General features: G+C 39.2%; 1 protein-coding gene across 2 annotated transcripts; it reads left to right on the top strand.

Annotated features, from left to right (window-relative positions):
• The first annotated feature begins 62,681 nt into the window (after positions 1-62,681).
• On the top strand, positions 62,682-134,641 carry STAC (SH3 and cysteine rich domain). Of its 2 annotated transcripts, XM_054636453.2 has the most exons (13): positions 62,682-62,736; positions 62,884-62,974; positions 63,536-63,673; positions 86,867-87,143; positions 106,562-106,662; positions 108,802-108,883; positions 110,335-110,450; positions 114,742-114,823; positions 119,051-119,115; positions 120,021-120,109; positions 123,715-123,766; positions 123,892-124,029; positions 132,098-134,641. In XM_054636453.2, the coding sequence occupies exons 3-13, from the start codon at positions 63,557-63,559 to the stop codon at positions 132,194-132,196; spliced, it is 1,218 nt and encodes a 405-aa protein (XP_054492428.1). In that variant the 5' UTR covers positions 62,682-62,736; positions 62,884-62,974; positions 63,536-63,556; the 3' UTR covers positions 132,197-134,641. The 2 variants fall into 2 exon arrangements, with proteins under 2 accessions (XP_054492428.1, XP_077034676.1); XM_077178561.1 differs by lacking the exons at positions 62,682-62,736; positions 62,884-62,974; positions 63,536-63,673 and adding an exon at positions 63,744-63,889.
• The last annotated feature ends 9,538 nt before the right edge of the window (positions 134,642-144,179 follow it).

Here is a 144,179-nt window from a genome sequence, read left to right as displayed (position 1 = left end):
AATCAAGAAAAAAACTATGGAAAATGATGAAAAATTATAGAGATTGCATAGTATACCATCCTGTTCTCAAGGGAATGTATATTCTCAACGGGCAGAAGATTTATAATTTTTGAGGCATCTGATGCTATTTTAAAATATTGAGCTATAATACTCTCTCTACACAGAAATGGATTGTTTAAGCTTCATCAGCTCATGTGAGATAAGCATGTGTTTAAGTGTACTTCTGAATTAAATACTTCAGTTGTTGTTTCTACAGCTGGTCTGGTATTACTCTGAACAGGGCTTGATTCTATCCTGTTCCATGAACCTCTCTGTGCTCTCTTGAGCCTATTTTTACACATGCAGAGACTGCTGTGCATAGAACTGAAACCCACATTTCTTGGTAGAAGTGAGACTTGTTGTTGTGGATTGCTGCAATCCTTGGGTCAGAGGTGCCTCTGCACACTTGGCTGAGTGTCAGACAGAAGGGAGGGTAATCCAGTGAAGAGTACAGGATGGTATTTCAGGCTGAGTCTTGGCCACCATGTTTTAATAAAAGTCTTGCCTAGGAGATCCATCAGTTCACACTGTTGAGTGAACACACAGCACTGTGACTTTAATCTTTTTGTTTTGGGCTGTGTTTACAATGCCATGGTGAGTACTCTGTGCCTCAAACCTCTACCACTAACATGCAGAATAATTTCTGATGTACGTAAGAGACTCTAGTTAAAAAGCCTATGGAGGCAGTGCCCAATGACAGCTATTGAGAAATGTGCCCTTTTTAAAATCTGACCCCATAGGAGACTGAGCTGGGGACTGTGCCATGTGTGGGTAAAACAGATTGCTCAGTGAAAACACACAGGATGATGGTTCAGTGAGAATCTGAAGGTAATTTTTGATACGGGACCCTGATCTGGCACATTTCACTTCCATTACGAGGAATTAATCCCCTGTTCAACTGAACCAAAATCAAAGCTCTTTTGCCCATCTGATAATTTGTCTCTTGCATATTTGCATCTCTTTTTTCATTTTGTCTACACTTAACGGCACAGCTGCCTTTTGCACAGGAAAACGAGACTAGGTATCAGCAAAACACATCCATTTGATGATAATGGAATGTCTAACAAACTTGTTACTTCTCATTTGTATTGGTAAATTCTTATTAGTTCCAGGAATGCTCTGCTTCTTTCCTTCCTCCTTGTCTTCCCTATTAGTTGAAATAGAAGTTTGTTATATCAAATTTCCACATCAGCCTTCTTCAACTGAAATATCACCTGTTATTGAAAAGTTCCTACATCCCATGAGACATTTGGAATTGGTGCCTACACAAATCATTAAACAATAGGAAAGGGAAAGACAAGCAAGGTAGGGAGCAAATAGCTAGTAAAATTTAGAAAGAAACATTTTTTGCTCTATTGCTGTTCACCTAAAAGCTTCCTAACACCAAATTAATAATTTCAAGATCTGTTGCTTTCATGCAATGACCATAAACTTTTCCTTTCACATCGTGATTTGTATGTCCTGAAAATCCTGCTTTAGCCAACAGGAGAACCAGCCAGACCCTGCTACTTAAAAAATGTTGTGTTTCTCTCAGCCCTCAATGAAAATAAGTAGCACAGTGGGGGGATTAATATAAACAAATTACTAACTCTTTTATTTGGATAGCTGATAAGAATTTAAGATCTTAATTAGGAAGAAATATCAATGTTAGTGCAGTGATTCATGGCAGAACTCTGTTGACTTACCAGGAGTAAGTCTGAAGCTCCTTCATTGAAGGCAGAGAGAGCCAAATAGCTGGAGACGGCTTTCTTGGTCATAAACCAAAGGAAAATTGAGCCAACTTGAGCTGTATAAAATTTGAATTAAAGGATGGAATCCAAACTTGTTCTGCACTGGATTCTGTTGTGAGAAAACACTGCAGAAGAACAGGGCCTGCAAGGACAGCTCTCTCACTGAAGCATTACCAAGGAATTCCAGGGTTGCCTTCTCTCTGTAGTACTGCTGGGCAGCCTCAGCAGGTTCAGTATCAACACTGGACTCACTGGGAGTTAGTGGTAAATGTAAATTTTTCTTAGGCAGAATATCTTGAAGTTTACATTTTCTATACTGATTTTTTCTCTAGATTGTCTTTCTTTGAAAGTATTCATGTGCCCAGTTTTATTTTTAATATCAATGTTTCTCATATTCTCTTCCAGTTTTCTCCTCTGACACGAAACTATTTTTTGTGACTACTTTGCTCTTATCAGATTGTAGCCTTTGTGATCAATTGCTTTGAAGAAAAAGTAAACTTAACTGCATATTTTGATCCATTTTTCCAGCCTTAAAATGACATTACTAGTTATTTTACTCACACCAGTCAAGAAATATTGAAAAAGTTTTGACATTTCTGCTTTTTTGCTTTGACATTCATTAGTCTAATTCAAGTGACAAATATGTGGGCACAACTAATGGATTAATTAATTTCGCCTTTTACCTTCTCAGAATTTGTTACCATAAAAAAAAAAAAAAGTTGTATGCTGTAGATGGCGAGTTTGTTATAAAACCTGAAAGACATTAAAGCCAAATTGACAATTTGTTGCATATTAATGGAAATAAAAAGGAAGCATAGAAAGGTCGTGGTGTAGAAAGGAAGAGTAATCCAGCCCAAATTCTCACTGTTGTCACTGGTGCATTGGAGTCTCTGGAGTCTCCATAACTCATGAGCAGAAGGACTGAAAAAAGGCCAACCATAAATACCTAAAAGCACAGAGATAACATAGCCAGAAGCTGTGTTGAGGGGGAAAAGGAAACCTGGAGGCAGTCATGACAGAAACTGTTGCAAATTTAGGTGAAGAGCTAACTAGTTGAACATATGTACACAATTGGAATGGGTTTTGATTTGAGATTAGGATGAGATTTTTATGTACTATGAAAATTTTAAAGTGACTTTTTTTTTTTCTTTCTCCAAGCCTTCTAAAGGTGCTGAGCACCTTTCCAGGATAACAAGGCAGAGGAAAGGGATGACTCTGGAAAAAAAAATAAAATAAAAAAAAAAGCCTTGAAACATTCTGCAGACTCCACTGAATTTTAAAAACGTGAGATGTGGAGAAGCCATAGATAAATTGTTTAAATTCACTTGTTTTGTTAGCCAATAGTTGTTTGCCCTTACTTCAGAGGAGATACCCACCAGGATTTAGCTGGAAGGGATCATGCAGTCCAAGAAAGAGCAAAAGAAAACTGCAGTTCTCAGTTGAAGATGCCCTGGTCTTTCTCTGTCAGGTACTTGTAACATTTATCATTAGTGTGAAAATTATAAGAGTTAGTTGCTTGCTTGCTTCTAAATTATGAGTCTTTCAATGTTGGTGAACAGTGGTTTGAAATAATAATGTTTTTAGTGCACAACTCTTATTTCTCTACTGAAAAGGAGGAAATTTCTTGTGTCAGAAGAGAGAAGGAAAGAGATCAGATCTCAGCAGATCTCTCCTTCCTCACTTGCTAATTGCCAGAAGAGGAAGAGCTTCATTCCTACTGCCTTCATCTCAAGCAACCCTGTGCTGTGGGCTCCACCCATGTCATGTCACAGACATTTGCATATTTTTCAAATTCCTGACTTTAGAAAAATGTGGAAACAAAGTTGCTGGTGGATAGATAAGTAGTATTTTGTTGTTTTGGGGTTGTGTCTTTGCTAATTTTCAGGTGTCTCCTTATGATTGGGCAAAAGGAAATTTTTTTCTCATTGCACACTGGGAGCATAAATAAGGATGATTTTCTTTGAAGAGCAGGTGAAAAATTAAGAACATAGATAAAAGGGATGCAAAGGATGATAGTGCACAGTGGGTGAGATAAATGTTTCTGAAACACATAAATTGATCCATCTCACTAGCTATTAATATAGTTCTTGTAGAATTATTGCAGAACTAGAATAACTCCCTGCTGTAACAACCCTGAAAAACTTCTTCTATTCAAGGATCCTAGTTTAAGGGACACAAATAACTTTTGTCTAAAATGGTGTGGGTTCTTCTCCTATAAAGTTTGTCAACTTGTTTAAAAAAAACTAAGAAAAAAAAAAAACGAGGGGCAGGAGGGGTTAGAAGGTGATATCTTGCCTAGTGAGGCTGTGGAAACTCCAAGAATGGAGGTTTGCAAAACCTAATGGGACAAGGCCATGGGCAACCTGCTCTAGCAGATGCTGCTTTGAGCAGGGAAAGTTAGCTATAAATCTTGAGAGGTCCTGTTCAACCTTATCTATTCTGTGATTCTTTCATGACATTTGCTGCTTTGTAAATGCACCAGTTGTGCTGAATAAAAGGAGGCAGCATTGAGAAGACTGTTCTAGATTAAACCAATAGAGATGATGTCAGCCTACCTTACTTGCTACCAGACCTTATCTCTGAGAACTCACATAATTTGTTGTAATAAAGTGGCTGCTCTAAGTGCATTTGCAACTCTAAATATAGCATTTTTTTCAAAATTAGCATATTTTCAATTAAGGCTCTCTTGCCTATTAAAAACCAGGAAACGTACAAAACTACTAATTGTTCTGTCATGGAAAAATATATTAATTAACCTGAGAAAGGTAGGAATAGAGCTCTCTGTAAGTATAGGAGTTATGTGTGTGAAAGCTGTGAAACAAAATATGAAGAAGATCAAAAATTGGTTAAACATAAGCTGGAGGAAGGTGGAAAAATGAAGGAGGTGAGATGTAGTCATCAAGGAACAATACTGTCTTTGGTGTTGGTTATCTTTCCAAATGTTAAGAAATTCTGAAGATTTCTGAAGGTAATCTGAGGAGAAATCATCTCTGTCACTGTTCAAAGATGCAGAAGCTGCTTGGAAATAGATGAAGTTCTGCTGTACATGAATTGATAACGTGTACAGCTGCTGTACAAAATGACCGAATTTATTATGAGAGGAGGAGTACTATGTTCCTTCTCCCTAAATATGGACTTATTAATTCTAATCACTTTTCTTAAGCTATAGCAAACCACTTTGGGCTATTCTTTTTCATGTAGATACTCTTTTGTGTGGAGCCTGGTTGAGCCCTGAGACAATCTGTGCAGAACACCAGACCCTTCAGGAGGTGACACTTCCCTAGGCCATGCCAGGCTTGGACTCTCAATCCCATTACCCCTCTCCAGGCACAGAGAAGAGTGATGAGATTACTGGTAATTTACTAAGCCATGCTGTCACTTGCAGCTGTGCCTCGAAATTTCTAGCTTGAAAATTGCTAGAAATAAATAAATAAATGCTTGCAAGACCAGACTTACAGCTTGTAAAGGAATTTTATCTGTGGAACAGTGTGAAAAATGAACCCACTAGTAAACAAGTTATGCATCTTATCTTGACAAGTGGAACTGAGCAAATAGCAGTTATGGAAGAAATTTGTAAAACAGGAAAAATTGAAACTTTGAGAGGGAAAAGGATAATATAATAATTAATTTATATCATTAGATTTGCAATGCTACAGGCTATAGCTGTTATTTGAAGAGAAAAAAATACAGACCAGTTTTTTATTTAATATTTTGGTTTAGGTTTTTTTTTTTTTTTTTTTTTTTTTTTTTGCTTGATAGTTTCTGCACTTTGAGATGTTGTCTGTTAGTATTTATTCAACCTGTGACACAGTTGCCTTGATCACTGTTTTGTGGGCTGGGGGTGGTTGGGAGGTTTTTTTGGGTTCTTTTTGTCTGAAATGTTGCATATCTCCAAAAAACAAAGCCTCAGTGTTTGGAACCAAGCTTTCAAAACTGGAGATAAGATTGCAGGAGCTTCTTTAACTACTTAGGCTTAGCAGCACTGAATACTTTATTTGTTGCAAATTATTTGCTCAACTGTCATAATGAAAACAACCTTCCTGATCTTCTTCAATGCAGATCTGATCAGGACAGATGGTGACATCACCAAGAAACTATTCTATGAAAGATTAATCAGTTTCATAACTAGGAAACCTCATTAGCCAAGAGTTGTCATTCTAATTCCAAAGTTTGCACCTGTAGTGGGGGAAATGCCAAGTTGCACCCAGACTTATGGACTTTAATCAACCTTTCAGCAATATTACTTCTTTCCAATAGGTTCTTGCATTGCCTTTCCCCATCTGCTCCTAGGAACTCATATTTTAATATTTGCTCTTTGCAACAAAATTAATTAATCTAAATTAACTTCAACACATTAAGACTGAAGTCTGGGCTCTGAAATTTGATCTACCTGTGCAAATAGTTATTTTTCTGCAGCTAAACTGAGGCACACAGAAGCACACACACTATTCTACTGAGAGACCAGCAAATTAAACTGCAGTGGCGTAGGAAGATATGAGTGACCCTTACTGGGACTTGCTTTATTTAAGCAACTTTAGTACCATAGATAACGTTACATAATGCATTCAGGCTGGGTGATACATTGCACTGATGCTTGTGTCAAAATCCCAGATGTACATTTTGCAAGTATTTGGATCTAATGGTTGTTTGTGGTTGTTTGTTTACTCTGATAGATAAATCTATAACAGTTTCCCCTTTCTCATTTAGCTTTCAGACTGTTCAAAAGATGATACCCTCACCACCATTTCTTTTATTATAGGAGGCATGTTCACAGGTAGTGTCAAGATAGAAGAACTATAGCAACCAGGTGGGTGGATGGGCTGCCAGCCAGCCTAATCAAGCTGAGATCATAGGCACAAGACACTGCCCTCCTCCAGTGTTTTCTCACCATGCTATCCCTCTCAAAGAACTTCTCAAAATACACCGCATTATGGCAAAGAGCTCTGAACTCCCAGAGGCCAGCTTTAACTTTGTTTGATGAGCAAGTAAAATCATCTGTGAAGGCTATTTCTAGGGGTGAAATATCTGCACCTAAATAGGTTGATGAAGTGCCATATTTATGGAGATATATATATATATATATAAGGGTAACCCTATTGTTCCATTCCAGTTTTATTCTTTAATTAAAACTGGATACACAACTTCATGTTTGCACTATCAGGTTATTTGGAGGGAAGTTTATCCATCATCTTTTCACTCTTTGCCTGATAGCAATCTCTGTGTTAGCCCATCGATCAACCCAATGTGTATTTGAATTACTTGTGCTTTAGAAACTCTATGAAATATTAATGAGATACTTTGGTTTTCTTTAGCTGTAGACATTTTGGCATCAAATTAGCCCAGCTCTACAGTAGACTTTTTTTTTTAAGAGGGTTTTATAAGATAATTAGAGTATCATTTGAGACTATTAATTCCTGTCTTCTCTTTAGAAATCCACCTTAAGAGAATCCTCCAGTTTCAAAACTACTTTTCTTATTTTAAATTTATTTGATATGTCCAGCCTAAACTCTCCATAAGAAAAGTTCCCTGATCTGAACATGAACATTCAAGGTGAATTATCACAAAGTGTATGTCTTGTACTACAAATGTTGCTGCTGAAAACTTATTGCTATTGCTTTAATTAGTAGCAGTTTATTTAATTGCCTTAAAGGATTGAACGTTTCAAGGTGGGCTGGCCCTCTGAGTGCTACTGCTTTTTCCTCCCACCAATTTCCAGGTAAGAGGCAGGGCTCCAGCCCAGCTGTTATATGAGTGATCTACTAAAATGGGAATGGCAAAGGCCAGAATTGCTTCCAAGGGGAGCAGAAAGCAAGTAAAGTTTGGCTGGTTGGACTGGGTTTTGTTTTCCTCCTCTTCTTAAGACAAAATCCAGAAAGACCTGATGAGAAAACAGAGTTGGGAGGAGTTGAAGGAAGTGTGTGTGTTTAAAGCGAAATAGATGAGAAAATCCCTTTTTCATGAAAAGCAGGGCTTCTGCTGGCTGTTCTTTTTCTTCCTAGCAGAGATTGGGAGATTCTGCTTTTTGTCTAAATGTTATTTTCTGTTACTAAATTGAATCACAAGAAAGGAAGACCAGAGGAAATTATCTTCTGTTGTGGTCTGATGGATGCAATATGAAAATGTCAGATATTGCTCTTTTAAGAAATTTCAGTCGGGAAAAGGTTGTGGGGAATGGTTTTCTTTCAAACAGCACATGAAGGAGGTAGACTCAAGCATACTTCAAGGTAGTAGGAAGGCTGTTTATGAAGGTTGGTAGACAGGTGGCATGACAATTATGAGTCAATGTAGGCAAATAAACTTCTGGATTGATCAAGAAGAAACGAAAGATTTTATTAGGTAAATAATGTAAACTTGACTATTTGTAAAAGGAGATCTTTTTTTTAAAAAACAGAGGTTATTGCAGGGGGTTTTGTGTGGAACGAGGGATGCATCTTTTTTTGGTTGCCCCACCAGATTGAATCAAGTTCACACGTACCACTTGGCCTCTTTTTTCTGCTTATGAAAACTCCTAGTAAACCTTGCCCTATGCTCTAATTGCCAAGCTGCAACTAAAGCAACATGATTTCTCAGCAGAACTATTAGATCACAGTGAATTGTGGTAGAATTGTGAATATTTTAGCTTCCTAAACATTGTCATTTGTTTCAAGCTTGAGCTTGCATGACACAACATAATAAGTGGGTTTATGTATGTTTGTGGTTGGTTTTTCTGAATGGTTACCTTGACCCTGATTGAATGTCCATGAAAGTTAATGGAAAGCTGTTTTTCCTTCTGTGACTTTTTTTTCTTTCTTTCTCCAGGCTGCTCACGTAAAAATACTCATTTAAAATAAAGATTTTTCCCCACTGGTTCATCAGGAGAGAAGTGTCTCAAGTAACATTGTTTTGGCTAAATGTCTTATGTTTTGTTTTGATTATAATTGATTATAATTTTGGATATGCTTAAAATCTTACATCCTGATACTTAGGATTATGGCAGAAGTTTATCTGTTCTCCAGCACCAGCACTGAACTCAGCTATTCTCATAGCTGAGAGGAGTAACAGGTTGACCCTAAAAGATTTTTAAGAATACTGGACTGTTTGTTTAACTACTAATTCTTAAAGAAAACAACTCTTCCATACCTTCCCATTGCCCAAAAAATAATTTTTGCTTTACAGATGTTTTAGTTTCACAGTGTTTTCTTAGGGCTTGGATGATGTAGACGTGTAATCCTCACACAATGCTCTCTCACTGGAATTTTCTTTATAACATATCCCTTTTTTACTGCCATTTATGATAATCTTGAAAACCACATTTTGCATTATTTCAAAATTGCTAATTTCTCAAAATGGTGACTACTTTTTAGCCCTGCTCATTTAGGGAGCCATGTTCACATGGTCAATTTGGACAGCCTCATACTAGCTCTGTCCAGGTCCAAAATCAATTCTCACCCTAGTCTTGCCCATGCTGTTATATCCAAGTGGACTTCTCATAGAGTGAGGCTGATACTTGCAGAGTCTAAACGTGAAACTGGAAAAGGGTCAGGGTGTTATTTTTTGCCTTACATCAAGTTGTGAATAACACAGACTTGTTGCAATCTAAGTTTCTGCAGCTACAGTCAATGTAAGTATTTTGGGTTGGTTAGAGGGAATTGGCAATTATGCACCAATATTTGCACTTCCACTTCAGTGACTGATAGCACTTTGCTTTAGTTCTGCATGTCATTCGCAGTCCAAGTGAATGGAAACCTGAGCCTAAATAACTGTGAATGGATAAAGTCAAGTAGAAAGACACAAATATCACCATTTATAGAGGTGCAGAGCATAAGAGCTAGAGTTACCTATAGTCAGCATGCAGTAAAAAGTTGTTAAAGCTGGTAAGAACTTCACTAGATAGAAAATCCTAGTTCTCTCATAACCTTAAACCATGGGTAAAAGCAGAAATGTTTTCATTAGGATGTTAAGGACCACCTATGCAGTGATATTTTGTCATGATGCAGTGCCATGGGGAGCATTCAAGGAAAATAAGCTTTAACAACCTTTAACATCTTTGATTCATGGAAGTACTATTGTTATAAGGAGAGCTCAGAGAGGAGGGTTTGCCTTGTACCAATGATTTCTCAGTATTATTGATCATTAAAATAATTTTAGGTCCTGAAACCTCTAAATCCATTACAGGAAAATTTAACTTTTCTCTGTGTGTTGTGAGCTTGATGTGTTCCACATCTTCCCTGCCCTTGTTCCTTTGAAAAATGTCACAGTTGGTAGGATTTCGTTGTAAAAATGATGTTAAGAAACAGTCACTGAACTGCAGTGTTAGATGCCTAATTTATGAATAGGTGTTACAAAAAAATAGCTTAAAATATTGTTACATCTAGGAGTCTGAACACCACTGCAGGCATATCTTCCCCCATCCTAGAATAACTTTTGCCAAAAGATGAAGCATAGTACACAGTACCAAGTAGACTTAGTGGTGCTGAAAGAAAAATGAGATGGCAGTAGGCTTGACACCTCTGAGTTTACAGATCATCTTTGTCAGAAAAATGAGCCACAAGGATACATATAGGTTGTCCAATTTGCAAAGCAGGCAATTTGAGCAGCTGCCCAGACAAGAAACTATTCTGTGGTGCTGATCAGGTATCATGACATCAAGACAGATGATTGAAGGAGCTGGGCCTGACACCACTGATTAAACTCAGGCATGTCCAGAGGGGATTGATTACATATTGCCCAGTAGTCTGATGCAGTGAGAGAAAAGGGCAAGGCTGCTCCATAAGGCTTTGTAGCACTCCAATAACGCCTATGAGTAAGAGGCACAGAATTGTCTGAAATGTGCTAGCCCCAAATTGAAGTGGGCCTTATTTGCCAGGAGAAACCAGTCACTGTCACAGGCCATTTCTACACTGGGGCCAAAATAAGATGGTATTTGAGGTGATGTACAATATATTTAGTTTGCATACACAGCTTTATCATCTCTTTTGAGGTCTTCTGGGCTGTGCTAGTGAGGGTTGTGCTAATGTTTCCTTGGCGTCTCACTTGTTTTTTTTCACAAGCTAAACTATTTGACTTCTTCCTTGACAGAAAATGCAGAATTTGTGCAAGCCATGTGCTTTACCATATTCCTACTTTCTTTGTCTGCAATATTGATTAGGAAATGAATCAGGGCATTGAGTTGTCCCTTTTGCATGACCTCTTTCTCTTAATATAAGGAAAGAACTTCCCAAAACAAAGGTGGCACTTTGATTTCTTGCAGATCTGGGTGATACTGCAGATCTAATGGGACCAAGTGAGATAAGCTACTCTGAATATAAATGTGGATTCCTGCCTTCTCATTTCTTGCTGTGCTGAACTTTGTCTAAAGCAATGTGCTTTAAAATATTTGAATTGCATCCTAGAAATCTCCTGTAAAGCCTGAAATAATACAGTGTAGTGTGTGTGTGTGTAACAATATCCATAAACATAATATAGTTCAGCAATAACATGGGACAGGTTCAGCATGAATTTTCTGCCCCACTGAGTGATCTCTGACTTTTTCTACTTTTTACCTTTCAGTATGCATATAAGGTGCATGAAATGTCGTTTTGTTTTCCTTGCTTCCTTGTATTTTTCACTTGAAAACCTGAGGTACCTAGGGTTACAGCAGTAGGCACAAAATAGCATTAATTTGTATTCTGCAAGGGCTGGAAGATATTTAATCTTGTAATTCATAATTAGCTATAAGACATTTACAAATCTATACTCATATTGATGGACTAATTTTTATTTTAACTCTTCACACTGCTTTTACTTTGAATTCTCCTACTTCAATCTGTGCTGTGGGTCTCATACTGTTTTCCCACGAACCATTGGGCAGTTTAGGGCCCTAATAAAGCTGTGCTCTCCTCTTTGTAGGAGGATTTGCAAAAGCCTGTATTCAAGAGCTGGTTAGGAAAGCACATTTTACTCCATGTTCCAGTGGTCTGGGGAATATATGTTGGCTGTTAGACTTCAGCAGTATTTCAGTAAATTCTTAACAGCATAAGGAGACACTACAATGTATTATACAAAATTGTGCTCTTTCCATTAGTGGGAATTCCTGTGTTTATTAGACCTGTGAGTTGTTTAGCTGCTTTATTTTTGCCTTGTTTTTGCCTGTTGTTTCTTTGCCTTTTACTGACCAGTCAGTCCCAAGCACACTTGTAGCTGTACCTGCATAAAAATTTTGTAACCCTGCATCCTATGCTACAGATATGGTATTGATAAACAGACTTAGAACAATATGGTTTATGGGCAAGAGTTGTATTTTACTTCCAATGACAAGTGGAGAGAAGCAGATTTTTAAGTGTTTCCTCAGAATCTTAATGCTCTGCTCTCATTTGTATCACCTTACACAACCAGATAAAACAATCAGATTACCTTCCAGGAGATCTAGGTTTTTCCTCCATCCAGGGCTTGTGAATACATGGTAAAACATGAAATTATCTTCTTCTTGAATAACTCTCTTCTAATTACAATATGAAGAAGAAATTGTTGGGTGACTTATTTTGTTTTTCAATTAACCAAGAAGCTTAACATTCTGCTTTGTATTTTGCAGCATGCTTTCTATTATACCTGCCAGATGGGTTCAGATGTCTGTAGGGAGCTTTGGGGAAACTAAAACACTTGGCAATGTGGAGACATCCAGGGAACAATGTAATGAACTCCTATCTTCTATGTTTATTTAGACTTGTGAGGTTTTTTTCCAGAATTTTCTCTTGGTTTTTGATATTCAAGCACTGAAAAATTTCCATTGTATTTTTCAGAAAGCACTCTGAGTCATGTTCTGTAAATGCTGCTTGCGTAAATCCTGTATTTCAATTGATTAACAGTTTACAGCCTTCTTACCTTCAAGCAATTGCTAAAATTAGTAACACCACATAAAGACTCTGTCTTTAAGCTAGGGTATGTGTCTGAAATAAAATATTAGGTTATTCACTTGGAGATAAAGTTTATGCAAGCTATTCTGGTTTTGTTCGGAGTACATTCTCAGGAAGATGAGATTGATTTAGTCTGTAATTAATGAACGTATGGTGCTTTGAGACCTATCAAGGAAAAATAGCTGTAACAACTTCTCACTATTACATTTGTTGACAATTAGAAAATCCAGCATCTTAGAATTAGTCTGGATGATTTCATTAGCTCTAATCTTGATGTGGAACATTATGAATGAGAGCTCCAATTTTAATGCTTTCAGAGTACCTACTATAGAAATTATTAAGGAAAGTGTGCCTGTTTTGTAATAACACTTAAAATTCATTTCTCCTTGGTTATTTTGCAGGCATCAGTATGAAACACTTCTTCTTCAAAATTATGCAAAAAATCTTCTGATAGCTGGTGTTTCTCTTGTTTTTTCCTCCTTCCTCTTCCCATCACTGCATATACTAAAAATTAAGATAATAAAATAAACCCCAAAAGCAAACAGCTAAAATTGCAAACTGTCTGAAACTGTACAAATTTTGAAAATTATTACAAAAGTAATAAAAATTATGTCATGGTTGGTAGTAAGAAGAGAGAATTATTTGTATTCATAATGCACTTCTTTTTCTCCACCACAGTTCCTGGTCACATCTGATCTTTGGACAACTTTTTTCTCTCAGTAACTTCTAACATTTTCTAGCATGTACAGTCCTGTATTGATAGGAGGAAATTCCTTTCCTCTAGAACACAATTTAGATTTTCCAAACACTTGTCAATTCTTCTTTGAGTTAAATATCAGGTGGCTATATGGCTTATGGTTATTTTAGCTGGTAATGCATTTTAATGATTCTGAAATTCTAGGAAAGAACTCCAGTTTCATGTAATGCCCATCAGGTCTATGTAGCTAGAGAAAAAAAAAAAAAAGATAAATCACCTTGGAATACGAAAGTATGCCAAGAATGTTCCTCAAGTTTCCGATGTTTTCTTGACTCTATCAATCCATATATCCCAGGGTCAGTGTCTTCACTGCTTCTCAATATGGATGAGTATCTGATAATGTCTTCCTTGTCTTAACCTTAGACATACTGAGTTTTCATGATATTTATTTCACAGCTTTAACAGAAGGTGTCAGGCACAGATGAACCAATGTAGGGACACAAGAGAATGGCAATGGGAAAGTGTTACTTCTTATGTCCTCCTGGGATTGAAAACACTGGTCGTGGAGAAGTCAAGATTTCATCCTCTTGAGAAACTCTAAAATTCTTAATAGAATTCTTTCTGAGTCTTCCATTGGTCTAAGTCAATTCAGTTTTCTTTTTTCCTTCTAATAACTTTTGAAAAGAGTGGAAGGAAATGTCTGTCTCTGGTACTTTTCATTATATAGTTTATATCATTGGGCTATGTACCATGGTTTCCAGATCTGTATATGCTGAAGTGTTCGGAGCTCTGAATGATGTAAATACTTAATTAGGAAACAAAAGACTCACTGCCACCCCATGCATATTTATGGAATTTTTCATCCTGTGAACTCATCTCAGAAGACTTTGAAGAACAAAGACGGACTTTGGTATTGTGACAACAAACTATAATATAGTTTATAAAACAGAGGGTAATTTTCACTAGTTCAAAGCCTCTGTTAAACAAGTGTGCCTCTTAAATTTCAAAGTAGAGTAGGAAATGCTTTTCTCTTTTCTATAAAGGTAGACTGAGTTAATACAGTGAAGATGAAAACACACCTGCTCTAATCAAACCAGAGGAAACCTAATACACATTTTCTGTTCTTTTATTCATCATTCTTGTCAATTCAAATTGAGTGTAGCCCAAATATCCTAAACCTTAAATATTAATTAATTAATTAATTGATAAAAGGCTCTACTTTTTTTTGGCCTTTGAGTTTCAAGAGAGAAGATAAAATATGTAGTCCAGGTTTTCCCTGTGCATTACTTTTGTTCTGAGTAAAGCTTTTTGCAAACCATGTATATCTGAAAGCTGGACCACTGAAGATGATTTGGAAATAAAGGATCTTCCCAACCATTTTGTTGCAGAGCAGAAGAGGGAAAGGGTGTTGACGAACATTTCCCTTCTCTGATATGGATTAGATATCTGTAGAATATACTGTAGATATACTGAACATGAGCAGTTGAAGTTGCAGTATAACAACCATTATGAATTTTCAAAATTAATCTGTATTTTCAAGTAGCTAAATGCTTTTATAAAAAGTGTAAGTTCTCAATTTCTTAAATGATTTTGATTTCTCTACAGTAAGACAGTCTTTCTTCAGAGCTGAAACAAGAAACTCACACAAGAGTGTCATAACACGAGTTTTCATGAGGTACTAGAAAGACTAGCCCAACCCTGTGGAACATTGCACGTTGTCAGTGGAACTTCAGCCTATCATTAAAGTCGTTCTCCCTTGCAATTCAGCAAGACAGGTAACTATTCACTCAGAGACTTGTGTCATGCAAGCCATTGTTAATCCCTGTTAAACCTACTGTCCTGAAGGACATTCCAGTAGAAGCATGCAGCCATTTTGCACCCTTGGCTCTTGGCAACTGTAGGTAACTTCACCAAAGACAAAGTTCATTTCTTTTTAAACCAGAGACTTGAAATATCAGCATGGATTTCTTTTGCTCTCTTTTTAACTCTACCATCTATGCAATTTACTGAATGATTTCATCAGGTCACTGGAATATGACCTTTTCTACCAGGGCATCTGTGACGTCCATAGTAAATGCTGGCTTAGATGCTTTGTAATTTCTCTCATTTCCACCATTCCACAGACTGGATACAGCATGGCAAATTATTCCTAGGTGGGGATAAGCATAAAAGTGGTAATTTTAGGAAGCCCAAGGAATTAACATAAATATATGCTGTGATTCTGTAGTGTAGCAGCCAGTTTGCATTAGCATTGCAGTTGTCCTATGTTACCAATAAGTAAGGCTTTATAAAAGAGAGGCCTTGTAAAATCATGTCTCAGCCTGTTACTTCAGCTAAGAAAAGGACTATGAGAAAGAGACTCAGCTGAGTAAAGGATAGAAAAACATGTTGCACAACCATTGTGTGTTCACATCGTGGTGTATGGTGGTTGGTTGAATTACGTTTGTTATGATTTAAATGTTTGTAACTGATAACCAGCTAATGGCTTTAAAAGGCCAAGTTTTTGGAATAAAGAGGCTCTCCTTTTCACCTGCTTAGGGACCCTGCATCCCTTTGGACCCTCTCTTCACAGTCCTGTAACGTTCCAGTACTCTAAAATGTCATTAGTATCAGTAAGTAGCATTCAGGCTCCTACGCAATTGTAAAGCTGCAATACAAAGCATATTGATTTGAAAAGGAGGGCCAAATATGCCTTTACAGTTACACTGGTGGTCAGTCTCTTCTTTCCTATCGGAGTCATTTTCCTAGAATATGTCCAGGAAAGCAGTCCCTGAAGCAAAGATTCAGATAGATCTTTGGCAATGCTGAGAAGCTGATCCTTAGGGAGGTATGGTTGATGAGCGGAAACATATCATGCTGTTTCTCTCAAAGATTCTCTCAGCTTTCAAATAATCTGGGGCTCTGCCACAAAGCTGTTTGGTTTTTTAGTGAAGATGGTATCTATTTAATTGCTTCAAATTGGTTCCAGTTTCATGAACACGTTCAATCAATCCTTGAGACTGTGCCAGCTTTCAGTACCTACAATATGATGCAGCAAGAAATGTCATTCATATGATCAGAGGAATTAATTTTTTCTTTGTCTTCTGCCTGATGCCTGTTAGGATTAGTCAGTCTCTGCTTTTGAGAACACTTGATGATCATTCACATTTTCTCTTCCAGTCCATCTCATTTGGCCAGAAGAGCTTTGGGGCAGTCTCTTCCTTCCCTACCTCTGCCCACGTCCCTGCAGTGATCTCCCAGGTTGAGAATATCAGCTTCAGAAAAATAGTAATGTTTAGTCTTGTAACTAAAATACTCACTCTGTCGCAATACTTTTTTATCAGGCAGAATGTGCATCATAAATGTACACAGGGTGTAGAGGTTTTAGAGAGTTAATTAGGAAAGGTGGCTTGGGACCCCTAATTCATCATCATCTTCTTAAATTTTCACATCATCTGCTCCATGTTTGTCATCTAATGTCACATAATGTGTGACAGAGTGTCACTTTGCATGATCATCACTGTACAAAACAAGCCTCTATCCTTCACTGTTCATATTTCATAAACTGAATCAAATGTTCCCCAAGGTTTTCTGCATAGTCTTACTCTTTGGACTGTTTTGGTAATGAAGCTGGGTCACAGTATTTGATCAGAGTGACTGGTGTCTTATGGTTTATGACTGGAAGGAGGGAAATGCACCAAATAAAGAGAGAATTCAGAAGAAATACCTTGGGCAGGGGGAGGGGGGCAGTTCGATTCCTCGTCCATTTAGAGATGAGCTCTGTCTCCCATGCAGGAGCTGTGGAATAGCTCCTTTATCAAAGGGACAGCAGCATCCATTATCATTGCATTAGAGGGTACCTTTCTGACTGTCCCCTATGGTTTATGGTCCTGCTGAGTTTGAGTGTACAGAGAAACTCCTTTGGTAATGAATTTTGAAATTAGCCAGTTGTTGTCATTCTAGAGACCTCCTGTTCCTTTACAAATCTTAAGGGAAATAATTTGGCAGCAAAGAAGAGGGGGAAGACAGTGAGGAGGGACAAAGAGTCACATTATTGCATGGCCAAGCAAAGGCTGAATAACTTGTTAGTTGTAGATATTTTCTTATTCCAGTTAATTTTCTTTCTGACACTATTCTGGCAAAACATTTTCATTTATATTGCAGTATACCTAAGAGAGAGATCTCCATGGACAGGGAGCATGCTGCTAGGAGCAGAGAGCAGATACACTGCTAATAGGTTGTGTGTCAAGAAGAGGATCTTAGTAGTATTGTGTTAAAATCTTTATAGGTTTGTGGGAGGGGAAGGCAGGAGTGAGAGAGAGATTAAGCAAAAGATATCACCATTACATGGATCCCTGCAGTGTCTTGCTCATCCTTCTTCACCCTGGTCTTCCTATTGTTGGGGCTCCCAGAGTTGTTCTTCTGGAACTATCACTTTTATACAGTCCAAGTCCCAGGTATCCACAGGGTATAGATGCCATGGTGGGAATTTCTGTCTGGATGGTAACCAAATCTTCACCTCCATTAGGCCTGGAATTAGCTCCTTCCTGCTGTGCCATCTGCACTTATCTCAAGTTCCTGTTGTGGTGGCTTATCTTGTGGGAAGTTCCTTCTTGTGGCTTTGACAGTGTTTTGAGATAGTTCAGCTGTATTCTTTAAGTCCTTACAACTAGGAAGAAGCTTCTTTGTAAACCAATTCCATATGTTTGGGGTTTTTTTTGCCAGAGTTTCTTTGCAATGCCACAATCTTTCTCCAAATTCCTTTCGGCATGGAGTGCACAAGCTTTAAGGAAGAAAGACGTATTTCATAAGGTTTTGCATTCTTTTATGGTCTGAATCTCCACTATGCAATCAGCGATATCTTTCTTGCTGAGATAAAGAGTAAGATGAAAGGCAAGAAAAGCTCTTGCTCTGATTTGATATCTCAATTGATATCAAATTTTATTTACTCTTTATTGATATCCAATTTTATATCCTCTTTATTGATATCTCAATAAAGAGTTCTTATAGAGAAATACCCTCAAATATAGAGAAATACCCTCAGCACTACAATGCCATTCCTTCCTTCATTTTATGTTTCCCACTTTTGATTAATAAGTCTCTGTGCAACCCAATGTCACTTTGACATTGAGCAAGATTGTGCAGTGGGTTTGAACCAGATTACCTCCAAAGGTTCCTATCAATCTAAACTATTCTGATATTCTAAAAGCAAACAAAAATATTCTATTATTCTAAAGACAAATAAACAAAACTCAACCCAAATGGCCTAGTCTTAATCCTGTGTAGCAGTGTAAAACAGATACTTATTCCTCTTTTTGCTTTATGTTACTATGAAAAAAAATTAATGCTAAGCCTAAAATTCTGTAAACTGGAGTGTTTCCAAGGACCAAGAAGAACCAGATATGAATCACAGAATCATAGAATAATCTGAGTTGGAAGGGAACCATAAGGATTATCAAGTCTGATGCCTGGCCCTGCACAGGACACCCCAAGACTCTTCCCACAAGCATGTGCCCAAGAGCATTGTGCAAATTGCTTCTCGGACTCTGTCAGTCTTGGTGCTGTGATCACTTCCCTGGGAAGCCTGTTCCACTGCCCAACCACCCTGTGGTGGAGCATCCTTTTCTAATTTCCAACCCAAACCTCCCCTGACACAACTTCAGGCCACTCCCTCAGGTCCTGTTGCTGTTCAGCACAGAGCAGAGAACAGTGCCCTCCCCTCCTCTTACCCTCATGAGGAAGTTGCAGACTGCCATGAGGTGTCTCCTCAGTGTCCTCTTCTCCAGGCTGAACAGACCAAGTGACTTCAGTCACTCCTCATACTGGTTCCTCTCCAGAGCCTTCACCACCTCGGCTGCCCCACCCTGGGAGCTATATAGTTATAGTTATATATATAGTTTAATATATAACTATACTATATAGTTTAATAACTTTCTTCTATTGTGGTGCCCAAAACTGCACCCAATATTCAAGGTGAGGCTGCACCAGTGAATCTACAAAACAATCTAAATCCAGAGTTAGGATCTCTTGAAATCTGGTATTGCCGTGTTGTATCTTGTCAAGGACAAGATTCTAGGAAAAGTAGATTGTTGTTTGTAACATATAAAAGCTGTTTATCCTAGCCCCTCATGAGATTCCCATATTGTGCAAAGGGTTGGCAAGCAAACAGGCAACTTGAATTGCAAGCCTGCTATGTCTTCTCAATGACCTTTTTTGTGAGCTGATATGGGTGTCAGAGGAAGAGGTGAATCTGTATCTGTGTCTTTCAGTGTGGGGGGCCTGAATCACAAGCAGACTTCAGAATACATTTCTCTAGAGCGTACTGTTAGTTTATCTGGCAGATGGAGAGCTGTTGGATTAAAACCCTGGGGATGTTCCAGTGGATAAAATTAGATTTAATGGGCTATGATGAAGACAAAGGAAATATGGGGAAAATACTGGGGAAGGCTTATTCTTTATTTAGTACTTTGTGGCCTCCTAGAGAACTTCAAACTTACATTGGTACTTGAAGAAACTACAAGACAGAGAGGTGAGGACTGAAGCAGAATGACAGCAAATCATTGAGAAATATGCAAGTTAGAAAGGTGAGTGCAAAGTGCACGTAATAAATTAAAACTGACTTGGTTCATTCTTTTGTTGGCTACTAGGAAGAAGTAGGACTTTAGAGGTGTTTGAAATCCTGCTCAGAAGTACTGGAATTCAGTCTTCCAAATAACTCCAGGGTATCATCTGCCTAACACTTCCCAGATTACTTAAACCTACTTCTACATCAACATCTTACCTGAAATGAGGTGGAATATACAGCAACAGAGGAGCAGTGTTAAAAATTAGGTGATTCTTAACCAGTTTGTAGTTTGAAGCAGATGAAAAGGAAAGTGTTCATCAAGCTTTCCAATGGCTGCTTTCATTACCAATTTTACCACTGTGTCTTCTGCTTGCTTCTCAGCAGAATAAATGCACCCTAAGTATGTACTTTTTAATGAAAGTCTTAGAAACTCCTGGTATATTTTCCTTACTTTTATTTCCTGCAGAGGTTAGGCAGCACAGTGTACTTCTGGCATCTACTATATTTGCTCTGAAATCAGTTTTTGAAAATATTTTTAAAACTGTTCATCTGGAGTAAGTTGCAGAAGAAGAGAGGAATGCGGAGAAGCAGAACTTAAATGTGTTTCTAACACCATAAATTACTTACCTACAATTCTCCATTGCTATGACCCAGTGCCCTCATTTCAGAAGGCAAACATGACAATGCTACTCTGCAAGAACAATAGTACTTAAATCCACTTTGCAGAAAGGTGACTGAATGTGTGAGATGAAGCCAAATATAGCCAGAGCCTCTGCATGTACAGATTTTCTTTTTACCCTACCAAAGAGAATCTAATCTGGCAGTGAATAGACCAGTGCTTTGTGTTTCTAATTCCTTAGTTTACTTTCCTGTAATGTATACTTCTGAAAGTTTGTCTGAACTTCTCTTCTGCTTGTGATCCTCATGATGATGGATGATGACAAAACCATATAAAATGTTGCCCAAACTTTTTAATACATAGTACATCATCTATCATCATGGGTTTATATGTTCTAAAGTCATTGCCCTTCTTTATTTAACCTTAATGTGAAATCATAGCTTTTTGAAAGCTACAAAATACTACCCACGCCTTTTTCAATATCAAAGATGTAGTATGAGTCACTGTTTCATTTAATTCAGCCAGTGACAGCTGTGTTCATGTAGCCTTAAAGCAGGCAGAGCAATGTTATGCAGCCCTCGAAAAAAGCACATTGTGAGAAGAATGACAAAGCCTCCACAGAATGACCAGTCAGCCGCCTTGGAGGGCTTTGTTTAGGAAAACAAGCATCACTTGAAGGAGAGGGGTGGCTCAGCTTTGCTATTGCAGCCTGTTGATTTGGTGGAGTAATCAGAGATTAAATTCTGAAAAGGAATTACAAAAATGAAGTTGTAAGGAGATGCTCTGTTTAAATCCACTTTGCCTTGAAAATTTTGTAGCACAACGCTTTCCCAGAACTACTTGTATTTCATTTCAGTCATTGCTACTGGATGAGAGTGGACATGGTGACATTACAAAGACATCTGGAAAATAAGGAAAAGCAGGGACTGCTTTTTGTTCCCTTGTAATTTGGTGAGTCAGTGCTGCTCACAAGCAGGTAGTGCTTGAGCATGTTCTGTCTCACACTCCCCTCCTGCAGTAACCAAGATGCTTAAAAATATTAACGTCAGACTCAGAGAAATTCATACATCACATGTGAAAGCTCTGGGACTAAGACTGATGAGACTGAGGAAGAAGAGGCCAAGTGTATCTCTATGCATGGGACTCTGAGGCAGCTGCCGATTTATCCCAAATGTGTAGTCTTGAGCAAATGTGAGGGCACATGTGCACTTGTAGTCTCAGCACACAAGAGCAGTGAAAATATCCTGTGTTACTAACCAGGCCCCCAAAAGAGAGAATTGAAGAGCAGGGATGCAGATGTAACCTTTGCCAAGCAGGCCAGGGCAGCAGGCTGCTTAAACACAGCCCACCACAACTCTCAGTGCTGACAAGCCTGTGGGGTGGTCAGGGAACACAGGATTAAACCTGAATTACCTGCAGGAAATACAGCTGTCACAAACCTTTCAGCAATGCAGGACATGGGAAGCCACAACTGAGGCTATCCTGGACCATGCCACACATCCATTTCTCTAAACAACCCTTCTAGAAAATGAGGGTCTCCTGGGAAAGACTTTTCCTGGGGAAGAGATACCAGCATTTGAGAGGGGGAAAACTTCAGATAGCACAGGGAACCAGCTGTACAACAATTGTTTTTTTCTTGTTTAATTTTTCTTTTTTAATTTGTTCAATTATGGAAGGGGGTGGAGGGGAAGGTGTGTTTTGTCACCCATCAGTAGAGGCCATGCTGTTTGTTATAAATTCTCATCAATCTGAGCAAAGACACCAGACCACAGGTCAGGAAATTCCTGTGCTTTATTGTACAGTTCCTTAACTCTGGCAACCAGCCCACTATTTAGACTCAGAAGGTGTTGGCTAACAAGCTCTGAAGTTTGTACAATAGACCTCCACTAGTGGTTGGTAACAAGCCCTTAATTCTATACAGTACCCTTCAGTAAGCTCTCAGCTCCTCACAATAAATTTCTTAAAGATGCTGGCTCAGAAGCAGAAACACTCTTCCACAAGCTCCCTAGTCCCACAATAAGCTTCAGTGCAGAGTATGGAGTAGAATATGAGAGCTGTGCTTTGCCCAGACAAAGCAAGGGAGGGGAAAAATAAACGCGGAGAAGAGAGAGAAAAACAGAGAATATAGTCTGTAATCCATAGGTCCCATGTTGCTCCTGCTGAGTCAATAATGGCTAAAATTCCCTGGAATGTGCACGTGTTATTTATACCCAAGACTTTTTAAACCCCACAAACTGACATATTTGGCTGCATTAAGGATGATTCTGCTGAAAACACAGATTGTGTGAGACAAAGATTTGCCTCATCGAATTTATGAATATCAAGTGTAGGAAAATCTGCTTTGCTCAGAATTTTTTAATAAATCAGCATATGTTATTTTGTCACAGACTTTCATTTGAGAAAAGGAAATTGCTCTTAAACTGTTAGTATGGAGGGCACATATATATATGGATATCTGTTTGAGAGGGATTTTCTCTTCTAGTATGAAATTTCTTTTGGCAATATCTAGGCTTATCTCTTTGGGGTTTCTATTTCTACTACAGAGAATTCAGAGAGAATATAATTCTATTATAGCTGAGTGTATTATAACTTTCTTGTCAACTTTTTTTTCAGTGAAACAAATGGCTGGAGTTAAGCTTGTTTCATTTTATTCTTTTTTAAGGGAATGAGAAAGTCATCTGCTCTTATACTGTGTAAGTTTTCACCTACTGGTTTTAAGATTGTGTGGCCAATCAACATTAAGAAACACTCCAGATGAACTTTCCTGAATGTCCTAACATAGATTAACTCTGATGTCTAAGATTTAATTTTTTTCCCATTTAGCAGTTTGTGCTAATTGTTTGCATTGCTTATGCTGGCTGAGCCCATAGCTGTCTGCTGTGTACCTCAGAGTCCTGCTGTCTGAGCTCTCCATATAGTTGCTTTCTGGTCTCTTCCAAGTCTAAGCTCTCTCAGGCCTACTAACTCTGTCATGTATTCTCACCAGGCTGTCTGCCTGAAGAGGATATATTTGCAAAGGCCTATGGCACAAGAATTATACTACAGAATTATATTGATGATGTGTGGCACACAGCATTGTGTGTATAGACTGGCAGACTCTCAAAAAGCTGCATATGGACCAGGCCTGGATTAAATGTGGTTTCTTCTTCCAGCACTTTTTGCAGAGCTTTTATATAAATCTTTCCTCCTCTTTTCTCACCCCCCAAAAATTCTGAATTTTTTCACTCCACAAATATTCCTTCCCTCCTCCACTTTCCTCCCCTCCCCAGCTCCCAGTGCTGTGGATGGAGCTGAAATTATCTCTGCTATTTTTATTTGATAACTTGAATCTGCAGTACATAGCACCTTACTTGACAAAACATCACATTTGTGCACAAGCATCCAGTGATACCAGCAGGGAGCTGCAAACCATGTTTGCTCACTAATGTTTCTATTAATTGTTAAAATTTTTCCCATTACTGCCTCCCAACACCCGTGGTATTTGTAGAGAAAAAATCTTCTAAAGTCAGAAACTCGGAAGTAATACCTTAGTAATTTTACTGCTGGCTTCTTGTGCCAGTTTTAAATGGAGGACAAAATAAAAAAATAGAAAAGAGTGCTTTATTGCAGGTCAAGGTAGCAGCCTAACTTTAGGCCTCGGTCACTTTATTTTTCTCTCCTTAGTTAGATGTAGAAAGTTTGAGCTCTGCCTCATGTGCAATTTGATGGGTCCTTTTTGTAGTGTAGCTTTGTCATTCAGAAGGTCTTGCACCCCCTACTCTTCCCAGCTTTAACTTTGGTGCTGCTGAATTAAACCAGCAGCCCAGGAAGAGGTTGCATTGCTCCATCCCTGGCTCAGGGAAGAGGAGTAAGAGAGAGAAATTTTAGTAAGTTATGTCAAGGCCAGCCCTGGCTCCCAGAGGATTCAAAGCTGCTCTTAGTTTGTATTAATTCATGCTGTAGAGACACTGACCCAATTGATCTTGGTGCAGGCACAGATGTGATGAAATCCTCTGCAACACTGAGCCTGATGCAGGTCATCCAGTGGGAAGAGCAGAGGGAGTCTCTGATACAGGTTTCCTTTGTTTCTAGTGTTTTCCCTGCTAGCTGTCTCTTGAATGCTTGCAGACCTCTTCTGAAAATGTATTCTGCCTCAGCAGCACGCTTTGAATCCAGAATGAAAACTGGAAAATATTGTGCAGTTTGATTGAATGATAAGAAATTGAGAACTAGGTCCAAATAACCCTGATTTTTTTAGGGTCTTGTTTACAGAAGCTGAGCCATTTGCAATGGCTTTAATGTCAAAAGTCTTTTCAATTTCCAGACTAGTCTGCAGACTGTTGATTAATTCATGGGGAAAGAAATGAAAGTGAAAACACAATAAACCTGTTGAGTTTTTTATAAGTATTCAAATGAGAAAGTCAGAGCATCCAAAATCTTGTGCTTGGCATTCCAGCAATCCATTTCCTGACTCACAATGACAAAATCCAGCCCTAATAAAGTACTGCCAAGCAATTAGAGTAATCTTATGAAGATTAAACTGTTCTTCCCCCTGAAAAACACTGCATTTATCTCATCAAGGGTTCTTACCACTTTAAAAGTATTAAAAGGCAAAAGCTTCACCTCTCTTGCTGGTGGAAAATAACATGAAAGGAACATGCAGTTGTGTTGCCAGACATGCTCACCTGCATTCACAGCATTGCTAGTTGCACTGAGCTGGACACAAGGAATTATGTCAGTGTGCCTTCCAACTGAGAATTTTAAATATTTTGGCAGGACTGAAATGACAGCAACTATAACAAAAAGAGTTTGTTCTTTTCTATCAAGAGTTTTAATTTAGAAATATATTTTCTGGCCATTTTACCTAAAGCACTCCCTGACTTCTTTTCACAACATTTAAACTTGCTTTGTGAATGAAAAACTTTTAGTTTGAACATGAAAACTAAAATGCTCCAGTAACTTTCAGGAGTGAATATGAACTCTGAGACTATGTCCCTTTACTCAGCCAACTGCTGATACTTCTCCCTTTTCTTCCTTGGATGCTGTAACCCAAAGCAAGTCTGCACTCATGGGGATTTCACCACAGGTTTTTGCTGCTCTTTGGTCGTTAAGTTGCAGCAAAATGTTGGACTTGATCTCTGCTACCGAATCTACAGAAAGCTGGAGCAAGACACTAAATCTTGTCTTCAGCTTATGAAAGGAAGAAAATCAACCCAAATACAGAGTGGTGAAGAACCACTTTTGATCTGGTAGCACCTGTTGCAAAACAAGAGCTTGTTCATATTAGATGCAAAAAGATGCCTATGAGGCTGTTGTGGTGCAATACATGGTGTGTAGTAACCCCTGGGAAGTAAGGAGAAAATTAGTTCTAGAATTGAAAACCCATGTGGTTTACATAAGCTGCTCTGATCTAGAACTCATTAATGCAATTGATGAGTAGATGAGAATTCAGCTGTACAGTGCATAGCTTTTGAATTATTTAAACTAAAAAGGAAGGCTTAAAATTAATAGTAGTGTATCTGTGTCTCATAGTATTGGATTTTTACAAGAGACTTACCCTATTGTTCAAATGCTCTTAAAAATTTGGTAAAGAGCACATGCATCACACAGCAGATAATATTACACTAAAATTCTTATTAACTCTTATTTAATTCTTTGAACCTACATATTGAACAACAGTCAAATGTTTGAATATTTGTCAGCTGGGATAAAGGCCTAGAAGCAAACAGCAGGGATAAAATTTCTATGTTTTAATATGATTTCAAGTATGTATAGTTCCCTTCTTTTTCCATTTGACCCATCATGCTGGTCCTTTGTTTTGTTACTAAGTTTGTTTACTAAAACTTGAATTAGATACAGGGACAATTTCTTGAAGTTTTCAAAATGGAAGTGAAATATGCAAACAGGGCAATGCTGTCCCTAGATGTCCTGGTAGATATGCATCTTCTTTCTGGAGATGAGATGTGAAATGTTGTCTGACACCATCAGTGTGTGTGTGTGTTTGTGTCTGTGTACACTGCAAAGAAGGAGAAATTATCATCCATCTTCCATGAGAGAATTTGAGGTGTTTTAACAGGCTTTAGTTATAATAATTACAAAAAGAACCCGAACAAACAAACAAGCAAATTCCCACTGAACTGGTGATTTGTTGTGGTTCTTAATCCTGATTTATATATTTTAATAAATCCAAAGAATTTTGCAAAAAATACTGAAATGTCCTCCGAGAAAGACATTCATTAGAAAAATTAATGATATGACAAATACTTGAAACAAGAAATGCTTATGTTTGCAACCATTCATTGTTTGTAAATTCAGATGCATCCTTTTCTTAGATATCTCATTTCCTTACAGTACTCAAGGTATACAAACAGCATTTTGCAAAGGCTTTTAGATCTTTTGGTTACATACTTACTTAGAGGCTGGTTTGTTTTCATGGCCACCATGCTGCTATCTTTACATGAAGAAATATGGTTATTTTTACGTCAAAAGTGGGACTCTCTAAGGAAAAAACAGTTCAATATTTTTCACCATATGCATAGTTAAAACATGCTCTAGCCTTTGATTTTGAAGCTGTAGCAATGCTTATTCTCAAGTACCAAGTCTGTGGAGGTGCCATGGCTGATAATCAACATGGTTTTGCATAGTGCCAAGGAACTATTATATCAGCTACCTTGGGTATTCCTCTGGGCTGAGCTACTCTGAAATCTCTTTCCCTCAGTTTTATCCCAGGTATGAGAGAGGTGGTTCTTTCTCTTACATGTCATCTTCTCTGACCTTTCTGCAAGTTTGGATCACACAGGAAACTTTCATGAGAAAACTCTTACTGTAGCTGTGGTGAAAATATCAAGTGTTTCACTGTTGTTATACTTGTCTGTGAAGATGGATGTTAGTAAAAAGCTGACCCTTTAATTGCCCTTATGCTTCCCTTAAGCTAAGTAAAGTTAATGACTGAAGGATTTTGACAATTTTGCTGCCAAATTTGCTCTCCATAGAAGCAGAAATTTTTAGAAGTTCCTATTTCTGGGTTCACTATTTCAGTGCATTATTACAGCAGCTTCAAGGAGAGTTTTAGCTCATAAAAATTGAGTTTTATGATTTTAAATTTACTTTGCTCCTCCTTCTTTTTTTAATCTTAACCAATTCTGCTAATTGCTGGAAGTAGTTATTTTAAAGAAAACTCATGTCCTGTGTTTGATCCTTTAATGATGATGTAATGATGTTGTAACATCATTATGGATGCTACATTATCTAAATTATTATCCTTATGATGATACATTATCTAATGATGGTTATCTAAATGATAACCATTTAGAAAGAACAGTTTTTATGTCTCTTCTGTGTACTTGATACTTTTTCACTATTCTGCTACTCCTGTACTCATTCTTTGTCAGTCTGGGCTAGCTGCAGCAACACTGTACCAAAGCCTCAGTTTTTGAGAACTTGTGAATGCACCCATCTTAACTGTAAACTGTTCTAAAGTCTTCACAGCAAGCTTTTCAAAAGAACTTTTTATTCACATCTATAAATAAGGGCTGTGCTTCTAGGCTGATTCAGTATCCACCATGACAAGCTCTCTTGAAAAGCTTGCCATCTTTTCTGGCATCTAAATGAACACTAAAACCTTGAAGAAATTAATTCCCAGTTATGTCTGCTAAAATATTTCCAATTCAGGTGATCAATTTAGCGAAGTATCATAAAGGATTAATCAGATCTACATGTGTTTCACTTCAGTATTTAAATGGAAACAGGAAATCTTTAACTGAGAGAAGATGCATGGCTGACTTCTGTTCACAAAGAGTATCTCCCAGAGGTATAAATGAGTTAGTGTGGGAGCAAGCTGAAGGAGTTAACAGCAAGTTGACACCAACAATCCCCTATGGTATAATCTCATACTTCTTTATCACTGTTGCTATAACAAGTGTACTTATTAGCTTTTGTCTTTTGCCATTTTTTCATTATGTAGGATGCTGTTGAATAGCTGTGAAATACATAGAAAGCTCAGATTTCAAATGCTTTAAGCACTGTGTAAAAGAGTTTGTTGCAGCTGTTGTTATTTTAAGTGTAGGAAGAGATTTCATGGTCAGAGGACATTACTTATAACTCAGTGGCCAGGATCTCAAGGTGTGGTTTAGGCTCTACTCATTTTGTATACTGTATAAATATTTAGAAATATTTTTTTCCCCCTGGAATTTAGAATAGAAAAGCAATACAGATGAAGACAATTTTAAAGATGCAAAGAAATACTTGGATGATGATGAGTGCATTTAACATATCTGTGGTCTAATTGTCAAGATTAGTTGGGAATATGTAGGAAACAGGAGAGGAATAGACTCTAATAGATGCCTTTTTGTAACCTTTGAAGTAAGAGTTTTAGGGAAGTCAGTGGATGTAGATAAGAATGTAATACTGCAGTTATTAATAGGTTGCTCTTCCCCAACCCTCAGATGTAGAATAGCAGAAAGCACACAGTAAGATCATTTTCATATTTACCAGGGGAGCAGTGAAAACCAGCAATGCAGGCTAAGTTAAATCTTTCCTTTTGTATAAAATTTGAGATAAAGGCTTGTGCAGGCATAAGCTGGGAAAGAGCTGACTGAAAATAGGAGAAATAATATTTCCAGTTGTCCCAAGACAAATCATAATGGAGTATCACAAACACAGAAAAGATGACAAAGTAAAATAAATAAGCTAGGAAAAAAATAAAGGCATTATTTGGGGATTCTCACTAGGAACACATCAAGATTTTTCTTCTCTGAACAAGTGATGTGGATATTTGAATTTCCAACTTAACTTATCATGATTTTGGGGCTTTGTTCTGGCAGCAGGAATTTCATTTCCTAACAGTCTATTACTCTAAGAAGAGTTAATTTGAAGTAGAATAAATGTGTATCTCTACCCTATAATAAAACTTTACTTTTATTTTATTATTTCCTAAAAATAAGCTCTCTTGCTTACACACAATATTTTCAGTTCAGCCCACTTAGAAAAATGTCATGGAAACTAGGTAGCAGCTAGGTCATCTTGATAATAAATCTCATATCTCAGTAGACTTGAAACTTCAGCAAAATCTCATTAGCATGCAAAATAACATTTATATTCCATTTTTCCTCAGAAAACATAATGATTTCCAGTATACAGATGCCCATTCAGAGCTCTTTTACTGTAGTTTCTCCAGTGCATATATTGCATTAACATGCAAGAACAAACTTCAGTCTTTAAGAGTGGCACTTACTGCGGGCAGTAAGAGTTTGAGAGACAATTAAAGTAGTTACATAAGGTACTATGTGTGACCCTAGGGAACAGTACCTCAGGATAAGGTTTGGGCATGTATCAGCTACATCAGGACAATTACTTTTAAAAAAGTCAATAGTGTTCTCCTTGACTGCTATGGCTTATTCTACATTGATTGTATAAGTCTGAAATATTTTTGTTTTTCTATTATTTTACACCATTATTTAAGTAACCTGTGCAGTCTGATTTGTATTACAGTTTTACCGTTAAAGTATCTGATGCATAATAGATTTTTAATCTGTAAACTATTTTAAATAATGAAATCTGTCTCCAGGTACATTTCTTCCCTCTTTCTTTAGTTTTTCACCACAACTTCCCCTCTCCAATTGTTTGTTGGTTTGAGTTTGTTCGGGTTTTTTTTTTGTTTTTTAATTACTTGAGTCAGTTCCTCTGGCATGACCCAAATATCCTCTGTCAACAAATACAAAAGCAACAGAGGAGTTGCTGACAGCTCTGTAATTCTCTTCTTGGCTAGAGACTGACCTTGCCACAGCATAGGCCAACTTCAAGACTTTCCTAAAACTTTCTGTCCAAAATTTGCATTAAAAAATTTGACAGGGATGCAGGAATGGGTAGAGTGCTCCTCTTATATCCATCTGCCCATGCTCAATGTATTTAAAGTCCAGACACACAGTAAACAGTCCCAAAGAACCTATACAATCAAACCACCAAACCCTGTGAAAACCAGGAGAAATATTCTGATCATGTCTTTTTCAGTCACTGCTTTATGGATACTTTACGTTTTGTGGAGGTTTTTAACATCTCTGGCAATATTTCTTTTTTCTTTTTTTTAGTCTCTAAGCTACATTTAGATGACTAGTGAAATAGCTATCTTTGGGACATTTCTTGGTTTAGTCATTAAGAGGAATGTCATTTCTTAACAATTTATTCAATAATTAATTCAGTATATCTTCCTGCAAGTGCTAGAATTCATGCTTTCTACCCTTTATCATTTAAATATATTAATTTCTGCTAACTTTTTGAGCCACTCTTTCAGTGAGACATCACAACTTGATGACAAGCATGCATGGTGGTTTTTCATGTATTGAGGCCATCAGGAGGGGCAGTCCAATGGCTAAAGGCACAGTATAGAAATTAGACACAAAGTCCACTTTCCAGAAATGTTCTTTGAGATTTTGAACAAGTCTTCTCACCTTTTTCTCATGAGCACCCAAGTTAAAAAAAAAAATAAAATAAATATTGAGGGATTTAATTGCTTGCTTCTTTCAATTTATGTCAAGTGCAATTTTGATGTATGGTTATTTGTAAAGAGTGAGATTTTTGTTGACTTGGGTATCTAGTAGGAGACCATAGAGAGCAGAAGGTTTTAGACAAGCTGAATGTCCAAGCTTTTTGTAAAGTGTTGCGAATTAAGTGAGAAAAATGGCTCATTTCTTATTTTTTTCCAAGTCTGATCTGGTTCTGTGAAGGCTATTAAAGAGTATTGCAAAGGATCATTATTTACATACCCAGACTGGCTTTGTACAGACTATTTGTATTATATCCATGCTCATGTCTGGCTTATATTACCTTTAATAGAAGGACATAGGTCCTCAGGATGTAGAAATGGAAACCCCTCCATTATGCTTAATACACGTATTTTAGAGTCATTATGTTATACAATGAAATTGCATAGCATATAAGACCTCAAGCAGAGAAGAGATTTCTCAGGAGTATTGTTAGAAAATGGCACTGGTTTAATGTAGGGTATAGAGGAGATATGGTGCTTCACAGAAGCTCCCTGTTCAGTGTTTTACTAACAGTCCCCAAGCAATCCTAGCTTTGGGATCCTGTCCCCTAAATGCCCTATCTTAATTGGATTGTGCTTTAGGTAATTAGTTTTCCTAATGCAATATAGTCAGTTCTCTCTGAAATTTTCTTTAAATGCCTAGGGACACATCATGTCAAAACCTGATGAGTTTTCTAAGCTTATATATGCAAAGGATGATTTATAGTCAAGCTTACTCCTCCTCTATACCAACATAGTGAAGAAGGGAAGGACTAGAAGTATAATCCTTTCAACATCCCCAGCAGGAATCTAAACTTATTCCTCTGCCATTATAAGATTAATATCCTGCAATAGTATGAACTAGGGACAATTATCCAGCATGCCTGAGTATGGCAAGTGTTCTCCCTTTCTATCTTTCATTTTTGCTGGTGTATCATCAACATCTGTGCTTGGGACTGGATGCATCAGCCATGTGCACTGATGGCCAAATAGTAGCTGGAGTAGAAAAGGGGAAAAAAACCACCTAAATTATTTTACACCCCAAAAAATTTGTACTTTTGACTTGACCAAATTCATTTTCCAAATCTGTTTATTTTGCTGAACTGCTAAGAAAAGCAAAATGATATTTAAATCTTTTGTTTGAGGCTTCTTGGAGTGACATTTTCCAAACTGATAGCACCTCACGTTAAATATATTTTTCTGTGACTAACATTTTGAAAACAATTAACTTTGATGAAATCTGAGATTATTTTTCAATGTCTTTGCTTGCTATAGATCTTTCTATACCCCCTAAAAGGTTGGAAAGGTCTAAATAATCAAAACAGAACTGAAGTGTTGAGTCCAACCCTTGAATATGATAAATTGCTTTACATTATTTCAGTTGCAGCTTATATTGTTATACTCCTTGAGTATTTATCTAACTTTAAAAAAATACACAAAGGTTTATAAGGTATTTCTCTATATGACATCTGATGATATTGAAATAAACATCCAAAGGTTTCCTATCTCATAGAAAAGTCTTGGATATTTTGTCAGTTAGTGAAAGTGGTAAAATCAGAATAGCTTTGAGGTAGAGATTCTCAAAAGTCATTCAATTTAGGAATGTTTCAGCTGTTCCAATTAAAATTCTCAAAGGACGATTCCTTTGAAATCACATAATACTTTGGAGTAACTTATCACAGTACATTTTCCTCATCAGTGTGAATTTAAAAAAAAAAGGAAAAAAAAAACCTTTGAATTTTTGGTCTTTCAGCATCTCCCTCCAGAGAGAGCATCCTTCCCATGGGATGCATCTCCTACAATCCCACCCCATATCTTGTGTTCATGAATCAGAAGCTAGATGGATGGCTGCAGGGGCATTGCACAGGAACAGCCTGAGGGTGTGCTGCACTTAGGACTAAATCCAGACTGAGATGCTCTGGCACTCATCTGCTCTTTCCACACCTCTGTGTTTGGGAAGATTTTGGGGGCCACAGTGTAAACCAGATTAAGAGCAGGGCTCCAGTACAAAGTCTTACCCAGTCCAATGACCAAGGTTAGAGTGTGATCTCTGAGTGAATGGTATTGGAGGTGGAGGACAGAAACAGGCAGATGTAGAATATTTTCTATCATTTTTGTTGTAGAAGGAAAAGTACAATATAACCTAACCCTGGAAGAATTACACTTCTAGGAAATGCACCACCATGGGGAAAAATAATCAGACCCTACAGTCATTTTTCTCAAGTCTCTGCTGTAGTATGAGGAACAGCATAATGTTTTATCAAACATTATATGTGCTTAATGCTTCTTGATGAACTGGATAAATTGAAATATTTTTAGTTGAACAGGCACAAGCCTCAATAGTTTCTTTTCTGAATGTAAAATGACTTTTTGTCATATTGGAAAACCCTTGATTCCCCTCCTGCTAAAATTCCTGTCAAAAATTTATTCAAGTCAAAATTTCCCCACTGGTTCTTATTAAGTAATATAAATACAAAATAAAATGGACACATTAAATGAAGTGGTGTTTATGGTGTCTTTGCCAGACCCAGAGAGTGTGCTCCATTTTAAGAGGAGAGATGGTGCTACAGCTCATAATACCCCTAAAATGGGAAAGAACAAAAATGAACTCATTTCAACATTGTTTGTAGCAGGCAGTAAAGAACAAGCCTCAAGTAAGTCAGTCAAAATGTTTATTTTTCTTAATTTTTCTTTCTCATGTCACACTGAGGAAAAGGCGGACAAAGAAGAAAAGACCGGTTGTTTTTTCACTTGTGGACAACACATAACATTGAGCCTGAAAAACAAAAATCCAAGCAGCACATTTCCTGAAACTGGGAAAATGAGACCTCAGTACTTAAAAGAGCCCATGAAAAGGGAATATTAAAGCAATTTCTCATTTGATTTGCATAGCACACTGCTGCAGCTGCAGCTCAGCTCTGCCGGGCTGGGGTGAATGTGATACAGAAAAGGAAGGCTTAGCAGTTGGGCTGTGGCTATTTGACAAGTGAGGACTGGTGCTCTGCAGTTTGGCTGTGACCCACATGCCCAGCTCCCATTTCTGTGGAAAGCTCAGCAAAGGGATGGAAGACAGAAAAATATCTTCTTCTTATCTAAAGTTAAAATGCCACCAGGTTGAGTTCTCAGCTTTGGGAAGTGACTCACACAGTTTATCTGCAAGTTTCTAGCCTCAGCTTGTATTCTACACAGAAGCAGGGCAAACCCTTGGCACCCTCTCCATGCAGTATGTGGATGTATGCTGAGGATTTTAAGGCAATCTTCCTTATCTTCATAGCACACAACAAGGTTTCTCAAGTCTATGTGGGTACTTTAAGTTGGCATTCTTGTCGTGGGTGGTGTTCTCCCACATATTTTATATTCATTTGCTCTCCTGCTTAGGGATATTTTCTCATGCAGATTTCAAAGGCGAGGCAGCCTGGGAATGGGACATTTAGTCTGAGAGGCTGATGAGATGTTTAGTTTAACTTTCTGCATTCAAGTAGCCAATACAGCTCTTGAGCACACTTGTATGGCATTTAAAGATTGTTACACAACATGCAAGAAACCTCTGCTATAATTTTCACCTTCATTCTGTAGGAAAAACTATGGTTTTGGAACATCCCCAACTCAGTCTAACTGATCCTTTGTGCCCTGTATAGTGTTAAACAAGGGGTGACCATTTTGCATTGCAAAAATCTTCTGTCTTTATTCAAGACCAAAGTTCAAAATCAGAGGTCTCTACCTGGGCACATAAAGGGGGAGGTTTCCTTAGGCAGCTTTTCAATACTTTAACAACAAATAAATTGCCAGATTTTGGGCAGAGCTAAAAGAACCAATATGGAATATAATCCCAATATTTCTGGGTGGGACGTGCCTGGTTTTATCTGGCCCTTGCTGCTGGACCAAAGGCGGCAGCTGTGGTGTTTCACCCCAGAGATACCTTTGCCAGCTGGGTGCTGCAGCTGGGCACCCAGAACAAATCCAGGCATAGTAGGAACTCAGTTTACCTCTGGTGGAAAAGGTTCAGGCGACAGTGAAGAGAAAGGAGAGGATTCTATCGTAGAGTTTTAATCCAGAGTTTTATTCCAGGATGACAGACCTCTGAATGTGGTAACAGCTCCCAATAGAATGCCGACCGCATGGTCCCATCTCCTTTTAAGCCCCGGGGACAGGGGGAGGGGAAGGGACAGGTGAGGGCCAACCAGGTGGGAGGAGGGGAAGGCTCAAGGGATAAAGACACTTGGACAGGCCAATGAGCCCGGACCTGAGGGGCATCTTTTGAACTTATGCCAACCACACGATGCCTTGCTGGAATGTTAAGATTGATGGACAGCTCTTAGCAGGAGGGCATAGGGGAAAGGAAAGGTTGGCACACCTGAGAGGTTGGGATAGGTGAAACAGGTAATGGCATCACACTGCGACAAACCAAAGTCAAGTTTCACATCAAAGATGAAGCACACAAAGCGTTCACTTAAACTCTTGGCTGGAAATATTCATGGTTATTATAACTTATATTAATTGTTAACTGAACTAATTAAAATTTTGGCATTTACAGCATTTTAGGCTTAGGGGAAAGAAAGAGCCTTTCCTCTTATTTCCTAGCACTTAAAGATTTGCTCAAAAACTTGGAAAAAAATTATGAACAGCTTAACCTCCTAAATTAATAAGGGCTCTGAGAGGAACACTTTGATGTAAACCCATTCAGCCCTCTCACTACCAACACTGTGATCTCTTTAATTACAGGAACAGTATGTTTTATAAATATTAGTTTACAGCCTCCTACATGACAGCAAGGGGAAAATATTGAATGAAATTTTTATAATTACAGTTCAAGGATCTGCATTTTAATTGAGATTTTTTACCAAATAATTTCATAGGAAGACAGGAATGTTCCAATAAATGATTCGTGGTTAGGCATTTAGGGTTTAAATTGTCCTACTTTGCTATATTTGGACCTATAAGGACATGGAGACAGAGACATCAAAATATTTCTAAGGGGTAGGGGGTTTTTTCCTCACTTCTATTTGCAATATTATAGAAAAACACATCTTACATTCTTATGTCTACCTACTTCTGAACAGTCAAATGCATTATACAGTGTTTTGAAGAAGCATTTTCATTAAAGTTGATAGTGGTGTCTCAAACATGTTTGCAAAACACTTGACTGCTGCTGCTATTCTCTGAGATGCCCTCTCTGTAATTCCACTTTGCTGAAAAACCACACTTTCTTTATTTTTCATTTGCCTACTTATCCAGCTTCTGCCCTATTTTCTCAGCTAATTGCTTACCTGACAGGTATTGTTACTTACCAAACAGAGGGTTAACAATGAGATAGTAGAGCTGACAGAACTTCTTCCAAGACAATTTCTGCTGGTTCCAGAGTTCCTTGGCTAAGCAAGCAGGATTGGACCAAGATGTCTAATGACTTCTGATACTGGTATTGAATCCTTATTTGGAGCTGTAGCAAACTTCTCTCTGCTGTCACTCTGGTCCAAGGGATAAACACAGCCCCAGCAATGCTAAACTTAATGCTTAACTCCATTAAATGGTGTTGGAGAACAATTTCTCAGAGCTTCTTTTGCTGTATTTCCTAGGTCAACAAAGTGTTGACAAAAAAATTCTGGCTACCAATCCTCTCCTTCACTTATCTGTGATACCATTAGCCAGTCTTAACCAAACCTGCCAGAAACATGGAACTTCTTTTCATGCCAACAAGCTGTGTGAGAGAGGGAGGCTCAAGATTGTGTCACTCTGGTAGAGGTGGTGAGTTTGCTCTCTGTTACCCCATTTAACACACTTCAGATGAAGGTCTGCTAAAAATCAGGTCTCAATAGGTGAGGTATGACAGAGCAATTACCAGTCCATTTTTGCTCATTTTTATTGCAACTTTTTGTGTGTGTGTGTTCATATTTCAGATTAAACTCAGTGTAAAATAGCAGATGAATGCAGCTCACTGTTTTCAAAGTAGTCTAATAATTCTTGTTTCCCTACTGCTGTGTTCAGAGTTCTCAGCTTAAATGTGTTTATTTTCTTTGTGATTTTTCCTTGCTGCCAACTGCTTAGGCACTTAACAATTCCTTCAAACACATGTTTTGTGATTGTTCATTTACTACAGGTGTGGGAATTTTTTTTTTTCTTAGTATAGACATAGCAAATCCAAATGTTCTTGGCAAGTGCATCAAATAAAAATGCAGTTCTACCTTCATGTATGAAACCATTCAAATACATCTCTCTGGGTAGGGTCCTTTTCCAGATGTGCAAAGGGATTGCTACCCTTTTGGATTGAAAAGGTCACAACTGGGACCAGACACACTGAGAATGCATTGGAAATTGTGCTTCAGTTTGGTTCTTGTAGAGATAAGGTTTTAATGTAGTATCTTTTTATGTTCCATTTTCAGTTTTCCCAGAAACCTTTTCAATATTTCACCTTCAATATCCAGCCTTGCCTTTTCTCTTGTGAGCTCTCGTCCATTTAAATTAGTAATCTTGGTCTACAGAGGTGTAAACAGGAAATCAGAGTATTGTCCTTTCTGGGCATGGAGATTTGCAATTTATGAATATTTACTGATTTCTGCCAAGCCTCCCAAGTTATAGAAGACTCTTTATTTGAGTGCAAACTTGAGTTTCCAGCATGTACTCTTCCCATGAAAAGTTAGATTTGGAAGAACCACCTGAATCACATGAAGTACATGATGAGCAGAAAGCTCATACTCATTTTACTTCAGGTACTTTTCCAGCTGTGTACATGTGTAAAAATAGGTTATGTGCATACACTATGCATAAAAGTTATCCATAAATAACCTTCTCATTTGGTTAATAAAGAACCCTCATATAACACATCTCTCTCTTTTGCATGTAGCTTTTGTAATCCATGCCTTGGATATTATCCTATATCTGATTCTAATGAGTATCTTTCAAGTTAAATATCCTTTTTCCTTGATTATCTTCCTCCTTTCTTTTTGTAAGATAAGTTTTCTCTTCCAGGCATGATGTATAGCTGTCTCAAGTTATATTACAGCTGAGAGTCTCTGGCTTTCATTTCCTGTGATTATCTTTTTGTACCTGTGTTTAGAGAGTATATTCCATGCTTTGTCCTATGCTAAGCAGCCAGTCTGGTGAAAAAACACAAAATCACCAAATAAACTGGTACTTAAAACCAGGAAAATAAATGTTGCACTTAATTATCTGTACTCTCATTTAACCCTAGGTGATACTCTATTAGGTTCTGATTGAAGCCTCCAGCAAGTGTGTATGCACCTCAGGAAACAATTAGTGGAGAATAATACTGCACTCTTCTCCAGAATGAAAATACAAACTCATCACTGCAAAATAATGCTACTTATTATTGATGTTCCATCTCAGCTGATAACATGATCAGTTGCATTAGATAAATATCAATATGTCATGAAGGCTCTAAAATTCGATACCTTAGAAAGACATTTTTCAAAAGCCATAATAATAATAATTTTTGCCTTTCTTTACATCAAACTACTGACCAGTGGTGGAAAAAAAGATAATGACATAAAGTTAATATCAATGTGGTATCACTGTGATATCCTAAAGATAATTCATGTTTGATCAAATTTAGATGTAACAAGTTGAATTGTTCTTCCTGTACTAAAATCAGCAGCAGAATTTCCAGTGGGATTGGGGCAAAGCAGCTGAGTCACTTACTGAAAGCTGCAATTTTTAGGAAAAAAAAGACAGCTCAGACTATGATATTGTCCCATGACTAAATATAGGGGAAAACCAAGCCTTTCTGTCTTTTTTTGTATGATTGCAGCGTGGTGAAATTCTCAGAGGATGAAAGGACAGATCTGAATGTGATATTTCCTGAGAGAAGAGTATTCGTTTTATGAGTCTAAATATAGAGAGTGGACAGACTGCATGAGAGTCACAAACTCCTAAACTCAGTGTGAGAGAATTATAATCACCAGAAGTATAAAACTGCTATTTGTGTTAACGTCAAAAGAGTCCTGACCCATGCCAGAAAGAAAGAAACCAGAAAGAATCCATTTTCAGAAAGGCACGTCATTCACTTACAGGAGCTCCTAATGTAGGCAGAAGGATGTGCCCTGCCATGTGAGAATGGATTTCCTACACAGAAGGTAGATATGTATAGAAAATGAGATTATGAGAAAATACAATTTTTGAGAATCCAAGATTCAAAAGATGAACTGCAGAAACTGAATCTAAACAAAAACCACTCCACTCCAAAACTGTTTTTATAAAGAGAGCCAGATTGTATTCCAGAGCCTTTCAAACTTCTTTTCTCACTTGACATGTGTTTGCTTATTACCAGGAAACATAGAGCAAATTCATCTTATTTTATTCTTCCTCCTCTTCAGAGCAAGAATTAGTCTTCATGAGGTTTTGCTGGTTTAAGATGTCTCCTGCATCTCCTTAGTTGGTGTTGGCTCACACTCAGAGTTATAGTAAAGCTCAGGTGGGTTACTTGATGAGAGTTTTGTGGGGAGGCATTGTCCTTTTGATTGCAAAGCAGCCTATAAAGAAAGTACTGTAACTTTACACAGCTTTTTCCCAGGGCTAAAAAAACCTATCAAGAAGGTCCTAAAACCAAGTTATGAGGGTGAGAAACTTCCTTTCAGTCTAGAGAGAGAGTGGTTGCTCCACAAAAAGGGTGGTCTTCCCTTTTCTGCTGCCAATAGCTATTTCTCTTCTATTGACAAGACAGAGAAACCAGGACTACTCCTATATTTACTGCTGTCCCCATTCATTTTTTCATACTGTGGGGAATTGGGCAAGAAGCTCATCCCTCTCATTAAATGCAGAATTTATCTGCCTGAGGCTGAGTGGAGTGGTGTTGCATTGAACATATTCCACTGCACTGATCCACTGCACCCAGGAAGGGCTGTTGAGTTGTACCCCTTTGAAATAAAAAGGTTGTTCCCTCTCCACTGACAGGGCTTTTTCCCTCTCTACTGACAGGGCTTTTCTTCCAAGTCCAACAGCATGGATCACTAGTGGGTTTGATGTGAGTTGCTAGTTAGGGAACAGTTAGAGAGAATTATTTACCTTGAGGGAAACACAATCAAAAATCCTTTCAAATCAAAAAGCCATGTCTCTTCTCTAACACTCTTTACTTTTTTCTTTAAACTTTAGTCACAAAATAAAAGAAATAATGTTGAAAATGTAATGGGGAAATACTGAGGTGGTGAAGAAAATAATTTGTTGGCCTTAGTGAGTCATATCACTTCTTTGCTTACCACCTTTTTCAGTTTCTTATTAGCAGACAAATGGACATACACAGAGGAGCATTTCCATGTACTGGTTGCTTATGATCCCTCAGCCAGCCATCTCCTCTGCCTTTGAATAAGTAATCCAAATAAGATATTTGACCATTTCCAAAAATAATTCCTTGTGAATGTCCCTGAGTTTGTAAATGAATCATTTCAAACGATGAATCACTGAGATGTGCTACAAAGGGAAAACAATAGCCCCAGCCACAGTTAAATTTACGGCACAAAAGCTATAAACCCAAGGCTTGTAGAAACAGAATTCTAATTTGGCTAAACTCTCCAAACTCAAGACAGAGAGGGAGGACAAGAGCTGCCTCTGAGCAGCTTCTCTTCAAGCAGCTGAAGCTGTTGGCTGTGGTTTGGGGTGCTGAGCTGAAAGCTCCCCTGTGCTGCTCCCAGGAAATGCAAGCCTTCAGCCTTCTCTGCCTCTCAGGGTATAGCAGAGCAAAGATGGGACATTCACATCTCCTGGGAAGCATTCAGATCTTTTTTAATTCCCAGCAGATGCAACCAGCACTGCTGCTGATGACCACGACCTGGGTGTGTATTTCAGGCATGGTGTCATTGGTATCTTCTGCTTGCATTGCCTGATATAACTGCAGCATGCAAATTACCATAATTAAGGCAAATGAGAAATTGCCTCTCCAAACAAGATTCTTTTGCACTGCCTCCATGAGCTGGTAATATCAGCCACAACCTAGTCAGTTTTAATGAGATTGTTGATACCTTCAAATGGACAAAGAGAATAAAATAGCTCTCCTGGCTACAGAAACTGCTGTGATTTACATCAAAAAAGCTCAATAGGCCCCAAGACTATGGTAGAGCATTTGAATTTCTGCTACACACCATTGTTCTTCAGCTTCATCAGTGAGTTTCAGGTAAAGGCAGGGAAATGTCATCCTATTTATCTGTTTATATGTGTAGGTGTTTTTCTCAGGAGAAACACATTATGGTGTAGCTACCGTAGAGCTCAGAGCCAGGACATAAAGTTTTATAATCCTTTTATCCTCTCTTCTTTAGATCACCCAAAATATATTCTTACAAATTATTTCTCCATTTTGTCTTCCTAATGTGTTTTCCTCCTCTCCCAGCCACAGTGGGACTATCTACCATGTTCCTAATTTTTTTATTAACCAGCTGCATTTTTGTACATTGTTGCATACAGGTAGTTTTTCAATCTTTTCCAGCACTGCACTTTTGTAGATGCAAATATTTTTTGTGTCCTTGTATTCTTCTTAAAATGTCCCTAACTGACATCACCACATGTTTAAAGTGCACAGAATGCTAAGTGTGGGCATCAGTCTGTAAGCATATTTTATAAATACATTACTGTGCGTGGAGAAATGTTCTTTTCTTCCATGATTACACATTTTTCATATATGACATGATATGATTACATTTAGGGGGACCCAGTGTGTTAACTCCTAGGGGGTGCTAGTGAATTCTAGGGAATGTGCAATCAGAGAAGACCAAAGCTTTTAATATGCTTCATAAAAATGTGTGGTTACTGAAAAACATATGATTTAGTTGAATGTGCAATTACTACTTGATTGAATGGCATACCTGATTTTATCTTTCTTTAAGTAAATGTTAGGGGATCTGCAAAGTAAGCTATGAAATGAGGTTAGGATTGCTGAACTGTTTGAGGTAAAACTGGATGGAATATTAGATTAAAGCAAAAATTTTCAGTCACATTGTTCACTAGATGGAAAATCAATTTTTGCATGACCTAAACAATCTCCCAGTGGGGAACTAAGTTCAGAAAAAAATAATTCCTTCAGGAAAAATGAGGATCTTATAATATTCTTTTTCATATTTCTTGCACCAATTTCAAAGTGAAAACATTTCTTCTTCAAATCCTCATTTTAGATCACGATAAACAAAATTAAAGTTTAAGAAAGGGATACCAACACTAATAGAAAAGTGTAGCTTTAAATTCTAAAACAAAAATGGTTATGCTTTTTCTTTAATCTAGTGATGAATTGGAGAAGGATAGCGCCTTATACAAACTACATTTTATTTGTTGCTTGTTAGTTTATGGTTTTAGTTACTAGCCTAAAATAATCAATTATTTCTGAAGTTCCATCTTTCCAAGAGCTATGATGAAAAATAGTTTAACATATTAAGACTTTCATTAATTATTCCTACAACTATGGACTTCAATGTTCAGTGTTCATACAGAATTTGGAAAACAGCAGGACAAAAGCCTAATGTCTTGCTTTTAAGTATGGAATTAGAAGGATGTGTCTAAGAAACTCATGTGAGATGACCTGTTTTTACTAAACACAAAGAACTTGTCAAAATTTACCAAAATTTTACCCTCACCCCAAAGAAAAAAAAACACAAAAAACTTGCACCCACCCCAATGTTTTATCACATTCCTCAGGAAAAGAGAAGCCATTTTAGAAAGTTTTCTTGATTCTTGATTCTGAAGTGATAAAAAAATGCTATAATAGGAAGTCTGTTTGTTTAATCTTATTTTCCTATTTTTCTCTAAATATATTGTTTTGGCTACTGAAGAGAGAGAAAAAATTCAATAACAAGAGTTCATCACATAATTTCCTTGTCAGCCTATCCAGAAATCAGCTGTCAGATTAAAAACAAAAGAAATTAACAAAACAAAACCATAGAAAACAAAAAAAAGCCCCGCAAACAAACAAACAAACTCCAACAAACAAACAGAAAAAAGCCAATGTGCTGTTAAAAAAAAAAAAAAGAAAAAGAGTTTAGAAAAGAGTTTATCTGGGACTTAGCTGTTTAATCTTGTGGCTGTGAATCTGCAGAAGTGAAAATTGCTTTGACATTTCATGGTAATGACGGTGTCTACATAGCCCTGTGAAGACATCCCCAGCAGCAAGTTCAAGGCCAAAGGCCTCACCTGTCTGCCTGCTGTGAAATTCTGGGAACTGTCATGCAAGCACATCACCTGGCATGCTGGAAGTCCACAGAGGACCTGCCCCTGTTGTGCTGGCAAGAGGAGCTGGTGAGATCAGCATGGCTGAAGACAGACTCAAAAATCCCCTTCCCATTCCTGTGGGTCCCTTCCAGCACATATTATTCCTTGATTTGTGATACTCCTCCCTACTGGGGCTGTGCACACCTGGAGCACAGCCATGAAGCACCAACCATGTCCCTGGACCACCCTTTGCCTTACTGGGAAACCCTGGGGCTGTGGCAACACCAGCCACTTTCTGCTAGAGCTGAGCCTTTTGCAGGCACCTTTCCTGCTGCCCTCACCATAGAAAGAAAATGTCACATCCACATGGGATGCCTGAACCTTGCCCTTCTCATCCTCATCAGCAGACCCCAAACCACTGAGCTGTAATAGTTTCAAACAGCTTTGCTTCTGGCAAAGAGCTACAGAAATATTTAATCATTATGGTCTTCCCTGATATGCAAGCAGCGTCTCTTTGGCTAAACTGTTTTTGGGTTTTTTTTCCTTTTATTGGTTTAATGACAGATTAATTAGTTTTTAGAGTGCTTGTGTCTCTTGCCTGCTTTAGTGGTTCTTTAGATGTTTGTGAATCTAATCTGAACACAAGTTAGGTGGTCCTCATATTCCAGGCCAGATTCTGCAAATTAGTTTAATTCACAGTAAGTATTTAGGCACCAGGATAAGAGGCTGGATTTTCAAAAGAGCTCAAGAAGCTGGACTGTGTAGACACTTAAAATTCCACAATGAATGATAGAGCAGCAAGATGTTGAGAGTTTTCTAGTTTTCAAAACAACATACCAAAAACAAAAAGTTATTTGTCTTGGTAAGAGAAGAGAGAATTTGAAAAATCATCCTATATTTGCAGACACTAATTCCTGGAAATGGCACTGCAAATACTCCTGGATTGATTGTTCAATATATTTGGTGAAAACCCAATTCTTCCTATCACTAATAGAGAATTGTGAGTCTTGTGTATTCTGCCAGCAGAGAAAATTCATCTACCTTTGTTACCAAGTTTTTTAGATTTTACTTTTCAGAATTTGAGTAAAACTTGTTTTTCAATCCAAAACAATGTTGAGGCAAGTACATTTTCACTTCTAGCTTAATTGGAGGCCAGCATGTCTGGTTGGAGTTGTTTGATGGCTTTTTCAATTCCTTGAGGTTCCAGTGATTTGTGATATCTTTTATTTGTAAGTAAAGGCACAGACAGCTTTTTCCCAGGGCTTGTTATTCTATTATAAAGCTACATAAAGGAGCTTTATAACCTATTGGTAATGAGCAACAATCAATACTGTTGTGTAACCAAGTCACCCCCTTCTGCTTCCTGTCTTTTCATTTACTCTTCAAAGTCCCCTTCTCTCTGCAAATATTCTGCTTTGTGCTAAATAGTTGCTGGTGCTCAGGGGATACAGAAAAAGTGAGGCTGGCCTAAAAGGTGGTGTGGATCTCTAACTCATCCCTTTAAGGGCAGGGCTTTAGCATAAACCATGCCCAAGGTACTGGATTGAGTTTGCACTTGGGATCATAGGCCAAAAGGGTCCTGGTAGTGGGCTACAGGGGCAAGGGAAACTGTGCAGGTACTGGTGCTGGCTGGAGATAATGACTCACTTCTTTCCAAGCATGATGCATCACAGTCTAATGTGGTTTGCAGCAGTTCCTGAGAGACTCGTGGGTATTATGCCAACCTTAAGATAAAAATTGAGAGAATGGTTCTTCAATTCCACTTACAGAGGGAAAGGTTTCAGTTGTGTATTGAGGAAATGTATTATTTCCACAAAGTGGGAGCATTAAGAAAAGGTCTCCATCAAGCATCTAAAAGGTCCTGTATGCAGCTGGGAAAGAATGAGGACTGGAAAAATTGAGAAGAAATGTACAAAAATTGAATTAGGAGATTTAAGAACAGAACTGAGCACCATTTTTTCTCTTTTCAGCAAATTAAAGAGATAATTTTGAAATCCCTAATTCCTTTCCCCTTTTCCCCTTTTCCCCATAAGAATCAGTTTGTATTACATGGCCTGTTAGAAACTCTGTTCTGTGTCTCTGTAGTCTCTGGCACATTCAGGACCCTTGCCTTTCATTCTTACCAGTGACATTACCAGCCATTTGTCAGGAGTGCTTCTGTAGTGACATCCTCACTAAGTCTGCTGCTCAGGAGACAATTATCAAGCAGTGAGAACAGCATGGAAGGCAAGCATTTCAAAATGGAGTCAAAGCTGTAGTGAAGCATTTGCCTCAAGCTAAAATAAGCCAGGTAGGCTAGAGCTGAAACAATAGCATGGTGCAGAGACATATGCTGAGTAGATGTAGCATTCTTATTTTATCATAAAATCTTCCACACTTCATAGTGTAATGTAAAAAAAAAAAAAAAAAACAAAGCATGAGCTACTCAGCACTACCATTGTGTACTATGTCATGGCAGATTGACACCCTGCACTGACTCAGGGCTCCCCAAGTATCATCCAGGTCCACATAATAGAAAGTCACTCAGAATGACTCACCATTCAATATGCTCACATTCTATATACTCACTATCTTTCTGACTTCAATAAGGTTTTTTTAGTTTTATTTTATTTTAAAGTAACACTGTTTTCTTTCTGTCTCTTTGTTTTTAACACAAACTATTGGCTATAGGAGTTTTGTCCAGAGTACCCAGCAAGGCAGCATAGGTAAAACATGCTGTGCTCCAGCTGAAATTAATAAGAGGACTTTTCATAACAACAGGAATCCTGGCATGCACTTGGGAGCCTGTGAACTGGATGGTGGCTTTTAAGCCAGTACCCTGGTGTCTAATTCCTCACAGGCAGTGGGAGAGCAAGCTTTTAATCACCGTCAGAAGCATCTTCTTGTCCTGTGTGTGGACCTGTTGTGTGGGTGGTGAAAAGGGAAGAAAGCCCTGTCACTTCTCCAGACTTCTTGTAAGATTTCTGCTTTCCCTTCATGACAGTAACAGTGAAAGAATAGTTTCTGACTGACCTACAATATAGGGATTTCTCTTGTCTGACCTCTCCAGCTGACTGGTTGCAGGGAGGAAAACTGTGCAATTAGAGATGTCAGAAAGGTAGATGAGGTGTGTTTTCTTCTTTTAGTTGGTAGTACAGAGGCATAATAGCACTTGAGCTGTTATCTTTCTGATTGATATTAGCCTTGGGGCTTTCGACTTGTACAGTCTTACTGTAATGTGTGTATACATTGTTTTAATTGTGCAGCAAAGGAGGAAAAAAATGCATATACACCTACCTTTATCACCTTTAAACCTGCTGACCATATATAAGGAGATCCTAGCATTTGAGAGCAATTGAACTTGTTCTGGTCATTCTCTAAATATATTACAGTAGTAGCTGTTTCTAAGATTCCCATTCTTAAATGTTCTGGCAGTACCTGAAATGACTCAAAGTTCAGTGTAAATGGTGTGTGCTGTCTGCTCTATGTTGACATTAGGGTGGCATGTTTCCCAGTAGCAAAGTAAATAATTAGCACATGAGAAGTAATTATTTCTGTTAATAAACAGCCTAAAAGTGCCAGTTTGCCCAACATAAACCCATTGGATCTGTATCTCCAGGCAGCACAAATAGGTATGTATGCACAGGCAGCACAAATAGTCCACGGGACCATGGCCTCAAAAAATTCTAATAATACAGATAGGATAATGGTAGTTGCTAAGTGGTTGGAAAATTGGAACCTTGGATGAAGAGATAATTCTATATTTGTGCTTCTGTCTCAAATTCACCAATGATCAAATTAGCTGTAGGGGACTCTCTCCTCTGGATGCACTGCCAGATTAGTAACACTCAAAACAATAACTCTGAAGCACAGCAGGCAGAGCAGGTTCTCATATGTCCTGCCATGAGAGTGGAGTTTCCTATCCATTCTAGTAAGGATGATTGCAGTAATGTCTGTCTCAAGTTCTTCTTCTATCCAGACTGGACATAATCCAGTGAACCTGTCTGTGTTCACAAGCTGGTACAGAGTGGCTTGTCATACAGCAAAAGGCACTCTAGTTTGGCAGAGGAGGCAGTGCAGCTCCCTTAGAAAAAGTTTCCAATAAACCCTGTACCACAGCTCAATTTGGCTGAACAGCTGGTTTCTAGCCCTCCTTGAGAAGAGGTGAGGGTCTGGCTTTTCATACAGGTGTCACTGAGAGGAGGGGATGGAGATTGAAGCCAACCTGCCTGGCAGGACAACAACCAAGTTCACTCTGTGAATGCGAGGAGAGCTGAGTGTCAAGAGTAGGATGATGATCCCTTTTAAATTAATTTACAGTGGTCCAGATAAGTTTAACAAAGATGTTTCAGTCCCTCAACTTCTTGCTACGTCATGATGAAAGGAACAAAAGCACCAGAAAATTTAAAGATCACCCAGAGTCCGAAGAGTCACCATCACTAAGCTGGCATTTGCCCAAATATGAGACAGGAGGAGGGAGGAAGAGTCTTATGGGATAGCAGTGAGGTTCAAAAGAAATACATTAATTAAAACTCCTTTCCTAATAAGAATAATAGGGGTGAATTTCCTTCTTCTTAAAGATGCAGCTTTCCAGAATCTGTAACACACTTTGAACAGTTGCTCTAGATGATCTTAGGGGTCTTTCCCAACCTAGAAAATTCTGTTATTCTTAGACTCTTTCCATCCATCTGTCATACAGCTATCAGATGAAAGGGTAGTTGGCTTGAGCTTGAAAGTGAAGCCTTCTTTACCTTAGAAGTACTATTTCTCACTCTTCTTTGTCATTTTTTGAATCACTGCAACATGCAAAACTGCTAACCTTAGCTCTCCTCCTGCTAATTAGGCAACAGCATTAAAACTCTTTATTAAGGCACCCCTCCTGGGTGGCTGCAGATATATATACTTTCACAGAGTAATTGCTTTCTGGCCCTCATTTTAATTGGAGTCCATGGGGGGCCTGTGGAATTCCGCTGCCTTCATCTCCCACTGGCTCATTGTGCTTGTGACACAAATTTAGAAACGGGACTACTTTCCAGATCTGCATCTGAAAGAAAATGTAAGTGAGGGGGGAAAAATAACAATAGTTAGTAGATGAGATGTAAGAGGAATTACACTGGAAGAAAACAAAGTCTTCCACTTTGATTCCTTCTTTTACCAGGAAAAAAAACCGGTGAACATTTTTCAGGCATTTCTGTTTTCTGTCTTTTGTCTAAGATGGTGCAGCTTGTAACTAGGTTAACCAGATCCTGAAGGAACTTAAAGACCATTTAAAGTAAAGCTTAAATAAAACCTATTTTGCAAATATGACCCACAGCTTTCTAGGTCCTTGAAGACTCAGGCAAGGAATGTAACCCAAATATGAAAGGAACTGCCTCTTCCAATTCAGACTTTGTCAACTTTAGCTCCAGAAAAAATGTTGCAGCTTTATTCAAAGTTCATATTTTGTTGAAAATGGACCCTTTTAAAGGCACTGAAATGAACTATTTGCCTAAACAAAACATTTCTGTCAGAAGAACTCCAAAAAACCAACAGGTTGGAAGAAAAACATGTGTTCATGCTTGATTACACAGAATATAGTCAGGAGGGTTTTATGCATAGAGAAAATTCTTGGTTTTATGCTTTGAGTTTTTGAGATATGTGCTTTAGCTGGGTATTTCAAATTAAATGAATAGTAGTAAAATGGTAGTTGTATTGTTCTTATATGTCTTCAGAGTTAATATATTCCAAGATGAGCTAATTCCTATCCACCAAGCTATTGTTTCAGGCAGTAACTGCAGACACTTCTACTCTGTATAGTGCTCCAATTAATGTTTTCTAAATTATAGTCATAATCATAAAGACGGGAAACTGTAATTTTTCAAAAAAGTGTGCAGATACAACAGCATGAAAAGAAATTCTGTCTCATTTCAACATTTTAAAATAAGTTTTGTTCAATTCTTTTTGTATCAACACAGAAATAACTTCATAAAACTTCAGGTATATAATTGCCTCTTTTGGAGGTTTTTTTTTTTCCAACATCTCACAGTTTTGACAGTTTTCAATTATTTCCACTAGAACTTAATACACATCCTTCATTCTTCTAACTCTTTTTTTCTCTGTAAGTCTAGGTACTGGAGCAGAGTTTTGCCACAACCTAAAAATGCCCCAGTGCCACACACATGCAGAGGCTCTGCATCTGAGTGTCAGTCCATGGCAATTGTGGTGCTAGTGTTTTGTTTCTTGTCTCCAACAAAAAGCTGATTACTGTTGCCATCTCTGTGCACAGCTGGGTCTTTCTAGAAAGGTCCTTAGCCCCTCATCACATCTATCTAATTAGGCTGATTGGTTCACAGCGCTCACAGCGCTGAGCCAACCTGATTGAGAGGTGTGCTTGGCTCAGTGTCCTTATTTCTAACTGCTTTTTTGTGTGTTAAGTGAACCTTGCTGAGGCCCTTTGTGAGCCACTCTGCCAGCTTGAAGCAAAGATGCGTGACTGGTGTAATGCTGAAGAAATAAAACCTATCCTTCTCACTTGATGTGGGCGAGCTACACTACAAATACACTGAGGTCTTAAAGTTCTGTCTACATAGAGAGAAAAATAAAACAGCCATGAAGTTCAAAGATTAAGGATTTGGACAGACATTCACAAAAGAGGAATCTAAACATGGAGATTAGCGCAGGCTGATTAAACTCATTTTCTATTTAAAGGAAGTTTGGCCATCCCAGATTGCTTTAAATCTGTTGTGTAGAAGGTATAAACAAAAAGCCCATTGTACTTGTTTCAGGGTTTGTGAGCTTACAGCTGATATAATTTCAGGCTGCAATTCTTGCAGCCCCTTCATAATGCAGTGGTCCCATTCAATTCTCCTCCAGGGCCTCAGAAACTCAGCTTCCAGTGCTGCAAAAGAAATAGATTTTTCTAGTAGAAGTATCATAAAAACACATGAGGAGGTTGATGATGGGTTACACTGGAGCAAGTAGAAGGATGAGACAGGGCCGTGCCAGGAATGAGCTGCCTGACTTCTGTGCTCCAAGACCAAGAGTGAAATAGGGGAGAGAAAGAGGCTGCATGGTGTGAAGCAGAATTCAGGCATTAGGTCATCTTTTACATCCAAAACTTAGAGATGTTTAGATTAATGAGATTTATTCACTCCATGGTGGTAGCCCAGGAGCTAATTCTCTGTTGGCTGTAATTTTTGTACTCAAAAGAATTATTTCAGCACACCGTGCCTAGAAAAGTTCTTGCAGCATTTGCAGAATATATATATGTATATATATGTCAAATTGGATTTTGAACTCTCCTAAATGTGCAATTGCTCTATTCTCAGAGAAACCAACACTCTTACATTACAGCCTTCAAGTTATCCACTGACTTTGACGCGCAGTCACAGGAATGCTGTGCTGTTTAATATGGGCTGTGAATTTAATATGGGCAAATGTTCCTTTTTGTTGAACCTTGTAATGAAAATGTCTCTAAATATCTCTAAACCTTAAACTATCAAGTGCTCTACTGGGTTCAAGTTCTGCTATGGTTAAGTAAGAGTTAATGTCAAGTGCATCAAAATTTGCAGAAATCATTCCTCTAAAAGAGATGAACCACCTGACAGATTTACATCAAAATCAGAGACACTTTTTGCAGTTTCATTTGATTGCATGTGAGAGTGTTTCATAATCTGATGTTCTGCTGTGCAAATTTAGAGTGCTGCCATTAGCTTTGAAAGCACTGCAGTAAATCCACCATCCACGTATCTGACTCAGCAAAACTAAACCCCACATTCCTTTTTAGAAACTGAGTTCTTAATATTCTGCTCTTTTACCTTTGCTTATTCTAAAGCGATCAAAAAAATATCAAATTGTTTCATTTTGGAGGAGAAGGAAGATGTTACAGCTTCAGCGCTGTGCAACATTTGATCCATTTTCCATTTCAAATATACATTGGTATGTAAAGCTGACATCCACAAAGAATTTTGCATTCAGAATTAAAAGCTCATTTGCACACAGTATACACAGTGCATTACCTCCTTTTATGGAAAGACCACTGCCCATGAGTAGTTGTCTAGAAAAGGTCTTACTTCAGACGCATGACAGATAAGAAATCAAAGCATTTCCACAAGCACACTCCCTCCTCCTTTCATGCACCCACATGGCTTGGACCAAGCTGTATTTACTCACAGGTTTGAAAGGCTTTGTCCACATTATAAATATTAAACACTGGAGAGGTTTGTCTGAAGAGATGAGATAAACTGTGCACAAGTATTGCAGTCAAAGACCAAGGCAGAGTGTGGGTGGGAGAGGGCAGTTTGCACTGGTGTAAGAGTGAGAGAGCTAGGAGCTATGTTTGGTGTCTCAATAAGTATTATAAGTATTAGTCTTCATGCCTACATGGCTTAAGGCATTACAGCTGAAAAGCTGGGCTTAGGGAAGGCTCAACAGTCTTTGATAGGATACTTTACATTGTTGAATTAGAATTTCAAGGAATAAGAGGCCACCTCTTTCTCTTCAGTTTGAATAACAGACCTTCATGCTAGCATCAAGCTGAAACAGCCAATGAGTCTATGGTGCATAGGTCTTCACTTTAAATAAATAGGAAGCAGTTTTTCCTCTCATCTCCATCAGCTAATCACTGACCAAACCCTAACTTTCTCCTAAACATGTTTTGAAATCTGTTTGCAGTCTGTTCCTGAGTCCACGTGGTGTGAACACAGGCACACAGGCTCTACCAAACACATTGACAGACAAATCACTCTATAACTCCATGATCTTTCCTTCCCCACCTGGGAAAAGAGGGAAAATCCTCAAGCAGCAGATCAACTGCTCACCTGCCTTTAGAAAATATTCCCCAAGAAGGCTTACAGCTCATGGATTTCTTCCAGATCTCCAGTGAGTCTTTAACAAAGGCCAGGACACTGGCCATGCTCTTGCTGAGCAGCAATTGGGAATTTCCCAATTTCCACATTGGGAAAACTTATCCAGCTGGTTACAGTCCTACCTAAGCTGGCAACCATGCTTCTTCACATTGGCCAATAAATCCCAATAGGGATTATAGTGTTATAGTATAATCTGAGTGAAAAAATAGTAGGTTAAGTTTGTTGGCGAAACCTGGCAAGCCATTTGTTAGATAAAACCCCCAGTATCAAAGCTACAGTTGTGGGGAATACATAAAACATATCCAGGACATATAGTGGAATATGAGCTGATAACTAAGGCGACTAATTAAAACAGAAAACCTTTGCTTCCTGAATTAACATATAACATTTAAATGGAATTAATAGGAACCCCTGAGGCTGAAATAGGGACATGGCTTTTAAACTGTGCTGAAATGCATTGAAATAGTTACACTTCTTTGTAAGACAGACTATACAGAAAAATACAGAAAATAGGAATGTGTGTGCTAAAAACAGAGACTGTCCTTTCTCCATTGGAATGTCTGACAGCTAAAACAAGTTGGTTTGGCTTTGTCATTTAAAACAGTGAATGATATTTTTTCAAGTTGTTCTCTTGTGGATAGATTCTTACAAAATGAGAGCAGTGATTCCATTAATTTGTGTCTCATCTGTGGTCCCAGGTGATGTAGTTAATATAGTTTCCGTAATGTCAAGTTAATACTTGTTCCTCCTTTTGGTGAATTCTTTTACAAACTTGCCCTCAGCTTGTGTTATACCCTCTGCTAGAAGAGCAGTTGAACTTGGGAACAGAGTTTAGGCTTGAGCTAAAAAATTTATAAGATCTAAAGAAATGAAACTTCCACATATGTCTTCAAAAGCAAGTTGGGTTATGGCTCTCCTATTTCCTGCAGGGGGCCAACCCAATGCCTGGACATTTCACAGAGTTTTACTTCTCCTTCCATTCATTTTTTTTCCGTTTTCTGTGTGAAAAGCACAGTCCCACATCTTGACTAAAGAGGAGGATGAGTTATTTCAGCTGGAGACAAAGTTGCCAAATGCAAACGTGCTGTTGACATGGATAGTGCTTCCCAAGAGGCCTGGTCCTTGGCCCAGGGAGCCTCCAGGCAGAAGATGGGGAGAAGTAATACTCATCATCAGAATATCTAACTCATTTCATGAAACAAGCTGGACATCTATTCAGAGAAAACTTATGCTTTCAGGAAGACATTTCACCTAAACTTTAATTTCTATTTAAAATATTAATCAAAATTGATGACCTTAACTTTTCCACAGAGCAGTTATTTGTATTCTTCCATGCCTTTGAGAATTTTTGAGTGGTCTTCTCAGAGATAAAGTGAACACTGGTTTAAAACTGTTTCACAAAATAAATTTGTATGTTTCAGGAAATGCTTCTCTCACAATGATAGAAAGAAAAAAGTAATTGGCATAATTTGGTACAATCGATGGTACAAAAGGCACAAAAAAGAAGTAAGCACTAGAGAGTGATAAATCCAAGGGGTTTTTTTTCTATTTTTCATTCCATTTGGAAAAAACCCACAACATAGTTAAAGCATTATCAGAATTGATGTTGATCTCTCTGGCTAACATTTCAATAAGTTAAAACTTCAGGGATGTTTGGCTGTATTCCAGTTTTTTTTTCAGTTCTGTGCTCTTTTAGGAATTTTAATTTTTCTTGGATAATTAGATCTCTGACATTAGATGCATATAATTAACAGGGAAAATGGCTTGCATGCTGGCTATAATAGCACTGTCTGATCTGTTTGCCAGATAACTGTTATGACCTGTTTTTTTGGAACCAATTTATTCCCACAGATAGCAGCAGACATGCCTAACTGGAACCACTTCCATTTGTTTGAAAGGATGAAATCCTGGGGCCTTTTACTGATTTCTGTGGCCCCAGGATTTTGCATGCATCCTCAACATTTCCTTTTAAGATAAGACTTTTTCAACATCTATTTTTTATATATAGTCGAATCTGAACGAGTCCCCCATGTCAATAGAATAATAGGACTGAAACTTCATGTGCAAAGCTGTATTGCTCAGAGATGTTTCTTACAACTGTCACAGATGCTTTTACAGTAATTTTCAAAATGTGCCTCTCTGGGTGGGAGGGAGATGTGTTCTCTTTAAACTAAAATATTAGCTTTATCTGTCTGTTGTTAACCAAAGTTCAGGACTTGAGTGTCATTTACGTCTTTTGCAAAATTGTCCTCAAGACTTTTTAATAGCCTATTTACCAACTGCTAAATAAACACCACCTGACAATAAAGGACTGGAAAAAATGTTTTCAGCTGCTTGTTACCATGTCTTTTATGCTACTTACAATTTTCTGCCTTTAGATGTTTTGGTTCACTAAAATAAAACTTTATCTCCACATTTTTTAAGGAGTAATAAATATGGCTCTGAGGTGAGGGGAGTCAGCAGCATATTACATTTATTTTTGCTTCTGAGCATGGGGTCCAGGAAGAATTCTTAGGTGACTAATAATAATAATAATTTAAAAAAACCCCACCAAACCAACAACAACAACAAAAAAAAAGAAACAAACAAACAAAAAAACCCCACCAAAACCAAAGAAAACCATATTAAAATAATAAAAGCCTGAAAAATAGGCTGAAAGTGTTTTAGACCAAAGTGGTGTTAGGATTTTCAGCTGAGTGCTTGATTATGATCCAGCTTTTTGGTCTAGGCCACAGGAAGCAGGTTTCACTTCTGTGGCATAAGAGAAAGGTCCATTAAGCATTTTTGAAAAATCCCAGAATGATCTGACAACAGTGTATTACAGTTCATGGAGAAATGGCTGTTAAGACACATTCCAAGTATCCTTATAATTCCACTGGGTGCAATAGATTAAAAAAATAGATCACAGAAAATTCAAAACCTTTACCAACTCTGCAGTTAAAGCATATCATTCACATTACCCTATATACTTTGCTTTTCTATGTGGAAGATAAAAACAGATTATCTACACAAAGCTTACATTAGGGGGTCAACAAATACAGAGCAGATTTTTTTTCTAAATCAGATAATCCTCTACAGTACTACTTTTGATGTATGGAGTTCCTAGTGATTTCTTTCCCCCATCTCTCCTGAGCATAATTCCTTATCTTTCAACATGTCTGCAATACATGAAGCCACTACTCCACTAAGTATGCAGCATGTGAGCATATGTGGAAGTGTGTGTATATATAGTTACTGTTTAGATTCCACCTTTTTTATTTCAATGTCTTTGCTTAAGGTATCAGGTTTGAAAACAGCACTGCTTTGTTTCTAAAAAGAAATATGGTTTTATACTTCTTCCTCCAGTTTCTAGTGGTCAGTGCAGAACAGCACTGTGTTTATCATAACAAACTGAGAGGAGGGGAGCAGCAAAGGGAAAATTTTTGGTGATAAAATTTTTGAACACAATCACTTTATTGCACAACTTAGATTTACAGTGCCACTGGGATTGAACATATCCATTTTTAAAAGATCCACTTTTTCCTGCAATATTTAGGACCAGACAGAATCCCCAACTAACTGCTAGTTTCTGTACATGCTCAAATTGGAACAATATCTATCTTGAAGAGCTCACAATTTACATACAAATTTTCTATGTTTGCAGAAGTTCATATCGGAGGGCTGATCACATCCCTTTGTGATAGAGACCTCCTCTCTATCCCAGTTTGATTGCCAGAACTTTACTTTTCATATTTTCCTGTGAATCAAAGTCTTTTTCTGACAGAAATTATCTTTCCCTAATGTCTCATCTCTTGAATGTTGAATGTGGACTTCAGAATTAGCTGGATCTCCTTGTATCTGGCATTCCAGAGGAATGCCCTAGTTTGAAACAATCCCTTGCATTAGGAGATGATGGGTATCCCTCCTGCTACAAACTTCTGCTTTCTTTAATTTTTGGACTACTGTGTTTACATATGTCCAACCACCAGCACTCAGTTCTGCTTGTTCTGCTTTTGGCTAAATTTCAACCATCCTGATGCTCATTGCTCAGTAGTCCTTTCTTTCCTCATGGTCCAGGTAAAGAGGCTAATAAGACACATAATTGTTGTGGACTACAAAATGAAAATGGAATTTTAAAATTATAGAGATACATTACCTAAATCATTATTAATTAACTTTAGCTGTCTCAGTTATCTTAACAAAATCATTTTGACCAATTACATTAATATGTGTCCAACATACTTCAGTACCCAGCTTATTCAAAGTCTGAAATCATAGACCTCAGTGATTAGCCATGTGAATTTGAGATACCCCTTTCCATGGAAACAGCAGGAAAGATCCAGCTCTTACTGTGTCTGGCGTGCAGTCCCATTCTGCCTGAAGAATTCAGACAGATTCTGAGACATCAGAATGGCAGTTACTGAGTAGTTTTACAGCAGGTGGTATGACTAACATGTTTATAAGTAAACCTTATGTTTATAAGAAAACTTTAGGTTCATAAGGAAACCTTGAGTGATTCTTTCTTGATTCCAATGAAAAAAAATAGTTATGAATGAGGAAGGTAAAGGCACTCATACTTTGTACAGTTTCCCCCTCATTTTTCTTTTATTTCTCCTCCTTTAAGACATTTGCACTCCTAAAATCTTCAATATCTTTGCTACTAAAATCATTTGCTCTTGTATCTGAGCTTGATCCCTTTGAATAATAAGGGGCTGTGATCTGTAACTCTCAAAAGAAGCAGTGAGTCCAGGATGCTCTGTGTTGAGATTTCAAATGGACATCAGTCATCACAGATAAAACAACTGTATGAAATGAAGCAACATAAAAGTAGGTGTTATTTCCATGAAGAAACCAGGTTTTAAAGGTTCTCAGCTGCAATGCTTAGTGGTTTAAATGCTGCTTGTATTCTTAATAGTAAGATCTGATATTTTCTATGCAAATTAACCTGAATGCTATAAAATGGTACATTTCATAGGCTCATAGGATTGTGATAGTCTTGTCTTTATTAAGAAGAAAAACTTGCCTTCCTATTATAATTTTTCACTGAGCTCTAAGACTTTTTATTGTTTCAAAACAATTTAAATCATTATAGATAACCTCTTGCAGTGTTTTTAAGTTTACTTTTTGCTCAATTAAAATTTTATTTCCATTTCTCTTTTGAATTGGTAAATATGTGGAGACCTAACAACCCGGCTACCAGCAATATCTTTTAAATTTTACATCTTATCAATGATCAAGGAATAAACTGAATATATTTGGTCTTAAAGAAGTTCACTTTTTCATCCAATTTATAAAGAGCTGAACAATTACTTTCTTGATTCTTGTTTGAGAGCTGTGATAGATCTTTATACTGAATTACATAATTGCAGGCAACCCTCATCATACACACTTCTATTCCAGTTGACACATGCACTAATCTGATAGAGTGAAATGTTAATCTTGATAATAATTTCTTCTATTTCTACAAAGCTTTTGATTCTCTAATGTCCAAAGGCATTTAAAAGATTTGCTGTGCACTACTGAGTTCTAAAAACCCTGTAGAAAAGCGCCCTTTTAGAACAATGAGAAATATATTTTTCTTCCAAAGCAAAATACATTAGTACAGCAGTTGCAGGTTTGCAGTCAACAGTAAGGTTCATTTTGCATTCACCATGCATGTTTGTGCCTAAATATTACAGTGACAAGCATGCTGTAACTACCTAAGACAGGAAATACTGTGCATGCACAGCCTGTTAAAAATTGGTGCATACCCGTAAGATATCTCAAAAAAAAAAAAAAAAAGCAACCATATATATGGAACACATCCTTGTGTTCACCACCGGTTATGCTGGGAATGTTTGCCAGATCTTATTTTGGATTCTATTTACAGTCTAAGCAAAACATTGCTCTCAATGCATTTTCACTGACATTAGTTAAGAAATAGCTCATGATGACGGTATTCAGTACCAGAGTAAATGGAAAGAACAGGAACCTGAAACAAATCCAGTAAAGCTCTGCAAGCTGTAATACCCAGCTCATGCCTGGAAAAGCTAACATCCAGACAAAGGAATTTAAGGAGCAATTCAGGTCAAGAAAGGTCAAGGGAAGAAAGAAGTGATTGAATCCCCATTCTATCAAAAACCTTTCTTAAAAAAAAAGATTGAGATCCACCATGGTTACCCTGTTGATCCTTCCTCCCACCATATCCTGGAAAATGCTGAGGATAAAAGAGACACAGGCCTGGCTGAGATGGTATAATTATGTGAGGCCATTATGACTGCTACTGAGAGTCACCTGGAAGAGTCTTAATGACTATCCAAGGAAGTAGAAGTGAAGCACAGTCTCAAAAGAATAGAGGAGATTATGTTATTTATCATAATTCTTTATCCCTTAAATTTTTTTGTGACATACCCTGAAAGGATTTAGTACATGGCTAAATCAGCACTTCAGCAACACATTGAATTGGTTCAGGTCATTCCTGTTAACAGTCATATGGGACCAAATCAGTAAATGGCTATTAAAAGGCAGGAATTTCTAGGAGCATCTGTGCGTTGCAGGAAATGTTGCTACTGATTCTTCTTTTTATATCACATTCCTATAAAAAGTGAGAAGGAATCTTATTGCCAGCAGAGATGTAAAATCAGGTCGGGACTGTCGCTGGTTATTTAAAGGTATTGCCATGCTTTTTGTAAGACTGAACATATTACATGCTGTATCTTGGCTAAATTCCACCTTTTATAATTACATCCTCTTCTCCCCTTCTCAAACATTTCTTGCTGTCACAAGAGGATGCAGCACTCTTCGTTTTCCTGGTCTAGATGTCTGTGTAGCAGTGTTTCAATCTCATCATGACCTCTCTGAAAGAAATATTCAAGTTGCCCAAGATGCAGTGTGATCTCTTCATCACTCCCTGTGGCATTGATGTGGATGGAGAAAAAGAGGGCTTTGAAATTAATACTTAGGCAGAGGTTCTGGTTTTTTTCCCCCTTAAGTACAAGCACAAATCTGTTGGTTTGGCTTCCTCCACAGTTACTCATTTGCTACACTCCCTGGAGCAGTGGGAGGCTTAATACTTTACCTCTAAAAAATACTTTGAGATTATTTAGTCAAAATGCAGGCCACCAGTGTTCCATTAGTACTGGGAATGCTTTCAGAGCATTGACCAGCTTTTGCTTCCAGCTTGATGAGCTGATGATTGTAGCCCTCAGATGGCATTTAGATAAGCAGAATCCACAGGGATTTTTTAGTATGTTAGCTGCTCAATGAACTGCCAAGATTGTATAGTAAGCAAACAAGGGATGAGTGATTATAAACAAAAAACCCAGCCACGTGATACTATTTTAATCTTGTTTTCTTTGCGGATACAATGTTTGCTGGAGAGGAGAGCCTGTCACTTGGAAACACAGAAGGATACTCTGAGCAATGGTCCTTGCAGTCTAGTAGCCAGCTGTGGGTGAAGCAGATGTTTGAGAGAAGGGTCCAGTAAAGATATCAACCAGTACATCTGGCCAAAAGCACCATGCCAAAAGTAAAATTCTCATCAGAGATGGCACAGTGTGTCCTGTTGTCAGTTTCTATTTGACAAAGAAACACAACGACTTCTCGCCTGGAATACTCAAGAAAGAGAACTGTTTCTCACCTGGAATGCTCACAAATTGGACTGAGGGGCTTGAGGTGAGGCTGATCAAGTTTCACTGCAAGTGCTACTAGGACAACATTTTTTTTGTGTATGTCCGATGGTTTCTGTGGCTCTCAGTCTGCATCCTCTTGGAAGCTGGACTCTGTGGACTTGCTTCCAATTTCTTTCAAGAGTCTGCTTTAGAGGAATCCAGACTGCTGCAACCAGACTGATTGCTCACTTTGTAAAGCTTTGTAAATTTCTAGAGAGTGGTACATAGTAATTTGAACCAGTGCCACCTACAAGCAATATCATTTCTATGTGCTCCTTTAGACCCTCTTAGCTCAGAAGCATGGGATGGTTCATGCACAAAGCTCTGAATACTGACAATTATATCTCCCTCTTCCCTTTTTCCTTGTTATCTTTTCTCTACTAACATGGGAGTCTAAACAGAAATAAAATATTTGGTAAGTACTGATTTCTTATCATTCCTTTAGTGAAATACAGCACTGTGCATGTATATAATTGGCAAAGAGGTGTTCAAATATTTCAAAGGAATGTCTATATCAAAAAAAGAAAAAAAAAAGGGGAGGCAAAAACCATAGCATGGGCCCGATCCCACCAGCCTAATCTTGCCACTTTGGAGGTCTCCAGCAGGTAGGACTCAGCAGAACAGCAAGTGTGTATTTATGTATTCCTGGAGTCAGGAGTCTCGGGGATGCTCTTATCAGGCTGGCTTCAGCCAGAGCTTAGGAAGAGCTGCTGCCCAGCACAGAGGGCTGTGCCACACCACACCCTGTCACCTTCGTGAGTGGGACCAGAGAGTGGGAGTGAAGGAGGGCAGACAAGACATGGCACCCATGCAGCCAACGTCAGACCACGGCAGCCGTGCAGCCAGCATCAGGAATGCTTGGCAGGGACTCCAGGCAACACACAACAGCCTTTACACAGCCAAACAACTTCAGCTGGGGGCTGGGAATTGGCACTCATGTTTTATTCATCCAAATTGCTTTTCCCCACTCCAGAAATCCACACTCCTCTCTACACTACAGAAGCTGTTCAGTTTCCTCTTGTTTAGCACAGTGCTGCAGTGCTCCCATTTCCTCTGAGCACCTCCACGTAGAGACTGATCGGCAGTAATCACAAGTCCAACTTCTCAGGAGTGAAGCGTGGGTGAGAGATGTTGGTTCCTCTAACTTGATCAGTCGGTTTTGTTATACTGTATATCAGATCTTCCATAGACAGCTCCCGTGGAAGGAAATAAAAATGTAACAAATCCAGTTTCCTTTCCTTTTTGCATTTTTGGTAAAATTTTAGGTTTGACTCATCTTTCCCAAGCTAATTGTCAAGAAACTGACAAATCCATCGTGGTTGACAAGTGAGTAATTGGGGGAAGAGAAGGAGTGCAGCCGGTGTTAGTACTAATTTGGTAAAACAATTAAAGTAAAGAGTGGTATGATAGTCACTTACACAATCATGACGTTACAAGCTCTTCATACAAAATGTGTGCAGGATTTTACAACACTCAGAGAATTAACTATTAACCAGCCACTCCACACCCATTTCAAATGTAACCTGCAAGTTCATCACAAGATGTTTTTGAGCCTCTTAGCAGGAAAGAGCAGATCACAACACTTGTGGGGAACCAGGCAGAATTCAGTTTTATGATTCTCACCTGTCAGGTTGCTGGGCACTCAGAACAGTTCTTGCAGGGGGCAGACCCCATGTGCTGGCCGTGGCTTGGCCGTTCTAGGCTGGACCATCAGGGAAGGATGCAACTGCCAGGGCTGGAGCCTTCAATTGCTGTTGCCCTGCCAAGATCTCCGTTGCCCACAGCTGCCCTAATTCTCCAAAACTGTGGCTCTAATGAGTCACTGCTCATTGCTAAGAGGATGATTTTACAGCAAAGCCCAAATCTTACTTGCTCAGTGAAGAAATTACCTTTGCACCTGGAGAATTCCTCCAGCACTGAAGGGGATGGTCTAAGACACTGCTGCATTTTAGAAAGCAAGCCCTTGGAAATAAATTCTTCTACTTACCTGCCAAATCTGCCCCTCTGAGCTGTGTATTTCCTTGCTTCAATCTCTGTTGTTACTGCCACTGCCTCAAGAGCAAACAGTGTTCTCGTTTTGATCCCTGTAATCGTGTTAGTGACTACAGGCCAAATAATAGGTTCTACTGCCAGACCCTTAAGACACTCTTTTGCTCTGAAGCAGCTGTACAAATAGCATTGCAGCATTTCATCTTTATTGTCTGCTAAGGATTTTGGTATCTTATATGCTCTGTTTCAAAAACATAAAGACCTTTTCCCCATCTAAGTTCTAGTCCTGAAGATTCACTGGGGATTCAAAGAGAAGCTGATTTTTTTTTTCTGACTTCTGCATAGTTATTAAGAATACAGAGGCTGCAGGGCAATTTCTGCTCTGGCTTTCATCTGTATAACCCCTACTATCTTGTAAACTTGCTTTCACTTTCACACACTGATTATTTGAGGTGAAGGGGGCCTGCAAGGCAGCTCCAAGTAGCAATTGTGTGTCTAAGGGATGGGTCCAGAGGGGAATCCGGTGTCCTCTCCCAGAGCTACAAGGTACTAAAGATCACCTCTGACTTAGATCTGATCAAATCACCTCCAAACACCTGCACAGATCCACTAAACAACTATTTTTTTCCTTCTCACTTTCCAGGATTGCTATTAGAAAGATATTTGGGTTGCTTTTTTCTGTTTTCTTTAAATGAAAGAGTCATCTCCATCAGCCATATGGAGTGGCACCCGCTCAGCAAAGCGTATCTGGTGGGAAGCAGATCCATTCAACCTTTCACAATACAGACCTCAATTCAGCAGGGAAGAGAGCTGACAAGCACCTTTGCAGCAGATTTAAATCAGAGGCAAAACCTGAAGCAATATAAAGCAATCTGAGGCAGACAGCAAAGTCATGCTGACCTTCTGCCAGCAGTACTGCAGACCCAAGCGTGACTTCAGGTGCTGCATCCTCAGGAATGACGGCACTGGGGGAAGCCAACAGGCTCTTCCCAATGGCTGCCTCTGCTCTGCTGCTGCCTGATGGAGTGTTATCACTATGACAACCTACAGGTATAGTATGTGCATGATAGTGGGAGCTCCAGATGACCCAGATTGCGTGTGCATGCCTCAGAGCGGGGCTTCCCTGCCTGGGAGGGGAGCAAGGAACACGTGGATCCACAGGTAACACTCCTCTGACTCTGTCTTGTCATTTGCTAGCAAGTTTGGGATGTGGGCAAGGTGGGAGCCTTAGAGACACTGAATAGCTAGGATTTTAAATAATCTTCTCTGGGACAAGGAAAAAGAGTAATTTTCCTCTTCTTTTTCTAGAACCCTTTTGCTGGGCTTCCTTTTCTTCAGTGAAAGACATGAAAGAATATAAGGATACCCTTCAACTCTGTCTTCACCAGTCTGTTAAAAGGTAAAATGCTTCCAAATCTCATATACACTGCCTGGCTCTGTGTGTGTGTGTGTGTGTGCATGTGCATGCACACGTTACTTTCTTTCACTACTATGACAGCACATGCTCCTCCAGAGCTATTCACAGCATTAGAAATACAACTCCTCCCTCCAGTGCCGTGCGTGTGTGTGTCTGTGTGTGTGTGTCTCTGTCTGTGTGTTTGTGGCTTGGGCTTACTGCTTCCCCTCTGATTGTGGGGCTGGCGGTCACGACGCTGCTCCACACCTCCAGGCTTCATATGGAGGGGAGGAGTATCGGGGAAAAGCAGGCACACAACTGACCTACAGAGCCATCGATAACTTACTCCCTCGCAGCACAATCGCATAGGAAAGGGGAGGGAGGAAGGAGGGGAAGGAGGAGGAGGAGAAGGGGGAAAAAAAAGAAAATCCAGAGAATTCTAGTCTGGCAAATATAGTGAAACCAAGCGATCGGAGTTCATTTGCTCTAGAAGAGCAGAGAAGACAGAGGACGCTAAATGAAAAGAAGCAAGAACCATCTGTAGCTTTTTTTTTTCCCTGATAGTAGCGGTGTTTTAGAGGTAAAATGATTCCTCCGAGCAGCACGACTGAAGTCAGCGTGGACAGTGTGGAGAAAGAGAATGAAGTGGAGAGCACAGAGCAGCCCCCCTCTCCAGCATCAACTACCAGCCAGGAATCAAAGGTACTCAGAGAATGAGATTTTTTTTTTCCCTCTTTCTTTGTTTTGAAAAGAGATGTATTGCTTTGATTTTCATTTGGAGCCCTGTGCCAGGATCAGCGGCAGAGTGCAATGAGCCACCTCTGACTGCGGTGCCTGCTCCAACGCTCCTGCTTCTGAATTCTGCCTGTCACCTCAGGAGTCTGAGCTGGGAAAATACCTGCCTTCTGACATGTTTGGGTTTGTGGATTTTTGCCTGTGTTTTCTTCTCCTTGTTACGGTAACATCCTGGGGTAGTGACGGGGCTCAGGGAGGGGATCGCTGTCAATGTGCAGTGTTAGCTATTTTCACACCAAGTATCAGATCACTTAAAGGGTTTTTGTTGGAAAAATTGATTTTCCTCAAAGGTTCAGAGAAAATAATTTTGTCTGGAGGCTTGGGGTATTTCACCTGACTTTACTTCTCTGGCACTCATCAGTGAACTTTCACTGTTTAATGAGTCTCTTAAAACAGGACATAAGTCACAGCTTTATCACAATGCATGTACATCAGAAAGAAAAGGATTTTTGTTTTCACAGCCTTTTTTCTGTTTCTTTTTCAATGTGGTTCAATTTACCTTACTGAAAATCAACTTTCGGCTCAAATGGCATGGCCTCTGAATTTTTAATTGACTTGCATGTGAAAAGTTTTTCTGGCTGCCAGGCTGTTACTTGGAAGACAGAGAAGCAAAAGGCAAAGTAGTAACCTTACATAATGAAAGTTCCTTGCAGCTGACTTGGATAATATGCTTTCACTGATCCTCTCTTACTTGTGATTGATACCATGATAGCACCTGACAGATTTTTCTCTGAACTTCATAGTGATGCTGTGTAAACATGTAAAAATGGGGGGATCTTGTCACTAGGAGCTTACAGGTGGGTAAAGCTTCAGGAGGTGTGAGCAAAACAGCTGCTTGACAGGGAAGCTCTTGTGCTGGCCTGAGTTGAAAGGCAGTGGCTGCCTGGGTCTAATATAGAAAGACTGCTACATTATTGTGCAGTTACAGCTTTCCACTTTCCAGAGAGTGAGTTCAAATTATCCGTGTGTGTGGGTAGAGTTTTGACGCGGGCTTTAGGCTTCTTTATTTTATATATTTATTTAGAAGCTGTACTCTAAGGAGGAGAGCTGAGGTATTCCCTGTGTGATACAACCTCTTTAAAAGAGAAGAGCTTTTCCAGTAATAATAGCATACAGTATTCACTATACCCATTTAGCTCTACTGGAGTCTCCCTGGTTCATGGAAAATGAAATGTAAATGGAATTATTGGTATAAGCCCGGGCTCTAAAAGGATACTGTACCTAAATCCCACCCCCCTGAGTCCACTTCTCTGGAATTACTGAAGTGTTATATGGGCAGTGGAAAGCTTTGCCTCTAGTGAGGTCCCAAAAGTACCTGCAGCCTTCAGTGCCCTGCCAGCATCAGCTGCTCAAGTGTTGTGGGCTGTGCATGGGGCCTGGTGGGCTGTGTGCTCCCTGTGATCCCAGCTGGGATCCTCACCCTGTGCCAGAATGGCTCAGGAGCTCCATGTGCCACTTGGTAACAACGGTGCTTGAGGGACTCTCCCGCTGGGTCACGGAATGCTCTTCCCGAAACAGACTGGCATGGATCCAAAACTCAGGGAAAGTGAAGAGCTGCTCAGAGGGTTCCCTCTTGCTGTTTGTGCACCCATGTGCTTCCAAGGATGACAACAGGAACTGGGCACATCTGGACAGAGAACAAATAGGCTGCAAACTAGTTTATAATCAAACATTATCATCATCAATTTTTTTCAGTCTTTGAGCATTTGAAGCAATCCACTGGAATGGGCAAAAGCTATGACCATGCAGTTGATTCCATTACTTGGATAGAGATATTCTTAGTAAACTAATAATCTGTGTATTCACATTTTAGAACTGCAAATATGATCAGATAGAATGATGTCTTGTCATTGCAATAGATAGAGTCAAAAGAGTCTTCTGATTACTGGGGTAATAAGCTTTCTTTTTTTGGTCCAAGGAAACAGGAGGATGGAAAAAATCCTGTGATTTCATAAAGATATTGTTTATGCTTGATCTTGGTTTTTTTATTTTCTAAGATAACTCCTAAGGTGCTTCAGAAACTAGAGTCTGACAGAAGCATAGGTCAGTGCTTTTATCCTGTGGTGTCCCATGCTGAGGGAGCTATCCTGTCATTCACAGGAAACTAGGCTTTCTTCAGGAACTCTCTGCACCCATGTTAACAAGTTCATGTCTGCTGCATTTACTGCAAAACTGTTTGTGCAGTATCTAATTAGGCCAGAACAACTTTTTTCTGTGACAAAACACTTCAACTTGACAGATTTTTTTTTCTGTGGCAAAACACTCCACTTATTATGACTCCAAATATACAAAGAGAACCAACATGGATAATAGCAACCTTCAAAATGCCTTTGAAAACACTTCAGCAGAAAAGCAATTTTGAAAAAATGATGTAGAACTAATAGCTGCAAGCTTCATCCAGTCCAGTGTAATCATAGACATTGGTGGCACATAATCCCTGCTCATATTAAAGTCCAGAAATGAGTTTTATCTCTCACCCTCCAGAGTGTACTTAGAAGAAAACAGAGAGCAGGTACTGCAACTTCTGACTAGAGCTGAGTTTGAGAGGCAGAACTTCAGGCTGCCACCAAGGAGCTGAAATTTGGAAGGATGACTCTCGTGTTAGCCACACACCTCTGTTGCAGGAAAGCAGCTCACTCTTAAACACATGCTAAAGCCTCCCTCCAGCTTTTCCTGTGGATTAGGAGCCTAGCTGCAGGTGAGCACACCCTGGCTGTTGAAAGAACCATCCTGTGGTACTGTATGTACTGCTACTGTGCTAAAAACCCTAAAGCCTGAGAGGCTAAGAATCTTGCAAAACTAATAATTAATTTATAAAACTGATTTATTAGCTCTTGAAAACATTTACTTCACACCTCAGTATGACTTGAGTGGATACTTTAAAGTTTATCAGGAGAATGACTTTAGGAGGGTACCATACAAATACATGCAATTGCTAAATTTTTTACATTTATGTAGTTGTAGTTATGGCTCCCACCTGTTTGGGACATTTACATCTGGTTTCCAAGAGAGCAAATTACTAGTTTGCCAAAGTCTTTTGTAAATCTACAACTCAGCAAGGGAGGAAATCATTAGTTAATGAATCCTGAGGGAAAATTTCTTCTGGATGGTAGCAATTAAAGACATATTGCATATTTATTTAACCACTAACTTAGCAATATAAGCAGAAATCTAGTGGAAGTAGAGATCATATTCCTGATGTGTTTTATCTAAATGTACCTTGGAATTTTGTAAAGAAAACTAAAATTTGAATAAGTATGTATCCAAAGAAAGGAACCCTACACATGGCATGATTTCTTTGTGTTTTAGTGTAGCTGGCACATAATTCTTTATTATTAACTTTATTCTTGTTTTACCTTACTGGCATTTGTATATGAAGAGGAAAGAACCCACTTCTGCTCATTTCTTTAGTTATGAATCAAGTTGCTATCAATCTTCTGTGAGCAATGGCTGGGGTATTCCTAGGAAATAGGGTTATATTTGAAAATTCCTTTAGCAATTTAAGTTTTAGGGGGCGCCTGAGCATCTACAATGCTTGACCTAGTGCCACTAGGGTAGATTAGCACTGCTGATCTTCAAGCTATTAGAGTTCCATGTCAATATGTTAAAAGTCTTTCAGGCTTTCTCATATACCTCAGAAGGGTTTATTAAGTCTGACCCCTACCACAGTAGGCAATCTGTCATGTAAAAGTTACTTGTTTGAAAATATTGATGGATTTCTGTGAAGACCAAATTTTTTTCCCACAGTTTTCCCATTTCTGTCTACTGTATTTGCTAAAATACAGCTATAATTGTGTTGTACTGTAATCACACATGTTTGAAAGGATTCAGAATTTTCCTCTGAACCACAAATTCACGGGTCGAAGAAGTTGCTCACGCTCAGGTCAGCTTGGTAATTTGAGCACCTAAAAAAATTGAAGAAAAAAAGATAAATTAGATATCCAAATATATATGGTATCTGGACTATGTATTTCAAAAAATAAATGAGTCAGCCTCAATCTGACTCTTTTAGACACACTGACTACCTAGTGGACAATATTCAGGGAAATGCAGACCATTATCTTCAAATTCAGGTATGACAATTCAGGAGATGCAGCAGTAGTTCCAACACGAGCTAGCCTGATAGGCAGTACATAAAATGGAAGTTGAAAAGAGTAGGAAGCCAATAAAACGATTAAGCATTGAAGTTCAAGATGTGAACTTCATTTATGAATATCTCCACATCTATCACAAAGACTGGACTTACATACCTGTCTTGCTGGATCAATAGAGCAATACTGCTTACTTGAGGTTCAAAACCAGGTGTTAATATTGGATATTGAACTAACATAAACAGCTTGAAACTCTTTGGGTTGTGTGGCATTTAAATCACTTAGAACTTGTGCTATGCTGTTAAGCAGAGATCTTCCCCACTTAAAGAGTTAATACTTTATGAGGCTGCATAGATGGTTACTCATCAATATTTCAAAAGGGCAGGGAGTATGGTGTGCAGTTAGTGTTTCACCCTCCACACCAGTGATAAATACCCAGCATGTAAACTGGTGCTCTAGTCTTCAAAGGAATACCAAACAGCTTTAAAACATCCCATGAAAGGGGAAGAAAGAACAGTTTTCCTTCTCAGTGTTACTTCCATGCCTCTGTGTCAAATGGTGAGTACATGCTGTGAAGGTAAGACTAAGGGAAAGAAATTGCTTTAAGTATTTTTACATGTTTTGCAACAAATTATATAAAGGAAAGTTTCATTAAAGCAGGAAAGTAATACTCTAACCAATCAATGTCTCCTCAGCAGACTCATTCTTGTGTTTACACTTATTTTGACTTTTCTTTCTTCTTCTTGTTCTGATTGAAACTCTCTGATATTGTTTTTACTTTGATATATATGTCAGATAAGTTTCTAGGTACTTTGAGATATCTAAGACAAAGTAGAAATGTGATCGGTTCATTCTATTCACACTTTCAATGGTGTCAAAATGGAGAAGACCTCTATTACATTTCTACAACTAAAAATGGCTCGACTGAAATCTGGTGTGGTAAGTAAAAAACAAATGGATTTTTAAAATATTGCAAATTTTCACTGAAACAAAACAAATTATTTAGACAGCTGGAAGAGAGTTCAGTCCACGGTCCAGTCTCTTACACTGTATTCCTCTTCATAAAGTAATTCTATTGAATTCAGCTTTTACCACTACTTTTAAAATACTTTGCCAACACCTGTATGGTCTAAAAATGGCTAAGGGATATCCTCTATGCTTTATCCTCTTCTAATTCCAGCATACATTTATTTTTTGCCAGTTCGTATGGCATTGTAATTTTAGTAATATTGCTTTAGTTTAAATATCTCCTTTCCATTCTTGGTGCAGGTTTCACATAATAGACTTTCAAATCTCTTACCAACCTTTAATTTTTATACTAAATAATCTGGGCTGACATAAAATGAACTCTCTATTCTTCATCTCATTCTGGTAGCAGAGCAGTGCCCCCATTTCAGTATTGAATAATCTTTCTTGAAAAAGAGTAAGTTTGTGCATGTTATTCTCTGAGAGCTTGCACAGTATCATTAATTCCCAGAAACCTTGCTTCTAACCTTTGTGTCTCATAGTCACCCCTTGGTGAAGCAGAGGTCTCCATTCTATTTTTCTGGAATTTCCAGGGGATCCAGGCAGGATACATTTGTCTGTCCTCATCTGCAGTGGTGTGAATCAGGTCTCTGGCACAGAAGTTGGCATTTCGAGGGCTGAACTTCATCACATTTCCCTGACTCCATCCCTCAAGACCAAGACCTCTTCATATGTGATGATGCTTCCCACCTCATGTTAAAGAAGCGTCCCTGTCTGACCATCCAGGAGTTGCTCTTGCACAGTCCCTCTTGGACCACCCAAGTTGGGACCAAGGCCTCTTCCCAGCTTCCCATCCCACACTCACACAGTCACACCGGGGTTCCTTACCCACCTGACCCCAGATTTCCCATAGCACATTTCCAGATAGTTCGATCCTTAAAAAAATTTAATCACGGTGCAATAGCAAAAAACATCTTGAAGAGGTTGCCTCCAAGGTGGGACCCCAAACCAAGGAAACCCTGGGGGTTTACACCTTTAAAGATAAGCCTGGGAAAGCCTGGTGTCCTCAGCCCTGCCATGTCTCTGTGTCTGATCACCAGGCTGTGCCACAGGTCCCCATACCCTTTGTTATGCAAAGGGTCATCAGTTCACAGTCTTGCCTGGAGTCCTGCCACCCAGAGCTCAGTCTGCAGCTGCACACACAGAGCTGTCTGTGCTAAATGCACTCCTCAACAATGCCAGAGGGAAATGGCCTTATGGCCTGTGTAATCTTTGCAAAAAATCCAGTAATAAAAGTAGAGAGAGCAATATTGACCCTAAAACTATGTCAGTGCTGTTCTTTGAAGAACTCCACCAATGACCAGCCCTCAACCTCTCATTTCAACAGTATCCATCTCCCACTGAACTTTCCATAAAACTTATTTACAACTTTCTTCCTTTTGTGTCTTGGCTAATAGATTCCCTTTCAGCAACATATTCAATAATTTAAATGAAATCCAAGTAGACACAGTCATACATTTTCTAGAAAATGCTCTAGAAAATTGTTCATCTTGTTCATTACAACTGGTCTAGAAAGATTTCTCTTTTTTTATTATTTCATTTTGATTTGGTTTTGTCAAATTCTGTTGAGGTCAGATCTACAAATCTGTATTTGCTGTGATCACATTTCCTGCTTCTCAACAGAGAGCTCCATTTCACTTTACATCATTTCTGTCTTGATAAAGCATATTAAGGAAACTTCTTTCTAGACTTTCAAAGTAAAATTTAATAACAGAGCTTAACTAGTTTCTTTTTTCCCTTTCACCTCAACAGACACATTGAACTGTTTTTTTAATGCCGTGCCATAAATTTCTGTAATCTCTTTCCTGTTGTTTCAGTTGTTTTTCCCCAGGATCACGGTTCTGGGAAGAAGGTAAGCTGAAGTGCTTGCTGAAGGTCCAAACCCGCCTTTTATCCTGTCCTTACTGTACCATAGCCTTTTTCTTCTTTTTCTTTCCCTGGCCCAAAGCTGTCCATTGACATCTACTAAAATACATTTTCAAAGGAGTCAGCTTTTCTTGACAATTAATATCTTTTGACCTAAAGAACTGTGCTTGAAAGATCCAGTTCAATTTCCAAAGCATTTGTTTTACTTTTTTGGTTTCTCTTGTTCCCTTCCCCACCTTCTTTGTAGACTCTTTTCTTAGTCCAAATTTCCTTTTTGAGGTAACTATTTTCATGCAGTTTTCCAAGAGCACACATTGTGTGTGTCACAGAGTCTTTTCATTTATCTTCATTTCATAGCATTCGTATTAGTAGTAACAGCTTTGGAGAAATTATATGTCTCTTGCCCATCCAAGTACATTCAAGACAGCTCTGCTGTTAAAAGTTTGGGTCCTTCTGTGTCACACTCCAAAGAGTGACACGGTCTAAAATATGCCTCTAAGTATCTGAGAGTGCTGAAGGCCTGAAATTTCTTCAGGGTAATGGAGCACACCAGTTTTGGATTTTTGAAATCCAAAACATGGCTTAGAGGTTCATTTTTCCTGCGCACTTTATTTAATTTAAATGCAAGTTCTAACCATTTGATAGAAAACTGTAATTCTTTGTAGGACAGGGATTTTGCCTACTGCCTAGGACCCATTGCAGCATACTCCTGATGGGTATAAGATTGCATATTTGATAAATTTATACTCATGTTTGTCAGGCAGAAGACTAGGCTTTCAGATGTGAGTGTGAGTTGAATATTCTTAACACAGTACTCAGTCCTGCACAACTTCCAGTTGCATAGGCAAGCAGTCATTCAGTGTTAAATAAGCATTTCCCAGGAAAGTGCTGAAGCATAAGCAAACCTTGCATGTTCATTAGCAAAGAGGACCAGCTGTGAAAATGAGAAATCTATGTGTGAGTGACTGAAATGATGAATTTGTTTGCCTTTGACATATGCCTCTGTTGGAGGAAACTCCCTTTGATTCAGTAGAACAATTGAGAGAGTAAATGCTCCTTGTCAGGGAATTTAACTCAGGAACCCTGTAAAATGTATTTACCATGGATGTCTTAATAACAGATTTCTTTGGTCTCTGACATCAGCAGTTAAATGTGACAAATGGCTTGCCCATCTTCTTATTTATTAAAATAAAATGAGTTTCATGTCTGTAGTCTCACATTACTAGAGGCTCATGGAATTTTTCTCCCTGACAGGTCAGCATTTCTTAGCTGACCAGTTTTTAAGTAATGAGAGTGGTTTGCTAAGTACTGTCAAATGAAAGTGTTACTGTTTAGGGGCTGCACTGGTGTTAAAAATACCATAGCATGAATAATTGTGAGACAGAGGTATTTCCCAGCCACAGGAGGCTGCAAGTTCAATATGGAATTGCAGTCCTTTAGGCAAGTAACAGCAACAACTTTAATGCTTTTCTTTTTTGTAGACATAATATGCTCTGTCTCTGAGTGCCATTTGAAAGCTTTATTAAAATGCCACACATGCATTGTTTTATTAATGAAGATCATTTTGGCAGTCTAGTATTCTGAACAGAAAAGGAAAATGAAGCTGACCTACAGTAACTGATGATTAGGCTTAACTAAGAAAGGAGAAAAAATACTATAAACTGGTATTCACAGAGCTATTAAAATCTGCATTTAGAATTTTTTTTCACTTATTCATCAGAGTAAGACAAAGAAATGTATGCTTTGGAGGCACAGCTACAGGTGAGAGGGCAAAGTCAACCTGACAGATTGATATAGCAAATACTGTTAAATGTGGTCTTACAGACAAATGCCTGCTATCTCAGTATTCAATTTCTTCTTTTTTTTTTTTTTTTTTTTTTTTTTGCAAAAATTACCCATTCATAGCGGAGGGAGACATCAGCTTTTGTCAACCAAAGGAAGGGTCAGATTTCTGGCACAATGCAAACAAGTCACCTTCTAAACTGTCACTTATATAGGTGTACTATTTGTCATTGATTTGCCAGTGTTTTCCCTGCCAGTTTAAATTCTGTGGTTCCCAAAATCAAAATATCTTGTGACTGAAATGAGAGTCTAAAAGCCCTGACCCAGCCTCTCTTGCCTTTGTGCATACAGTGAGAAACAGCCCTGGACTGGGCATCTCTATGCTCACAAGTGAACAAAACATTCAGCATGGTAAACTTGTCAGTGTCCCTGACTGCTGTGCAGTTAAATTGAGAATCCAGTTGTTAAGAGGTTTCAGGCCCAAAATGCACTTATTCTTATCAGCTAGTATTAGTCAACTCAAGGACCTGGCATATACAATTTTTGTTGTATCTCTTAGTGTACTTATTTATATTATTTATAAGTGGTATTAGATAATTTCTCACTTATGTTCACACATCTTTTAATTTAAATTATCTAATTAAGGAATAATTTACAAATAAACATAAGGTGACTTGTAATGAGTTGCCAAATATTTCTGATAACAAGCATTCCAGTGAAATACATGCTTCTGGAGTGCTTTTAAAAAAAAAGCACTTACTGCTTCTTTTTCAATGTCAAAACATCTGGTTCTGACAATTTGTTCAGTTTCTTAATTGTGTAAACTTTTGCTAATTGCTTTCCCTGATTGCAAGTGAAATTTCCAGACAAAAGAGGAGGGAAAAATGCATCCCAGGTTACATTGTACACCCTCACCTGTAATTAGAGACCAACTATAGGCAGGTAAGTTAGTAGTTCAGTCCTCCTCTGTTATAAATGGAACACAGACCAAAACTGTTTTATCAAAGGTGACTTTGAGGAAAAGCCTGCTTTGTGTGATCTAAATTAGCCTCTCTGAGCAGAAATCTTTTTTCTATTGACCAGAGTAGGCAGCTACAGCTGAGTTAAAAGCTCAAATTTAAGTGAGGTGAGCACCACTGAGATTCTGTCAGAGTGAGGTCTTGAACCTTGCCTACAAATACTGGTCAGCTGTCTGTCCCCCTGCATGGCTAGTCTGTCTGACTTTCCCTTCTCCTGCCCACAGGCCTCTCAAAGACATTCTGAAAAGCTGCAGTTGGGGTTTTTTTTTTATGCCAACGCAGAACAAAATCATTCAAACGTCGAAAATTTTTGCTAAGCGAAACTGCTGTTTGCAGACAGTCCTATAATGGGAAGTTATGCACCTATGAGAAAGAGAGAGAAAAGTGTGAGCCTGTCCAGGCTTCAGAGTGTGAAGTGCTGCTGTTAAGCTGTAGCCACAAGATGAATCATGTACCAGTTTCACGAAGTATGGGCACGCAGGAGTCTTTGGCAGGTTCACAGAAGTTAGATCTACCTCCTAAAGCTGCTTATAATGGCAGCTCCAGGAGGTAGATCTGACTGCTGTGATCATCCTCCTGACCATTAAAGATCCAGTTAACTTTTGTGCTACCTCACCCACTCACACTCTGCCTTTCAATGACTCTTTCTTCCTTCTTTGCTCCTGTTCTCACACTAATGCTTTAAACCATGACCAGGCTCTCTGATACATGAGTCTTTACAGGAAAAGCTTCCATGTTTCCAGGCTTAGCCAAATTTAGATATTTCTGTTAAGAAAATGGATGGTGGTTCTTCTGTTAGGGAAAAGGACCTTTCATAAACACTGTGTGGATGCTAATGCTCAGGCCATAAGTACTCTTGGGAAAAAAGCAAACCCCACAGTTTGTACTTTCCCTTTCACCTATACTCAAGCTGTACTTGCATTATTCACAGAGGAATGCCTTCAGTTGCATTTAACCTCCTCACATATTCTAGTTTTATCCTTGTGTGTGGATAGCTATTTACCCCTTGATGTAACCTCATCGTGTCTTTATATGTCTATGCAGGAAACTATACACAAATTTAAAACCTGAACAATAAGGTAATACAAAATATTCCTTATGGAGAAGAAATAAAGCCCTCTTCCTAGTTTCCCCATCTTTCCCCCTCCTTTTGGGGTAGGTAACTGAGGGCCAGTGCTACTCAAAGCAGCCCTTTTCAAGTGCACTGCTGCTGAAAAATCTTTTGAGCTCCTGCCTTCCCCAGAAGCTTAGGTTCCCACAGACCTCTTCAGGCTGCAATTCTGCTCTTCAACAGCACTGGCTTTTTTTAGCAGTACCTGCCTGGCATCCAAGAAAAATGCTCTGGACATCTTCCTTAGAAATTATCAAAGCTAATATGAATGCCAGCAGCTGTAATAGACCTACCTGAATCCTTCTAGAATGTAGAAAAATTAAAAACATTTCATAAAGGTCCAAAAAAATGACATTCAAACCTTAAATGAAAAAATCTGAATGGAGTGATTTTTCTCAGAGGAGAATGCATCTATCACTAGATGCTGGCCATAAGAAGTAGCCACTCAGTCCAGTCAAAAAAGCATCAGTTCTTTTTTAAACAAGATGAGAAAGCTAGCCCATTTTTTTTTCTGGCATTGTAGGGAACACACTGTAATAAATACAATATTCCCAAAGTAGCAATAGAGGTAATGTCATTTTGTCTTTACTACCAGCTGCTGAATTCTAGAAAAAGAAAAATCTCCTTTCCATGAGTTAATATCTCTCCAGTACAATCCCACACATAGCCTCTGCTGCATATAAAAAAAAGCAACTGATGGGAGAAAATGGATATAAATCTCAGAATTTAGCACTGCACTTGCTCTTTAGTTCAGCAGTAGACAGTAACTGTATTTCTGCTGTAATATTTCACATGCCTTATAAGTCAGTGTTACTCAGCTAATATCAAGAATTCAAGAATTGCACCTACTCTAACAGTAGAATAGATGAGACAAAAGGAATCTTTTCATGGAAAAACTCCCCACTTTCATAGGATTCACATTCCCATTCTTTAAAACTCTATTAACTTGACTTTCCTTTCTTCTTCCTTCTATGTCCCTTCTTTCCTGCCTGTCTGAATCCCTCAAGCAGCCCCATGCAATATGCTGCTCCTCTTGAAGTCACAGATATTATTTTTGTCAGACAAGGCTTCACAGTTTTAAGATCCCCGACTTTCCTATCAAAGTAGTAACTCTTATTAAATTAAATAATTGGTAATATATCTCAATGACAACAGCTCTTTTCTCTTGCAACACCAAAATTATGAAGCTTCATTTATTAGGTGAACACAACATCGTGACAGTATTAGAAGCTTTTTCTTCAAAAACAGTATTACAATTATTAGATGTTTGTGTTCAGGATTTCATTACCAACAGTTTAAATTTAGAGAGTTTTGAGGAACTTAAAAAAAGTCTTAAAAGTCAGAATGAAATGTACCTCAGAAAGAGCTATATTCTCTACTTTTCTACATATGGTATCCTGTATGTAACCATCTTTTTACACAAAACCAGCTATCTTAGTATGAAACCACATTTTCACAGTTCAGTCATTATAATCTTGAAATTTTGATAGAGGTAATTTGAGAAGGAAAATTGTGCAGCTGGTGAGGATAAAAATAAAATGGCTTTGTTTTGCAGGGTTGATCTTGAAACAGTAGCTGGCTGAAGATATGTTCAGCAGCTTGGAGGTTTAGGAAAAAATATAAAAGAAATGGATTAGCCTGAGGCGAAAGGAGTCAAAGATAGATCATAAATCTCATATTTAACAACTCCTGCTAATTAACATCTCCAAATATATGTGTTTACATTGTCAACTTCTTGAAGTGGTGGTTAGGCCTTCAAATGTCTCCATGAAGTGCCAACTAACTGTGTGTCATCTGCATGACAATATCATCACCAAGTTAAACAGATTTTCCATGTGGAGAATTGGCCTATTCTTTATGTAGGACATTCAGTGCAGATTTTGCTTGGCATTACTAAAAAGTCATAACAGACAAAAGACAGAGTTAGACAGAAACTTTCTGTAGCAGTAGAAGATTCATTGGAAACTGGTACTACAAGCATAATTTTCCCAAAAACAATTTTTGAATGCTTTTTGGAAATTAGAGAGCTACTAGAGTACATTTGTTTAAAGGAATAAATGCATACTGTAAGTTGCACTTTGAGAAGAGCTTTAATGGAAAATGTACCAGATCTGGATTGGATCTGAAAATAAACATATTTTTGTCATGGTGGACAGTAAGATAACTGGATGCAGAAAAAATGACAAGGAAAATTTTATCAAGGTAGAAAAAAATTTAGTTGACACAGCATTTGTTATGTATGTGGTAGCTGCTATAGGACTTAAGAACTGAAAATACAAGATGAAGAACACCCTGTGGGTGCCCAGATAAAGAATGGAGAAACCCAGAGGATTGACTTGCTTTGCTCCTTGTGTGCTATCATCTCTGCCCCCAGATCCAGGACTTCATGCCAGAGTGGTTTCAGGGCAGCTATGTGCACCAGGACCATATGGATCCTGTCAGATTTGTGGTGCCTAAACCAGTGCTGCCAGGGTGGCCAAATGCCCTGGCTGGCAAGAAGCAGTGTTCACACAATGAGACATTGTTAGTCTTCAGGAGGGGCAAAAGGAAGATAGAAAGCAGCAAATTTGGTACCAGATTGCAAAACTATGCACAAGAAGAGGAAGGGAACCATGAAAATGAAATTGGAAGGGAACCAGCAAACACTGCTAATATTCTGTAAGATATAAGTTCCTGTGCCATCTCTCATGGAGTTGTGTTTTAAATGGAAATATGAAAAAAAATTCTAAAATTTGGATCTGAATCCCTATTTGTGAACAGGCAGCAAAGAAATGAGTGAAGAAATCTGTGGGATCATGTATGACAAAAATATTGGCCTGTGGGCTTCGTTTAAGCCGATAGGCCATACAGCACCCAAATTCTTGCATTTCTCATGTTCTAGCTCCTTCTTTGACTGAAAACCAAAATAATATCATCTCAAAGTTAAAGCACAGTAGCTAGGCAAGAATTGGACAGAATATATTCACACAAAGTATGAATTGATACAATTGTCCAGGAAGGACAGGAGAAGCAGAAGCATAATGTCACCTGGATCTAGCTATAATTGGTTGTAGAGCAGCACAATTTAGAAAAGAGTAGTTTAAGAAAAAGAGGATGGAATTGAAAAGTTAGATAAAGTCAGCCAGGTAACAGAATGTCAAATGTGGCCAGGTGTTTTTTCAGGCTGCCTACAGAAATCCTTTATTTTAAAGTATAAAACACAGTATAAAACCTTAAAAAATATATTTTTATTTCAAAACATGCAAACAGCAAAAAAACCTCCAATAACCCATCCAAACCCTGAGCCTTTACTGAGGATACATGCTCACTGAAGTCAGTGGGAGTTAGCAGTAAGCAAAGACCTTTAGGATTTGGCCCAGTGACAATTATTTTGTCGTAGAGCTGAGCACTTACATGTTTTCATTGCAAAGCAATTTTAACAGTGTAAGTTTTGAGCCTCAGAAGTAAGAGTGGAAACACTGACAGAGTATTAACTGTAACAACTCCCAGCAGGTCTTGGACTTCTTTTTTGTTTTAAGATGACACAAATGTGATAATTCCGCATGTGGGTTGTGGTGTTCACGTTAATTTGCCCTCATTTAGTATCAGCCTCTCTGCAAGATGAATTTCCATATTTGCTTCAAGAGATAAACTACTATTTAAAGTACTATAAAACAGCTCTGTTTACAAAAATAAAAGGAAAAAAAAAAAGAAAAGAAAATCTATCAAAGATATTAGTGGAAATTATTGCTGTAGGTAGCCCAGCATTTTTAGCAGAACACTGTTGTGTTTTGGGTTTGGTTTTTTTTTTTGAGGTCCAAGGGTGTCATACTGAGACAGAAGATCAGCAGGGGAAATGCACATTTCATAGAGGTACAGACATGAGATACAGTCAAGGACGATTAATGTTACATTCACAATCACATTTGTTCCATATTATTCATGAGAAGGAAAAGAAACAAAACTCAGGTCCTATTATTATCAATCTGGAAGACTCTCAGCAGGTAGTTACCAGTGTAGCTTCTTTCACCTCAGCAGGGCTGCCTGGATTTACATCACTCTGAAACCCAGCCTTTTAATCTCTTAAATTTCATTGTGCTACGTCCACCACAGCAAAGATTAATAAATGACTGAATCAGGAGTTACCAAAGGGTTCTAAATGTTCCATTTAGAAGCTGAAATGGAAAAGAGCTATCAAAAAAGAGATGCAAAATATGGGATTCCCAGAAGGGACTCAGAGATAACAGTCCAAATGCCCTCTACATCCAGAGGCAAGAGATAACAACATCCTGGTAGAGACAAAGTATGGAGATGACTGGCTGCTTAGCAACCAGGTGCCTGAGGTGGAGCCCAAAGTACAAAAGAAGATGTTGTAAACGCTTACCTTTCTTGAAATTGAAAGTACAGGCTGATTTTTTTTTATTTTTTATTTTTATGGAAGGCCTATTCCTAACCATCTCTTGCTTTCTTCATGAGTTTTTATTTTGGTTTCAGGAGGAAAAATTTGAGACAGTTCTATTGTCAGACTATGAAAGGGAGCTACATAAAAGTCTGCACCAGACACCTTTCGTAAACTGAATTATAAAGGATATCCTGCAGCTGTTGCCACCTATGTGGAAACAGTTATTTAGCAGCAGGGAGAATAGAATCCTGGATATAGCTACAGGATTTGTAGTCTTTGCTCCTGAGAGAAGCAGCCTGTCTTTTGTTAGGTGAGGCAGCAGGGGAGATCAAAGAGATAAAATATTTTGCAACCCTGATATTTGATAATGACTGAAGTGTTCTTTAGTTTGATTTGCAAAGTGTTTTGCTTTATGCACATGTTGACAAAGGAGGGAGAACTGATGATCAGTGAGCTCAGTAGATCTTTTTTGGGGAATGATAATCTGATTTTTGTCAATTGGATTACAAACTTCGGAAAGCTACAGTACAGATTCTGTGAAAGATACTGTGACTTGTTATCTTGAAATACTGCAAATTTGAGAAAGATTCTCTGCTAGAAGCAGGCTGAATGCAAACCATGGTTGAGGGTTATTACAAGCATTTTCCCCACAAAAAATAAACTTGAATCAAACCTGTTAGGATGTTTGAAGAAATACTGATAGACACTAGACCTCATTAAGATAATGTAATATGCACTCCTTTCCCTCTAGATTACTCTATCTAATACAGTTTGGTTAAAAGAAATCGAAGGAATACATCAAAATAGAGCTGTTCAAAAACATAAAAGCAAAAAATTATGTTAGATATAAAATTTGGGAGTTTGGGTGTGGATTTTACTCAGTTTTTGATTAAAAAAAAAGCCTTGCATTTTTCTTCATTTTCATTCATACAAGTATTTATTCTGCATAAGTTTCCTCCTTTTTATAAACTATTTTAAACTTTTTAAATGACTGTGAGTTTGTTGAAGTTACAATGAAAATATAATGTAGCAGGGAAGGTAATGTGAGCTCAGGGTAAGTCACAATTACAGACAATCTAATAGAGTGTCTACCCTTTTTATGCCTTAGGACTACGTAGACAGTTCTGAACATAATAGAGAGAGAAAAGAATTTCCCTGAGATTTGATGTCAATTGATACACTTAATAAATTGTGTTTCCTCAAATCTATCACTCACTGGACTGCATTACTTTTTCTATCATATATGATGCTGAATTTTGAAGATATATAAAGGAATTCAGATCACGTAGGATACTTTTCATGTTTTCAGGCCTTAAAACTTCATGTACTTCATCTCACGTTTACCTCACATATTTGCCAATCCTGGTTCCTTGAAGAGTTAGATGACAACACACATTAAAACGTAGGATAAGTTCAAACCAAGTGCAGGAGCACTTGTTGAGAACCAGGTGAATTTTTATCTTGGTTTAAACCAAACCAGAGTCACAGAGAATGAACAGCTCTGCTAAGCAAAGGGCCTGTTTGGCTACATGTGCAGGCTGACCTCTGGATAATTCAGAGGTCTGCTAACTAGGGATGCAAATGCCCAGCTGGCAAGGATGTAGTACATCAGGAGAGGGCTGAGGACATGGGATTCACACAGACATTTGTGAGGGTAGTGACACCTGGGCATCCCTTCAGATTTCAGGCTTTCAAGCCCTGAAGCTCTTTCAAGGATTTTTGCTGCTATGCTCTGTCATGCATATGAGAGCATTTCATTGTAGTTTAGGATTCTATGTGTGAAACAAAATCACAGAAAGAGCCCTGCCTAGAAAGGTTTATATTCTAAATAGGTCTGAGAATCCATGAGCAGGTTTAAAAAATAATATGAGACAGGAAGGAGAATCTGAGGACGATGATCAGAGCTATGAGAGCCAAACAGAGTAGCTGAAGGTACACAATGAATCACTAATAATATTATTGGTAGGTATTATGACAAATGGCTCTTCTTTGACTATTTCAATACAATATTCAAGCAGAAAGATTGAATTATTTCCTTTTTAGAATACCAACAAAAATATTTGTTCTAACAACAGCTAAGCAACCTGTTTGGGAAAATACACAAATATAATACGTAGCAGATTCTGCAGTAATGAACACCCCTTCTTTGTCTGTAGTGGATTAAATTATACAGCTTCCAAGAGAGCTGGCTAGAGAAAACACATCTGCATGATATGGCCAGATTCTCAGACTGTATAAATCATCTGCAATTGAAGTCAGTTTAGCTAATTGTACTAGCAGAGCATTTTGACTATTTATTATTTGGAAAGAAGATGGTAGAAAAGAAATCGGCTTTGCTTACAAGTTTTATCATGGGTGCCTTGCCAATAAACAATACAACCCCTTAAGTATTAGAAATATCCTTTTATCTTGTTAATGTTATAAGACATGGTACTCCTCTCATCAGCAGGCAAACACACATATTGTTTATGAAATTGCATGCTGCCTTTAGGCATCTTATAATCTTATTTTTGCTCATTAAAATGTCAAGGCAGAGAATTTTCAATTCAAAATCTGTAAAAAACCTGCTCTTGTCTGTCCTCAAAAATCACTTGCTTTTGTATCACTCAGTTTTAAGAAGAAAATCATTAGCCTTCATGCTCACAAAAAGTAAGCACTCCTATTTGAGCTGGTTCCCTGTTGGCTCTAGATCAGCACAGCTAGCTGGAGCCCAGAAATGGCGCCAGGGTAGCTTATACCCTGGTAACATCCAGTTCTTCAACAATGCAAGTAAACAACTGAAGTATGTCCTGAGAGTTGCTAATACAAATTGAATGTTCCTTGACCCAGAAAATGGACTGTACTCAGCAGAGGAGATGCCATTCATCAAGGCTTTGTTCTCTCCCTTATTTGAAACACTTTTGGTCTGAGTCCCTTTTGGTAATAGCCCCTGTACCTGACATTGTCTCTAGCAAATCTACACATCATCTGAACCATGTGTGTTGAGTCCTTCTTTTAAACCAATATGAGAGTCAAATAATTTGGAAATTTGCTCTAAGAAGCTGCAAGGAAGGAAAAATGGTTCCTTACAGCAGGTGGATGTTTATCTCACAGCAGAGTGAAATCTGTTGACAGAGCATTTTTAGTCTGCATACTAAACAAAATAGCTACATTTTATAAGGCTTGCAGGATTCAAGCTGGCTTGATGGCTCATTCCAGCTCTGTTAATACCCTGAATTACTTGTAGTGGATCTAATGATACTGTTACACCAGTGTAAAGAAAGGGATAGAGAACAGCAAGCAATATTTTTTTTATTTATTGCTAGTCCAGTAGCAATATAGCAAACAGCTGATGTCTGAAAATAAGGGCTTGGTTATATGGTGAGTCAGTGAATTTGGGTTGATAAGTAGGACTCATTTATTAATTTATGCTGGAAAATAGTTAAGAGTAGAAATGTACAAACAATTTCCCCATAGGCCCCACACTGCACAGGTGCCTCTGCTGCTGGCAGGGATGGCTAGCAGTGACAGAGAGGGCAACAAGACCAAGCCTGTTGGGAAATCACCTGATGCGTGCATGCTGGGTGCTCAGCAGCCCCTGCTTCATCCTTCCCTTCTACTGAGCCTCTTCTACTGAGCTAAGTGCTAATGTAGGCAAGCTGGAGAATCAAGGGAAAATTGTTCCTAGATATCAGGGAGCACTTAGGAGCCTGAATAAAGTACTCTGCGGAGTGGAATCATGTCTTTGTAATTGCAAGCTAGGGATTGTGAAAGAGCTCAAATCGCATCTTTACAATTTTGTGGGAACTTAAATGAAAACTGTAGAAAAGCATTGGGTGCTTCCAACAATTACATCAAATAAAGTCCTGGTGAGGGCCGGTGCAATTCCCATTCACAGCAAAAGCAGTGGCACGTAGCTAACACTAGCAATGAATTTGAATAGCTGTTCTTTTACTGCCTTCTGTTTTCTGCTTACAGCAGCTAGAGAGTTGTATTATAGGGGAATTAGGAATGGAGGAGTGCTGATAACAGACCTTCCTGATCCCTTGAAGCTTGAACATTCAGTGACTTGGAGGAAAATTGAGATTGTGCTGCAAGATACAGAAAAAAAAAGGTTAATCAAGCTCTGAGGTTGAGCTATTGCACTTATCTCTACCTTGCCTGTGGGGTTAGTATGTGCAGTCACTGTGAATCTGTGTGACTGATAAAAAGCTTTTAACTAGAAACAAAGATTTTTCCCTTACTCTAATTTCAAACCACAGGAACATCCTGGCTTTAATATCAAGGGCTCATGTTTCTGAAGTGTCAACATTGTGAAGTCTCATGATGCTACCACGAGTCTAGAAAACCTCCTGTGCTTTTGGGAATGTAATTTTTCTTTAAATGAAAGCTAAATTGCAGCCTTGCTCACAATGGAGAAAATGTGAAAGTCTTAGGTGATTTATTTCAAATATGTTTCTTAAAGCCTTCTTGTGCTTGGTTTAGGGCTTGTTTCAGTCTCAATATATGATTTTTCACTGAAAAGTTGAAGTATTGAGTGTAGAACAAACCCAGCTGCAGGGCTTTTTCACAAAGTTTTGTAATGTGTCTTCATAAGGTTTAACTTTGGACTCATTCACTCTGCAGAAATAAAGTGTAAATATTAAAATTTGCATACGCTCCTCTCTATTGAAAGATTTGATTCCCTCCTCAGGGGAATGTTATAGCAGCTGTAGCATCACAAGTGCTTTAACTCAGTTTACAGCAGACCAAAACCAGACATATATTACATACCTGTATTTAATTACATTTGAAATCTGGCAATAAAAGAATGGGGATAATCCACAGCAAATTTCAAAATGAGGAGATGGTGATATTTAAGTAAGGGAAGCGATGCTTACTCAAGTGTAGCCTAATAATTACTTAAGCTTTTATGGTTTTATAGTTTATACAATATGTATAACAACCAGCCCTTGTCCTTGCTTGGGCCAACTTTTCCTAAGTAAACAATCACATACCATTGCCCTATTTCAAATTCTCTCATGAGCCTAATATGAGAAAGGAAAGTTGGATCTGATCTTAAAACCTGATGCCAATCTTCTGTGGCCCTGTATATTCTCACCTATGCATGAAGGGCATAAAACCTGATCAGAGAGATATTCTTAACAGTGGAAGTGTATAATTAGCTGTGCAAAATGCTAAATTTTGCTAATATTCTTCATTTTCTCCAAGTCACTTCTCCACACATATAACCTATTTGGGATGTAATAGTCCCAGACTTCCACTGGTGTTTTAGGTATGCAACAGAAGCCACACATGCAAGTGTCTTCCAGTCTGAATGCAAATGGGCATGAAATCTGTATTTTGACTAATGAAAGGGATGAAAATCTTGTCTGGGAATTATTTAACCACAGGAACACAGGATGGTTCTCAGTGAGTTTCAGAAAGGGCTATCAGCTTGCAGAAATGCAGAGGTGCCTCCCAAATACGTGAAGATAACTTGCTCAACTCATTCTTGGGTATGTGTCCTCTGAACATTCTGGGAGGGAATGCACAGAATACACACAGTTTCATGCCCTTTAGTGTTTATCCATAAATTTGGGCAGGTATAGCCTGAATGCTGGACTGTTCTTTTTTTGAAGACTTGACTTCTCTGCTTGGGGGAGGAAAAGCTGATGGTAGATCCCTCAACTGGTAAATGGCTGTGCACAGGAGAATGGGCTAAGGATAGTAAATGCAAAGCTTCTTAAAATGTACTGCATTCATTATCCAAACTAGCAGGACTGTTGTTTCATGATAAAACAAATACTGTATTGCACAGCTTAGGTTTCTTTCTCTGGCAGGAACAGCATTTTGAAATTTAATTAGCTTCATGTGGCACTGTAGAAATGGATGGCAAATCAATAACGGATGCCATTTCAGTCACCTTGTGGTGTTGTAATTCTCTGTGTTTTGCTATCCTAATTAGGTCTGCCTTCAGTGAGAAATGTTTCAGGAGCAAGGAGGTGAATTATTGTTGAGTTCCTGGCTGTCACTGGGGAGATGAAGTAATCTCAGAACTGACTAACCTCAGTGACTTCAGGAGCTAGTAACTTAACATCCAAGAGGAAAAGGGAAGATCTCACATTCTCATGGTTCAGTTTACAGTGAGTTTTATGCTCAGTCAGTCCATGGCTTAAGCTTCAGATGAAAAAGCATCAGATACCATAAACTGCCCTTACCTCATAGTTGGAATTTAATTACTTAATTTCTCTTATTTTCACATTCCCCTACAGACTGAGAGTTTCTTGCAAATAGGTATTTCCTTCCTTTGGATCCAGGGCTCCTCCTCTGAACCCAGAGTGAGTTGTGGGTGCATGTGATATGGGCCCCAGGTTCTGATGCCTCCCTACTCCCAAAGCCATTGTGAAGGAACAGCTCAGGAAGTAGAATGCAGTTTGCTCCCATGTAGCAAACCCAAACACTGTTAACTGGAGCAAACAGCAGCTCCTTGTCCATTTATTTGGCTTTGGGGTTTTATTGTGAAACGCTGGGTAGAGGGCTGGTGTCTCCCTCTCCAGGAAGAAGCTGCTTGCTTCTGCAGGTGGAAGAGAGGCTTTCCCCCAGAGTGTCTTGACTCTCCTCTCCAACAGCGTACTGTCAGCCACATCATAAAGAAAATGGATGGATAAGGAACAGAATCTAGAGAGAGCAAGTACCGAGGCCGCTAAGTCAGTGTGACGTACCAGCTCTATGCTTTTTTTGGGAAAGCATGTAAACTCCCTCCCTTTATATTAGTGTGAATTATGATTCCAAATAATCGCTGCTTCTAACATAAACAGTTTCTAATATAAACCATTCCTGCTGGTTACAGCAGACAGCCTGAGCGGCATGGAAAATTTCAGTTGTTACATCACAGTCACCCAGAGAATAGCAGCGGTGATTGAAATTATTTTGCAGTGGTTTGAATAATGCTGAGTGAAAGGTGATACAGAATTATTGCACTTCACAGAGGGCAAACACAAAGCAGACTAAGAGCTGCCTTTCCTTTTACCTGGCCTCTCCTTGTGGGATGTTGGAGCTGACAAACCCACAAATTCATGTGGTTAATTTCCTAATCATGTCAGTGACTCATCCAGAACCCCTCTCAGCCTTATACAAAACTGGGGAAGAGAATGAAAAATGAGAGGATGGCTGATATGGCACAAGAGCATTTACAGATAAAGAGTTTGAGTTAACAACTCTAATTTAATAATACCTTATTGTGGTGCTTGAGAGTCTGACAATCAATACAATACAACATACAAGAACATATGTGAATGTGTGTCAACTAGTATTAATTAATGCATTAACTATGAATTGGCCAGCTAATATATAATAAAAAATGCATATAATCTTTGTTTCTGCCAAATTCAAGAACTTTAAGTATATCAAATATATTCACTGAATTCACTTGTCATGTACCACCATTTAACAGCTATTCCTGTAATGGCTTTACAGACTGATTAAGTACTCTTAGAGGATGAATAATGCCCTAAGCTCTCTCACGCTTGAATACAAAGGGTGTATTCTCCCATGCCTACAACTTTCAGCAATACTTCTTTGCTGTTGTACCTGCAAATAAAGACCAAAAGAAGCATTTTTTAGGAATATCAAGTTTATTGTCCATCAGAAAACATGTGTAGGGTAGGTTGTTTCTGATTGGAATCTGTTTTCTTTGCTCAGAAATTGCTGGTTAAATTTTAAGGTCAGTTTTATTGTTTAGGTGGTTTAAGGTCTAACAGCAGCTCCCAGGTTCACTTGGCAACAGCACTCCCCAAAACCAGGAGCCTTGCATTGCTTTTAGAGTAGAAAAAATAATAATTATAGTTGGTTTATTTGTTGCAGCTGCAGAAACTGAAGCGATCCCTCTCCTTCAAGACTAAAAGCTTGCGGAGTAAAAGTGCAGACAATTTCTTCCAGAGGACTAATAGTGATGTGAAACTGCAAGTAGACTTGATGCCTGAGGTGAGCACAAGCACTGGGCAGCTCCCCAACTCAGACAGCCAGGCATCTTCACCCACCAGAGCTCAACAGCTGCCAGAAAACAGCAAGACTCACATCTTCCAGGAGCACATCTTCAAAAAACCAACCTTCTGTGATGTCTGCAACCATATGATTGTTGGTAAGAAAAATTTTATTTACAATCTCATTGTGTGTCCATGCTAGAACTTACAGGATGACCTTTCTCTAATTTTTGTGAGCCCAGAAGTCTCCTTGAGAATATTCATGCAGAGTGGTTCTGGATTTGTGTCAGATCTGCCACAGGCTAACACAAGTTCTACATTTGTTGACAGATGTCTTGCCTCGTAGACACATACTGTTATCACAAATTACAGGTGAGGGATTCAACTGGAATCAAACTCTTCTGTCATCCAGGTTATACTGAGCACCAAGCACAAGTTGTATGCTGCACTAGAAGCAGCAGAAATCCATATTGCAAATGTGTCCACTATCCTCACTCTTTCCTACAGCAGTAATTTTAATTTTCTTCCTCCTTTTGTCAGCCCTGCACACACTCCATCACCCCCAGTTCCTTTTCACTGTGGCGACCATACCTACCTCCCCAGCTGTCCCAAATGTCACTTAAGGGACAAGAATTAGCACCTGCTGGGTGGTAGGCTCTTATCTGCTTGTGTGGGTGTGGGTGTTGGCTGTCTAGGATGAATATTTTGGGAGACCAGGTCAAAAACCAAATATAACAGCTGAATTGGGATTCTTCTACCCGATCCTATGCACAAAACCTCACAGAAACTTTATACCTTTGAAAGATAGGCCTATCTGCTCTCTGAAGCTGTCCATGAGTATGTAAGTTCCAGCCAGGGACGGACTGACTGACTGAGTGACTGACAGGAGAAAATTTTGTTATTTTCTCTAGTATGCAGAAAAAACCTCCCTGCTGAGCCCTGCTTGTAAGATAATTTCAGTGCAGTGTGAAGACCTACAATGCCAGCCTTCATGCAGATCATCCATGGGGCTGTGCAAGGAGAGGTCAAGAGAAGTGCAAGTGCCCGGAGGTGTAGAACCTGCATGGCTACCACAGTGGGAAACTGCAGGAGCTGCTGTTCAGAAATCTGATCCTGGAAATTCACATCCTCATGGCTAGTGTTGTGCACATGATTTGGTCCTCCTGCTTACTTACCATCTACTTGTCCCAGCACAGTAGAGCAGGAGTAAATTCAGTGGCAATTTACCAATGTGAAAGTGAGGGACACAATTTCCAAGCTTTTAGGCAGGACAGGGAGCTAAACATGCTAATGATTTAGCTTCATGTAGAAGTAGTACGGGTCTTTGAGTACAAAATATTGTCTGCAATTTGTATAACTTACTGTCAGAAACTTACATCCCTTGGCATGAAAGTCACTGCCTTTTAGGTAACAGTATGGTAAGTTCTTGAAAGATGCTGATAGGAGTGATCAACATTTTTCAAATGAGGGTGCTCAGTGTTCCCCACTTCTGTGAGGAATTTGTGGTCTTTGGAAAAGGCAGCTGTCTACAGAACTAAAATTGACGCAAGACAATCTTGCTTCCATAAATTAACTTATATTCTCACTTCACCACAGCTGTACTGAATCCAAGGAAACGAAGGAATTTTAATCACAATTTTTTGTGTCATTTTTCCATTCTTTTAAGGTTTTTTTCTACTTGGAGTGGTAAAATAAATGAAAGAGAGAAGCAGTAAAGTATCAGAATCAGGGAAGTTCATGGTCCAGAATTTGACAGGAAGTCTGGAAAAGTAGTTAATTGAAATAACTTTATATATGGGAAAAGGCCCAGAAGTTTTCTCCTTCAGTAATGTGGATGGATATCTATCAAAGCTTATTTTCACAAATATATACTGCAAATATAAGTTCCTTGAATTTCTGGCAGCTTCTTGTGAAGTTGTATGGAGATAAATATCATCACAAATCTGCATGACTCAGCAGTAGTGTTTCAAAATAGTGCTGCTCATGACGGATTATTGCTGGCAGCAAACTTTGCAGAGGGTAAATACAGTTCATAAACACTCCTGCCCTTCTCCTTTGCTGGGCAATCTGTGTCTGCCTGGAATAGGAAAGTCCTGAAGCACAGCTCTAAGCTTCAAAACATCAGCTTTAACCCCCTGTGCTTTCTGAATTTTTTTATGTTCTCTCTGCTGAGGGCTTTGTTTTTCTGTTCTGTATCTTAACCATTTCATTAGCTGAAGAAGCCTTTTATAATTGCTGAAGAAACTAATGTGACCTATTTTGTCTGGTAGCAGTCTGAGTCAGGTAAATTGCTCTGACCTCCTCCAGCTCATCTTTGCTTGGAGGTAAGGCAGAGAAGATGTTGGGAGTTTTACCTTAAGATGCCTTGGAGTATAGATGCCCTGATTTTCATAGACAAACGTCTTCTATATTTCCTGCCATCTTCTCTTTTTGGTCCTTACTGCATTTGTGCCTGGTTTTGCTGTATTGTTATTTAGGCAGCATGGTAGATCTTGATGTTAACTGTTTGCCATTCAATTAATCCATATAGGTTGTGCAACTGTGGGTTACAGGAATAGAAAAGCAAAACAAGCAGCTTTCAGGAAACCCTGTCAAGCCTGCTCCCAAAGACAGACTGAAAAAGCCTCATTTCTGTTCAGGGACTCTGACTGCTTGAAACATGGAGCCGATTTGTTCTTTCTATTTGCATTTTTCACAGGCAGTGACATTTAAGAGTAATGAGTCTATGACTTTAAATTCCTCATTGATGAGAATAAAGGCAAAGACTGATACATGTTTTGAAGGCTGGAGGAAAGATTCCAAGAAAATTGTGTCTTGACTTTAGATGGCTTTAATTTTGCCACCAAGAATGATTCCAGGCTCACCTTAAATGGCACTCTGATCCATGAACTAAGGGGCTCTGTTTGGTACATGGCAGCGTAAAGAACAGTGCACAGCATGAATGTGCAGTGACTGCTTCAGTCTCGTTCATGTGGCAGAATCCGTCTGTAGCTTCAGAGTGAGCAGGACACATGGAGCAGAGGCAGCAGGTTTCCTGTGCTGCTCTTTTCACAGCAAAATTAAAGAGCTTGAAACATTATCTTACTAGAAAAAAATACGTGCATCGTCTCTCTTTGATCCCTGGGCACTAGGAGCCAAATACTGCCTTTGGGATGCAGTGCAATCAATATATATATATATGAGTAAATTTACTCTTTCAAATGTTTTTCATGCAGCCCAGAGTACAATGCAATATATACAAAAGAAAATCTGTTTATTGATGTGATTTCAAAAAAGAAAAAAGATATTAATAGTGTGCTTCATACCGCACTTTAAAGGTAGGAGTTGGACTGCTCCTGTTAATTGTACTAGACTGAGACTCAAGTTCCACCTCAGTAAACAGAAGAAAAATTTGATACAGAAGCAGTAATTTTCTGTCAAATTAAATAATGGAGGAAATTTCACATTTGAGGGAGCTTTGAAGACTGCATGCAGAATCCATTTTACATTAATGGGGCCTTCTTACAGCATCTAATTCTCCAATAAAATCATCATTCCTAATAATGAATTCAACAGTAATAATTCACATAATTTCAGAGCAAATCAATAGTGTGTTGGAGCAGACTCTGCACTCCTTTCTCCCACTCAGTGTTTTGCTGCTGTGAGTGCCTGGCATCGGTTAGTTTAGGACTGGGGTTTCAGCTGCATTGAGGGCTGCATATTTTCCTAAACATATCCACCCTTGAACATCCTCTCACGGTATTTCTCTTACAAAACCATTAATTTGCTGGTTTTAGTAGTAGTATTTATTACTATTTTAATATCTAACCCCAGCAAGGGAAAATTTTGAAAATCAAAGTGTCTTGTGGAATGTATTATTAGATCATCATTTAGGAGACTCTGGCTTTATTGGGTTTTTATTTTACATCACAGTGAAAAGAAAACCATATTAGATACCTCTGAGTTTGCATTGTGTTATCTACCATTTTCTCTGATTAGCAAGAATGTGGTAAGCTTTGGCAATGGCAAATTAAGGGAGGAAAAACCACCTAGCACCAGCTAAGATAGATACTGATAAATTAATGTTGCATCAGATTATGGTCTTGTGTCTTATCTTATTATGTTTTATGGTCTTATGGTGAGAAGCAAGTTCTTGCTTTTCTTCAGTCTCTGATGTGTCATCAATCATCTCTGTGACAATTCACTGTTGAAGAAAACATGATGTCAGTACTCTATGGTTGTAAAACATTGTGTATTTTTAAGAAAAAACTCCATCTGTAGAATTCTCAACATTTTACTCATTTGCAGATCATTTCCTGTGCTGATTCACATGGAAAAAATGTTATTTTCCACATATTCCAAGCATATTACGTGCAATTAATGTATTCCCATCAAAGTCAAGTATAAGTAATGCAGCAAAAAAATAAAGCACTTTGCTTTTAAAAATATATTACTTTAAAGTCAATCTTTCAAATCTGTGTTTTAAAGAGATATATCATTGTTTTTATTGTATCTTTCTTTGTGTTTCCAAAGTATATGTAACTGTTTCACTCCATTCTTAACCTTAACTATGGCACAAAATTTTAATCAAACACCTGGGTTTTTTTGGCATACCTGTTAGAGCATGTTTGCCTGGAACAAACTTGCAGGAAGAGCAGAAAAAATTGTGGTTTGCAATGTCCAGTAATTGTCAAAACCAGGTCCTTCTGGGTCATGCCACCTCTGACATATATGCATTTATGGGTGTTCTCAAGGCAACTGGGTTTCTGGTTTGGATGCAGATTCTCTGAGCCTTTGCAGCTCTGGAGGTAAATAACTCAGTACTTGTCCTCTTGGGGAACTAACCAGATTGCAGTTAGAGAAACAAATAAACAAATAAAAAAGATAAACAAATAAACAAGTAAAAAAGGTAAAACCAAAACATGGCTGTAGCATAGCTTCCTTTCAGTCTATTAATCAGTAGTGCTTAAGCAGTGAAATTGTGTTATCCCTTTAGAATTTACTCACTCCTACCACCGTCTGTTCTGGTTTAGCCAGTCATTCTGGAGGTTCAGACAGCCAAAAAACTACCATGAATAATTATTTCTCACTTCATCTTTTAGAAACAGCCTGTATTTCTTTATTTCACTGTGTAGTTGTGGCTGCTAGAACTTTCAACCACTTTTATCGCCAAAGCTGTATTGTAAAATCCTCCAGAAAGTTAGGGTCAAGGTTGATAAATTGGGCAAGCTTTTCAAATGCAGGAAAAAAGGAAAGAAAGAGGTCTAGATTGAAGCTATGAAGCCTTTTTCTATTAGATTCTGCATTTGAACTTCTTCTCTTAGACTATCAGTAACTGCGACTAATAAGTACTGGAAAAACTCCATGGTTAGAGGAAGTGTTTATATAACTGTAATTTATGTGGATGTTTATTAAATATAGAAAAATTTCACAGGAACTATGACACAGTGCTTTCTGCCTCCAGTCTGATCAGCTCTCTCCTAAAAAATATGCTTGACTTTTTTTAAGCTTGCTGCCTCATTTCATGAAGCAAGAATTCTGGTTTGGTCCAAACTTGCCTATATCCAGCATTATCCAGGTAGACAAAGGTGCAGTAAATGGTCACAGATTGATCACCACTTTTTGGCAGCAAGACAAAGTAGAAGTACTCCTGGAAGCATGACTGTAACTGGCTTTTTCCAAGGCTATGGTAGTTTGGAAGGCTCTTTGGACAGAGATCTTGGAAAAAACAGAAGCAAAAAAAGGCATTTTTATTTATCTTGCAGGATGAAGGATAAGAATAATGTTATTCATTCAGTCCTGCCCTCCACTCTTCCTAGTTTCTCTAGCATCTCCCAACACGGATGACCTTGAGGGAAGAAATTTGTGTTGCCACTTCATCAGAACAGAGTTGTCCCCTGTAGAGAAGGGTAAAGAGCTTCCAGCAAGGGAGACATACCCTTGGAGCAGGGCTTGTGTAGTCACAGCCAAACCTTCCAACATCTATTCTCCAGAGACATTATTACTATTACACCATAAATTTGTTTTATTTATGATTAAGAGTTTCCCTACTGAAAGAAACTTTCAAAAGCAGCTGAATCCTTTTTTTTGTCATTTGTGAGGAAAAATCATAAAATCATGCCTGACCAATCTGATTGCCTTCTATGATGGCATGACTGGCTGGGTAGGTGAGGGGAGAGTGGGGGATATTGACTACCTTGACTTCAGCAAGGCTTTTGACACTGTCTCACATACATCCTTGTAGGCAAGCTCAGGAAGTGTTGGATGAGTGGACATTCATATGGATTGGGAACTGGTTGAATGGTAGAGAAAGAGTCCAGTTGGAGGCTAGTTGCTAGTGATGTTCCCCAGGAGTTGGGACCAGGTCCAGTCTTGTACAACACATTCATCCATGACTTGGATGAAGGGACGGATGCATCCTCAGCAAATTCCCTGACATTACAAAACCAGGAGGAGCAGCCCATACCCCAGAGTCCTGTGCTGACATCCAGTGAGACCTGGACAGCCTGGAGAGTTGTATGGAGGGGAAGCTCCAGAAATTCAACAGAGGCAAAAGCAGGGTCCTGTGCCTGGGGAGGAATAATCCCAGGCACCAATGCAGGCTGGGAGCTGACCTGCTGGAAAGCAGCTCCATGGGTCCCAGTGGACAACAGTCCCAAGCTATCCAAGAGCCAGCAGTGTCCTTGTGACCAAGAAGGCCAGTTGTATCCTGGAGTGCATTAGGAAGAGCTTTGCCAGCAGGCTGAGGGAGGTGATCCTGCCCTGGTGAGGCCTCATCTGGAGTGCTGTGTCCAGTTCTGGGCTCCCTGGGCAAGAGGTACATGGAGCTCCTGGAACACATCCAGCGGATGGCTACAAAGATGATTGGGGGCCTGGAGCACCTCACTTAGAGGACAGGCTAAGGGAGCTGTGGTTGTTCAGCCTGGAGTAAAGACAGCTGAGAGGGGATCTCATCAATGTTTGTAAGTACCTGAAGGGGGTTTGCAAGAGCTCAGGCTCAGCAGTGCCCTGGGAGAGGACAAGGGACAACAGGCAGAAACTGAAACAGGAAGATCCATCTGAAAATGAGGAAGAACTTATTTACTGTGAAAGTTACAGAGCACTGGACCAGGTTGTCCAGAGAAGTTGTGGGATTTCATGTTACAGAGATATTCAAGGCCCACCTGGCCATTATCCTGTGCAACCTGCTCTAGTAGAACCTGATTCAGCAGGAGATTGGACTAAATGATCTCCAGATGACATTTCCAAACCCAGCCACTCTGTGATTCATTGAAAAAGGGCCATTGTGTAACCTTTTCAATAACTGGTACCAGGTGCCATCCCATATATTACTAAGTGATCTACAATCCCTGCCTCTACCTCCTCCTTCCTTCCACTAAATTTATTCCTGGATTTAGGACACTCCATTTCAGTTGACGACAATGAATGGCTCTGGGCACTTTTGAGAGTCAGTGTGAGTGAGAATTGTTTATCTCCCCCTGCTATGCTAAGGTTTAGGGGAAACAGAAACATTAGGGTTTTTTTTAACACACAACTTCTAAAAAGTGATGTAAAATAATAATTTTACCCTATTCGATTGAAACTGAACCTGGCTTATCCTACAATCTCTTTCTGGAGTTAATAAGTCTCCATAAGCATAGACCTCTCCACTTCTGAGTGGAGTCCTGTAAGAAGGGCCAAACAAAAGCCTTCTGGAAATAAGTACTAATTTACCCAAACTGCACAGTATGCATTTAACTGTTAGCTATAGACCAGTCAGGTATAGGTAATATCATCTGGACTCTCCAGAATTTCCCAACAGTGGATATTCTGTCTGTTAAAATAAATAAAGTGGGAATAAACAGAAGTGAAGACCTAGAAACAAAATGGTATGTGCAGTATAGATGTGCTCCATCTACTTCTACTCCTATTTTTTGATAAACGTGGCAAAAAATGTCCAATTCATGAAGTCCCACATTTGTAGAAAAGCTACAGGGAGCCACACATTATCCCTGCATCAAATCATTACTTTTCTTTGTTAACAAAGAGTTAAAACATGCTTTCAAGCAAATATTGAAAAGAAAATATTTAGTTTGTTTATCCTCTGGGAGGGCTTCCTCCTCTGAGATGAGGCAAGAATGTTATCAGTAAATTGGATAATCAGGAACTGCTTAGCTGAGAAAAGAGGGTGGAAATATATTGTAAATTCTAATTTGTCCTTGAACAGCATCAGACATGTTTCACATTTGTTACAAGATAATTTTCAAGCTCACTTTAATTTGGGGGAAATTGCTATTAATATGAAACTGCAGTTAATCCCTCAGTCAAAAGAGACTTTAAAAAATGTTGACCAACATTAGCCTGTTTAATTAGATGGAAAACAATAAGCATTTCTAGCACATCTACAATTAATATTTTAATATTACGTTAGCCATGGTGATTTTTAACCAAAAAATACATTAAAACCACCAAACACCCTATTAAGTAGTGAGTAGGCTCCTGGTACTATTGCTCCTGGTATCAGCTCTAGTGAAGAACATAATGGCAAGCTCAAGGTTTTTTAAAGGCCAAGGGATGAAGCAGAATGCAAGTGGGGTTTTTATGTCCTGCTATGTACTTTTCCAGAGCTCACATGGGATGTTGGATGTTTACAGATAAGCAAACTAAGTGCATCTTCTTTCAAGCTGACCTTCTTGTAAAAACGTTATTTTTCTCTTTAGGGTCCTTATCTACCAGAGTGTGACTGTTATGTGGATAATTACAATGCTGAATAGCTGACAAAAGCATTATCCAGAAGCAAAATTATTAGAAGCTTTACCTTACTCTGAGATGCAGAAATCTTAAAATGAGGCACTTAACAGAAATGCTTCTGCAAGAAATAGCACACTGCCATCATGTAGAGTAAAATGCCTACCCACATTTGCTTGTTGCTGTCCTTAATATAGAATGATGTCTCAGAGAGCAGTGATCCTTGCGGCTCACATGGATCACCGCATGTTTTCCTGCTTTGGTAATAGGAATGCAAGTTACTGCAACTTCACCAATGCTCTTCTCTGGTCTGCCAAAATTTCATTTCTCCAGGTGTACACAATACGGAGCTGTTTTCCCCCTTGACATAAGTTTATCTTGTACACTGAAGGATGCTGCAAACACATGAGTCCTGACTTTTCATTCTGACGACATGTTCAGTTAAAAATGGCATGTAGCTGAAAATTGTGGCTTCACTGTAGTTTACTTTAGAACATGCAGGGAGTTGTCTGTGTCCATCATTTGACAGAAGTTTTTCTCATTCATTTAAATAGTAATTGGTGCCACATGGAAGTGTACCTGTAGGTGTGCTCTAGGCCAGTACTGCTATGTGTCAAGTAATGAATTGTTTCAGGTTATAATATCTGTTTACAGAAGCAAGGTGAGATATTGCCTTTCTTGCAGTGTTTATTACACTGTTAAAAATTCCAATGTGGAGAGCGCCTGGGTACCAGGTTTTATTGAAGAAACAATGACATTACAGATTTTACCCTCTTTATTTTTTCTTACACTAACTTCCTCCCTCACCACCAGCCTTTCATTCCCTAAGTCTCCCCTTCCCTTCATGGAGGGGTCACTACTAGTGACATTGGGGCAGAAATTCATTTTTTATTCCTGCTGTGATGCTGCTTGAAGTTGCCCATCTCAGCCACAGTTCCTGGGCAACCCCTGGCTTTGATGTCCATCACTGAATGTCCATCACTGATGTACAACATTGATGTCCATAGCTTCCTCATCTTCAGGATCTTCCTTCATTTCCCAGATCCCTCCCCAGGCCAGGATCTTCACCTTTGGCCCCCTTCTTCTTTCTGAGAACACTTTCTTTCAGGACCTTTTGGCACCAAATATTCTTTCTGGAAACCAAGCTCACAGTTCCTCCAGCCTAAATAATGTATGTGCATAAGAACAGCACATAATCAGCCTTTTAACTAGTGCTCTGGTCTCCTGTCTCTTTATTAATTGCAGGATTTGGGATACACTGCTTATTATCAACATTTCCAGCAGCTAATAGTGGTTGCAGCTTGCAAGTAGCAGCCTCTTGTCTGAGAGTTCAGGGGTTCAGTTTCACACATTCACCCATGCACTTACATAGCAGTTACCTGCTGCCTGTTCTGTTCACAATTTCACCTGTTCTTTGCCAGTGACAGCTCCTAAATCTTAATACCTGTATTGACATTCAGTTCTGTGCCGGTACCTTCTGACACATTGATCTGCTCTTTGCTGGACTTTTGTTATAGAAAGCTGTGGCAACAGCTTTGTACACTGTACAACTGTACAACAGACAGATAATACCTGACAAGCCTTTTGCTGTCCCTCTGGGTTTCACTACCCTGATAGTGGTAGGCACAATTATGGTGGATGTTTATTAAGGGTTTTGGACAACAAACCACATAGCCATGCTGGTCCAATCCACATGTGTAGATGAGAAAATCTATGGTTTGTGTTGGCTTGGCTGGTTCCTAATGGAAGCCAGGGTGAATTCAGGTAGGGCAAATACTGTCTAAATATGGACAGATTATGAGTGATGCATTGAATTATTCATGTTGATTGATAAGATCTTAAAAAGCAGATCTTTGGTGATTTTGATTAATGATTTAATTATTTAGCAATAGAATGAAATTTCAGCTTAATGTCCCTATTTTTTTCACTGTCCAGATTGACCCTTGGGCGGGTAATGTTCTTTTTACTTTGCTGAGCTACATAAACTTCTGTAAAATCACTTGACAGAAGTTTTTCTTATTCATTTAATTATTAATTGGTGCCTTATGGAAGTGTACCTCTAGGTGTGCTTTAGGCCAGTACTGCTATGTGTCAAGTAATGAATTGTTTCAGGTTATAACAGTGAAGGCTGGGATTGCTTCTTTGACAGTTGTAAATGAAGGGTTTTTACTGCCCAACCTGTGTGATTTCACTGAAATCAGTAGCTATTTCTGGAAAAAAATTACAAACACCCCACCCCACCTCACTCCACCCCAGCCTGCACTTGGTGTGAAAGGTTTGAATGTTTTTCCATTGCTTGGAAATCAGAAAGAATTCACAGAAAACAGGAACAGAAGGGGCTGCTGAGGCAAGTGGTGGAGTCACTGTTCCTGGAAGTGTTTAAGGAAAGACTGGATGTAGCTTTCAGTGCCATGGTCTGGTTGACAAGGTGGTGTTAGGTAATAGGTTGGATTGATGACCTCAGAGGTCTTTCCCAAACTACTTGATTCTGTGATTGTATATTTCCCATGTGGAAAAGAAACTGAAACACATTTTGCTATAAAATGTGGTTGTAAAATTCTGAAAGGTAGAAGCACATTGTGACTGACTGTAGAAATAAATTCCCTGAAAACTGATCCCACCAAAATGGTGTAACTAGCCAGTTACTTATGGTGGTGCCCTGAATTCCCTCTAGTCCAAGCAAATCATGCTGCCAATGCACCTGTAGCTTCTGATAAGATCCTCCTTAGCTATGTGTGATCCAAGGGAAGAAATGGCTTTGGAACAGAAATCTGTGCATGTGGCCAAATCCTGACCAAGCACTAGATTTTGGCCATATGTAGTGATCTTCTGTTGCTCTATTTCCTATTTCCATCATATATGTACATATATATATAAAATAAGAACTAAACATTTTATAGTTCTAATTGATTTTCCTGATCTTCTGACAAATAGCATCTCTCATTTCAAGCCCACTGATCCACTGATGATGATGGAGCCACATAAGCAGCAGGCTATGTAAAAAATCCATTAGCAGAGAAGACAGGACATCAAATCCCTTTGCTGAGGACACACTGTTCTTTTGTTCTGTAATTCTTTTCCCACATTTTCAGCAAGCTCACAGTCCTGGTCTTCCTTTCACATTATAGATTTTGTTCAGATTTCTGGTTTCTGTTTTGCAGCTCCTCTGTAATGGTACAAGGCCCTTGGAAGATAAAGGTTTTGGCACATGTGAGCAGCCTTAAAAAATTCAACTGCTTTTTCAAAGTGTTCAAAACACAGGGAAAAAAAGGCTGCATCTGATGGCTTTTAATTTCAAAACATGTAAGAACACAGGTGTGAATAACCTGAGCCTGTCAAAATGGAGATCTTGTTTGAAATCTGACTTTCATCATCTTCACCTCAGGAAGAGTTACTTAAGATGCTATGTTTACTAATACTACTGAGACCAAGATCAGCCATTCATCTCTGCTTGTCCTCATTTGAAAAACACACCAAGCTTAATTTCTCTGTGTTCCCTTGTCCTGTTTAGTTCTGCCACCATCCCCTCACACAGTCAAGTTTATGCCTATCCTCTCTGAAATATTTTCCTTTTCAGCAAAGCAGCCCAGTTCAAGGACCTATAAGCACAGGTTCATCAATCTTGAAAATTATCTAGAAAAGTAGGTAACAATAAAGCAGTGCCAGTTTGTTCAGAGCACAGAATGTTAGACATGATTTAGCATGTTTAGTGTTTAGGGGACAGGGACTTTTTCTTTCAATAATAGCTGTTAGTTTATTTACCATGATGTTCCAGCATCCTAATTAACATTTAGATGATCAAAAACCTGAGATGATATTTTAAGAAGTGCGGAGGTGGAAATTTCCTTTCAGGGATAGACTTTTATAGCAAAGCTGCTGAATATGTGAAAAATGCATTTTGAAAAAAATTCTTATGGCCAAATTTTTAAAAGGCTTTATTTTAGCAGAGATATTTTTCATCTCTATAACCGTCTTGCAGAAAAACCTGCCTATTACTGCCTCATTTTTTTCCCAGCATGTCATTTCTAAAGAAAACTATGCCACTAGGAAGTCAATTCTAATTTTATGCACTGTTATGTAGCCTGCCTACACATAAGGCAACTTTTCTTGCTATTTAAATATAGGATATTGTTATGGAGAAACTGGGGTGGACACTCAAATGGACCCACACCTCTCAATGAGATATAATCTAAAATTTATTCATTTGAAAGGATAGGTACCATGATTGGATATCAAGCCCCCCTCTACAGAACATAAATACACAAGCTCCAGCTTCTCTACACACCCTGTTTGGTTTAGAGTGGCACAAGGTAAACTCATGGGAACAGGACACTTCAAGCAGTCAAGGTATCAGGTCAAGACCTAGCAGCTTGCTCCCAGGTTCAGAGGTTCCTCCTCTCATGTGGTTGGACATCCCTGTACAACATGCCTCATCCCAAGAAATTATAAATTTAACATGCCAAATCCAACCCACAACTTAATAAAGAAAAAAATGTCATTACTGAAGAGTAGATCTGTGTCCATCAATTTAAATTCTCAATCAGGTATCTGGCAGCAATGACTTCCAGTGTTCAGCCCTCTAGGGTGGCTGGGGAAATCTGTGTTCAGGCTTTGATCTGTGGCTCACCTGATGAACAGGTGAGGATCTGAGCCTCTGTACTCTCCAAAATGCCAGCGTGGGAAAGTGATGGGGCAGCTTCAGTTAAAAAAATATAATCAGAAGGGTGACAGGCATTAGGAGAGAGTGTAGTTCCCAAGGTGGCAGGAGGCACTCAGGGAAGCTGAGGCTGAGGAAGGGTGAGAAAAGGACTTCCCAGCTCATTCTTACAAACCAGCCTGGTGGTTTGGATGAATTAGGTTCAAGATTTTAACTTTAAAGATCTGGATGTCTCATGTAGAAAATGTTATTTTCTGATCTCCTCACAGCTCTTGATTGAGATAGAGCAGGAGAAGGAGAAAGGTTGTCCAGCAGCAGCCAGCCACAGGGGCAGGAAGCTGCTACAGAGGAATTTTTAAAAATAGTAATCTCTTTCAGCATTAGAGCTTTTATGCAAAACCAATTAATTAAAATCTAAGAAGGGGGCATGAGTGTAGAGTGCACAAAGGCTTAGAGAGAACTGCAGAGGCACCAGTCCCATTTCGGGGATTTCCTCTTTTTAAGGGGACATCCTAAACCCTTCACTGCTGCAATACTGGCCCAGCTTGCTTAAAATTCTCCATTTGCCATAAACTTTGGCATGGATGAAGCTTTCTGGTGACAACTGTAAATGCATTTAGGGAGAAAGGGGCAAGACACTCATTATTTTTATCAGCCTCCTACAGCAGAAGTTGAGATCTATGGAAATTATGTTAATCTAAAATATATTATTTTTGAAAGTTTTAAGTCAAAACAATTTCTGAGTGGTATGTTCCTCTCAGCTGGAATAATAAAAAAATTGTGTTTGGGTCATAGCTAGATTAGCTGGAGGTGACAGTCTCTCTGTGTCTCTTTGCCTTCCTCTTTCTCTCTTTCATAGACCTGAACGTTTTTATCCTCTCCTTTCTGGTTTTTTCCCCCACTTTGGCGTAAGTGCCTAATATAGTTATGTTTATACAGCCAGTATAACATCATGTTGTTACCAACATCTGCAGTTTTCTTTGAAATTTCTCCAGGCTGTAGGGCTCGTTCTCCCTCTCCAGTTATTAATCTTATGTTGAGACTTGGAGCAACAGGCAAAAAGCATCAGCCAGCAGTGCTGTGGCCATAGCTGTGCTGGCAAAGGGGTTGATACAGGTTCCTTTTGTGTGCCTGTAACAAGAAGATTCTCATTTGCATTCCTTAGGAAAAATGTGACTTTCCTGAAATGCACAGTAGTTACTAAACTGCTTTTGTAAGGAAACACAGAAAAAAAAAGAGTTGGAATCAAATTCTGCCCTGTTCCCTCTGTCTTTCTCTGCCTACAAATATTTCCATTCACCTATATTGAGGTGTTCTGTTTCCATTTAGGCTTCCTCCAAAAAAGATTTAAATTTATAAAAGTGATGCAGTGTGTCCTTTTAGTGGTATTTAAGGTCATATTATCAGAACAGTTTAAGATTCAATTTTCCATGACTGTTCTGGAAAACCTAGCCACTGGTTTAGATATTCAAATGGGAGCTGACCCAGTCACAGAGTATTTCTAGTGAGGTGTTATTAAACATGACCTGCTTCTCAAAACAATGCATCCTTCCAGACCTTGGTGCCTCGATACATTAGCTGATATCTGAAGAAAATTACTGGGCAGAACCAAATTTTTAAGTTTATTTAAGACCTACTCAGTATTCTGGCCTGAAATGTACTCCTTTTTTCCAGTGAAAAAAGTTTCTTTTGTCTGTTTTGCCTTTTTTGCCGTTTGAAAAAGGAATACCAGCCTCTACAGACTTGGGAGATAGTTGATACATTAATGAATAGGACACAAAGGACATTTATTCTAATGTCTGTGTGGTTTTTTCTCTGTATGAATTTCATAACCACATAGGCACTATTTCATTGACCAAAGAGGACACGTTAAGTGTTCATGAACGCTATAAGTCAGCTAAACATGTCTAGTAATTTCCATTCTAAATCCCCACTTTTAGAATTTTCAATTTTTATAGCTTAAACACCAGCATCTGGGCCAAAATAATACTAGTGCAACCTATGACAGTTTTACCCTTTATTCCCCTAAATGAGAGCCATCTCATACAAGTTTTGGCAAGGGACAAAGACAGTGAGCCTGTAAGAAAACTCATGAGGCCGTTAATCACTTTGTATTTGGAATGAGGCTAATATGGGACTCAAGAGGTGATGCTTAAAGACACACACTGACTGAGGAAAGTAAAAAATAAATGTTGAATAGAACTGCCCATTCATCAAACACTGTCTGCTCTGTTTGGTGAATGAAGAAGTAGTGTGCCTTGAATAAAAATCGTGAAAATCACATCCCCAGACCGCAACCAAAAAGCAACTGAGCAGAATTTTGTTCTGTCCTGCTCAGTATTTACCAACCAGCTTAAGTAACCTAAGGGTTTTTGCAGAAAAAGGTAGGAGAGATGATTACTTTTTGAAGGTAATAGCAAAGCTATCAGAGCTTTAGTTTATTCTCCCCCTTTGAGTGAAAACCAGAGAAAAAAGTAGTTAGGTTACTCCAAGTGGAGCTTAATTCTTAAGCCTTTAGTTCCTATATTTCTGATCCACCACTGACTGAAATTATTCCAGGTGGGCTAAGATGAGCGGTGACTACTGTATGTGAGCATCAGTAGCTTCCAGCTTTGCTTTAAGGTTGGTATAGGGGAATATCTGCTGCTGGGAATAAACAGTAGGCTGCAATCAAACCATCAGCTACTCAGGGGGACAGGAATCAACCTAGACAGTGTCAGTCAGGCTTGCAGATCATCAGTGTGTGTTCAGCACATGTCCCTGAGGAGACTGTGTTAGTGTCTGAGACTTCACTAATTGGAACACTGCACCTTCCAGACAGTGCTTTAACCAGCTCAAATGTGAACCCTCTCCTTACCCTTCCCCTGCCCTATGCTTCAATCCACAGAAAGATTAACCCAGTGGGAGTAAGCACGCCACAGAGAGGCTTTCAACTTCAAACAAAGCCTGGTACCCTCTGGCAACAAAGGAAAATTATCCTCAAATAGTCTCTATTGTGTTGTTGTAGCTATTGCTATTATTGTTACTATCTTTGTCACTGTATTTTTATTTTTTTTACTTTTATGAGTCATTAATACCACTTATTTTCTAGTATTTAATTATGTTCAGACCAAATTCCTAACTTTCTTATGATTTCCAGGGGAATTTATTGGGAAATAATGTTTCAACACATTGCTATATCCTGTGCCACTATTTTAGGCATAATGAAATAACTCTCTTATACCAGTGCATGACTGTGGATCTGTCACTATACTCACTCATTTTTACATAACATCCTTGCAAGATCCGTGTTCTGCCTGCTTTTTCATTATCTTAACCTACCAAATGTCTCCTAAAACCTGCCCCATTCAGGCATCTGCATGGTCAATAAGTGTGCATAAATAGGAGGCCAGAAATTGATACAATAAGTGAAACCCTGGTCTCATTTACACCTGTACTGAATGCAATCTCTTATCTGTGACGAGAGCTGTGATTGTGCCTCATTTCTGAATCTCAGAAACTTTTGGGTCAGGTACATTACCAGTATGTAGTTATTTGATTCCTGGCATGCACTAGTTTTGAAACAGCTTAGCCATAGTTCTCTGAGTGATTTAGCGTAATGGGGAAGAGAAACCGAAGAAAGAATTGTTCTGTGGGGAAAAAAAAAAGATGTTTCTTGTAGAAATGCCATTTTCAGAGCTTGAGATATGGTGGTTGAGCATAAATACAGCATAAATGATTCTTCTCCAAGCTCCGTAGTTATTCCTCAGTGGGAGGCAGGGAGACGCAGGGAAGTTTTTTCCAAGCTAGCCCCACTGTAAACCAAGTAGTTAGAACTGAAAATGGGTTGAAGATTGGAGCTTTTGATAGTTTTGATTTTGATTTACAAAGCCTTCTTGTAGACTCAGGTGGGTGACAGAAATACTTTTCCTCTCTTTGAGCCACTACTTAGCTACTCAGATATAAAAATATGGCACTCATCAATGGAAATACAGTGTTGTTCTTTTGTAATTATCTTACTCGTTTTCACATGACCACAGACTCCTGTTCTGAAAGAGTTGGGGTCGTTTTTGAAAGCAACTCAGATGCTTCACATTCATTTTGCACATCATTTGGGCGCACAATTGTTTTGACAGGTGTGTATCTTCTGTAATCACATGGTTAAAACATGTAAGGACCAACATCCACCTTGTAAAGCTAACATTAAAATGACTGGAAAAGCATAACATAGCCAGCAGGAAGGACTGTGAGATTATCTGCCTCTTCACAGCTAAATCTTAGGAGTAACTTGGTACAGAGCAGCATGAGTGGAGAATTGGACCCGGTGTAAGCACTGACGTGTTGCATAGGCCAGCTGTGATGTCATTTTCCTTTGCTCATTCTGCCCTATAAATATAATGAAAAACTGTCAGGGAACTACTCTTTTCCCAGTGCCAGTTGTTGATCACCAGGAAGGGTGATTCAGCATTTCATCATCAGTAATAAAAGCACAAAGCCACAGAAGTCAATATTGGTTTGGGCATGTGTAATTGAAAAGAAACTATAACTGAAAAAATCCTCACAGCACACTAATCCAAGTGCAACCATGCAGGAAAAAAGGAACAAATAAACAGGCATGTGTTCTTCTAAGAAATCCTGTGTTTGCTAGGAAAAAAAGACCTCAGAAAAAGAGGGTAGAAAGGATGTCTGCACGCACTGAAAGGTGGCTAAAAGGGGCAACAAATGGGGAGCAGGAACTGACTCCACTCCCTTGAAGTCCCTGGAGCACCCCCCACACTCAACCCCATTCACTCCCTATCACTCCAGCAGGCTCTATAGGAAGGTGGGAAGGATCTTGGTTCCCTGTCCTAAAGGAAGCACACAGGTGAAACATCTGAGCCTGGCTCACTGCAACAACCTCAGCCTGCCTTACCTGGCTTGCAAGTGGCCACTTCAGACACCTCTTCCTCTGAAAGTGGAACACAAGGCTTGGGTTTTGGCAACAACTTGATGAAACCTTCCCTGAAGTGCTTCTTTCTTGAGGTAGCACTTCACTGAATGAAACTGGCAGCATGTACATAACCAATGAGCTCAATGAGTACTTTCAGATTCAGGATCCTTCTGACTAATATTTATCATGTCTGACTAATGAAGGCTGGTTAAAATGTCAAGTGTTTTTAGGGTTTTTTATTGCTTTGTTTCATACTGATTCTCACAGTAGATAAAATGAACAGATATGTTGTTTACTTGTTTCATTTACACAGTCCTGTAGGGGATAAAATAGTTGCTGCAGCATCACTGCTTCTGCATAGTTTAGGAAGTGTTATGGTTGTATGAATAAAAGTGACTGTTCCTGCCTGGAAGCAAGCAGACTTGGGTCTGTCATTTAAGAGTAGGTCCTCACTGAAGCTAATACAGAACTACATTTGGCCTAGTGGGAGAATTCTGCTTCTTTAAAGCAAAATTTCTGCTGTAGCTCCCCTACCTGTGACACGTAACTTTTCTACTGACAAGGGAGGAAAGTATAGTCAAACTTGTGGCACCCTCACTGCCCCACTCAGGGACATGTAAGGAGCCCTTCCTGCACCCTCTGAGCACTGGCCCAGGATGGTGAGAGCAGCAGTCCCTGGGAGCAATTGTCAGTATTGTTTTGAGCATGTGTAATTGAAAAGAAACTATAACTGAAAAAATCCTCACAGCACACTAATCCAGAGCAACCACGCAGGAAAAAACCACACAAACAGGGATGTGTTTGCCTGTGGATGGGAAATGGCAAAGGAGATGGGTTAACCCTCTCACATATGCCTGGAGCTAACTTCATCCACAAAACCTGGGCCTCCATTGATGGCCCAGCTCCCAAGAGCTGCTCCAGAGCTTGGGTGCTCCTTCAGTGGCTCCCTCAGCCATGCACAGCCACGCTAAGACCTTTCAAAATAACAAAGGGGTTTTGCTTGGTGTTCATGAGACAGAGGACACTGTTGGTCAGATTATCATATAGCAGAGCATAATCCAATATAAATCTAAAGGCAACAACACCCTGGGAAAGAGCCTGGGGGACAAATGCCTAAAATGGAAAGGCTGTAAAGAAAATAGGTGTACAAATGTGCATGTTTAAAAGCAGGTAAGGTTAAGGCAAAGAATGCTGCCAGTATTTGCTCTACTGCAACTGACCCCATCAGCTCTTTCAGGTCACTTGTTTAAATGGATGGAAACTATTGATTTTGTCTAATTCAATCTTTGCTGTGCATTTCCCAGGGACAAACGCTAAGCACGGACTGCGCTGTAAGGCGTGCAAGATGAGCATCCACCACAAGTGCGCCGACAGTATCGGGCAGCAGCGGTGCATGGGCAAGCTGGTAAGTGAGCAGCCCAGGGCAGCTTGTGCTGGAGCTATTTTTGTGTCCCTGAACCCCAGGTGTGCATTTAGCTGCTGCATTAACAGAACCCACACCAGATCACTTTACTGAGGCGGGAAAAGCGAAGCCAGGTGGTGCCCTGCTGTCAATTTGGGCGATTGCTGCTGCACAAGGATGGAAACAAAACCAAGGCACAAATCCAGTCTGCTTTGTGGATGTGAAAATACAGTTACAGAATACAAATTTAGCTAGCTAACAAAATTAATTACCTTGATTTCAGCTGTGCATTCTGTAGTGTAAACCTCTCAAAGAATGCTATAAATTAATCATAGTATTTCAGTAGGGTTTAACAAATGAAAAATCCTCCAAATTATGTTTTATTGTTTTCTCCACAGTTAGGGCTTGAATAAAAAAACATAATTCACCTAAAAAAGAAAACCAAGGGATATTTCTCAGTAAGACACAACAGAGTTTGAAGCAATCTCTCAGCAGGAGGGGCTGGGAAGAGCCTGCCCCCGTAAGGACACAGCATTTTAGTGCCTGGATTGCCTTCTAAGCAGCAAAATCTTGTGATTGGCAATGGCAGTACACTATGTCTGAGACAATTCTAACCCACCTTGTTGACTATTATGGGACTATGGTTCCTTCTGGTTACTTTTGGAAAAAGAACTTGGAATAATACCAATTGGAATATGAAAAGTGAATAATACATAGATTCATGTTTCAGATGTTCTCAGAATTGTTGTGACTTGAAGACATTTGAGACAACTGAGCTAAAACCAAACAGTTTTACTGTGTTAAGTGATGGGAAAATGCAAGCACTGACTTCAAAAGTGCTACAAACCCCACCTTTCACTGGAAAGATCTTTTCTGTCCAAGAGGGCTCACTGAAAGCTATTGTTGTTTACATCCCCAAGTCAAGTCTTCATAATCATAGTTGTAGTATGAGGCATTCTGGTATAGGAAGTTGGTCTGTGAAGAGCTGAATGACAAGCCCTGGATAAGGCAAATATTGTCCCATGTTAATTCATTCATGCATGTCTTGATTCCAGCCTCAGCTCTTGTGGTTACTAGTTTACAAAAAAAAAAAAGAGATCATATTTACGTCAGGAAGTTGTCAGCAAAGTCGCAGGAGTTTTGTGAGTTCATGCTGATGCTCTGAATCTAGCTTGGGTGCAGACAAAGGCTGAAGAATCTGGAATTTATTCCTCTAAGACTCCAAGACTATCAGTCACCTCAGTCTTTTTCAGTCCTTTCTGCAGCTCATTACCTGAAGAACTAGTTGTCTATCAGGTTTTGATGTACACTGAACAGAGGATATGGAAAATATGCACATCTCTTCAAATCTTCCTCACTTCTCACTGTGACTAGAAGTTCTCACAGCCTGCAGACATTAGAAATTGGAGAGACAATTTGTGAAATTCCAATGTCTTGAAGGCATTAATTTTGAGTACTAAGAATTTGCCTGAATTGAGATACGTTTTTTAGAGCAGCGTAGGCACCATTATTTGCCATATTATGGTATTCTTTAATGATATAGCTTGAGTTTTTATGGTGCATTTTTCTACACATCGACACTATGGGAATATCTGATAACAGCTTAGAGAGCTTCTTGACCTTACAAGACAAAAGGAAAAAAAAAGCAGTGGAAGCTGCAGTCAGTCAGCAGAAAACCTTAGAAAAACCTGTAGGAAGGTTCTAAATTCTTTGGGTTTCACATATGTGTATGTGGGAGCATGAGGATTTGGAGTTAGGGTGGGGAAGGATAGTCACATGCTTAACAAATACAATACAATGCAAATTCACATTATATAAGAAGACAGGGAGAGGGAAACTACCCAGAACTTCTAATGATTCAGCACTTCTGCTGCAATTAATTAGTTTTGCTTTTGTGTAAGACAAAAGAAAAAAGAGAGCTGAAAATTAGCCCCTCATTCCACACAAATATAGAATTTTTTTTTCTAGGCAAAAAATCAAATAAACATCTGATCTCTAAACCTCACAGCGACTGAACAACAGGAGGCAAATTTCCAGCCTCACCACAATGTTCCACCACTAACCAAAGAGCTGAGGCTATTTCTATTTCATCAGCCAAGGCAAGCAATGCACTTCACTCATTTTTGCTTTTTCTCCCTCCAGCCAAAGGGATTTCGACGGTACTACAGCTCACCACTACTCATTCACGAACAGTTTGGCTGCATCAAAGAAGTGATGCCTATTGGTAGGTTTTGACTGCTTTTCCATTCAGTCTTCCCTTGGCAATGCTCTGCAACAGCAGCGGCAGAATTCCAGCCATGGTCTTTACCCTCAGCAGCCGTCCAGCTCCTTTCGGTGACTGGATGCCCTTCTGCCACCTCAGGAAAGGACCACTTCAAAGATACAAAGCTGGAAGAGGAGAGGGTGTGTTCATTGTGTGTTTCACTCAAAACCTTGTGTGCATACGTCTTAGCAATTACCCTGCTTATCATAACAACTACTTGAGAGCAAGGTAGGAACTTAGGAGTGAAGAAACGCCGAAATATTGAGATGCGGGTCTGAGCTGGGAAAAAACAGGTGAAAGACAGGGAGATCAAAATAGCAGGGGGCATTCAAATCACTGGTCCAGCTTTTGAGGGATGCTGCTAGGTTCCTGTCCTTTTTCATCCATATTTCTTACTTTCCTCATATTTTTCCTTATTGATCATGTCTACACATTGTCTGAGTACTTGAAAGACCACTTGCTCCTCACTGTAATACCAAATTTCTGAAAAGAAACATTTTGAAATTAGGAAGTTAAGTTTATTCTGGAAAATATTTTTCCCCACCAGTATTCTAACCAGGCAGACCTCAAAGTGCAAAAAAATCAAAGCCAAAACTAAGCGGTCCACTTAAAACTACTTGTCTGATGACATTTGCATTCTTACTGTCATCAGTTTAAAAAAAAATAATTACAATGATTTCATTTAAGTTTCTCTTTCTCAAAAACACCCATCATTTTTATCAGAAGTAATAGAAACATTTCCAATAAACTCTGTCTAAAAAATGAGGTGTGCTTTCCTCCAATCAAAATCCAAAATCTGTTGCACTTTCTCAGAACTTTGGCTAAAGTTTCCCTCTTTGTGCATAGCTCTACAAATGTACCATTTTCTACATGCCCACAGCCTTGTGTCACAAGGGAAGTTGAGGTCTAAGAATGAAGTATGTAGAAGAGAGTTTGAACTGGATTTGCTTGTTTCCCACAAAGACATCCATTTCTCTTCTATGGGAGATTATTTTTGTGGCTAGCTATGAGGGAAAGCCACTGTTGAGAGCAATCTGAGAAGTCACTGGTAGGGACAAACATGGATTAGAACATCCTGGTAATCTGTCTTCTTTACCACCACATAGGTAGCATCAGTGATGATTAGGGAAGGAAAATGGCAGGTGAAGAGAGACAAGGCAATGGCCGAGAATGGAAGAGCCAGGATGAGAGGAGGATGATCTTTATGGGAGTAGAGAGGCAGCAGAAAATTGATAGCAATTCCATTAAGTTCAACACTCACTTTTTATCAGCATGGTCTCTCAAATTGTTTCTAAGCATACAGCTCAACCTCTTGGTAGAGGCATGTGTTGCTCCAAGTTAAGCAGGAACGTGGCCAGAAATATCCTCAAGGTATTGATTGACTGATGCGTGTTTTGCTCCTTCTGTTGCAGCCTGTGGAAATAAGGTTGACCCTGTGTATGAAACTCTTCGCTTTGGGACTTCCTTAGCCCAGAAAACCAAAAAGGGAAGTTCTGGAAGTGGGTCTGACTCTCCCAACAGAAACTCCGTAAGTATCCCAGATCTTTCTTCCGTTTTCTTTCTGGAGGAGCTACAGATAATCATTCACGTGAGATTGTGTCAGAGTTCACAAAACTTATATTTCAAACCGTAAAAAAACCTCTAAAATCTTACTCTCAGCTTCATATAGGGACCAGAAAATTTGTTATTTTTGCAAATTGTATCTTTTAGATGACTCTTGAGAAAAAGAGAAAAATACTAATTAAATTAGTAAACTGTTTTTATCAGATTGGAAAAGGAAATATTAATCTTTTTATTTTGCATATCCATATAGAAGTGTAACTGAGATATTGAACTGTCAGGCTGGAGCAGATGCATAGTGCCTGCTGTTGATGGTGGCCATTTGCCCTTCATACAAGTGATAACAATGAGTTGGAGTCCTCAGAACCTAGATTTAAAAGTACATGATCCCAGTACAAGCCCAGAAAATTTAAGACACTGCTACTGCAACAAAGCAAGGGACTGGGACCTCCACCCCTTTCCAGTGCAGAATCATGAGGGAGGCATTACAGACTGGGGCTTCTCTCTCCAAACCCCAAACACAGACAGGTGTGATAAGGCTGTTCTATCCAGACAGGGAGGCTTTAGCCTTAATGTTTGTCATTCACTCCAATCATGAAAGTCACTGTCTTAAGGACTATGGCAGAAGAGGTAGAGAACAAGGGAAGTGATAGTTCTTGTGGCCATGCCTTTGCTATATCCATACCTTGTTCAACAGTAAAAATTGCTAATTTCTTCCTTATCCTAGTATTGGGATCCACGAGATCAGAAGCTCCTTCATGGTATTGAAAGAACATTTCCTACCTTCTCAGTCTCTCATAAACAGGCACTTAGACCTATGTTTGAGGTTCTCTTGCATTCCAAAGAGATCCCCTCCATGCCACCCCTAGCTCCCTCAAAAAAATAATAACCATAAAAAGAAAATCACACCTGAATCCACTGGAGGCTAAAACTGATTATCATCTCTAAAAATCAGGCCCACATTATCTGACAACCTCTTCTACTCACACCTCATAGGACAAATCACTGGGCACAGAGACATGAGGAGAGTTGGTCTCCAGGTCTCAAAGCAAATATTTATATGCTTCATATCAAGTCATGCTAATATCTGTGTATGTTACAACATTTCCCTGGCATTTAAATGCATGCTCATTCATATGGCTCACCTGTAATCTCAGGTGGTATAGGTGGACTCTAAACAGGCACCAATTCATGTCAGATGGGAAAGAAAACAAACTCATTTAAGCAAGAACTAAGTGAAGTCTGCAAGGGATTTATTAAAGGACATGTCCTCTATCCACCCCCATTTGTGCCTTAAAAGGAATTTGCTAATTCCCTTTTTTTTTAAACCCAAAGTGACTCTACCTTCTGTCGCATTATTACATTTCTTTCTTTCAATTATTTAATTTCCTTTGAAACAAAATTTCTACAAATGTAATTATTGCTTTCTACATCAATAAAGTTTATGTTGAATTATAAATGAAAACTCGAGCATAGAAATCACTAATGCTGTGTCAGCTTACTCTAGGGAGCTGATCATAACTAGGTGGGGTGTGGGCGTAGAATTGGGAACGCAAGTTCGTTACAGGAATTTCTCCAGGGTATTGAAGCTGAGAGAGAATGTAACATGTGTCAGCATACAGGAAATAGAGCACATTAGAGAATTGAATCAGCAGACCTGAGAAACCATAAATTTTGCCAGCACAAGCTTGTGGATCGAGACAAGGATAAAAAAACAGGGTAGACACAACCCTGAACAAAATGATGGAGCTGAGGACCTTTAAAACTGACGTGTGACATGGGAGTAAGTACTGACCAGTGGCTGCAACAGGGATGTGGCACAGAGCCCTTAGAAGCACGTGTAGTTAATAACTCAGAGGGACTACGACCTTTCCCCAGTGATCCTCACTTCTGGGCTGCTCTGCTCCTCTCTAAGCAGAAGCAGCAATGCAGCTGTGAGGCTGTGCTGAGTCCCAGCCCTGGGAGATGGAGTGTGCTTCAAGGTTCTGCCACGTCACCAAACCAGGGACACCAGGGATGTGGGGACACCTGGGATACTACTTCACCTTGCAAGTGGTGTCCAAGCTGTCCAAGGCCTCGCTCTGGGTCAGCACAGCAGAGGTGCTCCTGCTGAAGGTGATGAAAAGCAAAGGTGACTGGCTTAGAAGCTGTACCTTGCCCCTACAGCCATGAAACTTCCATACTGCATGCAGTTCATGTAGACAGCCTCTACTCTCTGCAGAGACAGCCACCTTCCTCTAAACTAGCCAAAGTATTTTTAACATGACTGAGCTGTGTGGACGTACTCATTGATTTTTCCGCCCGGATTCTGCATTTCCCATAAAAGAAAGTGGCCATATGCTCCAGATTTACTACCTACTGCTTGCTTCAAAACTGTGCTTCTGCAACCCACATTTATACAAAAAGGCACTTGAGGTGATGTAAATGTGAATCTGGTTTTTGTTAGTTTTTTGTGGATCGGGTCTTCTCAAAAGCAGCTTTGCACCTCTATCATTTCTATATGACCATTTGTCATGTAGTCATTCAGTGAAAAATCATTAAGGGTAAATGAGGTTGCCTCAGAAGATTTTGGATGAAGTAAATACTAAAGAGACAGTCACTACACATCCCATATGCACTAGAACTTAACAAAATAATATTAATTACTAATCAGCAATAATGAAGCTAATCTGTGAAAACTGAGGAACATGTTGTAGCAATGAGCTGAAAAATAGCTGGGACTTAGTCCTTCAACAAAGCCAGTCTTTCTCTTCTCCACCCAGCAACCAGAATCCATAGATATGCTCTGCACTGGATCTGTGTAAACTTTGCTATTGCAATGCCTCCTCATCCTCGGGTGGCCTATTTGGGCAAGATGCAAGAAAACATGACCTGCTGCAAAAGGCTGAGTCTAAAAACAAGGAGCAACAGAGCAGCAAAGTGCATATTCTTAAAACAGCAAGGAAAACAAGATAGCCACAAGATGCCTGTGGCACAAATCTGGTTTCAACCCCTTTGTTCATTGGTTTCTTTCGTGGAGAAATAGCTAAGAAAGTACTGGATAGGAGAAATAAAATTGTGAAAACACTTTCTAAAAAAAGCTTTGCTGTCAACACTAGTAAAAGGGGAAAAAAACAACATGTAAAACCTATAAAACAAGTCAAATTCTGCTCCCTGAACAAAACCAGAAATGTTCCTGTGATACAGGCACAGGACTGCAAAGCAATAGAGCAAACTGTGTGTACAGTACAATTGTAGAGTGTCATACAATAACATTAAATCCTTCTTGTGTCTTAAAATCTGTGAGCTGGAAAAAAAATAAATCTTGGGAAAGATGATTTGGAATAAATTTACATTTATTCATATTAGAGAAAGCACCTGACTCAAATTCCATTTTTGGGTTTTTTCTGGTTATCAAAGACATAGAGAGTTCAACAACCGAAGTTTTGTTAAGGTCAGACTTGCACAGAGTTGCTTGGAGCAGCTCCTAATTCCTGTTGGGCTATACAAGGAGAAGCTGACTACCCAACCAAGGAATCTGTATGCAGAGTATACTTCTGAGGCTTGAGATTATGTCATCCCACGTTTTCCTATGCCCTGGAACACTGGGTCCCTAATCATGACTGACATTAATATGGTACAGAAAAGAAATCATAGTAATTCTAAAAGCAACACTTAGGTTTCAATTTCCCTAACCATACTGGCCAGATGACTGTTTAAAAAGAAAGTGAGGGCAGATATCTAAAGACTGAGTTCATCCACTTCGTTGCACTCTAGCTCTTTCTTTTACAGCATTTTAACAAAATTAAAATGACCCTTACATTACAGTTATTTTACTGAATAATGTATTCAGAACTGATATATTAAAATTCAGTAGTTTCAACTAATGTTCAGTCCCCTGGATGATAGCTATTTAGTATACCTGCAGAATCTGAAAATCCCTTCATGCCCTTTCTGTTTTGTTCAGAGAAGCACATTGCTCAACTTAATCCTTTGTTCCTTAACTTTCACTTTATTTTGTACTGCAGAAATCTTTTGTGCTCCAGACTCCAAACTTGGTCTGGAATTTTTTTCTGGGCTTCCCCTGCTCCCTGTGCAGTAGGTATGTGCTGTGCATCATCAGATCCAATTTTTCCTTCCATCCCGCTAGGCTGACTCTGCTCTGCTCTCTCACCACTCAAATACTGCGTTTCCCAAAGGTCCTTGCTGTGGTTTTATTTCACTTCATCAGGCCCTTTTTCTGATTTATCCTGTCTCATTTGCTATTTCTGTCCCTGCAGACAGCTGACTTGGTAGAAGTTCCGGAGGAAGGCAATAGCTCTGCAGGCACCCTTGACTTAAGCAGAAAACGAAGCAACAGCGGTGAGTGCCCCCAGGCCAGGACAGCCCCTCCAGGTGAAAAGGCCCATGTACAGCCTGTTTCAGACCAGGGGTTATGGCATGCACAGGTTTTAGCAGTGTTCTGGTTTCCAAAGCAGGAGGTGAGTTGGGGCAAAAATTTGGGGAATGCTTTTTGCCATTCAGATGAAATGCAAGCAACCACTTTCCTTAATGTGGTGTGTCCAAAAGTGCAACTGGACAAGGTTCAGGTCCATTCCCTATCTCCTATATTGACTTCATGATCATGACTGTAGACTTAACGTGCTTCGCTTCCACATTGGCAAAGTGGAACCAAAAAAATACTTTCTTTTCCATATGTTTGATTTTTCCACATGATTTTGTATATCATTACCTCTTTGGGACAAAAAACAAATCATAAAAGATCTTTGTGTCTGTAAAATACACAACACAGTGAATTTTGATTATGATTGCATCTTCTCAGTACAACTGTAGCATGCGCCCAGTAATATTAACAGCCCAATTTCTTTGTTTGATTTGCAGTACAAAAGTAATGTTTTTTACAGCATTGGTTTGATGATTTGAAAACCATCATAGCATCAAGAGTTTAGTAATAAAATCTCAGCCACCATGAGTTGGTGTTTGTGACCATGTTCTTGAATTCAGTCATCGCAGTAGAAGTCATACACAAAAGGAGTTGTTGCTCAGCACAAATTCAGGCCCAAACCATCATGGCAACTTCTCTAACAGCACCTGAAATCTGCTTTGCTGAATCTCACAAGATGTACAGAACAAAAACAAGCCACACCAAGCATAACTTTTTTTCTTTGTGGTACCCCCAGTGCTCCTTACATACTGCTACCAATTCATGAAGGTGAAAGGCCAGCTTTAGCTGTCTGTTCCTATATTATGCCACCTCCTTATTCCTTTCCTCCCTCTTGGTCCTAGCACCTCTCCTCATGGTGTTCTGTCATTTCCTTCCTCTTATTTTGTGAATATCTCATCCATATTACCTGATTTCTCCTGAAAATTTTATTAGGTTTTCTGTCCTGCAAGTGCAAGTTGACCTGACCTGGTTAAAGATAGAGAATTCAGTCTGCACCACATTGTTTAATCCTGGCCACTTGAGATTGAATTGACCCTGTTTGAATGTTCAGATAACTTTTTATTTCTTTGCAAGTCAATAGTTTCATTTCTGAAACCCAAAGAAACATTTTTTCTCTGAAATCTGTATTCACTGAATGCACAGAAAGGCATTCAAGGAACTTACTTAAAGAGATTAGTTTAAAAACTCAGCATGTGTCAAACCTCCAAATAACTTCCTCGGCACATTAACGATTCCTTTGATCAGCACTGGCTTTTTTACAATCCATCCTTTAGGGGCTCAGAGTATAAATTATGCATCAGTCACTCCAAAAATTTCTTCCTGGTAGATTTTTAATAAACTGCCTGCACTGTTTGCACAAGCTATGGAAATGGTAAAATCTTTTTCAGAATGTAAAAATCCCTGTTTTTTCCTTTCCTTTTTTTTTTTTTTTTTTTTTTTTTTTTTTTTTTGGTCTGCTGCTGCTAGGGCAAGCAAGTAGGAAAATAGATGGATTTCTGTTGTGTGGAGATATGAACAACATACCTCTATGGCTTTCAGATTCAAGTGCCTCCTATTAACATCCAGACACCACAAACTAAACATAGATTAAAAATATAAGTACATTCAAAATGTTTTTACAAAGTGACTCATGACTCCTTTTTCCTCAGTTGTCTACTGCCTCTTTATCAGGAAGTTCCACATTAATGCTTCAATGACTCAGGTCCATTCCAGTTAAGTTTGTGTTGTTGTTATTTTTTTTGTTTCCTATTAAAATACTGTTCTACAAATAAGTATTTGGGAAAATGTACATTTGATGCTCTTTGGTAAAGGGAAGTGGCAGAAAAGACAGCCTCCAGAAGGGTAAAAGGACCCAGCACATGCATGGCCATGTAATTTTCCCTGTAGAACTCCTAAGACAACAACTTCAAGGGGAGATTCTTTCATTCAGGCCCTGGCATAAATCCCATGAAGCAAGGCTTCCCAGTTTACAACTGTGAGATGGCATACTTAATTTCCAGCCCTTTAGCCTCCTCTAAGCCAGTTAGACTCTTTCATGCTGTGACCTACTATCTGTCCCAAAAGCTGAAATGTACTTTAGGTGACATCTGTGAGCCTGTTATCAACAGCGATTTGAGCACTTTCTCCTTGAATCAAATATGGGATATCCTCCCTGCAAGCCCAGTTTTCAAGAGTCCTTCTCAGCCAACACAAGGACACATTTCAGCCACCTCCCCATGTGCTGGGTCAGCTCCACAGTTCACGAGGCTGTACATTAGTAACTTGCTTTATTTTCTGTCACTAAACAGGAATTACCCCTGACAGGATGCTGAAATACTTTTACTTTGTCCAGTGAATGACTTTTTGCAAGTCCAAAAGGCTCCTGATTACCCAACTCAGTTCTCACCAGAACATCTTCAATTTGCCTCCTAACTCCTGTTCCTCTGAACATAAAAAGCAAAGCATTGTGATTTGAGCAGGACTTAAACCCTGCCAATCTGTAGTAGCAGCACTTTAAACCCCTTCATACAGATGCCAGACATGTATGTACCCCTATATTAATGATGCAGTAAATTAAGTTTATTTCTAAGGTTTTCCTTCTCATTCCTGGGATAGTCTGCAGGGTCAGAGTCCCTTTGCAGCAGGACTTGGTGAGGAGCACATTGAGGCCTCAGGTCCACTGCGGTCAGGACAGCCAGACACAACTTGTGTTGACATTTTCACCTTAAGTGTGGCAGGTATCAGCTCACATACTCCCTTCACATTCACAGATTGAACTTTATGACTACAACATTGCCTTACATTTTGTCAGAGAAGATGTATGTGCTCATGAATGCCTGTCACTTTGTACCAAATCTTTCTCGTGCATGTTGTGGCTGCCGTTTCGCTTGTCTTTTATCTGTTACAAGAACACTGTCATGTTTTTCAATATCCAAGTACAACTCTCTTCTCTACTATCAAAGAACCTTACTATTTCCCTCATAAAGCTTCTCCACAGACTCTGTTAGGTTGTCAACTACCATGTAGACTAGTCCAAGAAATATGTATAAATGAAGTAAAGGACAAGCAAGTGAAAAAACAGGAGAAAAATTCAGAGGATTGGTGTTCTCTGGTCCTTTTTTCCCCTGAATGCATGTAACTGTACACCAGAGAAACAAAAAGAAAATGCCCCCAAGTCACCTGATACTACCACTTTCGAGATTGCCAAATAGTTAGAGGCTATAAAGTCCAGCTTCTGCACAAAACACTTACAGAAATAAATGGTAGCAGAAGACATTGATGGTTCTAACTGCTCAAAGATTCCAGCTATTAAAAAAATCATATTCAGACTTTATCGAGAAGCAAGAAACACTGGGCAATTCTTAAAATGTGAAGGGGAAATTCAGTCAAAAGGATAAAGCTACTGTGTTTTTTCTAGGGAGATAACTGAGGACAAGTACCAGTCAGCTCATGAATTAATTGCAATAGAGGGTAACTGATTACTTATCAAGTATGTTAGGTGCTGTGACTGTTGTCTTATTCTATGAGTTTCTGCTTTAGTAACTAAAAAGCAAATTTTTACATCTACAGGCCTGTAGTTTACCTACCCTGAGTTTACCTACCCTGATTTGAAAACAATTCAGTTACCTCCTGTAAATTCAGAGAGAGAAGTAGTGTATCCAGTGTACTCCATGGACTAGTGGAGAGTGGGACCAAAGAAGGCTATCAAATGCTTGGAGTTAGAGGTCAAAGAGGGGAAGGAAGAGGTTTTGCATACAAACTTTCCCAATATTGCTCATATATGATCATCAGCTTTAGCAGGTGATTTAAAATGGAAATACTGCTTATCCTAGACATAACAATCCAGTACTGAATGTGAGAAAAAGCCTGCTGGGCTTTAAATAGTAATGCACTTACAGTACCTGGGTTCTATTCGTAGTGCTGTACTTGTGTGTATTCATCTGATCAAAATAGTTCATTTGTTACACTTGTAAATTCTGGAGGACAGAGATTGTGTCATGTGCCAATGGCATGGTTTTGTTGGGAGTGTAGAAGGGCTCAGAGGAGACCACAAGGACTCAAAGAAAATAAGGGAGAAAGGGAAGAGATTAACAAATCCAGGTGATCCAGTTTAGGTGAAGAGTCTTAAACTACTCCTAAAATGTCATATGTTTTCTTTATTTCAGTGTTTACATACTCTGAAAATGGCACAGAACACTTTGGAGAAGAACCAAAAAGTATACATTCCCCGGTATGAGCATAAATTTTGTCATGATGCAATGGTAATGGGAAGTCATGTAAAACTCTTGTTTTTATGGCTGTCTGAGGACCTTGACTAGGTCTGATGGGTCACTGATATCTGACAGTCATGTTCTTACACCATTTCTGGGCTGCTGGCCACAGCTGGAAGCAATACATGTTACTGGATGGCTTTTTGGTTTATCCTTTGTCATCACCTTATGTTTTTCTGCTTATTGCAAATTGATTTGGGAATGCAAAAGATCCAGTGTGCAGGCCATGTAATTACAATAGAACTCCCATCATGTAAAAATCACAGATTTGATTTTGAAAATTATTTAGTATTTGCCTTAGCTGCTTTTTTTTTTTCCCCAGATTAACTGTGGAAAAAGTGAGAAGAGAGAGTAGCCAGTCTTCTCTGTTGAAAACCAAACACAAAAAGATTTCAAATATTAAAATAACTTCTAAAAAGTGATTTTCCTACTCTGAATTTGGGCCTGTACACTGTACAATTCTAGCTCCATCCATGAGAACTGTAGACTAGACACCTTACATAATGCCAATAGTACGCTACTGGGCTCATAAGAGCTACCATATGTACTACTGAGACAAAAAAGGCACACTCATTTTTGAGATCTTGTCCCAAAGAGCAGCCAGTGTAAATTTCTGCTTGTGTTCTTTGGAAGCCTGGAATTTGATCTTCGAGTTCAACTAATCCTCTTTCTAAATTAAGGTAGTTACTGCCTTAATGGCTTGCAATGTACCTGGGCCATAGTCCTCCAAGCTGTGAGACCAGAGAGATGATTCTGGGTAATTTATTGTAAGATCAGGTTCTGGTTCCTCTGTCTGTAACAAAATGAACCAAATTCCTTTACAGAGCACATATTTAAATTTTCTCTTTCTCTTTTTTTTTTTAAGGGACCATTTTATAAAAGCACGTTACAAATGAACACCTATGTTGCCTTGTACAAATTTGTACCACAAGAAAATGAAGACTTGGAGATGAGGTAAACTCCAAAATATTAGTTGATTTGACACATTTGCACTAATGGTCATATATGGCTTTGGGGAAGGGAGGGTTTCTTCTGACATTTTTAAGACACATTTTTATAGATGTAGCCATCAAGATACAAAGATGTTCTTACAGTTAAAAAGAGCAGATGACCAATTCTTTTGGCAAGGATACAATAGATTAAAAGTTTCAAAAACCCTTATATCACTTTAGGAGCAAGATGGCTTTCAGCTATAAAATGTTCTCAGCTGCTTTGTTTTTCAATCAGAAGTTTTCAGCTAGGAATTCACCACTTCTCATGTTAATGCGAAAAATTTTACCAGTCCTCTTTGATCCTCCCTCTTATTCAGTTGTGTCTGAAAAAAGAGAATGGTGTCCAGCTGCTGGATGGCAGTGTTTTCAGTGAGAACTTTGCAAAATAACCTTATTAATTGCTATTTTTAGGACTTACTTCCTCAGTTCTGCATCAGTTGCTTGCATTAAAAGGTCTAATCTAAGCCCAGTGAAGGAAAAGGACAGCTTTTATTTCACTGAAATTATTTTGTTCTTGCTGCTCACATTTTGCATGGTCTTGCTGGAGTTCTTACTTTGAAACATGTCACCTGTCTTCAAGGCATCCCTATATCAAAATAATCATGCATGTGCCACAGAATTTAGGGAATTGATAGAGAAATGTCCCTCTCCTCAGCATCTCCAACGCTGAAAGCCTTTTTCCTGTTCCCAGCTGTGCCTTCTCACTGCTCTGGAACTAAAGGGGGGGATGTAACACGGAAATTACAAGTTTTCCTATCATTCTGCTTTAATGGCATTTCCTGATCATTATTTTAGGAATGTCTCTTCAGGAAATAACCACATTACATGGCAACCTTTAGTGCAACTTGCCAGCTATTCTGCTTGAAAGGTTCCACTTTGCATCCTGTTCTTTAGGAGTGTATTCCATCTTGTGCATTTCTTCCATGACATAGAACATCTCTCAGACAAGCCTGCACTGGACTACCATCCTCATCCAGACACAGAAATCCAGAAAACACATCAACCTTCAAAATCCTCCTGTTCCACATTTTAGGAGAAAAAGCAGCGTCTGGTCTGAAACATTCTCTTTCAGGGAACACCAGGCTCTTTCCAGGGATACCAGCTAGGATTTAGACTAGTGGTTGTCAACCACAGCAGTGCTATTTGTCCCTTGGTCAGAAATTCAGTAATATATGTGTTAACATTGTTCCATAAGGGATGCCCAATAGCTGGTAATGTTGTTTTGTTACTGCAGAGCCAGGCAGGATCCAACTCTGCTGCAGGAATTCCCATTTAGCTGGAGGTGGGTTCAGTAGAGCAATGTTGCCAAGCAGTGTCCTGGGAACCCAAGTTGGGAACCAGCCAGGCACTGATCAGCTCCTTCATACCAAAGGCAAGTAGCTGGGGAAGGAAGAGTTAGGGCAGATTTCTGGAGTTCCCATCTCATCTCTGAGAGGATACAGTGAGTGGCAGATTACTGCAGTGAAGATGTGTAGCCCTGATTTCAGCTGAAATTGGAATTTACCACAGCCTGAATTTCTTCCCTAACAGCAGGGGCAGTCAGTTGGATTTTCCAGTGCTCTGGCATAATTAAAGTAGGACATTGGAGTAATACACTTATTCTAAGAGATGGCCTTACATTACCAGAGAGAATCCTAAAGACAAGCAACACCATGTTTCAGACACTGCAGAGAATAGAATAGAATAGAATAGAATAGAATAGAATAGAATAGAATAGAATAGAATAGAATAGAATAGAAAGAATAGTTGGAAGGGACCTACAGGAGTCCCTGTAGGGACTTGCCACCTTGTCACCTCCTGAAACCTAGATCACTGAGGTAGAGCAGACAACTTTTCCAAAGCTGTGATTTACAGAAGAAAAATATGAGACCCGAATGATTTCAACTAGTAGTAAGAACCAAGTGGGCTACCCCCTATCAGAGATTAGCAGCCTAAATCTAGGGTGCAAGAATAACAGGTCCAGATGGGATTTCTATTTTGAGTCCTTTTTGGAGATTAAAGACATTTATATTAGCTCTCTTCTAGGAAAAAGAAAATCAACAAAATCAACAGGCCTTCAACCTAAAATTCTCTGTGCTCAGGCAAGTGACAGGGAGAGACTTTAGGTTCAGTTGCCATCTTTCTCTGACAGCCAAATAAATTTATATTTTCTGGGTTATTTTCTAACAACCAGGCTGAAGAATATGGGTTGGACAAGGCTCTCTAAATCCTTCTTGTTGAAAGTTTTTCCTTTAAGTGTAACGGCTCCAGTGGCGTTGGCCCCAGTCTGTTCACTTTGAAGTTGCAGGTTCCCTTAAAACCTATTTGAGTGTTTTGTATTAAATATTAACTGTAGTAAAGGATTCATATATTCTTTCCCATTGAAAAAAAAAATCTTTTTCTACTGGGATACAAAATTGTCCATTTTCTCTAGCTTCCTTTCTCACCTCAGTAACATTTAATTATTCCAAACATCTTGAAGCATGTTCTTGAGGAGGGCTTGAACAAAATCCTGTTTCAGATTGCACAGTTAGAAGACTAAATGCCTATTTCTCCAGTTTTCAGCAGCAATGATAACCACTTGGAAAGGGGACCAAGGATGCCCACCACTGACCACACCTCCAGTTGCATACTGGACAGATCCACATTTTCTAAGCATGCTCTGAAAGACCCTGTTAAATTGGACCTGTTATCCATCATAACAGATGCTCCAGATGTGTTTACAGGCTCTTGTGCTGATACCTCAACAATACAATGAACCTAACAGGGAACGTTGAATAATTAGGGGTCAACAATAAATTTTATTAAGATCAAGAAATGTCCCTTATCCAGCAAACAGAGCTTTCTGGAGTTAATCCCTTTGGAAATCGTCTCCCACTTAATTTCTACAACATACCACTATTATAAGTATGTAGGAATGTTGATGAAGTGCCACCAGTGGGGGGGAAAAGGTCAAATAACTGTTCAACTACCTGCACAAAATCAGCTTAGCAAATTTTGCTATTAGTGTTTCCAGCCAAATTATCCTCCTAGCTCTGCTTTGGAACTAGTCAGCTGGATGCTGATACTTAGCAATTACAACTCAGCACCACACATTAGAAAGGTAAATATGTCCCATTCAAATAAAAAAGACATTCTTGGGCAGAATTATATCCCTGCTGACTAATTGCCTTTGTCAGTAAAATAGAACTATTTTCCTGTCGCCTTCCTTCTGCAATCACAGCTTGAAAACACAGATGATGAAGTAGTGTGTCCCAACAGTGTGAAATGTCTTAAAATAAAACAATAATGTGTTTAATAAAGAGGGACTGTATTTTAAACAGTTCCTTAAAAAATAGGAAGCAAAACTTCCAGTTCATAGATGTTGTCTCAAAATAAACATCTAGCCCCAAGATACAGAGACTGCCTTTCTACATTAACATGTGTGACTGAAGAAAACCTTACCACCTTATTGGGTCTACCTTCAGTGAACACTCAAACAAAATAACCATGTGAGGACCACCTTCCTATTAGAAGGGAATTGTGAAAGCTGATTCAACATGACAATTATGTAAGTCATCTTACATCCTATCCCTCTTCTAATCACAGGCCAGGAGATATGATCACCCTTCTGGAAGACTCTAATGAAGACTGGTGGAAGGTATGTGATAATCGCTTTATATCTGTTTTCTTTCCAAAAGGAAAAATATATTGTTTTCAATACTGAAATTGTATTAAAGCTTCTACTGTTAACAATCTTCTTCTATCAATATGTTTCCTTCATAGGGGAGAATTGATGACAGAACTGGATATTTTCCTGCTAACTTTGTTCAGAGAGTGCAACAAAATGAGAAGATTTACAGGTGTATCAGAACATTCATTGGCTGCAAGGAACAGGGACAGATAACTCTGAAAGAGAACCAGGTAAGATCCTCTGTGCTGGACACTCACTGGACTCACTAGAGCATCCAGCAGTCTTACCAATGACTGAAGGGAAGATTATGCAACATGAGGACAGGCAGATTTTTTTACTGCAATTTTAGAAGGTTTATTATTTGAAAGGTAACAGTGTCTAGTAGGCAGTTAAGCACAGTGTTTGCCTTGTGCAAACACATACTTGATGCCCAACATAGCCTGAATTTTCAGTTTCACAGACATTCATAGTGTTACTTTATATATTTCTCATTCTCTGACTGACTTCAGAGAGATGAACACAGAGTCTTAGCAGTAGACCTTGTGTGCCAGAAAAATGATCTGGTTTTCTCCCCACTATTAGAGCTAATCTAATAAAGGATAGTACCTCCCTCTCCAGATCCTGATTTACCTAAAGATCTAAACACAGCCCATTGTGTTTGCTTCAACAGGAAGAGAGTTAAGACAGCATGACACAAAGCTGTAAATCCTAAATGTGACATTTGTTCTCCAGTTGCAAGGTATATTTAATCCTTTTTTTGTGTGTGTCACCACTTAAATACCCTTTCTACAGGCTGTAATTTATTTTAAGCTTTAAGTGCTCCTGTGAGCTTAAGTACTACATACGGTGAGGACTTGCAGGGTCCATTCACCCTAGTGTATTTTCAGCAGCTCCTTCTATTTTGTGTCCTTCAGATGGGTTCACTAGGCACAAGCCATGACCCAAAACCTGCATTAAGGGACAGGTTTGTGGCATATGCTCATCTAATTAGGATGATAATATACTAAGGGTACACACAGCTTGAGTTCTCTGAAATCTGGATGCAATAGAAAGGTAGATTTTCTCACTGCACCTTGCAAAGCCCTTGGCAACTGTGTCACATCACCAGAAATGGTTTGCCTTATAACCTGAACAGCCACTGATTTTAATAAAGCAGAGAAGAAGTCAGAACCAGTGTGGACTTGAGGGCTGTAGATTTTTCCATACAGAACTTCTTTAATGCTTCACTGCACTGGTGAATAAGATTAACTTACAGCTTGGCTGCTGCTGATTTGTGGGCATAGCAAAACATAAAAGTGCTAACAATCCTTGGGTGCACACAGCTTTTTAAGGAAGGCACAGAAATACAGTGACCAGAATATATTTTAGCTGCCCCTGTACACATAGTACATTTGGCAGCTCTGCAGTTTCTAGAAAGAAAGTTCTTACATTCTTTTTACCCAACATCTCTTTTAATTTTTTTCTGTCTGCGCACACAGAAAAAAATAAATATTACCAGAGCAGAACAAGAGCTTTTGGAGCCTTTATGTTCTAAAATAAGCAATACACAAGGGCAAAGGTAGGAAATGGTAGTGTTGGAACATGGCATGCCAGCATGAGGGAATGGTCAAGATGTGTGTCACTTCTCATTAGTGGGTGTACCAGATCATCTCTGTCAGCGTGGCTGCTGCTGCAAGCAGTGAGAGCCCAGTTGCTTGCCTCAGTTCTCACAAAACCTCAGTTTCCAAGTGGGCAGCTCTGGCACCTTCATCTAAACACAAGGACCATCCTATTGTCCCTATTTCATAATAGCATCACAAAGGGAGCTCGGAGTCAGGGTGCCTCATCCTCTCTGGCGAGGCAGGAGATAAAGAAAGGCATGAATAAATCCTGTACCCCTACTACCTCCTTTCCTTAAAAAACTTTTTCAGCTCTATCTCAAGCCCACACAAATGCTGAGGCTGACTATGAATGCTGTCTGCTGCTTGCTCCATGTGGGAGAGGTTTCAGAGGAAGAAATAAATAAATATTTGTTGTGAAACAGGGGGCAGAGATCAGACTGCACAAACACACGAATGCAGAGACATGAGAGGAAAGGAGCATAGCAAACAGATCCTGCTCCTCTCTCACACAAATTGTGCAAAAGGAGGACATTAAAGTAGCTTGAAGGTCATTTTGAGTAATTTCCAAGTGGGACAGCCCCAGTGAGGCCATGGGCATTTATCTGCTTCCTGCTTCCCTCCATACTGGGCACAATTTTTTATACTTTTTTATAAAAAACAACTCTGCCTTCACTGTGGAAAAACTATTATTATAAAAAAAATAATAATTGTTATTGAGAATTTTTTACTTTAAAAATGTATTTTATATTTCCAAAGTCAAATTTACTTTCTTCTTTCTTCAGTCATTTCTCTTATTTTCTGGCCTTTATTTCTCCACTGTTTTACACATGAAGAAGAGAGATAGGTGCAATAGGGGAAGGCATGGCAAAACCAAAGTTATCTGAATGGGACTTCTGGGAAAACTTAGGCACAATTTTTTTTGTCTTTTGGTCTGTTGGGAATTTCTGTGGAATGTTATCAGCCATGTTACCTGTCTCCAGGCACAGTGTTCAGACTGCTGTGAATGCAATACATGTACTATGTGCAAAGCACTGACTTCTTCCAGATTAGCAAGCAGGGGAGATTATTCATCACTACTTATTCCTGTCAAGTCTCACTTTAGCTAGAAAAACTCATTAACTGGTCTAATAAATCCCTGTGATTATAGGACGGCAAAGTTACTTCACTGAGTCACTTTCCATGTGGTCTAAAAAGAGCACAGAACCATTCTGACAATGAAAGCAAGGATGATACACTAACAGAAAAACTGATCCTGTGAGAATAATATGAATTTTCTTTATATTGCTTGATACCTCCCATGGTTTATTCTTCAGGTCTCTGTCCTCTCATGTCCTATATGAATTTTTCTGGGTAAAGAGTCTACTCTTGTAAGGCAAAAGGCAATAAATTCATATCAACAAAGCTACATGACTACCCTAGGAAAAGCCATTTTAAGATACAAGCAGAAATACTTTCAAAGTTTGAGGCACGGTGAGTGATACTTTTTCTGGAATCATCATGGCATCATTTCATGCCATGGAAATAACATTTGGAGTTTCAGCATCATGCACCCTTTCTGGCAAAGCCAATATTCAGGGAGAGGGCTGAAGAAGAACCACAGTTTGTTCACCTATCTTGAGCAATATGGACAAGCTAATCTTCACAAAGGATCCCTTGAAAATTTCAGTACCCAATACGAAACCCAGGCTGGAGGATAAAAAGTGTACTGCTTCAGAGATGCCAGCATCTTGGAATTTAAGGTTCACTGGCAGATTTTTGAGTTTAAAACCAGTTCAGAAAATGACTGGGCACCACCAGGCTCAATCAGGGATCTGTAGGATGTAGGCAGGCACAGCCCCTGACATCAAGTAAATCAAGATTATCAATAAGGAAACCAAACCTGACCAATTTCGGTGGCTTTCCTCACTTTCAAGCTGTTCTCACAAACAATATGAACTGCATAATTTCCAACTCTGATTGTATCATCACTTGTATATATATAATATTTTCTCCAGCCTGTAACTTCTGCCCTAGACTACCCAAATTCATTACCAAACATTATACAAATACTTCTTTGTGTGATGACAGGCTCTGATTTGACCTATATTCACAAAATTTTTAAAAAATTCACAATATCTAATATATCGTCAATATTTGGAAAAGCATCTCTTAAAATGCCTTTAAGGTGTTTGATCATCCTTATTTTTTAAAGAAGTCAAAATAATCTGCTGTTTGAATGTCTGTTTTTACGTTGAAAAAGATCCTACTCACACCTTTTCCTGGCTGCCTCTGACACCTACAGTCACACTAACACAAATTAGTTTAGAGCTGGGCTTTTTGTATTAAAATAACAATTGATTTTAAATTGTGCAAGTGATCTTGGGCAACAGAAATTACCCCAAATCGTGGCATTTGTAACAAAATGGGAGTCAGAAGCTCTTTGCCTCATCCAGAGTGCACTGTGAGTTTACATAGAAGTCAATGCAACATTTTGTGGTGGGTGTTTTACAAATGTCTCATATCCACAAGGCTGGGCTTAACAAGGCAGGATTGGAGGACAGATCTACAAACCCAGGAAATCCACCTCTCTCAGGTCTTCTGATTAGCCTGGCTGCTTTGTTACTACCTGGCTTTTCACCTCATTTCCTAGGAGTTACTTTATGTCCCCATATTTTTGGGATCCTGTAAAAGAAGCTGAGCTTCTAAGAGTGTGATTCAGCCGCCTTTGAAAATCAGTTTCGTCACAGTGACATATGCATTCAAATTAGAACACTTAAAAGGCAAAATCATCACTGAAAGCAATGTTGCAGCTCTTCATGTGCTCCCCAGCTCTATGTGCTGCACCTCACAGCTAGGCTAAAAGGGAACAGGGTTGTTTTCCAGCTCTCTCTGATTTGCATTGACATCAGTCTTGCTGAGAAGAGATGGGTGTCCCCATTCATTCAGGGATGCTGAGTGACAGAAAATATTTGCAAGAGTCCAAAACAAGGGCACAGATCATCCAGTCTAGTCCAGGTCTTCTTTAAAACCTTCAGTGATATAGGTAAAACAAGACAGTGTTCTCGGTCCAAAAGTTAGTGAAACAACTGATACAAAACCCTTCATCATCATTTGCACTATGACTCTATGGGCATGGAAACTGAACTGCTCAGCATTTCCATCACAAGGCTCACACAGGCGAGGACCTTGGTGCACTGGCAGCAGCAGATACAGAAGCTCACAGTGTCCCTGTGCTGTCATTCTTACAAACAGAAAACTTGAACTTGCAGACCTCTTGACCTGGCACTCCCTATGGGCTCCAAGATAGATCTTGAAACTGTACTGCCCTCATAATCAAAGTCCTACTTCATCAGAACCAGTCTGTGGCTGTCAGATGGGTAAATTATGTGGAAGAAAGAAGAGCTGCAAAAAGTTACAGCAATTTCAAAATTACGCCTCAGAGAGAGCTGGCCATTTAAGCCCAAATTCAAAGCACAGGATTTAGAACAGGAATGACCATGCAGGTCAAAGGACAATTTCCTAATTGCACATCTCCCCCACCTGCTCAGGGCTGACTGACAGATAAAAAATTCTCAGGGCAGCTGTTGACAAGTTCAGACAAAGGTCACAATCTGATTGTTTCAGGGGTTTTTTTACTATTTTTTTAAGATAATGAGATGAAAGAATGGGGAAGCAACTTTATAATAATAGATCCCACTTTCAGATAATTCTGAAGATAACTTTTTGAGTGAGAAACAGCCTGAGATGTGGTTCCTTGCCCTGTGTCTTACTCCACTACTAATCTCTTGAGCCAGAGTGCAGGGGAAAAATCCCAACCATCCCCCTTTGTGTTCCTACCAAATTCACTGAAGAGTGGTTTCTGTGGCTCACTTTTGTAGTCAGGCCAGCAGCTTGCCACCCAAAGCATGCCAGCATGAGTAGCTGCCATTTGAAGCAGCTTCCAACTTAATTCAGAAAACCATAACCACCTGTTGGTACCTGTGGCACCTCCTTCCTTCACAACCATCTTCTTTGCCATCTCTCATCAAGGCTAATCCTCAACAACAGCTGATCCATCAGCTGAAATCCAAAACTCTGGATGCTACCATGTCCTCATCGGTATTACTCTGAATTTACACCTATGTAAGAAAATCAAGAGCCAAATCTCCAGGCTACAACTTGTGAGTTAAATTGATGGCAGCATACATAAAAGGGGATGAGAGCAAAAGTGGCCATAGATGGTGTTTTATTCAGTCTTCTCTGAAAAGGGCAGAATTTGGAGCAGCTCCAGGGCTTTGCAAAGTTCCAGCAGCTGTCACAGACCCAGGAGACCTCCTGAGTGGCACAGGATTATGAAAGTGTGACATTTTGTGGCCAGCTTATTCTGCCCCTGAACTCTAACCTTCCTTGGAAAGTAGTGAGAAAAAACTCTGCCATCTGGGGTCTGGCACGTGCAAGGCTTAGTGTCTTAGTATGAGAGAATTTCAGCTGGAATTTGGGAGAATTCAGATCAGTGTATTGGTATGTAGAGTGAGAGTTCTCACATAAAGGCATTGTACACCTCATGCCCAGTGAAGATCTGAAGTTACCACTCTAGCAGAGGACTCATTGATATCAAGGAGCACTCATGAGCAACAACAACAACAAAAAAAATAATAATACCCCACTCCACTGAAAATAGAAGAAATCTGCCATATTTTTCACTCCAAAAACAAAGGAAAACAGTGTTCAGAAAACTCAGTATTTTTCTTTTGTCCACAAATCATTCTGCTGACAATACAACAGGGAAAACCACTCTGTTCTTGCAATATGTTCTGCACAGCACCAGAGAGGTTAAGCAAAAAAATGCACCAGGTTTAATGAGCAATGTAGACCTGCTAGAGATGTGATAATTTTGGGGTTCCTATCAAAAAGCTAGAAGTCTTGCAGACATCTTCAGTTGTCTGCATTGAAAAATGCAATGATGTAGTGAACCACTCCTTTTAACCACCCAGCTTTAGTTATGGAGAAGCTGTAAAGGCTCATGGCAGTAGGGATCAACTGAAAAGGGGAACTTTTCAACTAATGTTCCTTCCCACACTTGAATAGTCTTCTGTACTTTGCTATCCTTAGGCTTGTGCTTCTTTGCAGGCTTTTTCTCTCATAATTTCTTTCTCAGAGACAGAGACCACCATAAAGCAGTAGTTAGAATCACCTTTCACTGTCCATGTGCTTTGCACTCTCTGTTTTGAATGGTGATGGGACTGCAGAGAAAGCAGATGCTGTGCTGGGAATTCATGACATAAATGAGCTTGGCTGTTTTGCAACAGAACCTAAACAAGCCAGCATCAATTCTAGACCTCTCCCACACTTTCCATGTGATTTAGCCCAAACAACAATACATTATTCTTTCTAATTGCATGCCAGCCCCGTTGGTGCGCTCAGTCATTCTGCCCCAGGGATCCAATTCCATTAGTGTTGAGTAGGCAGGATAAGTAAGAAAATTAATGAGTCCATTTTCTTTCCAAAACTTTGTCTGCAGGTACAGAGATCCACCTACATATTTCCAAATACTAGAGGTGGTAAATGTGAAGCAGCTTCACCACCTTCTTATAACTTTTCATTTCCTTCTGGCAGCATCAGTGCTGCTAGTAAATTTTATGCAACAGCAGGACAAGCTGGCCTAGAATTCAGACATGGTATTTAGGTGTCACCCATAATAGTCATGTTGAAATGGATTTATCCAGGAATACATTAGAGCTATTTTTGTTCGTTTCATATCCTGTGAATTATTGTAAATAAACATTGTGAATACTTATCAGACAGAGATGAGTGTTAGTCCAGATAGAGGGCTGGCACTGACATCATGAGAAATCAGTGTGTGGAGTGGTCTCAATAGGACTGTCAGTTTTCCAGCTATATTTTAACCTTGTTTGACTAGTAGGAAATATATAGTCCTTTGGCACAGACGTTTGAAAACAAGTCTTTATTTGGTGTGGTGCTGTGCCCAGTCTAATGTGCCTGTGCCACTAGGCCTTCAAATGGTTCAGCCATTACCAGATGTTTCAAGAAGGACCTTAAAGTGGAAATGCCTGAGATGAGAAAGGTCAGGAGGAAATGAAAGTCTTTACCACAGTGTAATATTTGTGCTGTTATAAAGACCACATGGTTTCATGACTGCTTCCCTGTGGAGCAGGTGTTATGGAAACTCTCTCAAAGAGCTGGATTTGGGTCACACATTTTGGTATCAAAAACAGGCAGGTGCGAGGGCTGAGTAAATGTCATAATCCACTGCTGTCTCAGAAGTACGGAGGCTCCTTTAACATGCAAAAGAGAATATGCATGTATTCAGGTCAGCTGATACAAGGACCCATGATTACTTTTCACTATTAGGTGCTGAGGAAGTCAGATAGCTCATGATCTGAAATAACCATTTTTCTCATACACAGACAACTTCAGCATGATCATTACAGTAGCTGAAGTCAACATTCAAGTTTCAAAATCTTTTATCCACCACAAAGTCCCTAACAATTTTGATATCTCTCAGGCTTATGTGGCAGTTCAGGGAGACAGGGGAAAGGTAAGTCTCTAAATATGTGAGTTTGAGATTCTTATCAAAGCAGTGAGAGTCCAACAGGGATTGTTCTACTTATAGATGTAACTAGCAGGATGTCTAGCCTGCCTGATATATACCCTGGAATAATTTGTCTCTTTGATCATGGCAAAGAGTTTAACATTTTGATACCTTTTTTTTATTCAGATTTGTGTGACTTCTGAAAAGGAACATGATGGCTTTATCAAGGTATACAGCGGGAAGAAGAAAGGCTTTGTCCCCATAGACGTCTTAGAAAACATCTGATTCCAACAGCCCACTCCCTGCAGTGGGAGCCCTTTGTTGGCAATGCCTGTCTGCCTCATCTCACACTGTGTCAACCCAGATGGGCTGTCTTGCAGATGTTCAGGGAAATTGTGAGAAAACTGCAACAACATGAAGAAAAAGACATTTAGACTGCCACGGCAACACAAAAAAATATGAGAAGTTGAATGTTTGAAAGAAAATGTAGTCAGAAACCACCAGGGAAATGAGAGGCCCTTGGATTGTAACAGGAATAAGGTAAGGGAGGGAGAAGAACAAAGCCTGGGCTGATTTCTGGTGCAAGATGGCTGCTACAACCCTGACGGAGACAGACAGCTTGTTCTGAAGGACTAAACTAGCGTCCTGTTCTTGTGTCTTAGAAAATGTTGGACTGCTTTCTTGTTTGAAGTGTGTATTTTGGGGGAGGGGGGAAAATACCGTTCAAACTGTCCTCGTACTACAGTCCAATGCTTGTAGTAGAGTGTGGCTGTGGTTCTACAGATTTGTCCCCAATACCAACTGAGTTTCAGCGTTTAGTCCTGGTGTTTAGTCTCACAAAAAATAAGTTTGGAGACACCGTGTGAATGTCAGTTCGAGAAATGCACTGTGCCCTGGAAGCTGGCAACTTTCTCTTTCTGTGCAATCTTCCCATAGGAAAGAGTAGCGAATTTGTGTGTCCTTTGTTTTCTCTGTATATGAACAAAAGCTCTCAGCGTATGTTGGGTGTGTGTAGGCTGCTCTCATAGGTCACAAAAATAGCTGATCCTTGGATTCACAAGCCTGCTTGGAAGCATCGCTCTGTGTTTCCTTCACCCTGATCTGGTGATACAGAAAATGGGTAAAATGCTGGGAGACAGCCACAGGCTTGAAACATTTTATATTTTTCTGTGTTTATTGCACTTAAAGCATTTTCTATATTAATCCTATTTATAAAAAAATAAAACAGTTATATAACCCACTGGAAGGCTGAAAATATTAGGAAAGGACAGGCTGCACACAGGACTGAAGTCTGTAATTATCAAAATGCAGAACTTGTGACAGAAAGGCACTGAGTGTCTTGGTGGTATGTTCACACACCAAAGCTCTCTTCTCCATTTGCTAAATAGAAGTTTTGCAGATTCAGCAGTAAATACACCAACATAAATTTTTCCTTGGCATAAACCACCGTGATCACCCCTTGAGTCTTTTCCATGCTGGTGAGACTGTGCAGATATCCCTGTTTTGTCCATATAAGCCTCCATCTTCAAATGTGTTCTGGGCACAGGAACCTTTCAGGGAGCAGTCTGTGGGACCTGGGCGTCCTGACTAAATTATACAAGTCAGTTGGTGCCAATTCTGTTGTAGAGCAGGGGCCTATGATATTTGAAGACAGAGAACCTAATTTCCAAGTATTTAATTGGATGTAATTGCACCAAATACACTTAAACAGCTTAGCATGTATTATGATGTAGACATTAAGCCCTATCCTAAAGCTCCCTGCTGAATTCATGCCTTCTTTGACTAGCTTGAAACTAAATGCCTGTCTTTTCTGTGACTAACCACAAATTGGTGTCCTAAATCCTGCTGCTGCATGCCAGGCTAGTATAGGCCTTTGCAAAGTTGATGCTCTTTCTAAAAACAGCAGCTGCTGATCCTGTTCCCATGTATTGAGTCAGGTTGAAGCTGTGTTGCATAGCCCAGGTCTCAGTAGCTGAGTTGCCCTATTTGAATTGCTGATTTTGCTCAAAGCCTTATAAAATCCAGGTGAACTCTACACTTGACCAGAAGTTGTCAGAGTAGATTGGTCTTCAGTCTCTTAGAGACATATTTTGCTGCTCTTATGCATCGTTTATTGCAGAGGAAGTTGCAGGGCTGCCAGCTGCTGAAACACAGCCCTTTATAATGCAACCAGTCCATATTGATTATTAACAAACTCCTGGCTGATCAAAGCTATCTGATTTCATACCTTCTGTGGGAATATCAGCAGGGGTTTCTTTTTGACTTCAAACAACATTTGCTCAGCTCATTTTCTTAAACAACTAATAAACTCAGTGGGAGAGGATTCTGATAATCCTTAAGGATCAAGAGGAAAAGCAGTAGAGACATATTAATCCAGTCTGCTTTATAAGATTATTTTTATATATATATATATATTCACCCATTCAAAGGAAAAAAATCAAATGTTTGTGACAACTGAAATATTTGCTACTTTTGATCAGGCCTGTCAAGTGGAGAAAAGGAAATCTGTATTAATCTATACATATGTGCTATTGTTTACATGATTGCGTCATACTGTGATTCCCCCTTTCTCAGTCTTCTATGACTTTGATTTATCCCTACAATGTGCATCATACTATTCAAAGAATTATATGAATATTACCTACAAATCACAATGGCCTTTAATCAATGTCAGTTTTATTCCTTTTGATACTGAGCAATAAATAATAAAGTGACTGAGAAAAAACAAAACAGGCCTTATGTGGACTGCATTACATCTGAGAAACTATTGCTTCTGAACCAAAGCTTTCATGTTTATCTTTTCTTTGTGTTTTTGGTTGCTTGCTTGATTGCTTTTGTCTTTTTACTGGGCTTTTGCTGCCATTCAATATGTAGATGTAATTTATGCCTAATTTAGCAAGAAGCACATATCATACATGAGTGATAAGCATGTGATTCATTGACTATTTCCATGCTTAAAGCTGAAGTACTTTGCTAAATTAAGGTCATTTTACTCAAATTTATTTTGGATGCCTTACTCTTAATCCAGACAAGTATCTCATCACTTTTTTTACTACCATATGCAGTTTGCAACAGGTACTGTGTTAGCAAGCAGTTAAAAATCAGACAGAAGATGGAATGGATTTTATCCGACATATGTTAAGAAAAACTGAATTTTAGGAGATAAATGCTGCTCAGATTTAATTTAATATTCTGCTTAATAAAGACTATGTGATGGTTGGAAGGAGAATAGAAGTGTATGTGTCTTGGCTTTTTTGCATCAGACTATGGAATTTTCAGTTACCCAACTTGAAGCACAGTCACTGAACCCATCAGCAACAGATGTTACTGAGCATTTCCATTTAAAATTTACAGCACTTGCACTTGCCACATTTAGCAAACCATTTCTAACGTATTTCTGCAATGTATGTAACATGGACTTAGAGGGAAGTTTTGTGGTGGGGCCACCCTGAGCACTTGTTTCTGGCATATCAGAAGGTAGTTTTAGCCATTTAACATCTCATCACAGCATAAAACTGCCTATAGAATATCTTCCTATGTGCTGGGAACAGCTGAACAACATGAATTGAGTATGAGCTGCCCAAATCGTGATCTTCTCCCTTCAATAAATAACACAGTATCACAGTTTCTTCTTTCTCTTCCTGCACTTGGACTCAGTGACTCCATCTGGAGATGAGTGCTGCAGCACAACACCATTCAGCTGTGGATTCATTGCCCCAGTGGAACTACCACACTTATGCCTACAAACTTTGGATACCTTAGAAATGCTTACAGTCCTTTTTTCTAATCATTTGTTGAGATTTGATTGACTAAATATAGCACTCAGTGCCATCAGAGGAGCACGCACAGGGCTGGCAGAAAGTGTCATGGGAGACTTGGAAGAGCTGCAACCTTCTAAAGAAGCCACTGGAGACCATGCAGGTTTTCTAAAATGGAACTAGACAGATGTCTTTGTAAAATTAACCCGACTCATTTATCTTAAATATGTGCAGACAAGTCTGATTTATTGAGCATTTAAAAGACATCTTTCTTTTGGTAAAGGATGCTGAAAAAATGCAGTATGCCATATCAATCTTATCCTATTTAAATCCAAAGTGAAAAAGAACCCTTGAATGCCATAGGGACTAAAGTTCATTATTTTGCAAAAGCCTTGTCAGTGTTACTCTTCTCCCAAAAACCTATGATGTCATTTGTCTGATCTATTTATATCTGCACCAGATAACACCTGACTACCACATATCTTGTACTTTTTACAGTGCCTCTGACGGTACTGCTCATGATTATTGTTAGAAATGAGGAAAGAGATGCATTTTTTGCCCTCTTTCTTTTTATAGAATTTCTTTTGCTGGCTGGTGGGTAAGGGTCGCTTCCTAAATAGAACACATAAAATATAAGGAGGGAGGAGTGTGAATGATATTCCCATGCATACTCCTGTACTTTGCTCTACTACAAATAGGATCAGACCAACACAAGTGTTTCATTTCATATTTGAGGCATTTCATAATAAATGTGGTCCCAAATTATCATCCAGATTTTGCACACTCCATTTTGCAACGCAAGGAGAATAAATATTTCCCCAGTGGGAATATATGTCATCACAATGTTGAGTTTTCCATAGCTAAAAAGAGCATCTGGATCTAAGAGGTACATGGGAGTTATTTTTAAAGCCATCCTTTATATAGAAAACTGCTATGTGCCTGGAGAATGAACACTTGACAGGGTTGGTACAAAAGAGGCCCAGAAAAATTTAGTAGGACTGCTGCAGGTCAGCATCCATCTCCTGAGTGCCCCAAGAAACTCTGCACAGCACTTGTCTACGTTAATGTAATTTTTTCAATCAAATGAGCTTAAATTAATTTCTTATTTTATTCACGTACCTACAAGCAACACATGCATAAATATGTATTTATGTCTTACATACATTACCACCAATCCAATTGCAAGAGTACATTCCCTTAAAAATCTATCATGACTGAATTTTTCCTTATCTTACTGTGCTCAGCACCAAGTTACAGTAGTGGATGGTGCCCAGTAAGTACTGAGACAGGCAGCTAGATGGGCAAAGTCTAGAAGTTTTATCTGTATTAGACAATGTGTATAATATATAAAGCCAGAGTTACAGCAGTTGAAATGGAAATAATGCAATACATCGAGCAGAGTCTAGATGCTCACTGCTCTGAAGTGCACGTTGTTCATCAGGCAAAGACAGAGGACTGCATGCCATGTACAAATTGGCAGCCTGAAAACATCGTCAGAACATCATGTAGATCATACTGCTTTGACCCAGTGACTCACAATAATGAGATACTGAAAATAAAGGATGACTTCTCCTGGGACACCTGAAGGAGAGGAAGCCAGGAGGCTTTAAAATGTGTTAATCAGTCACACATGCACACCATGAGAAGCACACCTAAATCTACCTTCATTAGAATGAAGTAAATCAATGTGTGCATAATTACTATGCTACCAGCAGTTTTCCAGCTGACAGGGTCAGAGGCTGACAACACAAAACTGAGAGACCATGAGAGTTGTTTCAGCTTTGCATCACAAACAGGAAAAAAATGTGACATAGCTGTGGGTAAAATTCAACGTTTAACAGAAGCAGTGCAGCAGTGGTACTGAAGCAAACCCTTCAATTTGTGTTGTCTGTTCCATGTAACTCTCTCTCCCTGGCAGGCCCAGGCAGCAGATCCCACCCCTTGCTCTCTTCCAAGGGCAGCACTGCAGGAACATGGGCACAATTGCAAAGTAGAGCTCTGGGCTCTTTCCAGACTGCCCACCCCATGCCAACAGAGCCAGCCACTCTTCATTTCAGCCACTGTCTTTCCAGCCATTCTTCATTTCAAGGGTCATGCCAGTTCAGCTTCTGGCTGCCAACTGCTTGCCCTTGTGTCTAGGAGAAGAAAATAATAATAATAGTAATGATGATGATGATGATGATAATCCCAAGGAAAACAGCAGCCAAACAAAGCAGCAGTCCCCAAAACCTTGGAGTGTGGCCTTCCTGCAAAAAATGGTGGTTCTTTGTGCCTTCCTGAGAGGCGTCACTCACCTCTTCTGCTCCTGGTCCTTCTCTGTCTGGGCAGGTTGCAGCATCTTTCTCACAAGCTATCCTCATTTTACACCTACTAAGTCTCACTCTGTTCTGCCAGGAGAAACCTTTCAGGCCTATCCAATGCATCTGCTCTGCTAAATGTTTGCTGTTGACCTAGTTGTCCCAAAAAAGGGAAATCTGGTGTTGGCTTGGCCCTGGCTCAGCAGCCTTCCCACATGGACATTTATGAGCTGCTTGAAAAAGCCTCTTTCAGAGGGGTGTGGGTCTGCTGTGAGCCTCATCCCCACTGGCAGAGGGTCCACTTCCATGTGATGAAGGATGGAAGGGGGAAAACTATCTTATTTTGAGCATTTGGAACAAGTCTGTGTCTCCAAGCCCAAGTGTTGCATTAGTCATACTAAACATGGGAGAAAAACTTCTGGTTTTAGCCCATCCACATTCTTCATTACTCTGTATTGCCACATTTGGGCTCAAGAAATGCAGAGTGACTGCAAACCTTCCTTGCTTTATCTTTCATTCACTCCACATCCTAATCAGCTGTTGCCTTGTGTCTTTTAGCGCAGTCTTGCAAAGGTGTCCCTGCCCTGGCTTTTCCCTTCCTGTCACAAGTGATGCTTTCTGTGTATATTATCCAACATCATACACCTGTATCTCAGCCAGAGCTGAATATGGCCAGCACAGCCACCTGGTTTACAAATTCATCCTGCTGCAAGGCCACATAGGGTCATGTGGGTTTTTTAAAATTCCAAGGTGGACAACTTAAACATAAGTAGACTCTAGATGAGTACTGGGAAGCTGAATTATTTGACTTGTGGAATTGAGTGTGATCAGACCTCCATTTGTGTTATTGGTATTTATATGGTTTGTAGCATTTTACCATGTAAATAAAATGGTAAATGCACAAAAATAGTCAAGACAAAATTAATAGTGAGTAAGCTATTATTACCCCTCATCTTATACCTGCAGCTTTTAAACTGCTGTAGTTTTTTCTGTAGAGATGCATGCAGTCCTGTGGCTTCTCGAGGTTATTGTGAGTACAGTATTATTAGTAAAACTGGCAGGCAAATCTGCTTTACTGACATCCTGGAACTAACTCACAGGTGCTTTATGGAAAGAACATAAAATATGTTTAATTGCTTTACATAAATCTTCATTGGATGCTAAGGCATTTCTTACACTTTCCTTAGGAGTGCAAAAGCTCCCACATACCCAGACTGGAAGACATTTCTTCCTGAAGACTACAGCACCAAGAGCAGTCCTATCCTCCACATCACTTGCAAGGGTCTGCTCTCTAAAGACCTCAGAGACACCACAAAGAACCTGTGCTGATCCTCCACCCAAGTACCAAGGAGTGCAATGGGACATGCTAGCCTGCATGAATATTAATGGACACAGCTTCTGTATCCTGCACACTTGCATGCATTTTGATCAAATAAAAGGTGGCAGGCTGGGCACACCTGTATCTATGTAGCTTTTTTCTTAGGCTGGGTCTCAGCTGCCCTGCAGCAGGGCTGGAGTGCAGGGTCAATGTTAGCTGTGTAGAAAGCACCACTCCCCATTCTGGGGTCAGGCAGCACCTGCCCAGGGTTGTCCATATTGTATTCACAGGCCATGATGCTATAGCTTGGTGGTTTCTCAAAAATCCCTGTGGCCTTTATGTTGGCTCATGTGACATTAGTAAAGTTTGTGAAAATACAGTCTGCTTCTCTGCATAATGCACCTCCCAGCACACAAACCCAATCACCATAACACATGAGCTGAGAGATTAGATACTGGAGCAGACACACAGTTCTTCATCTGACTGCACTGCATTCACCCCTCAGACTTCAGTTACACAAGATCTGCTAATTGAGATGGAAGCACCTTAATTTCTTGAGTTTTGAGTTCTCTTTTAGAAGTCTTCCTGCTTCAGTGCTCCCATTATGCCCCTCATAGAGTTAGCTCACTAGCCACATTTAAGGCTAGCAATTAATGAAACAATCTGCAGCAGGCCAGGGGCATCAAAGGAGCCTCTTGTCTTCAGTGCTCTGTGAGTGAACTCCTCTGCTGCCAGATCAGGGTAGCATTGGGTGGTAAAGGTAATAGCAATGGTCACTTTTGCTCTCATTCTTTTGCGAGGGTTCCAGGTTCCACCTCCAGACTACATCGTCAGCCCCTAAAAGTCCTTTCTGAAGGCAAGCATCACCAGGTAGTGGTCTTTGCATGTTTAAAGATCAGGATGATACCCTCTGGCCCCTCAGAGTAACACTACCTTCATAGCCAGCTTTTAAAAATGTCCCTTTTATAAGTCAGATTTCACCTTCTTTTAAGTAATATCACTGTTGCTTGGTCTCAGACCAACCAGTCAAACAAATTCCTGACAAGCAGGCAGAGCAGCATCTAATGTAATGTAGTCTCTGAGCCTCTCCATGAAAGGATGAAGAGTCAACATCTGCTTAGTGGAAATCCAAACACAGGTGGGGTATGTGCCTTGCCTTCCCCCACCATTTTGGGAGCCAAGGAAGGAAGAGCTGACAGTGCTAATGAGCAATGTAGCAGGTGATGTAATTATCATCTGAGAGCCTGAGTAGGATGAGGCAGATGTTGCTTTTAGGGTTCATTGCTTTATTAGTGGCACCTGCTAACTAGCTTATGTGTTCCACCCCTTGGCACACCAGATACAGACTACTATTAAATGAACTGGTTTGAGTCAAACCAAAAAACTGTAGGTGATACCAAAGCCGTACTCAAGGGTTCTCTTAAATAGTGGGAGTCCCAGCAGGAATGGTAAACAGGGACATAAAAGACTCTTAATTAAGTAAATATGCCATTCCTGCTTCCTGAGAATCTGTGATGCTGTCATGAATCTATTATGTCACCATAAGTCCCTTATTCTCAAACCAGAATCATCAGCTTTGCACAGAGCTGCTGAGGAATGGTGACTCTACTCAGCTGCAGGCTGAGAATAATCTAGTTAACCATGGGTTTGAGGTTATTGTAGGAAGGAGGGCCCAGCTGGTGTTCACCTGGTCAGTCTGTGTGGCACTGAGGGATGGAGGCAGCTCTCACCATGGAGGGAATGGCACAAGGACCTTCAAGCATGCAAAAGCCACAGGTGATTGTCAAATCACAGTCAAGCACTTGAAAATATGCCAAATATGACAGATCATCACTGAAATAGGCAGGATATGTTTGAGTGCTCAGTGTTGCCCTAGAGAAGATGAAGGAAAGCAAGACTTTCTGAATCAATTTAATCCCCTGTTTCCTGCATGGAATATCACAACAACAATTGCATTCTGTGTGAAGTTTGGATGTCTGTTCATCTTTGCTACTGAGAGCTAAGAACAAGTGGACAAGAAAAAAAAATCCATTAAGCATGGGACAAGGTGAGTTCGGACTGTAAAGCACTTTGACTCTTGTACCTCTTAATTCCAAAGTGTTTCCACAAAACAGACACTGGGCAGCAATTAGTGCTCTATAAATCACTGTAGATTGAATTAGATTAACTCTGAAGTTACACACAGAAAAAGCATTGTTCTTGTTCTTAAGCTTATCTAGATTTTGAGGAACAACATAAGAGCTTAAAGGAAGGTGGTGTTAACAGTGTCAACAGGCACAGAAGAAATCTATTTTGTGCTTCGACTACAACTTGACAAGAGAAAAGAACTTAATCTTTTCAAGTTGTATACCCTCATTTAAATATTTTTCTGGTAATTAACACCAGGCACCAACAGAGCTGATGTTCCTTGAAGAAGAGTGAAACATTATTACCCTTCTTGTCTTCCTTCCTGAAATGACTGAGGTGAAAGAAAGGTTAAAAAAGAGAGTCTTTTCTTGGTTGTCTTATTTATCTTTTGTCTTTCACATTGGTTCCAGGAATGGAAAGTCATTAATCATCTATCAAGACTGCATATAGGAGTTGCCTTGGGGTTAGAGAGGACTGGAGAAGATCATTTAAGCATGACGATTAATTGAAATGAGTAAAATGGGGACAGATTCTTCATTTAAAAGTAAGTAGCAGGTGATAGGCAACAGATTTGGACTGCTATTAATAAAAATTGAGTGAAGAAACTTAGCTGATGAAGATGGAAAGTAGAAAATTAGTTATAAGGTAAAAAGAAAAAAACAGTTAAAGAATGGAGAAGAAAAGTTTATAGTGATAATCCCAGTTTATTTATTGTTTTAAATTATTCAGCTGGAAAAGTCTGGCTCTGCTTTTCCTCCTTATTGTGTTAGCTGTGTCAGTACTACACAGATGAAGCAGTGGGAGCCAAGCAGCAGCACCTTTCAGGCTCCCAAAGAAGAGCACTTCAAGCAGTGATTGCATTATGCACATCTGTGGCAAAGTTTTCTCTCCCATTTAGACTCTGGAGAAACTGCAGGTATATATCCTGGAATGTTGCAGCTGCTGAGTTGCATGATCTCTCTTTTTATCTTTTGGTGGTTTTATTTACCCTGTGCTTTTGGCACAGCTCCCAGCAATTCCACCAGCCTTCTCTTCATGCAAACTTTCCTGTGTGGAAAGGTCTCCCTGGGAAGCTCCTGCTGACCACTCACCTCTCCCAGATTTCCTGCAGATTCACAGAGAGGGTTTTTACTGGGCAGACAAAATGACTGCAACATCTCCTGCTTTTATGTCCTTTCCGAAGAAGGTGCCAAAAAACTGAGGCAATGGACTGCCTTGAAGAGCCAACACATCACAATAAATCCTGCCCACAATCTAAAAATACTGACAAGATTCCTATGAGGCCTTTCCTCTGAAAAGTCTTATGTTAAGAACAACTGGAGCTGAAATCTTTTTTGCCAGGTTCAGCGATAAAAGGCCTGCATTCAGAGAAGTCATTGGGAGATAAGACTTGACCAGAATGCAATAATTTAACTGCAATCAGTTTTCACATGGGCTACTTTCACCTCTTCATTGAGTTCAATACATTCTCTACTAAATAAATTTGGTGTACTATACCCAAACAAAATGCAAAAAATTTCCTGATGGCATATTCTAAGTTGGAAGCTCAAAAAATCCCAACCTCAGCTACTACAAATTGCCATTTCTATAAGAAAATGGCATTAGAAAAAAAAATTAACATGACAATGGATACTGTTTCTTTACTTAGATGTTTAAAGACAATGTAGTGGCTACAGGGTTATGTGGTGTCAGTTTGCAGGGTTTGCTGTTCCTCCCTGTTGAGACTAGGTGTTTTCAGCCAAGTTCTGGTATGACACAGGGAAAACACACTATGCTGCTGTCACAATCCAAATTTGCCATTGGAGCAGCTGCCACAAAAACTCTTTGGTCTCAGAGGAAACTTGAGAAAGGGAAAAGTTTCCAGGAAGAAAAATTAATTATAGATTCATAAATATCATCAGCTGACTATTAATTGTTTCTATCTAGAAGAAAGGAGGAAACAGGACTAAGATTTTATTTCAGAGACAGCCATATTTTTAGAATTTATCTCCATTCTCTTTAAACTAGGGCAGAGGAGTTTTCATCTTCTCTGCAACCCAAATGTCCATCTCTTTTTGAATTCTGGCATGCAACCATCAAAGGTCAGATCCTCTAGGAAGTTACCTCTTGGAGCAGACTTTGGTCCTGGAGTGGTGGTTTCCAGATAAATTAGTAATTACTCTATTAGTAATTGCTATTGAATTACTAAATTAGTAATGAAGTTCACCTTCATTTAAAAAAAAAAAAGGGAACTGAAAGAGTCCCCTTTGAGTTGTGATGGGTGGCTTAATAAAAAGACATCCACCCACCTCTTGGAGCTGACAAGAGATTCCTCTGCTACATGTGTGAAGAATCTAGTCATGACTTTTGAATTCCTGTTGAATAAAAGAGCAATTTTGACACATCTTCTATTCAAAGTTCAATATGTGGTGCTATAATCATTTTTGCATAAATATCCTATTCGGCTCCTAGGCTAAAGCATGCAGAGCCAGGTTGATCTAGAGCATCAATCTTGAGGAAATTGGAGACATTCATAATAAGCTCTCAGACATATTTGCAATGCAAAGATAAACACCATTTATGCATGACTTGGCTCATACTAAGTCTTGAAAGACTGATAGCACCCAAAGCAGCTGTGACTGAGGTTCACACACTGAGCTGTCATTTAGTGGACATTATACTAATTACAGTCCTGCTGGCTGCAGACAGGAATTGTTCTGCAATGATCTGTGATGTCTTCTAAGGCTGCTGTAATCACATGAATCACATTTTCATTAATTGGAAATAAA

This window comes from Agelaius phoeniceus, chromosome 1, assembly GCF_051311805.1.
Source record: "Agelaius phoeniceus isolate bAgePho1 chromosome 1, bAgePho1.hap1, whole genome shotgun sequence".
NCBI classification, from domain to species: Eukaryota; Metazoa; Chordata; class Aves; order Passeriformes; family Icteridae; genus Agelaius; species Agelaius phoeniceus.
Note: the sequence above shows the minus strand (reverse complement) of the source record. Positions and strands in the feature narration are given on the sequence as shown.

Excerpts from the sequence above, each read along its gene's own strand:
- STAC (XM_054636453.2), top strand. The coding sequence starts at position 63,557 with ATGATTCCTCCGAGCAGCACGACTGAAGTCAGCGTGGACAGTGTGGAG. Across the intron at positions 114,824-119,050 it reads CAGAAAACGAAGCAACAGCG|TGTTTACATACTCTGAAAAT; the intron begins GTGAGTGCCCCC and ends TCTTTATTTCAG. Across the intron at positions 124,030-132,097 it reads TAACTCTGAAAGAGAACCAG|ATTTGTGTGACTTCTGAAAA; the intron begins GTAAGATCCTCT and ends TTTTTTATTCAG.